The sequence below is a fragment of the Oratosquilla oratoria genome, chromosome 7 (genome assembly GCF_046742065.1).
Source record: "Oratosquilla oratoria isolate Oo_2021 chromosome 7, ASM4674206v1, whole genome shotgun sequence".
In the NCBI taxonomy this organism is placed as follows: domain Eukaryota; kingdom Metazoa; phylum Arthropoda; class Malacostraca; order Stomatopoda; family Squillidae; genus Oratosquilla; species Oratosquilla oratoria.
Window position 1 is genome coordinate 34,391,576 of NC_134783.1, and position 124,569 is coordinate 34,516,144.

The following is a 124,569-nucleotide window of genomic DNA, read 5'->3' on the forward strand; positions in this document are numbered from 1 at the left end:
CTCTATCTCTCTTTTTCTTTCATCTCTGGACAGAAGATTTTGTATCATTTCTGTACATAAATCCTGGGTACAGTCTTAGTGGATACATCCATTTCGACGAAGTGGAAGTTGGGGGCCCCACCCTGATCTCGTTCATTCCCACGTTGCGTCACGTCACGTTACTTCGCGTCACGTCGCTCCTCCGTTAGTGACGACGGCCATCGTCGGTAGTTCAATGGCGGAACGACTTACCTGCACGTCACTCTTGTTTGCCGTATACACGTCACGGGCATGTATCACACCCTTTGTGTGCCGTGGACGCCTGAAGGCGCTGTCGCTGGTTAAATAGGAACTTCAGGATGAGTTGCTGAACTTCAGACGTCCACGTCAGTGTGTCTTTCACTTCAGGAAGATCAGTTGGGGACACTCAACAGAGTCCGTAAGTTTGGGGAATATTTCTAATAGTTTCGTTCATTTAATTATAAGATCCTTCAGTCTATACATCAACAAGAAAATAAACTTGCTTAGATCAGTATCGAGTGCAGGTTTTTGTCAGCATACAGCATACAGGCAGATCATAAGAACCACACACAAGTATGCCTCTACAAGCATGGTTCCCTACAGTCAAGAACACGAAGATTTTCCTCAAACTACAGTAAACAAAAAATTAAGAATAATTGCTGAATGCACTAAAGCCAGATAAGTGGAACAAGATACACTCGGAGATCAGTTCTTCCCATAGAGTAACACATGGAGATGATAGCCACCCATTTCTATGCAAGTGCACTCGTTAAGAAAATAATAAAAATTATAATAGTAATAATAAAAGTAATAATAAAACGAGATAAAGATAAATAAAATAAGATTAAAAGAAAATAAATAATACTGCTAATAATAATAAATTAATAATAATGATTGAATGAGAGAGGGAGGGAGCGTACAGTAACGTACATCTCAAACATCTACATTCTACAACAAGCTACCACCCGTCCCTCGTAGCACATCAGCACAAACCCAGACATTACACACTCGGATCACAAATCAAACACTTCAAGACGGGCCTTAAACTCCATCGCCCACCTGACTCCCTCGGACATTAGCTCAGTCGAGTAATTCTAAATTTGAGAGAAACGGGTTTGCCTTTGTTGATTTTGGTTTGAAGAAGAGAAATGCCTTCAAGGGATGCACAGATTTTAGATTCTTTTACTATAGAAAAATGATTCTAGTTTCTAGATTTTTTATGAATAGATGAAACGATAACGCTCTGTGGAAGCAGTACTCTACTCGGCCTTTCTCGGTGTCGACATAATATAATACCTGCCATACCCTAACTGAACCTATGTATATACAAAAGTCTTCTTCCCACCTTATAAGGGAAGTAGATAAGGGGTGATCTACTAGAGGTGTTCAAGTGGGTCCAAGGCTTTAACAAGGGTGATGCAAACAAGTTATCGTACCAAGACAACAGGACTCGCAGTTACGAATTTAAATTGGGCAAATTTAGATTTAAGAAGGAAATAAATAAAAACTGGTTTTCCAATAGAGTGGTGAACGAAAGGAATAGATTTAGTAACCATGTAGAGTGGGCTGAAACTATCGATTGTTTTAAGAAAAAGTTAGTCAATTTTATGGAGTGGGGTGACAGGTGGTGATGGACATGGAACTGCTTAGTGTAGGCCTTATGGTCTCTTGCAGTTTCCTTCATTCTTAGGTTGTGGATGAAGGGTCATCCCTGCCTCCCGCCCACTGCCTGAGTCATAAGGAATGTAGCAAGACGTCAGAGAGGATCATCTCCGTATTCTCTGTTTTCAAAATCTGGCTAGATGTTCGCCCTCTGCAAGTGGAGGTGACCAGATGTCGGCAGACCGAACCCAGGCTCTGTATCCACTTTTTCCTCCTCGGTTTCCACTTTTTCCTCCACCGTTTCCACACAAGGAGAGCTCACAACCGGCGACGACTCCTCTAAACCAGTGGCGGGTTTCCAGTCTTTAAAACTCGAGCCAACAATCATTATTAATTCAACCAAACAATAATCATTAATTTAATCTAGCAATCATTATTATTAATTTAATCTAACCTACCTGTGAGAAGGTGCCATAAACGGAAGCGTGCTGGTCTCGCATTCGCATGGTTGTGGGTTCGAATCCCGCACCTCTCTTCCATTCCCAGCAGTGACTTACCTACACCAACAGTCCAAGCGCCTCCTAGTGTATTCCTCGTCGTCTTGATTTACTTGTTTGTTGTTACAAGTCTACCAATCTATATACCAAGGGTTCCCCCTCCTCCTTGTAAGCGAGGTAACCAAGTCACAACGGATAAAAGAAAAAAACGTAGCTAAGGAGGGTACTAATATTTTGAGAATTTTTATTTGTTCGAGTATTTTTGAGTGTTGTGTATTATGAGTCTTTTTGTATTTTGAGTATTTCGAAACCGTAGATCGATTTACTTCCTTTTATCTTCTCTTCCCTTCCCCCTCCTCTCCATCTCATCGACTCCATGCCCTCGTCTCCATGCCCACGTGGGAGAAGAACAGAGGACCTCAATGGAAATAAGCTTACATGCTTTTTTGTGTTATGTTCGGCATTTGTAATTGTTATTTCGAACTGTGTTCTTTTCATTATCTGCACTTCATGTATATTGATTCAATGCCAAGTAGAATTATTATTATTATTATTATTTTTTATTTTATTATTATTTATTATTATTGCTGCTGCGCCCTCCCCCCCCCCTGCCCACCATCATTTGGCGGGAAGACCAAAACAGATCTCCGAGCTGACGACGACCTCGAGAGTAACAAGTCTACGGGGAGCAAATTGCAACATTTCGCGGATGCATTGTGGACTTCACACTGCCGCCGCGGACACTGACGCCACGGTACAGCTGCAAACCGTTAGACATTGCCAAATGCAGCAGCAGCAGCTGCTGCTGCTCAGCTGCCACAGCACTTCCCTCCCCCCTCACACTCCCTGCCACCTTGGGGATCCCCTTTGGCAACCTCTTCGGACCTACTCGCACAAATAGGTTTCCTTTCGTGCTGGCTGCGCATGCGCCTTGTTGTGGGTTCGAATCCCGCTCTTCTACTCGATTCCCAGCAGTAACTATTAAAGGCCTACCCCGAAGGCTTCTGCCGCAGCTACTCAGCGCCTCCTGGCATAGGCTGCTCTCCACCTCTGTTTCCATTATGTAGCCGTAGTCAAGCTATCTGTTACGTCGACCCGTAGCCACAAGACATACCACACTGCCACCTCTGCCAACACCAGGAGTAGTCGTCATTGACTCTACAGCCACTTCTGCAGCCATTTTCGTCCACCTCCTTTATCGTCAACAATTGCCATAATATGTACACGTGTACGTGCGAGTATGTACACAGGTTAATGTTGAATGCAAAGTTTACTTAATGTACCTGGACGTACAGCTACACATGCACACGTGCGTTCACATACGCACGCATAAGTACGTGATAGTTAAGACTATATATTTCTCCCTCTGTGTGTGTGTATTACCTAGTTGTATTATACGGGAAGGGAGCTATGCTCGTGGTAGCCCGTCTTTGTATCTTTCAGCATCAAGTTTTTTCTTAAAATCTTGAATAGTATTTGCATACACTGTTTCTTTATCTAAGTTATTCCAGGTATCCAGTACTCTGTGTGGGAAGCTATTCTTTTTCCGATCTCTTCTAGTTATCCTTTTTGAGTTTCTTTTCATGACCTCTTGTTTTTCCATTGACCTTTTTTAGTAAATCATTCCTATCAAGGATTTCCATTCCTTTCATGATTCTAAATATAATCAGTAGATCACCTCTTTCTCTTCTCTGCTCCAGTGTTGGTAGTTCCAATTTCAATAATCTTTGTTCGTATGTTAATTTGGAAAGAGCTGGTGCCAACTTTGTCATTGCTCTCTGTATTCTTTCTAGTTTCCTTATACAGTATTCTTTTTAGTATTGGGTGACCATAGTGTCGCTGTGTATTCCAGTTTTGGTCTAATCAATTAACTAGTATTTTTAAAATAATTTCTTCATCTAAGTAATCAAATGCCACTTTCATTGACCTTAATAGGTTGAAGATTTCTCTGACTATTTTGTTTATATGTTTATCTGGTGTCATGTCTTTGCTGATTACTCCAAGGTCCCTTTCCGAGTGCACTTTCTTGATTTCTTCTTCACCAATTTTATAATCTTGGTGTGTGTGTGTGTGTGTGTGTGTGTGTGTGTGTGTGTGTGTGTGTGTGTGTGTGTGTGTGTGTGTGTGTGTGTGTGTGTTTACCTACCTAGTTGTATTTTACGGGACGAGAGCTATGCTTGTAGTGACCCGTTTTCGTATCTCTCCGCATCCAGTTTATTCTCAAAATCGTGTATAGTTTTGGCAGTCACTGTTTCTCCATTCAGTTTGTTCCAGACATCAATCACTATATGTAGAAAGCTATTCTTTTTCAGGTCTCTTCTATAAGTGTCCTTTAGTTTCTTTTTTGTGTCCTCTTGTTTCTCTTCTGTCCCACTTTAATAAGTCATCTCTATCGAGAATTTCCATCCCTTTCATAATTCTGTAAATGGTCAATAAATCACCTCTTTCTCTTCTGTTCCAGTGTTGAAAGATGTAATTTTCTCCAATCTTTGCTCATATGTCAGATTTGACAGTGTAGGTGCCATTTTTGTTGCTGCTCTTTGGATTCCTTCTAATTTTCTTATGTTCTTTGTGCTCAGTGCCCACAATGTTGTGGCATATTCTAGTTTAGGTCTTATCAGTGTAACCACTGTAGGATAGACCAGAGAATGGTGAAGGGGTTTGGGCATATGGGAAGACTGAATGAGCATCACCAAAGAAAGTGTGGAAAATGGAAATTGAGTTAGTGCAAGAAGAGGTAATGAGAGGGGTCTTTTGGTGTGGGTGTGTGCTTTAATTAGTAAAGGAGATTTAATTTTGCTGTACATAGTATTATATATATATATATATATATATTTATATATATATATATATACATATATGTATATATATATGTATATATATATATATGTATATATATATATATATATATATATATTCGTAAATAGCTGGAGTCCAGGAACCATTATTATGGGAGAAAGCATACGCTGGACTCGACGTTCGTCAATTTATATATAATTATATTTATATATACATATTTTTCTATGGTGAACTCGGTGAAAGTTTTCAAGGAAGTATTGCACCTGTTATTTTATAGTTTTATTTATATTTGTTTCTCATTTGTGTTTTTGATTTGGTTTAACTGCGTCGGATTGTAACGGTTACTGTGGAGACCTGTCCCAGTGTACCAAATTCCCCTTATTTATGTACATTTCCATTGCTACCACTGTATTACCCTGAAGACGAACCCCGGACAGGGTTCGAAACGTCGGAATAAATTGACGAACGTCGAGTCCAGCGTATGCTTTCTCCCATAATATATATATATATATATATATATCACACAAGAAACCCAGTCAGAGAAAATAAACTTATAATGAAAGAAGATTCTATATTTTGGCTATCAACTGTAGCCCTCCAGTTGATAGCAGAAATATAGAATCTTCTTTCATTCGAAGTTTATTTTTTCCGACTGTGGGTTTCTTGTGTGTTATTTACAAATGTGCTACTACATTTCTGTTTATATATATATATATATATATATATATATATATATATATATATATATATATATGTATATATATATATATGTATGTATGTATGGATTAATCAAAGTACACAAAGAAAACAACCCTGTTAGACCAATTATAAGTTCAATAGGATCAGCAGCATACAAACTGTCCAAATGGCTGGTGACTCTATTGAACCCAATCGTAGGAAAAATATCAAAAGCAAATGTCAAAAACAATATTGATCTTATTGATAAATTGAATAGACTTGAGATAGATTATGATTTTAAAATGATCAGCTATGATGTTACCTCGTTATTCACTCGAGTTCCAATTGATGACCTGCTTGAATTTCTAACGGAAGAATTACCACACCACAATCTTCCTTATGATACTAAAACCATTATTGACCTTATTGAGATGTGTATCAAAGACAGTAAATTTGAGTTTAATGGAAAATTTTATAAACAGAAATTTGGGATGGCGATGGGAAATCCCCTATCAGCCGTTCTGAGCAACATCTACATGGAATTTTTTGAGACCAAACTTTTAGCAAACATACTTCCCAAGAAGGTCAAATGGTTTCGGTATGTCGACGACATTCTCTGTATTTGGCCTAACAATGAAAATGTTGATACCTTTGTTACTAAATTAAATCAATTGGTCCCTTCTATAAAATTCACTATAGAAATTGAAAAAGACTCATGCATTTCTTTCTTAGATTGTAACATTCACAGATGCAATAAGAAATTTAGATATAGTATTCACCGAAAACCAACCAATGTCAACGCGTATATACATTACTATTCAGCCCACCATAATAGAATTAAACAGTCAGCTTTTTCATCCATGTTCCTTCGTGGCCTGCGCATCTGCAGCCCAGAATTTGTGGATGACGAAATGAACAAAATTTATGACATCGGAACACAGTTGAGATATCCCAAATTCTTTTTGGACAATGTTTCAAAAAAGCAAAAAGGACATTTTACAAAGGGGAACCAAAACAAAAGTTTGAGAAAAAGAATTTACTTGTACTTCCTTTTAATGAAAATCTTATAGAGATTCCTAATATTCTTAAAAATTTCAATGTAAATGTAGCCTTCAAGAACAACACAACTCTAAAAAATCTTCTCATAAAGAATTCCCCTGACAATTCTACAGGCTGTGTATATAAAATACCTTGTAGTAAATGTGACAAATATTATGTAGGTCAAACAGGAAAAGAATTAGAGGTTAGGATTAAACAGCATAAAAACAGCATAAAAAAGGGCCAAGAATCTAGTGCACTTTTTAAACATGTTTGTGAATTTGACCATCCTATTGACTGGAAAAATGCTTCAAAAATTATACAATGTAAGAATATAACAGAAAGAAATATCATAGAGTCAGGAATTATCAAATGCAATTATGACCAACTCATTAATAATAGTTTAGGATTATATAAATTAGATCCATATATTGTCAGTAATTTAAATAGTACATATTTTAAAAGTTAATGTAATAGTAATATGTTTCCACGACCTCACCGAGTGGCCCAACCTGAGCTTTCAGGCTTCGGAGAGGAGGGTAAATGTCTCTCTTGTCCTACTTATACTCTGTATCTCCATTTTTTGTTCTCATATTTCTGTACTCCTTGATAATGTGAATATATCACGAAAGCGCTCGGACTACGTGTGTTTTTCCTTTTCCTAGTGGACTCTGCATATTTGTGATTCGCGTGTGACTTGTGAAATTTGTGCATATATATATATATATATATATATATATATATATATATAAAATGAGTGTGTGTACAGTATATTTAAGAGTCAGTGGCTATCCATACCCATTATGGATTAATAACCCACAAGTTTTTCATGTAGGCTTGGAGATGAGTGTTGTCTCATCTTATTCTTGTCACATCCTTGAAACATTTGGTCATTGTGTTATTGCAATATTTATGAGTACTACACAAAAAATCTTCACCATATTCTATTCACTCCTCCCAATTTACACCATTACAATTAAAGCCTCCTACCAGGATTTTGTTGTTACTTTGGTCAGTTATTCTCCTTGGGAGAAAGAATGTGTCTGACAACACTTTAGCATTGTTTCAGTGCTCAGAAGGACATGTTCTATTTTTATGTCTCGTTTATATCAATTTCCGATTCCCAAAATTATGAGTTTGTGCTTGCCTTCACCCAATATTACTTTACCAATGTTTATTTCTATCATCACACCACTTCCTATTTTGTCTTTTATGATCACATGTAAAAGATCTTGGATTTTTTGAGTTGTTGAAAAATGTTTATGAACAACTTGTCTTTTTTTCTCTTTTAGGGAGAGGAGGTTGGCATTGTGGAACGTGATGTGGCAGTTTGGTGGCAGACACGTGCCTGTGAGCGTCTGAATTGGTCTCCAGATACACTTGTATGCGGGGTATCGATCCTTGATCGAGTTCTGCACTGTGTCCGAGTGCGGCCAAAATATTTGCCTCCTGTCGCTGCTGCAGCTCTTCTTTTGGCAGGCAAACTGAATGAAGAGGATGAGGTATGTTATATATATATATATATATATATATATATATATATATATATATATATATATATATATACACTCTTTAGGTTGCATATCTTGAAAAGTTTATATATTAATTGCAAATCTATTGTGTTGACATTGCTTTCCCTAACACCATAAGGAGTATGTGCTAGGATAACTCACCAACACTCAGAATGTACAAATGAATGCTCCTTCTTTTATTAATCCTCTGGAAATGCCTAAAAGCTATTATCTCTGAAACTTAGAGAGGTTTAGGAGTTATGGTCTACTATGGTGTGGAAGGAAGATTAACCCTAGAGAGAGGTTTAGGAGTTATGGTCTACTATGGTGTGGAAGGAAGATTAACCCCAGACTTTAGATGACAGGCTTGGTAGGGAATGGTGATGCTTGCAACTTAGTGATAGAGAGAGCCCATTTAAAGAATCTGATAGAAAGTAGTCTTTGATGCTTCATTTTGTATAAAAAAAAAAAGTGTGACTCTTTTGTACACCTGTGTGCTCATGCACACACTTGGTCTGCCAACTTTGAAAGCCGGAAGAGAAAGAGGTGTTATGATTACAGTATTAAGGTTACTAAAGGGGATAGATTGCATTGGCAGAAGAGATCTGATTAGAGATGGGAGCAGATTAAGAAAGACCCCAAGTCTAAGAAATATGAAGAAATACAGTTTTCAATATAGATGCTATTTCTATATACTTGGAATAGCTTAGGAAGTGATATAGCCCAAGCTCAAACAATACATGAGTTCAAATCTAAATATGATAATTGGAAATCAAGGATATAGATTAAATTGGAACTGTATATGAATTTGAGGCTAGGTATAATAAAAAATTAGAGAATGAAAGATATGCCCCACGAGCATTGCTCCTTTCCTGTATACTACAATTAGGTATATACACATACACATGCATATGCACCCACACACTCATCCACAAACACACACACATGCACACTAGATTGCTTTGATAGAAGAAATCTGATTAAAGATAGGTGGGCTTTAAGAGATTGTAGAAGTAAATTAAGAAAGAGTGAAGAAATACAGTTTTCCATATAGATATATGTGGAATGGCTTGGAATGTGATATAGCCCAAGCTCAAGAAATACATGAGTTCAAATCTAAATATGATAATCAGAAGTCAAATATATAGATTTAAGTTGAAATTGTACTTGAATTTGAGTCAATGTATGTTAGAAAATTAGAGAATAGAGGATGGGACCAACAAGTTTTGCTCCTTTTTTTTGTATTCTACAATTAAGTAAAGATACACACACTATACAAGATTTTAAGATAAAACTTGATGCGGAGAGATACAAAGACGGGTCACCACGAGCATAGCTCCCCTCCCGTATATTACAACTAGGTAAATACACACACACACATACATTAAATGAAATGCTGAAAGGGGAAATCTAGTTATTATGGGTGATTTAAACTCTAAAGAAATATGTTGGGAGGAGATGACACTGAAGGATGAAGAGGACCTTTGGGGAAACATACTATTGGACATGATCATTGAACACACAATGACTTGATGGGTAAAAGAGAATACCAGATATAGGAATAGTGAACTGTCAAGACTAGATTTAATATTTACATCAGATCCTGAAATTGTGGATAAAATGGAATGCAAGACACTAATTGGAAAGAGTGACCACATACTACTTGAGCTTGAACTAAAAGAAGAAATATATATGGGGAGAAACGAGGAACACAGAAAAGGAAGACAGATGTATAACAAAACGGATTTTGGGAATCTTAGAAAGTTCTTTCAAAAAGAGAGTTGGGAAAAATTCTTTAATGAAAAAGTACAGGTTGAAGAGAAATGGACAATTTTAAAAGAAACCTATATTGAAGGAGTGGATAAATATGTACCAAAACAAAAACAGGAAGAGGTGTACATTAAGTGCTGGTATAACAAAAAATGTAGTGAGGCAAAAGATAAGAGAGACAAAGCTTGGAAGAGATGGTTAAAGGAAAAAAACCTGGAAAGTGGCAAATATGTATCAAACTAAGAAATGAATATGTAAAAATGCACTGAAGAAAAAACTATGAAAAAGACATAATAGACAAAGGTAAAGATCAACCTAAATTATTCTATGGATATGTGAATGGTAAACTAAAAAATAAACAGGAATTAGTAAAATTATGTCAAGGGAACATAGAATACACAGAGGATATAGAAATGGGTGAAATTATGAACAAACATTTCAAATCCATATTCTCTAAAGAAAACATACACAATTGGGATGAAGGAAGGGGAGAAAGATCTGCCCCAATGAGAGAAATAATTGTGACACAGAAAGAAATAAGGGACCAAATAATGAACCTTGATGTCAGAAAATCACACACCCTGGATGGAATTGCAAACTGTATACAAAAAGTATATGTAGATGAACTAATGGACAAAATATACATGATAATAGATTGCTCATTCAAAGAAGGAAAGGTACTGGAAGACTGGAAAAATGCCAATATGTGCCTATATATAAAGGGGGGAACAAGGAAGACCCAACAAAATATAGACCAGTCTCCCTTACTAGTACAATAGCCAAAATTTGTGGGAAAGTTATCAAAGGTAGATGGACTAAACATCTGGAGGAGAACAATATACTAAATCTGAGACAATTCAGATCGAGAGAGGGTAGATCATGTGTCACAAATTTGATCTGTTTCTATTCAAAGTTAATATAATGCAAGAAAGGGATGGATGTGTATAATGCAAGAAGGGGACGGATGGGCAGACTCTGCTTTCTTGGACTTTGGAAAAGTATTTGATAAAGAACCACACAAAAAAATATTAAGAAAACTCAAAACAGCAGGAGGTATACATGGAAAACTATTGAAATGGGTGGAAGATTTCTTGCATATGAGTAAAATGAGAGTGGTGCTCAAAGATGAAAACTCTGCTTGGGAAGAAATGATATACGGAGTCCCACAGGGTTCAGTACTGGATCCGATAAGGTTAGCTATATATGTAAATGACATGGATGAAGGTGTTGAATGTTATATGAACTTATTTGCAGATAACACAAAACTACTAAAGGGAGTTCCAGACGCAGCGACTTACTTGCGCGTTACGAGTTTGTGCAAACTATACGGAACACCCCTGCGTGTCCACACGTTACAAAAAAGTATGCACAATCGTCAGTCCATTTCTAGGTCTAGGTGGTGGTAGTCATGCCTGACGAAGACCTCATTTTAGCGTTTTTATACTGTTTACTACTTCATCCACACGCACGGGAATCCGTATACAAACCGGTTTGTGCAGGCAAGCCTACGGTAAAGTATGCACGTGTGGAACCCCCTTAAAGAAAGTACAGAAAAAGATTGTGCATCACTACAGAGATCTGAACAAGGTCTGGGAATGGAGTCAGAAGCGGAAAGTGGACTTCAACATTAAGAAATGTAGTATAATGGAATTTGGAAAAAGTAAAAATATCAGGACAATATAAGATCGATGCAAAGGAAGTAAAGAAAGTAGGTTCCAAAAAGGAACTAAGAGTAATCATCACCAAAGAAGTGTCCCCAGACAAGCAGGTAAACAAAATAGTTGGAGAAACCTACAATTTGATAAGATCAATAAAAGTGGCTTTTAATTACTTGGATGAGCAAATGTTATAGAAAATATTAGTCACACTGATAAGACCAAGATTGGAGTATGCAGTGACACTGTGAACACCCAGTACAAAAAAGAATTTAAGGAAAATAGAATTCAAAGAATAACAACAAAGATGGCCTCAACATTTTCAAAACTGACATACGAGCAAAGATTCTTTAAACAGGAACTACCAACCCTGGAACAAAGAGAAAGAAGTGATCTGCTGGCCATTTACAGAAGCATGAAAGGCATGGAAGTCTTAAAGAAGACTTACTAAATTGGGATAGAAGGAAAACTAGGGGACATGAAAAGAAACTCAAAAACGACAGTTGTAGAAGAGATCTGAGAAAATAACAGCTTTCCACATGTAGTGGTGAACATCTGGAACAAATTTATGAAACAGTAGTTTGTGAAAACACCATACATGAATTTAACAAACTAGATGTTGTGAGATACAAAGATGGGTCAGCATGAACATAGCTTCCCTTCCCATATAATACAACTAGGTAAATACACATGCACACATGGATATTGAAAGAATATATAAATGAACTTGCAGATAAAATACACAAGATAATTGACTTCTCATTCAAAGAAGGAAAAGTACCACAAGATTGGAAAATTGCAAATATTGTACTAATGTACAAGGGAGGAGGTAAAGAAAATCCAACAAACTATAGACCGGTATCCCTCACAAGCACAATTACAAAAATATGCCAAAGAGTTATTAGAAATAAATGGATTAAACACTTGGAAGAGAACATACTAAACCCCAAGCAATTTGGATTTATAAGTGGAACATCATGTACTACATACATATACCAAGGCTTTTTCCCTCTTACAAGGGTGGTAGCCAAAAAGAAAAAGGCATAAAATCATTCCCACCCATTCCATCCCTAAATACACTCCACTCCCCTCCACCCTCCCTCTTATCTTAGCACCTTGTATGACGGGTCATCCCTGCACCTTGTCTACTGCCTTGGGTCAGAGGCAGTGTCGCAAGTCACAGCACATCCACAGCACATCCTTAGCAAGGCCGCTTCATTAAATCGGAGACCCCCCTCTCTGTCCCCCCATGTAGAAAAGGAGAAGGCGGGGAGAAATCCCATCAGGCTGCGTCAAATTTTGCTCATACATACTACCTCACCCCCCATCCCCCCACCCATTCCACCTCATGCATCACAACATCATCCATACACAACCATTCTCCATTCACCCGTATTCTGTCCTCTCCCGTCCTTCCTCAACAGACATTCCCCTCTTCCCCAAAGCCCCCTGCACCTCATCCATCCATCTCATCCTAGGACGTACCCTCATGTTCACTCCCTCCACATCTGCCATCCATACCTCTTTTACTAGTCTTCACTCATTCTTTCCATGTGTCCAAACCATCCTAATACTCTTTCATCAACCCTATCTCCCAACTCCCTTTCCACCCCTGTTCTCCTCCTCACTTCCTCATTTCTCACTCTATCCAGCCTAGTAACCCCTATCATACTTCTCAGACACCTGATCTCAAACACATTCAAACTCCTTCTCTGTTCCTCTCTTATGTTCCATGTTTCTGCCCCATACAGTGCTGTTGGCACAATCACTCCTTCATACAGTCTCCTCTTAGCATCCATTCCCAAACATCTATTCCTCATTACACTCTTTAATCCACCAAGATCATGTACTACAAACTTAGTATGCTTTTACTCAAGATTAATAGAAATAATACAAGAAAGAGATGGTTGGGCAGACTGTGCCTTCTTGGACTTACAAAAGGCTTTTGACAACGTACCACACAAAAAGCTACTAAGAAAAATTTAAACAATAGGTGGAATACAAGGAAGATTATTGGAATGGATGAAATATTTTTGAACGGAATAAAAATGAGGGTATTACTTAGAGAAAAGAACTCAAATTGGGTAGATATGATAAGCGGAATCCCCCAAGGCTCTGCATTGGCTCCAGTAATGTTTGCTGTTTATATAAACTACATGGATGAAGGCGTGGAATGTTATATGAACTTCTTTGCAGATGATGCGAAACTATTGAAGAGAGTAAGTACAGAAGAAGATTGCATATCTTTTCAAGAAGACCTGGACAAGTCTGGAAATGGAGTATAAAGAATGAAGTGAATTTCAACATTAAGAAATGTAGTATGATGGAATTTGGAAAAAGCAAAAATATAATCTCACGTCAATATAAAATTGGTGCAAAGGAAATTACAAAAGTAAACTTAGGGACCTAGGAGTAATTATCTCAAATGACATGACTCCAGACAAACATGTTAACAAAATAGTTGGAGAAACTTACAACTTAATAAGATCAATGACAGTAGCCTTTGACTACATGGATGAGGAAATGGTAACGAAGATACTAGTTACACTGGTAAGACCAAAATTGGAATACGCAGCATCTTTGGACACCTAGTACCAAGGAAAAAAAAAAAAGAAAAAAAAAAAAATCAGAGAGCAATGACAAAGATGACACCAACACTTTGCAAGTTGACATATGAACAAAGATTGGACAAACTAAACTTATTAACTCTGGAGCAAAGAAGAGAAAGAGGCAATTTGATAACCATCTACAGAATTGTGAAAAGGATGGAAATCCTTGATAGGGATGACCTACTAAAATGAGACAGAAGAAATACAAGAGGACACGAGAAGAAACTTAAGAAAGACTGTTACAGAAGAGATCTGAATTAAAAAAAACAGCTTTCCACACAGAGTAGTAGATACATGGAACAAATTAAAAGAGGAAACAGTGAGTGCTAAAACTATACATGATTTTAAGAAAGAACTGGATGTGGAAAGACACAACTGCGGGTCACTACGAGCATAGCTCTCCTCCTGTAAAATACAACTAGGTAAATACACGAGCACACACGTGCAGAAATAATGAAAGAAAGGGATGTATGGGCTGATTGTGTTTTCCTAGATTTACAAAAGTCATTTGTAAAAGGACCACACAAAAAGCTAACAAGAAAACTGTAGATAATAGGTGGTGTACAAGGAAAGTTATTGAAATGGATGGAAGATTTCCTGAACGGGAGAAAAATGAGGGTGGTACTTAGAGACAAAAACTCAAACTGGGAAGAAATGATAAATGGAGTCCCACAAGGTTCTGTATTATATCCAGTGATATTTGCTATATATATAAATTACATGGATAAAGGTGTAGAATGTTATATGAACTTATTTGCAAATAACACAAAACTACTAAAGAAAGTAAGTACAGAAAAATTCTATGAATCACTACAGAGAGACCTGGATAAAGTCTGGGAATGGAGCCAAAAGTGGAAAGTGAACTTCAACATCAAAAAATGTAGTATAATGGAGTTTTGAAAAAGTAAAAATAGAATATCAGGGCAATATAAATTTGGTACAAGAGAAATAAAAAAGTTAGCTCGGAAAAAGACCTAGGAGTAATTATTAACAAAGACATGTCACCAGACAAGCATATTAACAAAATAGTCAGAGAAACCTTCAATTTATTAAGATTGATGAAGGTGGCCTTTGACTTCTTGGATGAGTTTATGGTAAAGAAAATATTAGTCACACTGATAAGACCAAAATTGGAGTACACTGTGACACTATGGACACCCAGCACAAAAAATAATATAAAGAAATTAGAAAGAATCCAAAGAGTAATAACAAAGATGGCACCAGCACTTTCCAAATTGACATATGAACAAAGGTGGTCCAAACTAGAACTACCAACCTTGGAACAAAGAGAAAGAGGAGTTTTACCGACCATTTACAGAATCATGAAAGGGATGGAAGTCCTTGACAGGGAAGATTTATTAAAGTGGGATAAAAGAAAAATGAAGACATGAAAAGAAACTGAAAAAGGATAGTTATAGAAGAGATCTGAAAAAGAATAGTTTCCCACACAGTGATAGATGTTTGGAACAAATTGAATGAGGCAAAAACTATACAAGAATTTAAGAACAAACTAGATGCTGAAATATACAAAGATGGGTCACTACAAGCATAGCTCTCTTCCCGTATAATACAACTAGGTAAATACACACAAACATACACATACACTTAAATTCATAAGGATTGAGAAATGACTGTATGTAAAATGTATATTGATTGCATGAATTTATACATGTACACACTAAAGGTCCCTTTCCCCTTTTAATAGTGGTAGCTTGAATCAAAGCATATAACCATACTAATCCATAGTTTGTATTTCAGTGTGTTCCAGCCATCTGGGATGTGGTATCCATTGGTGAGATGGAGTGCACTCCTAGAGAATTGCTGCGAATGGAGCTGATTCTGCTGGATAAATTGCAGTGGAAGCTAAGCTGTGTGTCAAGTCTTCATTTTCTTCAAGTCCTCCATGCTCTTGTTGTCGTTACACAACCCAAAACTTCCATTTGTCCACCTGAAACATTTACCAGGTAAATGTGTCTTGTAGATACAAAGAAATGCAGAATATTAGCAAAAGTCTAAATAGCTGGAAAACGGTTCTTTGTTGAGGAAAAAAGCTGCATTTAGTGTTTAAAGAGGCAATCGCCATACTGTCTTTGTTTCCTTACCTTGGATACTTTTCCACCTATCTGTGATATGGACTCTTACATAAAGTGAATTTCAAGACACTTTCCTTACACCAAAACTTGACATTAAATTAATGTCCTTCTGGTCTCATTTTTTATGAAGCAAAATCACTATAGCATTGCACCACGATTCAGGAATGCTCTCTTGATAATAAGCACTGGGTGTACAACTGAGCTAACTTAATATGAACTTTTTTCCCTGCATCTTTCAAGAGATCTATCAGCCCATTCATCCCTTTCTTGTATTATATCTATTAGTCTTGAGTAGAATCAGATTTAATTTATGGTATATGATCTTCCCTGTCTGAATCCAAATTGTCTCGGGTTTATTATATTGTTTTCTTCCAGATATTTTATCCTTCTACTCTTAATTTTCTCACAAATTTTGACTACAGTCCTTGTGATGGAGACTGGTCTGTAATTTGTTGGTTCTTCTTTGTTTCATCCTTTATATATTGGTACAGTATTGACATTTTTACAGTCCTTTGGTATTTTTACTTCTTTGAGTAAGTTATTATGTGTGTATTTACGTAGTTGTATTTTGCGGGAGAAGAGCTATGCTCGTAGAGACCCGCAGTTGTATCTTTCTGCATCCAGTTCTTTCTTAAAGTCATGTTTAGTTTTAGCACTCACTGTTTTGTTTTTCAATTCATTCCATTTATCTATCACTCTGTGTAGATTTTTTTTTTTTTTTTTTTTTTTTTCCCTCTCCAGATTTCTTCTGTAACTGTCCTTAAGTTTCTTCTTGTGTCCCCTTATATTTCTTCTGTCCCATTTAAGTAGATCATCCCTATCAAGGATTTCCATCCCTTTCATAATTCTATGGTTATCAAATTGCCTCTTTCTCTTCTTTGCTCCTGAGTTAATAAGATTAGTTTGTCCAATCTTTCTATGTATGTCAACTTGCTAAGTGTTGGTGCCATCTTTGTTAATACATACATACATATACCAAGGCTTTTTCCCCCTTACAAGGGAGGTAGCTAATAAGGAAAAGGCATAAAATCATTCCCACCCATTCCATCCCTGAATACACTCCACACCCCTCCACCCTCCCTCATCTTAGCATCTCCTGGATGACGGGTCATCCCTGCACCCTGTCCACTGCCCTGGGTCAGAAGCAGTGTTGCAAGACACAGCACATCCACAGCAAGGCTGCTTCATTAAATCGGCGACCTCCCTCTATCTGTATGTATTATAAACACACACACATATATATAATAATAAGAAGAAATACACATGAAAATAAATACATAAAAGAAGAAAAATTATACATACATATACCAAGGCTTTTTCCCCCTTACAAGGGAGGTAGCCAAAAAGGAAAAGGCATGAAATTACTCCCACCCATTCCATCTCCAAATACACTCCACACCCCTCCACCCCCCCTCCCATCTTAGCACCTCTTGGATGACGGGTCATCCCTGCACCTTGTCCACTGCCCTGGGTCAGAAGCAGTGTCGCAAGACACAGCACATCCACAGCAAGGCCGCTTCATTAAATCGGCGAACCCCCCTCTCCGTCCCCCCATTGCATAAAAGGAGAAGACGAGAAATCCCTTCGGTCTGCGTCAATTTTTTTTCTCACACACACTACCTCACCCCCCATCCCCCCGCCCATTCCACCTCATGCATCACATCATCCATATACAACCATTCTCCATTCACCTCTGTCTTCTGTCCTCTCCCGTCCTTCCTCAACAGACATTCCCCTCTTCCCCAAAGCCCCCTTCACCCCATTCATCCACCTCATCCTAGGATCGTCCCCTCATGTTCACTCCCTCCACATCTGCCTTCCATACCTCTTTTACTAGTCTTTCTTCACTCATTCTTTCCATGTGTCCAAACCATCCAAATACTCTTTCATCAACCCTATCTCCCAACTCCCTGTCCACCCCTGTTCTCCTCCTCACCTCCTCATTTCTTATTCTATCTAGCCTAGTAACCCCCATCATACTTCTCAGACACTTGATCTCAAACACATTCAAACTCCTTCTCTGTTCCTCTCTTATGTTCCATGTTTCTGCCCCATACAGTGCTGTTGGCACAATCACTCCTTCATACAGTCTCCTCTTAGCATCCATTCCCAAATGTCTATTCCTCATTACACTCTTTAATCCACCAAGGCATTTACTCGCTTCTCTCAATCTACATTCTACCTCCACCTTCACTCCACCTTTTCCTGCCACATTTGCACCCAAGTATCTAAAACTATCTACTTCCTCCAGTCGCTCTCTCTTTGTTAATGCTCTTTGAATTCTTTCTAGTTTCTTTTAAGTTTTTATTGTACTGGGTGTCCATGGTGATGCTGCATAATCTAATTCTGGTCTTATCAGTGTAATTAGTATTCTCTTCACCATTTCCTTGTCCATGTAGTCAAAGGCCACTTTCATTGATCTTATTAAGTTGTAGGTTTCTCCAACTATTTTGTTTACATGTTTGTCTGATGTCATGTCATTTGAAATGATTACTCCTAGGTCTCTTTCTGAGTTTACTTTTGTAACTTCTTTTGTTCCAATTTTATATTGACCGGATATTTTATTTTTGCTTTTTCCAAATTCCATTATACTACATTTTTTAATGTTGAAATTCACTTCATTCATTTTACTCCTATTCCAGACTTTGTCCAGGTCTTCCTGAAAATATTTGCAATCTTCTTCAGTATTCACTCTTGTCAATAGTTTCGCATCATCTGCAAAGAAGTTTATATAGCATTCAATTCCTTCATCCATGTTGTTTATATAGATAGCAAACATTATCGGAGCCAACACAGAGCCTTGGGGGACTCCACTTATCATATTTACCCATTTTGTGTTTTTTTCTCTAAGTATCGCTCCCATTTTTCTTCCTTCCAAGAAGTTTTTCATCCATTCTAATAATTTTCCTTGTATTCCACCTATTGTTTAAATTTTTCTTAGTAGTTTTTTTGTGTGGTACTTTGTCAAAACCCTTTTGTAGGTCCAGGAAGACACAATATGCCCAGCCATCTTTCTTGTATTATGTCTACCAATCTTGAATAAAAGCATATTAAGTTTGTAGCACATGATCTTCCACTTCTAAATCCAAATTGGTTGGGGTCTAATATTTTGTTCTCTTCCATTTATTTTTGATAACTCTTTCACATATTTTTGCAACTGTTTGTGTATTTACCAAGTTGTATTTACCTAGTTGTATTTTACGGGACGAGAGCTATGCTCGTAGTGACCCATTTTCGTATCTCTCCACATCCAGTTTGTTCTTAAAATCATGTATAGTTCTGGCATTCACTGTTAAGTACCACTCATTTTTCTCCCAGTTAAGAAATCCTTCACCCATTCCAACAGTTTGCCTTGAATTCCTCCTATTTTTCAATTTTACTTATTGATTTTTTGTGTGGTACTTTGTCAAATGCTTTCTGCAAATCCAAGAAGGCACAATCTGCCCATCCATCCCTTTCTTGTATTATCTCATTTATTCTCGAGTAAAAGCAGATTAGGTTTGTAGTGCACGATTTTCCACTTCTAAAGCCAAATTGTTTGGGGTTTATTATTTTGTTATCTTCCAAGTGTTTGGTCCATTTGTTCCTGATGAACTTTTTGCATATTTTTGCTACTGTGCTTGTGAGCGTGGAGGGTGAGGGAGGGTGGAGTGTATTCAGGGATGGAATGGGTGGGAATGATTTTATGCCTTTTTCTTTTTGGCTATCTCCCTTGTAAGGGGGAAAAAGCCTTGGTATATGTATGTATGCTTGTGAGTGATACTGGTCTGAAGTTTGTAGGATTTTCCCTATTTCCTCCTTTATGTATTGGTACTATGTTTGCATCTTTCCAATCTTGTGGTACCTTTCCCTCTTTGAGTGAGAAGTCAATTATCTTGTTTAGTTTGTCTGTCAGTTCGTCTGTACACTCTTTCAGTATCCAATTTGCAATTCCATCTGGTCCGTGTGATTTTCTGACATCTAGGCTTTTTATTTGGTCTCCTATTTCTTTTTGTATTATCTTTATTTCTTTCATCATGTGTGATCTTTCTTATTGTCCATCTTCTCAAGATTGTGAGCTCTCAATTATAAAAACAGACCTGAAATGTCTGATCATAACTTCTGTGATCTCTGTGTCATCTATGTATTCTTTATCTCCTTCACGCAGTTTCACTATTTCTTGCTTATCCTTTAGTTTGTCATTTATATATCTTTAAAAGAGTTTAGGTTGATCCTTACATTTGTCTATGATATCCCTTTCATATTCTCTTTTTTCTTTCCTGCGTATATTCACATATTCATTCCTAAGTTTTATATGTTTGCCATTTAGATGTTTTTCTATATTTTTTCTATTTTTTCCAGGCTTTGTCTCTCCTGGCTCTAGCCTCAGTACACCTTTTGTTGAACCAACATTTTATATAAATCTCTTTTTGTTTCTTTTTTGTTACATATTAATTCCTTCTTTGTACTTTTCTTTGAATATGTTCAATTTGTCTTCCATCTTTGTTTCCTCTAGAGAATTTATCCCAATTTCTGTTTTGGAAAATTAATTAGCTTTAATGTTATATCTCTCTTTACCAAAGTCATTAATTTGCATGAGCAATAAGTATAATGTAAATAACATATCTTACTGTCATATATTTTATTTTGATTGTATTACAGAACTGTGTCCCCTTCCCGTGAACTGGAAGTGCTGACAACACAGATGACAAAATTGGTGTGTGATGGGCGCAGCTGCCAGATGCGGCCGTCGCTGTTAAGCCTGGCTCTGCTAACCCTGCAGCTGCATGCCAATCATAGTCAGGAGCCAGGTCTTGTTCTTTGGCTTCAGGCTCTCACCAAGGTGCCAATATCAATTCTTTTAGTTATACTTCATGACAGGAACAAGTGAAATTAGAAACATAGTATTGATGCTAACATTTGAGGGAAACTGTTATTGCTTATGGAATGATATAAGAATAAACACCATGTCTGTCAAAGTAAACACCATGTGAGGACAGAGCCTTTATTAGCACATTTCGTTTCTTACACCTTAATCCAGTACATTGTGGTGATACACATGACCGAGATTGAATAAGAGGAACAGGGGAAATGGGGGGAGGTCATTGGAGGTATTTTAATTGTGGAATGATGTTCAAGAAGTACTGTCTGAATGATGTATCATTTAAATCCTTTAATCTTAGTAAAAGTTTTGGAAAGCGAGTAGGGAGATAGGGTTGATGAAACTATATTGGGATGGTTTGAACACATGGAAAGAATGAGTGAAGAAAGATTAGTAAAGGAGGTATGGAAGGTAGAGGTGAAAGGAGTGAACATGAGGGGGCGACCAAGGATAAGATGGATGGATAGGGTGAAAGGGGCATTGGAAAAGAGGGGAATGTCTGTTGAGGAAGGACAGGAGAGGACAGAAGAATGGTTGAGTATGGATGATGCTGTGATACATAAGGGGAGTGGGTGGGGGATAGGGATGAGGAAGTATGTGTGAAAAATAAATTGACACAGCCCAAAGGAATTTTTCCTCGTCTTCTCCATTTCTGCACAAGGGGACAGAGAAAGGGGGCCACCAATTTAATGGAGTGGCCTTGCTGTGGATGTGCTGTGTCTTGCAACACTGCTTCTGACCCAGGGCGGTGGGCGAGATGCAGGGTTGACCCGTCATCCAGGAGGAGCCAAGATAAGAGGGAGGGAAGGGGATGGGAGTGAAATATGTGGGAATGGAATGGGTGGGAGTGGATTTTATGCTTTTTTTTTCTACCTTGTAAGGGGGAAAGAGCCTTTTGGTATATGTGTGTGTGTGTATGTGTATATATATATGTATATATACATATATATATATATATATATATATCTGAGAAGTATGGTGGGGGTTACTAGGCTAGATAGAGTGAGAAATGAGGAGGTGAGGAGGAGAACAGGGGTGAAAAAGGATTTGGGAGATAGGGTTGATGAAAGAATATTAGGATGGTTTGGACACATGGAAAGAATGAGTGAAGAAAGACTAGTAAAAGAGGTATGGAAGGCAGATGTGGAGGGAGTGAACATGAGGGGACGTCCTAGGATGAGGTGGATGGATGGGGTGAAGGGGGCTTTGGGGAAGAGGGGAATGTCTGTTGAGGAAGGAAGGGAGAGGACGGAAGACAGAGGTGAGTGGAGAATGGTTGTATATGGATGATGTTGTGACTGCATGAGGAGGAATGGGCGGGGAAGTGGGGGGTGGGGTAGTATGTGTGAGTAAATTTTGACGCAGCCCGAAGGGATTTCTCCCCGTCCTCGCCTTATATGCAAAGGGGGACGGAGAGGGGGTGTCGCCGATTAAATGAAGCGGCCTCGCTGTGGATGTACTGTGTCTTGCGACACTGCTTCTGACCCAGGGCGGTGGGCAGGGTGCAGGGATGACCCGTCATCCAGGAGGTGCTCAGATGAGAGGAAGGGTGGGAGGGGTGTGGAGTGTATTTAGGGATGAAATGGGTGGGAGTGTTTTTATGCCTTTCCCTTTTTGGCTACCTCCCTTGGAAGGGAGAAAAAGCCTTGGTATATGTATGTATGTATATATATATGAGGAGGTGAGGAAGAGTGGCAGTGGAAAATGAGATGGTAAATAAGGCTGATGAAAGATGATTGGGATGGTTTGGACACATAAAAAGAATGAGTGATTAAAGATTAGTTAAAAAGACGTGGAAGGCAGAGGTGGAGGGAAAGAACTTGAGAGCGCAACCAAGGATGAAATTGATGGATGGGGTGAAGAGGGCATTGAGCAAGAGAGGAAGGGAGGCAAGAGATAGGGATGAATAGAGAGTGACTATTTATAGATGATACTGTTATGCAAAGAAGGAAGGGGTGGGGGATGGGGGTAAGGGTTGCTTATGTGTGAATGATATTTTGATGCAGACCAAAGGGATTTCTATCAGTGTTCTCTTTTTCTGCATGAGATGACAGAGAAGATGGAGTCACTGATTAAGTGAAACGGCTTTGCTATGGATTACTGTGTCTTGCTACATTGCTTCTGATCCAGGGCAGGATGCAGGGATGACCTGTCACCCATGAGAGTTAAGATGAGAGGGAGGAAAGGGTAGTGGATAGGACTGGAATGTGTGGGAGTAGGTACATGCCTTTGACTTGGCTACCTCCCTTATAAGGGGGAAAAAGCTTTTGGTATGTATATATATATATATATATATGATGTAAGCGGAATAGGAAACCAGGAATAAACTCAAGACTAAGACTCCTGTGTTTCCTATTCCGCTTACATCAACCTGTCAGAATGTCTCAACAATAAATATATATATATATATATATATATATATATATATATATGGTTGTATATGGATGATGTTGTGATGCATGAGGTGGAATGGGCGGGGGGATGGGGGGTGAGGTAGTATGTGTGAGCAAATTTTGACGCAGCCCGAAGGGATTTCTCCCCGTCTTCTCCTTTATGCATGGGGGGACGGAGAGGGGGGGTCGCCAATTTAATGAAGCGGCCTTGCTGTGGGTGGATGTGCTGTGTCTTGCGCACTGCTTCTGACCCAGGGCAGTGGACAAGGTGCAGGGATGACCCGTCATCCAGGAGGTGCTAAGATGGGAGGGGGGGTGGAGGGGTGTGGAGTGTATTCAGGGATGGAATGGGTGGGAATGTTTTTATGCCTTTTCCGTTTTGGCTACCTCCCTTGTAAGTGGGAGAGAGCCTTGGTATATGTATGTATTTATGTATATATATGTATATATATATATATATATATATATATATATATACATATATACATATATGTATATATATATACATATATATATAAATATATATATTTATATATGTATATATAATGTATTTACCTAGTTGTATCTTTCGGGAAGGGAAGCTATACACGTGGTGTCCCATCTTTGTATCTCACCATATCTAGTTTGCTCTTAAATTCTTGTATTGTTTTTGCATGCACTGTTGTTTCATCTGATATGTTCCATACATCCACCACACTGTGGGGAAAGCTGTTCTTTTTCAGGTCTCTTCTATAACTGTCCTTTTTTAGCCTCTTTCCATGTCCTCTTGTGTTTCTCTTATCCCAATTTAGTAAGTCTTCTGTATTCAGGACTTCCATGCCTTTCATAATTCTGTAGATGGTCAACAAGTCGCCTCTTTCTCTTCTTTGTTCCAGAGTCAGCAACTCCAGTTTTAACAATCTTTCTTCATAAGAGAGTTTTAATAGTGTTTGGGCCATCCTCATAGTTGCTCTCTGGATTCTCTCAATCTTCTTTATATTTTTTGTACTGGGTGACCATAGTGTTACTGTATACTTCAATTTAGACCTTGTCAGTGTGACTAGTATTTTCTTTACCATTTCTTCATCCAAGTAAGTAAAAGCCACTTTTACTAATCTTAGCAATTTATAGGTTTCTCCTACAGTTTTGTTTATATGTTTGTCAGGGGACATATTTTTTGTGATGATCACTCCCAGGTCCTTTTGAGATCCTGCTTTCTTTACTCCTTTTTCACCAATTTTATATTGTCCTGATATAATTTTTATTACTTTTTCCAAATTCTATTATGCTACATTTCTTAATGTTGAATTCCACTTCCCACTTCTGACTCCATTCCCAAACCCTGTTCAGATCTTTCTGTAGTGAGTCACAGTCCACTTCAGTACTCACTTTCTTTAACAATTTTGCATCATCTGCAAAGAAGCTCATGTAACATTCCACACCTTCATCCATGTCATTCACATAAATGACCAACATTATTGGAGCCAACACTGATCCTTGTGGAACTCCACTAATTACCTCTTCCTGTGTAGAACTCTTATCTCTGAGCACTACTCTCATTTTTCTTCCATGCAGAAAGTCCTCCATCCATTTCAATAGTTTACCTTGTATCCCTTGTATGGTTTCCAGTTTTCTTAATAGTTTGTTGTGAGGGACTTTATCAAAAGCTTTTTGTAGATCTAGGAAAGTGCAATCAGCCCATCCATCCCTTTCTTGTATTATAGTAGTCTTGAGTAAAAACAGATCAAATTATTGGTACATGATCTTCCCTGTCTAAATCTGAATTGTCTCTGCTTCAGTATATTGTTATCATTCAGATGCTTTATCCATCTACTTTTTATAACTTTTTCATAGATTTTAGCTACTGTGCTTGTAAGGGAAATCGGTCTTAAATTTGTTGGGTCTTCCTTATTTCCTTCTTTAAAAATTGCATGTGTGTGTGTATTTACCTAGTTGTATCTCATGAGAAGGGGAGCTATGCTTGTGTTGTCTTGTCTATCTAGCCATATCTAATTTGCTCTTAAATTCTTGTATTGTTTATGCACATGCTATTGTTTCATCTAGTATGTTCCATACATCCACCACTCTGTGTGGGATTTTTTTTTTTTTTTTTTTCTCTCTATATGTCTCTCAGGTCTCGTTTATAACTGTCCTTTTGTGTTTTTCTTATCCCAATTTAGTAAGTCATCTCTATCAAGGACTTCCACACTTCTCATAATTCTATATATGGTCAACAAGTCACCTCTTTATCGTCTTTGTTCTAGAGTTGGTAGTTCAAGTTTTGACACTATTTCTTCATATGACATTTTTGATAGTGTTGGGGCCATCTTTGTAGTTACTCTGGATTCTCTAAATTTTCCTTGTATTCTTTTTAGTATTGGGTGAGCATAGTATTGCTGCATACTCCAATTTAGGCCTTATCAGTGTGACTATTATTTTCTTTACCATTTCTTCATCCAAGTAGGTAAAAGCCACTTTTATTGATCTTAGCAAGTTATAGATTTTGCCAATAATTTTGTTGATATGTTTGTTAGGGGACATATCTTGTGTGATGATCACTTCCAGGTCTTTTTCAGAGCCCACTTTTGTTGTTTCTTTTTCACCAATTTTATATTGTCCTGATATCATTTTTTTTTTTTCCAAACTCTATTATACTACATTTCTTAATGTTGAATTCCACTTCCCACTTCAGACTCCATTCCCAGGTCCCTGTTCAGATCTCTCTGTAGTGAGTCACAGTCTGCTTCAGTACTCTCTTTAACAATTTTGCATCATCAGCAAAAAAGCTCATGTAACATTCCACACCTTTGTCAATGTCATTCACATAAAAACAAACATTATTGGAGCCAATACTGATTCTTGTGGAACTCCACTAATTACCTCTTCCTGTGTAGAACTCTTATCTCTGAGCACTACTCACATTTTTCTTCCATGCAAAGTCCTCCATCCATTTCAGGAGTTTACCTTGTATCCCTTGTATGGTTTCCAGTTTTCTTAATAGTTTGTTGTGAGGGACTTTATCAAAAGCTTTTTGTTGATCTAGGAATGCACAATCAGCAAATCCATCCTTTCATGTATTATGTCTAGTAGTCTTGAGTAAAAACAGATCAAATTATTGGTACATGATCTTCCCTGTCTAAATCTGAATTGTCTCAGATTTAGGAGCTTGTTCTCCAGATGTTTTATCCATCTACTTTTTATAACTTTTTCACAAATTTTAGCTACTATGCTTGTAAGAGAAACTGATCAAAAATTTGTTGGGTCATCCTTATTTCCTCCTTTATAAATTGGTACAATATCAACATTTTTCCAGTCTGGTATTTTTCCTTTGTGATTCCCTGTGGTCATGGATCATGTGCTGGACTTATGATTGACAGCTGTTTCCCTCCCGGAAGAGAGCTCAGAGCTCATATATGACTGATCTATGGGTCATGCTGTGACCTTACATGTACACACACACACTCAACTCCCCACCCATGAGAGTTGAAGTAACAACTTGGAGCATAGTAACACTGAAATTATTTCAGCCTTGGTCAGGATTCAAACCCAAACCACCGTAGTAGCAAGCAGGAACTCTACCACTGTACTGCAAGTCATGTGTGTATATCTATTAGTTCCATGTGGATGAAGGGTCATCCTTGCCCCACAGCCACTGCCTATGACAGAAGCAATACAGCAAGACAACCCCCTGTGGTGGGGAAGAAAAAAATTCTTGATCATTCCCCTCCTTTAACCTCTTCGATACAATGATGCCTATGTAGGTGTCATGGAGCGCAATTGGGTATATGAGGATGCCAGTGTCAGCATCCTTATTATGTTTATTTTGTAGTTGTTGCTGAGTGACCCCCAAATTCTGTGAACTGGCTTGATCAGATTTTCTGTGTTTATTATTACACAACGTAAGAGAATGAGTAATACAGCAGTGACTTCATATTATATAATGTGAGTACTGTGATGCTAAACCATCGCACCTCAGGTATCCAGTGCTTTGCACTAGAATTTGACTCATATTGAAGAGGTTAAACACACATTAAACAACCTCACTAGCTAGTTCAGAGAGATATATGGGAGGACCCAAATATCATTGCCCACTGCTGTGAGGCTGTAGGTTTCCAGTCAGTGAAACTCAGGGCAACAATTATTATGTTTTTTGTTTTGATATTTTATCTAATTTGTTTTCTCACTCTTACCTTTGTATTTTCCAGATAGGAGATTCTGAGTTGCTTTGGGGCCAGGACTTGGTTTTGGAAATTCTTGGCAAAGATGCTCCAGTTCCGCTCGCTCCATCTCCTGTGTACTCGACTGCAATTAGATTCAAGTCTCAAAAGAGACCTGTGGGGCGCCCAAGCAAGCGTAAAGTTGAAGAAGGACAGCAGTATGATGATGATTTGTATTCAGACATCAAAAAACTTTATAGTACTGAAAAGGTTAATATATTTTTCTTTTGTTTTAGCAAGGAGGTAGTCAGCCAAGGCACACATGCATCCCCTCCCACCCACCACCCATTGTTTCCCACTCATCTTAGCTCCTCATGGGTGGTCATCCCTGTCTCCTGCCCACTGCCTGGGTCAGAAGCAATGCAGTAAGACACAGTGCATCCACAGCAGGGTCACTTCACTTACATGGCAACCCTTCCTCCTCAAACCCTCATGTGGAAAATTGAGAGGATTGAGGGAAATCCCATCTCTGGTAGTTTGGAATATGATGTATGGACCATTGAGGAAGTGAATATATTTGTTCCTAGCCACGCTACTCAGGTTGAAGGCAGTGTAGAAAGACATTGGGCTTTCACAGCAGGGAGTGGCAGCTGGAGCTGGTTTACTTTCTCTGATTCATTATATAGTGACCTCTGGCCCCCGCTTCTTAAGCCACTCCATATAATTTATGGAGCAGAAGAGGACATCCCTTTGGGGCACATTTTCCATATTACTCATTTATAATCTCCCCTCATTCACTCCTATCTTTTAGGTTTGCTCTACTGTGATTCACATACATTCCATATTTATCTGAGGTTAATTTGTGATGCAAATGGAAAACTAAATTATTGATAGCAATTTTTCTCCAAAGGTGCCTAGTGACATGACTCCACCAAGTAAACGCCGCCTGGAGAGCCATAGTGCAGACGAACAGGATGAATTTTACACCGACATCTTCCGCTTGTATAACACCCCAGTCCCCCAAGCTAAATCCCGTCCGAGAGCTGTTACATCCAAATTGCAAAATAAGAAGAAGAAGAGAGGCCTTCACAAAGCTACGGCACCAAAAGAACTTAACAAGCCCAAGGCTGGATTTATTGATGCCTCAAAAAAGATCCACACAAAGCTCTCAATTATTGCAAGCAAGGCCATCTTTGAGGAAAACCAGGATGAAAAAGATGCTGAAGAAGAGTACGAGGATGAGGAAGAAGAAATGGAAGATGGGAAGCCAGAATCTATTGAAGGTGTTGTGGAAGAAATGGATCAACTTCAGTCTCCAGCCTTTTTCCCCATGAGCCCAGAATTTCCTAACATATGTCATCTAACAGAAGCAGGTCAAGGTATGTTACCTCATAATTCTTTTTACATGAAAGGAGAATGACAATAGTGAGTGAGGAGAATTAAGGCTATTACAAAAGAGGAGGGACACTTAGCATTGAAAGAATGAAAGTATCGTGTAGATGTCATGTGGAATGTTTGACAAAAGGTAATGATTGCTATGTCTTCAAGTTTCATAGACTGGGCAACTGCAGCCCCAGGGGGTTGGTGGTCCTTGGCTTCTCTCCCATAAATCTGTTGGAAAAGACATTGGACTATTACCTGTGTTGTATTAGTATGCAGTCCCTTGTGGTTGAGGAAGATGGATCTTTTTGAGTTATTATCGGTGTGTGCGAAGGTGGCTAATGAGACCAATTTGTGCCTGGAAAGATCAGTCGCAGTGCAGACATACAGTTCCAGAAGGAAGTGCTGGCTGTGGCTGTTGTTGTCACTCTTTCCAAGGGATAGCCACAACGATGATGGATTAGTATACAAGTGTTTTTATAAAAGCTGGTAAGATACTTGGGTTGAAATATTGTCATGTGGAGTATCAAATGAAGAGTGAAGTAGTTATAGTGGGATGACTGGTCTGTATCTATATACCAAGGGCCTCTTTCCCCCATATAAAGGAGGTAGCCAGCCAAGGCATGCACCAACCATTTCATGTATGTCTAAGGGAAGAAAGTGGACTGGAGGGGTGCATGTATAGTTTTGCTATACGAAGGAGAAGGGGATAAATATGAATGTATTAATTTTAAAGAATCAGTCTTATGTGTAGCCAATAAGGTGTATGAAATGGTACTTATTGAGAGGATTAGGAGAGGGATGGACAGAGGGAATATTTGGGAATTAATTGTGTGGTTTAGGAGAGGAAAATGGTGTGGAAAGGTTTTTGTGATGTATATATAGATATATATATAATATATATATATATATATATATATATATATATATATATATATATATACACACACACGGAGTTAAACACGACAGTATTTTGGCACTGGTTAATCTTCTTACTGAGATTTTCAATTTTCCTCACAGTAGGTCTCATTTCAGGAGGGTGGGCAAATACAAGCCTTCCAAATTCTTCCATATTTAATCGACGTTTCGACTTCAGGGAGTCATCTTCAGAATAGTTACAAGAGAAAAGTCACAATTTTCAAAGCTACATGATTCACAATTGACAATGGTGTACAGACAACATGGGTTTAAATATGGGCCGCTTGGGAACGGTGCATGGTTCGTGACCCGCTACGTAGCCGGGCACTACGTCTTGGAGGGGAAGGGGGAGAGGGGGGGAGTCAGGTAAGGTAGGTCTTCTCGCTGGGGCACCACGCTGGTCATGTGGGGGTTGGTGAGGTGTAGGAGGGGGAGGGGGAGAGGAAGGAGGTGGGTGTTGCTGTTGTTGGGCTCCAAATCTCGTGGAAGAATTAAATAGCGGGATGGCAGAAATCATATTACATTGAATATTAATAATTGGAGCTCTCTCCCTAATGTGGATGGCTTCAATCATTTTTAGTTCCTTGATTTTGGCACAGTGTGCAACTATCCTAGTGTTATCCACGATTGTCTTCCTATCGATTAAAGCCTGGTGGTATTGGAGGTGGTGTTGTTTAATTGCTCCTTGTTGTAAATGTAGGGACAACCGTCTACTCAGTTGGCATGTCGTGAACCCAATGTATGAAGAATTATGGCTTCCCTCTGAAGATGACTCCCTGAAGTCGAAACGTCAATTAAATATGGAAGAATTTGGAAGGCTTGTATTTGCCCACCCTCCTGAAATGAGACCTACTGTGAGGAAAATTGAAAATCTCAGTAAGAAGATTAACCAGTGCCAAAATGCTGTCGTGTTTAACTCCGTGTGTATTAGTGAGAATCTGCACCCTAAATATACAATATATATATATATATATATATATATTTTTTTTTTTTTGGGAGGGGGAGTCAGTTTTAGAGAAGGAATAACACAAAGTTGACATTGTGGGGTCAGAATTTTCCAGTTTCAGAAACTATGAGAAATTATTTGTTTTTAAGCTATATTTTCTGTATTATAATATATATATATATATATGTATATATATATATATATATATATATATATATGTATATATATATATATATATATATGTATATGTATATACCAAGGGCTTTTTCCCCCATATGAAGGAGGTATCAAAATTAAAAGGCATACAATGATACCCACTCACTCTCACCCACTACCTTTTCCTCCCTCTCATCTTTGCTTGTCATGTATGATGGGTCATCCCTGTATCTCGCCCTCTGCACTGGGTCAGAAGCACTGCAGCAAGACATAGCACATCCATAGTAAAGCAGCTTCATTGAATTGGTAACCCCTCTCTCCATCGCCTCATGCATTTTCTCTCTCTCTCTCTGTCTGTCTGTCTCTCCCTCTGTCCTCTCTCTGTTTGTCTGTCTCTCCCTCTGTCCTCTGTCTGTTTGTCTGTCTCTCCCTCTGTCCTCTGTCTGTCAGTCTGTTTCTCTTTCAGTCCATCTCTCTCTCTCTCTCCCCCTACCCCCTCTCTCTCTCTCTCCCCCTACCCCCTCTCTCTCTCTCTCTCTCCCCCTACCCCCTCTCTCTCTCTCTCTCTCCCCCTCCCCCCTCTCTCTCTCTCTCTCCCCCTACCCCCTCTCTCTCTCTCTCTCTCCCCCTCCCCGCTCTCTCTCTCTCTCTCTCCCCCTACTCCCTCTCTCTCTCTCCCCCATCTCTCTCTCTCTCTCCCCCTACCCCCTCTCTCTCCCCCTACCCCCTCTCTTTCTCTCTCTCCTTGCTCTCCCTCCCTCTCCTTGCTCTCCCCCCTCTCTCTCCTTTCTCTTCCTCCCTCTCTCTCCTTTCTCTCTCTCCCTCCGTCCCTCCCTCCTTCTCTTCTCTACCTCTCTCCCTCCCTCCCTCCTTTCTCTACCTCTCTCTCTCTCTCTCCTTTCCCTACCTCCCTCTCTCTCTCTCTCTCTCCTTTCCCTACCTCCCTCTCTCTCTTCTTTCCCTACCTCCCTCTCTCTCTTCTTTCCCTACCTCCCTCTCTCTCTTCTTTCCCTACCTCTCTCTCTCTCTCTTCTTTCCCTACCTCTCTCCCTCTCTTTCCCTACCTCTCCCCCTCTCTTCTTTCCCTACCTCTCTCTCACTCTTCTTTCCCTACCTCTCTCTCACTCTTCTTTCCCTACCTCTCTCTCTCTCTCCCCCCCTTTCCCAACCTCTTTCTCTCCTCCCCTTTCCCTATCTCTCTCCCTCTCCCCCCCTCAAAAATAGATATTATAATGCAACATATAAATATTTTCCTTTCTCAGGAGGAGGTAGGATGTGCTGGCAGGACTTAGCCCTGGAATTGACAGATCAACAGTACCGTCCTATGACCTATGCCCAAGTACTTCGCCTGCATCTTACACCACTCACTACTGCTTGGGCTCTTACATCCTAAGTAGTATGATGCTTTCAAGAAAGTTTTGATGAATGATGACTACCTTTGACTTGGGACAGCTAATATTTCAACAGTTAAAGAAAAAAAAATGCACAAGCCTTGAGCCTTGGCACTTATTTTATGGCATAATTTGATATGAAAACATTATTGTTGAGTTTATTTTTTCTAAAAGATTCTTCCTTTTTCTGTAGTCAAAGAAGTTAGGCTTATGATGTATATTTCCTTACCTCACTAGTCTTCTCCTTGGTTTAGCTCCTTTATTTAATCTTTTGTTTTTGAATCATAATTTTTATATAATTTAAAAGCAAAGTGATATTGAATGATTATGGTGGTAAAGGCAGTAAATAGATTGAACAAGTTGTCACATTGCATACTAGATTTTAAAGATTGTGCACTGCCCCCTATTTTTTTTTCCATACTCTTGGAATGATATTTCCCTATGTGCCTAAAACTAAAGTGAACTTTACTTACACAGTTACATGGGCAGTGTAATTGTGAAAGGTTTTTAATACCAAGTTTCACTACCATAGTAAAAATATTTTGTTTGTAATAATATTTCCTGTTTTATTGGTTGGATTTGCTCCCATTTTTTCAGTATTCAGAACAATATTCTCCCAATGTCAGTTTTGTAGCCAGAATGTGAGTAATAGGCTTTTAGATACTAGTTCTCTATATCATTTCAGAAATTATTGCTTTGCAAATGCCTTTATTTTCTGTTTTATCAAGTATGAATATGATTTTGCATTTCTGTTCACTTTTTATTAATATGCTAGCATAAGGTAAACCATTTATTATAATTTATTGCTCAAGGACATTATCTCTTAATTATGAAATTCTAACTGCTAGTCATTGTGCATTTAAGCCACTGGAGGCAAGGGAACAAATTAAGTAGAGCTTAGACATACAAAGTGGAAATGGAATGTAAAGGAAGTTAATACATTCTACACAGGGGCCACACAAACAAGCAAATTTAACTATTTGTAGTGTCACAATGATCTTTTTTGTGATTTGCTTATTTTATTTTTGTAATCATTCTATGATAAGATTGAGATGCTGATGATAATGATGATAGGATTAGATATTTGTGATAGAAGTTCAGTAAGGTGTCATTCTTCCAAGAAAAGAAGGTACAAAAATACAGAGGAGTACATATCTTTTTACTTGATGTTCATTTCATTGCATTTGAACGTACAGCTGCAGTTACATTCTGCATTAGTTTTTATGCCAGTAATGGGTATGCCTTTTTGTACTTTGAACAAGTGCCAGGATTTATTATTACAGCTTTAATGCTTATAAGAAAAACTAAATAGCATAATCTGGATACTCCCTATTTTTCATCGGTGAGATTTAAAAGACGTTTGTGAATTAAATTGAAATGCATTCATTAAGATTGCATTATGATCCCACCTTTTTAGGATAGTTTTATCAGCATTTGTAATGAAAGTAGAAGTGCTTTTATGTCTCATGCTTCCTTGAAAGAAGATGAACAAGGAAAAGGGTGCATGACAGCCCCTAAAAAGGGTGTGAAGTATCATCTATGATAAAGAACAAGAGAGCTTTAGTGTTTGGATGTTGCATATAATGTGTCACCTCCCCATCCCAACTCCTGTGAAGGCTGTGGCCTGTCCTTGAATTTGTAAAACCTGTGCTAACTAGATATAGTGTAGATCTGTTTCCTGTTACCCTGTACATTGTATTTTATTGGGACTGATGACAGGTACCTGAACGAGGTGGTCCCATGAGAAGGACAACAGAGAGTGGTCTCCCTGCTGCTCATCTTCAGATCCTGTCAACTTCCTGCCTTCCTTTCGGAGGTGCTGGCATTCAGTCTTTAGACTGGGCCCAAGATCTCTTTATTAACTTTGTCTGTATTTCCTCCTCTTGTAAATACAAGGAGAGCTGAAAACCAGTGACTGCTCCCCCTCCTTCAGTTGTTTTAAGCTGGTGACATAAAAACAGTCCCACAATAACACAGTGCAAACATCAGTCCAAAATTTCTTTCAGGAGAGATCTATGGGTTGGCCCAGAGGCCATTGCCAGCTGCTGAGAGACCGTGGGTTTCCAGTCAGCATAACTTGAGGCAACAGTTAATTGATTGTATATTGTTTTATAATTTATTTAGTTTACGTTTTTGGAACATGATCATGCATATTATTGGAAACAGTGATGGATAGATGATAGAAGGATCTGTCATTAGTATGTGAAGCTTTAAAAACAAAGAATGCTTGGTGAGATGCACAAAGCAAAGTATTACTTAATCTGCCACATAACATTTCTTAGTGTATAAGAACCCTGTTTCTTGAAAGTGGAAGTCAAGAGTTGTTAAAGTCTGGCAATGATGAGAATGAGTTGGAATATGGTTGTGGGACTGGAAAATGTATGATTTCTTTTTTTTTTTTCCCAGTTTTTGTTTTTTTCAAGCACAGAATCATTTTAACCTTTTGTAATGGCAGCATGTAGAGATCAGGACCTGCATTTGCCATTATATAAGTTACCATGTTTATCTTAACTTGTAAGAAAGGTCATGTGTTAACCTTTCTACAGCCTATGCTTAAGTACATTTACAATGAGTGTTTGAGTTATTTGCATACGTGATCTCTCATTTGAAAAGTACAAAAAATAATCTCATGAGTTTTTAGTAAGTAAATTGTAGATTGTTGCTGTTGCAAGGCATAGAGTATAAATAATCATATAAACTCGAGGCATTACATCATGCTACGATTCCTTTAGGTGTGAGTTGAGCCAACAGAACTAGCCTTTGTATAATATCGATAAAGTCATTGTTATGGCAGAAGTTGTCATTGTTTGCAACTGCACTGCATTTTTATTATACTGCCAAGACTATTGTATGGTAAGAATTGTTAATAATGTTAATGAACGAAAAGTGTCGTGTACTTCAGAAGGAAGAATGGTGCAAGCAAATGATAGATCTCTTGATATCCTCAGTTTCGTGAACATAGTGTATTTTGATGGAAAGCATAAATTTTTAAGACTTTAAACTCTAAGAGTAAAGCTAATTACAAAATTAAAGAATAAATGTCAACGATTTTGAAAAATATATATATTTTTTTTAATCCCATTATTGCTATGTGGCCCATAGGATGGGCATTAGAGTGAAACCCCTCCTTGCTCATCTTCAGTGTCCATCAACACTGTCTTGGGATCAAGTCAAGACATCACTCAATTTCCATTTTTTCACATAAGGAGAACTAAATTCTGGCAGCTACTCCCTTCTAATGAGCTGTCTGTATACTAAGGGCTTTTTCTCCCTTATAAGGGACATAACCATACATACATATATACAATACTGAAGGCTTTTTTCCCCTTATAAGGGAGGTAGCCAAACAACAAAGGCATAAAAACCACTCCCACCCCTTCCATCCCCTACATACTCCACTCCCCACCCTCTTATCTTGGCACCTCCTGGATGACAGGTCATCCCAGCATCTTGTTCACTGCCCTGGGTCAGAAGCAGTGTCACAAGACACAGCACATCCACAGCAAGGTCACTTCATTAAATCAGCGACCTGCCCTCTCCGTCCCCTCATGCAGAAAAGGAGAAGACAGGAAGAAGTTCCTTTGGGCTGTGTCAATTTATTTTTCACACATACTCCCTCACCCCTATCCCCCACTCATTCCCCCTCATCCATCACAGCATCATCCATATACAACCATTCTCCATTCACCTCTAGCTTCTGTCCTCACCCGTCCTTCTTCAACAGACATTCCCCTCTTTCCCAAGGCCCCTTTTACCCCATTCTTCCATCTCATTGTAGGTCACCCCCTACATGTTCACTCCTTCCACCTCTGCCTTCCACTCCCATTTTACTAATCTTTCTTCACTCATTCTTTCCAAACCATCCCAATACTCTTTCATCAACCCTATCTCCCAGCTCCTTTTCCACCCCAGTTCTCCTCACCTCAATTCTCACTCTATCCAGCCTAGTAACCCCTATCATACTTCTCAGGCATTTCATCTCAAACACATTCAAACTCCTCTCTTATGTTCCATGTTTCTGCCCCATACAGTGCTGTCAGCACAATCACTCCTTCATACAATCTCCTCTTAGCATCCATTCCCAAATGTCTATTTCTCATTACACTTTTTAATCCCCCAAGGCATTTACTCACTTCTATCTACATTCTACCTTCACCCCCACCCCTCCCTTTCCTGCCACATTCACACCCAAGTATCTAAAACTATCCACTTCCTCCAGTCTCTCTCCCTTAATACTCACTTCCAATCTGCTGCCACTTTCACCCATTGTACATCTCATCACCTTACTTTTACCCACATTTATCTTGAACTTTTTTTGTACACCTTCCCAAACTCTGTCATTAACTTCCTCAATCCCTCCTCTGATCCTGCCACAAGTGCAGTGTCATCAGCAAACAACAACTGGTTTATCTCCCACTTTCCTCCATTTTCTTTAAGCATCTCCAATCCCTGACCCACTACCCTTGCATTCGCCTCTCGCACCACCCCATCCATGTATAATTTGAACAACCAGGGTGACATAACACATCCCTGACAAGTCCCACCTTTACCTCAAACCACTCACACACTCCCTTTCTAATCCTAACACAAGCTCTACTACTCTTGTAAAAACTCTTGACTGCTCTTAAAAGTTTTCCTCCTATCCCATATATCTGCAGTACCTCCCACAGTGCCTTCCTCTCTACCCTGTCATAAACCTTTTCCAAATCCATAAAGGCCCAAAATACATCCTTACCCTTTCCTATAGCTTTCTCACATGTCTTACCACAAAAATCTGATCTACACAACCCCTACCTGTCCTAAACTCACACTATTCCTCACCAATTACTCCCCCTGTTCCTCTCTTAATCTTTTCAATCAAGACCCTCCCATAAGCCTTCCCAACTACACTTAAACTAATCCCTCTGAAACTACTACACTCACACTTATCCCCTTTTCCCTTGTAAAGTGGAACTATATAGGTACTTCTCCAGCCCTCTACCCTCTCTTAAACAAACATTAAATAACCTCACCAGCCAGTCCACCATCACTGTACCTCCTTTTTTCAGACATTTGGCAACCATCCAACCCAGGTGTCTTACCTGCTCTCATCATCTTAACCCCTTGAGTACCGGATGTGTGTTTTGTGACACTTGCGTGTCACGGCTGAGTCCACCCGCCAGGAACCGGAGGTACTCCCCGTGACACGCACATGTCACAGTTATAAGCTGTGTGTATTGAGGGCTCTCAAGGCCTCGGTTTCTGGGTTATTTCTACCCATATGGTGACAAGTGTCTGTGTTTACAAACATAAGGCTCCAGCCATTCGTGGGACGGTTTGAAACTTTTGTTTACATAAGGTTGACGGGTCAGTAACGAAAGGGTTAACAGCTGTCTTCACTTCATCTCCTTATTTCTCCTCCATTTTCCTCACTCATCACGGTCTTTTTTCTTAGCGCTTCCCACTGCAACTACCTTTCCCTCCCTATCCTCCTTCACATTTAGCAACTCCCTAAAATACTGCCCACCTTCCTCTCACTGCCTTGTCTTCCATTATCATCTCTCCATCTGCACCTTTTACCTTTTCTTCTCTACTTGATTCACCTCCTCTTCCTCTCTTAATTTCTTTCCAGAGTATTTTTTATTACTTTCAAAATTGTCTGTCATACTCTTATCCCATTTCACATCTACTCTCCTCTTTGCCTCCTTTATCTTATGCTTTACTTCTCTTTACTTTGTACCTTTCATATGATTCCCTCATCCTAATTTGTAATCAATTTATGAAAGCCTGCTTCTCCTCCACACCCTTTTTTGTGTCCTCATTCCACCACTCGCTACCCCTCCTTCTATTTCCTCCTGCCCTCCTTGTTCCACACACAATCTTTGCACACCTTATTACTCCCTCTTTGAACCATCCCCATTCCTCCTCCAATCCTAGTTTTACTCTATCCTTCACTCCCTCCCACTCCTCTCTCAACTTCTTCTTATACTCCTATGCACCCACTCCCATCCACCACCCCTTCCTCTCTCTCATTTTAGCTCCTTGTGGATGAATGGTCATCCCTGTATCCAGCCCACTGCCCTGGGTCAGAAGGAATTTAGCAAGACACAGTATATCTACAGCAAGGCCACTTCACTCATTGGTGACCCCCTCGCCATCTCATGTGGAAAATAGGGAAGACTGGGAGAAATCCCTTTGGGCTGTGTCAAAATATCAATCACACAACCACTCCCTACTCTCCCACAGGGTAACATATGTTTGGAACAAGTTAGATGAGAAAGTGGTGTGTGCAAAAACAATACACGAATTTAAAAACAGTCTAGATAAAATGAGATATGAAAATGGGACACCATGAGCATAGCTCCCCTTCCTGTAAAATACAACTAGGTAATAGACACACCACAACAAAAAAGGGAACGAACATACATAAAAAGCTGGTACAACAAAAAATGTAAGGCTAAGGATAAAAGAGACAAAGCTTGGAGGAAATGGAAAAAAGACGAAAACGTGCAAATGGCAAATGTACATCAAACTAAGAAATGATTATGTAATATTTTTACATAATCATTTCTTAGTTTGATGTACATTTGCAGAGATGAAAAGAGAAACTATGAAACAAAATATTAGAAAAATGCAAGGAAGAACCCAAACTATTTTACAGGTATGTAAATGGCAAACTGAAGAATAAACAAGAAAAAGAAAAGTTGTGCCAAGGTAAATACGAATATACAGAACTGAAAATGGCTGAAATTATGAACAACCACTTCAAATCAGTATTCACAATAGAAAGCTCACCTAACTGTGAGGAAATAGAGAGATATCCCCCTCAATGAAAGAAATAATTGTAAAACAGAAGGAAATCAGTGACCAAAACAAAACCCTTGACGTCAGAAAATCGCATGGTCCAGACGGAATTGCAAATTGGATACTGAAAGGATTAACAGATAAAATATACAATATAATTAAATGCTTACTTCAAGAAGGAAAGGTGCCACAGGACTGGAAGAATGCAAACATTGTACCAATTTATAAGGGAGGAAACAAGGAAGATCCATCAAATTACAGACCGGTCTCCCTGACAAGCACAGTAGCAAAAATTTGAGAAGAGGTCATCAAAAATAGATGGGTTAAACATTTGGAGGAAAAACTATATTGAATCCAAATCAATTTAGATTCAGACAAGGAAGATCATGTCAACAAATTTGATCTGCTTTTACTTGAGATTAATAAATATAATGCAAGAGAGAGATGGTTGGGCAGACTGCCTTTCTGGACCTACAAAAGGCATTTGATAAGGTACCACACAAGAAACTAATAAGGAAAATAGAGTCAGAGGATAGCATCAGAGGAAAATTATTGGGAGGAAAATGCGAATGGTAATTAGAGATAAACTCTCAAATTGGGAAGAAATGATAAGTGGTGTCCTGCAGGGATCAGTACTGGCCCCAATCATGTTTGTCACATGCATTAATGACATGGATGAAGGAGTAGTGTTATATGAATTTCTTTGCAGACGACGCAAAAATACTAAAGAAAGTAAGAGCAGAGAAGGATTGCAACTCGTTACAACAAGACTTGGACAAGATCTGGAAATGGACTCAAAAGTGGGAAATGAAATTCAATATCAAGAAATGTAGTATAATGGAATTTGTAAAAAGTAAAAACAGAATATTGAGAGATTATAAAATGGATGAAGAAGAGGTAAAAAAAGTAAACTCAGAAAAAGACCTTGGAGTGATGATCAGCAAAGACATGACACTGGACAAACATATTAATAAAATAGTCAGAGAAACTTACAATTTATTAAGGTCAATAAAAGTGGCATTTGTCTTCTTGGACGAGGAAATGATGAAAAAAAAAAAAAAAATTACACAAATAAGACCAAAATTTGAGTACGCAGCAACACTATGGACACCCAGTACCAAAAAGAATATAATTTTTTTTTTTTTAGAAAGAATACAAAGAGCAATAACAAAACTGGCACCAGCTCTTTCCAAAATGACATAAGAACAAAGACTGTCCAAATTAGAATGACCAACTCTGGAACAAAGAAGGGAAAGAGGAGACCTACTATCTATAGAATTATGAAAGGAATGGAAATCTTAGATAAGAATGATTTATAGAAATGGGACAATGGAAAAACAAGAGGACACGAAAAGAAACTCAAAAAAGATAATTACAGAAAAGATCTGAAAAAAAAAAAAAAATAGCTTCCCACACAGTGTGATAGATACTTGGAACAAATTAGACAAAGAAACTGTGCAAACACTACTCAAGTTTTTAAGAAGAAACTTGATGCTGAAAGATACAAAGACGGGTCACCACGAGCATAGCTCCCTTCTCGTGTAATACAACTAGGTAAATACACACACACTCCAATGAGCTACTAACATGTCGTGAAAGAGCCTCACATTCGCAACAGACAACAATCCTCCCAGGGAGAACCTGAGAACTATGTTACTATTGCCAACTGGGTTTCCAGTTTATATATATATATATATATATATATATATATATATATATATATATATATATATTGTATATATATATATATACATATATATATGTGTGTGTGTGTGTGTGTGTCAAAAATGTTTACACACATTCAAACTGACACGAACGAAGCAGTGTGACCAAACTTGTAGACAATATATGGATGATTCTTGCAAGCCGAGGCTTAAAATATTATGATCAAGTCAAATAGTATTGGAATTCTTTTGCCGAGTATACCATAAACATGTAATGCAAAATGTTTACAATAATACGAACTCGACACGTTTACAAAAATGCATTTAATGTACTGACGCAACACAAACGGAGATGTAACAAGTAATCAGGGTTAAATATCGTGGATAATACCAACTTGTGTTGACTAGCGCTGGTGTATGAGAGCTGGAGTCTCTTGGGAGTTCGTTGCGTTGGTTGGCCACGCCTGCCAACCAATGATGGCTCACCATTTTCAATGACCAGAGAATCATAGGGCTTATGGCCGTTAAAATGAATAAATTGATAAACAGAATAATTAAAGAAGATAAAGAATATTAATGTTTGAAGGTATTGCAACAGACTAGAGATCTGTGACTCGGACATGTTGACAGACTCAAGCGTAGTGACAAAATCAACTAAATGTCAAGGGAGAACTTGCTATCCTTTCCCCCAGGCCTGAGGGTATCAAACTGACCTTTGTAAAGGTTAATTCCACACTAGGATTTCAGGGAGACGGAGAAGTTCATGGTACACCACTGTCGAAATTGCAGATAGTTCTCTAATGGCAATTTCCAAAACTCGAAAATTCCTTATATATCATAAAATGCTTCTGGGATCCAGAAATGTCTATATTTCGGAATTCCAGTTCTGAATATTGAAAATTTCTTAAATTTAGAGATAACAGTACACAAACCCTAAGGATTAAAATCTATTATTTCGAATTTCCCGGGGAGAAGGTGGGCTATAGAAACATTATGGGCCACAGTTTTATGTGACTTTTTCGAAAATGTGATAAAAATTTATGTTATACGATACAAAATATATCTATATTTATTCTAATGTAAATGTAAATAGCAGAGTATATTTCTAACAACGACTATGAGAAGTCCATAGAAGTAAATTATGAATCAATACCCATTGCAATTACTGTTTTCATCTGTGCGAGGGAAGGTTTAGAATATTCATTCCTACCTTAGAGGTACTGTAGATCACTACTTTCTAACTAACGTTTCCCTTAGGACCCCCACAATATAACTGGTTCCTGTCAACTTAAAGGATTACAAAGTCGGACCATGCCGGCAGGAGACGTTTTGGTCCATATCTAGGTCGGATGCGAAAAATTATAATAATGATAAATAGATAAATAAACAAATAAATTAATAAATAACTATAACAATGTAAATAATAATAGATAAAATAAATGCATAGGTATAGTTAAATAATAAACAGGTAAATAGTAAATAAATTGACATATAACTAATAATAAATGAGAATCAAGCAAATAATAAACAAACAGACAAATAATAACAAAATAAAATAGATAATATAAAATAAATGACAGTCATTACAGCATCTTACTGTGCTTATCTAAATGATTCTTAAAGCTTCGAACTCGGTGTCCCTCCTTCGTTTATTTATTCACTCATTTACCTACTTTTTATTTGTTATTGTTATTATTGTTATCTTTTTACACCTGCCTTCCAACCCTACGAATCCCTCGCAACATCACTTTCTGATTTGTAACGAGGGGACAATGACAAACTGGGGGTAGCGATCCATGTAAACAAGTCTCAATGGTCTATTGTACGACGCAGTGGACATTTTACATCCAAAGTGTGAAAACATTAGCATTGAGACAACCCACAAAAAAGAATATATTATATATATATATATATATAAATATATATATATATATATATATATATATATATATATATATATATATATATATATATATATATATATATATGGGTAAGTAATCGCGCATTCGATTTAGCGCATCGTCACGCATGCGCACACCAAATTAACCGGAATGCAGGAACTTCCGTGAAGGGGTCTTCTTTATAGGTGCTGAAACAAAATTCGTTGAATAATATAACTTTTCCACCTGCAAAAATGACTGCCTTTTCATATGTTCAGTTTATCACGGGTAGAGAATTGTGGATTTGTAAGACAGAAATACCCAACCTATTGACTCGCTTTTTGCCATAATCTATACAATGGTGCTGTGACAATTTTAGCATGTTCATGTACAGTTGAAGGGTGGAATATGATCTGAACAAAGTTTCACATATCAGGATAGGACTCGGCAGGTGAAAAAGGAATATATACGGGGTATTTGGGGTTTAACCAACGTGTTCGACAACCAAATACCCCGTTCACACGTTCACACATCACTTTATACACGTGTCTGTCGAACCGCGTTCGACGAACCGTTAGACCGTGTAAACCCCCTCATACTCGTGTGTCCCGTCATTGTATCTCGCAGTGTCTAGTTTGCTCTTTAATTCGTGTATGGTTTTTGCACACGCTATTGTTTTGTCCAGTATTTCCAGATGTCTACCATTCTGTGTGGAAAACAGTTTTTTCAGATCTCTTCTATGACTATCCTTTTTTTTTTTTTTCGTGTCCTCTTGTGTTTCTCGTCCCAATTTAGTAAGTCCTCTCTGTAAAGGACTTCTGTGCCTTTCATGATTCTGTAGATGGTCAGTAGGTCGCCTCTTTCTCTTCTTTGTGTGTGTGTGTGTGTGTGGGTATATGTACATACATAGATACATACGTACATACATACATATATACATGCATACATACATACATACGGTGGTTGCTACATGGATGTAAAATGATGTAGGCTTCTTCAATTATTGTTCTTTCCTTCTTGGGTAGTCCTCTATGAAGCACCTCTATTTTTCCCAGTCTGGTAGATGGCCAAAGTTGTCACCTTGATGGATTTGTCAAGTTAGCGAGGATAGCAAGCCACTTGGTTCTTCGCGAGACCGAGCTGAGGTGTGGGAGGAGCGACGATGATCGGGGAAGAACGGGATAGGCTGTGAGTAAATAAGCTGGCAGTTTGTTTGTGTACACTCCGAAGAAGCCCTTTTTTAACGAAACGTTACTAATAAAACTCCAACGATTTTTGGCGTTTACTTCACCACCCTTCCACTTTATATATATATATATATATATATATACATATATATATGTATAATATATATATATATATATATATATACATATATGTATAAATGTGCACAACTTTTCTTATATATTTGTATGCTCGAGTTACACGTACACGAAATTTTGCGTTCAACTCATCTCCAACATGACAGTGCAATTGGTAAGTATACAACGCGGGAAATTTTTTGTACAACACTGAATGGGTCCCTAGTGAACAGATTTACATTTATCTAGATATAGGTATATAGAGGATGACATGAAGAATCGTCACCTCAGATTTCGACAGGGTGACAATTCTTCATGCGGGCTATCCTAGGGTGACAAATCTTCATGTGGGACTTCCAGGGCTTACGATTCTTCGGTTGTATAAGTTGATGACAACGAGCATAACTCTTATTCAACCTAACCTAATCTAATCTTTATTCCACTGTTGATATTCGGCGTAGTGGGGTGACAATTCTTCAGGTGGGATCTCATGGGGTGACGGTTATATATATGTATATATATATATATACATATATATATGTATATATATATATATATATATAAATATATCATACACACACACACACACACACACATATATATATATATATATATATATATATATATATAGATATATATAATATATATATATGTATATATATATATATATCATATATGATATAATCATATATATATATATATATATATATGTGTGTGTGTGTGTGTGTGTGTGTGTGTGTGTGTGTGTGTATTCATATATATTATATATGATATACATACATATACCAAAGGCTTTTTCCCCTTTACACGGGGAGTAGCCAAAAAGGCATAGAAATCACTCCCACCCATTTCATTTCCCATATATTCCACTCCCCTCCACCTTCCTCCTATCTTGGCACCCCCTGGATGACGGGTCATCCCTGCATCCTGTCCACTGCCCTGGGTCAGAGGCAGTGTCGCAAGACACAGCACATCCACAGCAAGGCCGCTTCATAAATTCGGCGACCCCACCCTCTCCGTCCCCTCATGCAGGAAAGGAGAAGACGGGGAGAAATCCCTTCGGGCTGCGTCAAATTTTTCTCCCCCCCCCACCCCTCACGCATCACAGCCTCACCCACACACAACCCTTCTCCATTCACCCCTATCTTCTGTCCTCTCCCGTCCTTCCTCTACAGACATTCCTCTCTTTTGTAAAGCCCCTTTCACCCCATCCATCCATCTCATCCTAGGACGCCCCCTCATATTCACTCCTTCCACCTCTGCCTTCCACACTTCTTTTACTAATCTTTCTTCACTCTTTCCATGTGTCCAAACCATCCTAATACTCTTACATCAACTCTATCTCCCAGCTCCCTTTCCACCCCTGTTCTCCTCCTCACCTCCTCATTTCTCACTCTATCTAGCCTAGTAACCCCTATCATACTTCTCAGACACCTCATCTCAAACACATTCAAACTCTTTCTCTCTTCCTCTCTCATGTTCCATGTTTCTGCCCCGTACATTGCTGTTGGCACAATCACTCCTTCATACAACCTCCTCTTAGCATCCATTCCCAAATGTCTATTTCTCATTACACTTTTTAATCCACCAAGGCATTTACTCGCTTCTCTCAATCTACACTCTACCTCCACCCCCCCTCCTCCCTTTCCTGTCACATTCGCACCCAAGTATCTGAAACTATCTACTTCCTCCAGTTTCTCACCCTTAATGCTTACAGCCTACTGTCACTCTCTCCTCTTGTACATCTCATCACCTTACTTTTGCCCACATTTATCTTCAGCGTCCTTCTTTCACACACCTTCTCAAACTCTTTCACTAACTTCCTCATTCCCTCCTCTGATCCTGCTACAAGCGCAGTGTCGTCAGCAAACAACAGCTGGCTCACCCCCCACTTTTCTCCATTTTCTTTAATCATCTCCAACCCCTGCCCCACTACCCTTGCATTCACCTCTCGCACCACCCCATCCATGTAAAGATTGAACAGCCAGGGCGACATAACACCCCCCCTGACGAAGTCCCACCTTTACCTGAAACCATTTACTCTCTCCATTTCTAATCCTAACGCAAGCTCCACTACTCTCATAAAAACTCTTGACTGCTCTTAACAACTTTCCTCCTATCCCATATATCTGCAGTACCTCCCACAGTGCCTTCCTGTCTACCCTGTCATAAGCCTTTTCCAGATCCATAAAAGCCCAAAAAAAACATCCTTACCTTTTCCTATAGCTTTCTCACATATCTGTCTTACCACAAAAATCTGATCTACACAACCCCTACCTGTCCTAAAACCACACTGTTCCTCACCAATTACTCCCTCTGTTCTTCTAATCCTCTCAATCATAACCCTCCCATAAGCCTTCCCAACTACACTCAACAAACTGATCCCTCTGAAACTACTACACTCACACTTGTCCCCTTTTCCTTTGTAAAGCGGAACTATACAGACACTCCTCCAGTCCTCCGGCACTCTACCCTCTCTTAAACAAACATTGAATAACCTCACCAACCAGTCTACCATAACTGTACCTCCATTCTTCAGAGATTCTGCATGACATCCATCCAACCCAAGTGCCTTGCCTGCTCTCATCATCTTAACAGCTGCTTTCACTTCATCCTTTCCTATTTCTCCTCCATTTTCCTCACTCATCACTCTCATTTTCTTAGCGCTTCCCACTGCAACTACCTTTCGCTCCCTATCCTCCTTCACATTTAGCAACTCCCTAAAATACTCTGCCCACCTTCCTCTCACTGCCTTCTCTTCCATTATCATCCCTCCATCTGCACCTTTTACCTTTTCTTCTCTACTTGATTCGCCTCCTCTTCCTCTTTTAACTTTCTTTCAAAACATCTTTTTATTACTTTCAAAATTTTCTGCCATACTCTTACTCCATTTCACATCTGCTCTCCTCTTTGTTTCCTTTATATTATGTTTAACTTCCCTTTTCTTTACTTTGTACCTCTCATACGGTTCCCTCGTCCTAATGTGTAGCCAATCTATGAAGGCCTGCTTCTCTTCTACACCCTTCTTTGCTTCCTCATCCCACCACTCACTACCCTTCCTTCTATTTCCTCCCGCCCTCCTTGTTCCACACACCATCTTTGCACACCTTATGACTCCCTCCTTGAACCATCCCCATTCATCCTCCACTCCTAGTTCTACTCTATACTTTACTCTCTCCCACTCCTCTCTTTCTCACCTTTCTCACCCTATGCCTGGAAGGAATAATCCTGTCAGTGGCAGCTCTTCACTAGACTTCTCCATGCTTCTCTATCCTCGTAGGTCTCTTTTTCTTTCACTTCTGGTAAGTTTGTGTCTCTTTTTTCTAATGCTTCTTTAACACCTTTAATCCATCTGGTCCTGGGTCTCCCTACAGGTCTTTTACCTGTGGGTACCCATTCCAGCATTTGTCTTGGGTACCTCCAATCTTCCATTCTTATAACGTGTCCAAACCACCTCATCTTCCACTCTTCTATTAAATCCAACACTGACATCACTCCTATTTCCTGTCTTATCCGCTCATTCCTTAATCTATCGCGTCTTATCACTCCTCTTATTATCCTAAGGGCTCTCATTTCGGCTGCTTGAATGCGACATTTTAATTTGGTGTTTAGGGACCAGGCTTCACTGCCGTATGTTAACACCGGTCTTAACATTGAGACATAAATTGTCTTCTTGCATTGAAGTGGGATGCTTTTTTCTTTTAATAGTTGGTACAAAATAATTAGGGGGTTGTTATATTTTGTAATCCTGCTGTTTATTTCAGTCTCCTGCTGGTTATTATCACTGAATTCCACTCCCAAATACTTAAAATGTTCGACCTGTTTTAATTGTTGTCCATCAACTTCGATTCTTCCCTCAACTCGCCTTCTGTCGACACACATTACTTCCGTTTTTGTAACATTCATCCGCATCCTGTATTGTTTTAGCACATCATTCCATTTGTCCATTTCAGTTTGTAGATCTTCCCAACTGTTTGCAGCTATAGCTTTGTCGTCAGCATACGCAAGCACCAGTGGGTTAATATTTCTCTCTCCTTCAATATCCTTAATTATCCTATCCATGTACATTATAAACAATAATGGAGATAGCACTCCGCCTTGTCTAACTCCACACTTGACCCTAAACCACTTACCGTCTCTTTTCTCAGTCTTTACTCTACTTTCACTATTTTCATATAAACTCTTGATAGCTTTTATTAGACTCACTGGTACCTCGTATTCATCGTGTTCAATAGCTTGCCATAACTGATCTCTTGGTACTCTATCGAAAGCCTTTTGAAGGTCAATAAACCCAAGGCATTTATGTCTGTCCCACTCCCAAAATGTTTCCATTAAGATTTTTAGAGTAAAGATATTGTCGATTGTTCCTCGCCCTGGTCTAAAACCACTCTGAGATTCTTTTATTTTATGTTCAACTATATTCTTTTTTTTCAAAATTCTTTCATAGATCTTTCCTTTGTGTGATAGTAGAGATATGTCTCTATAATTTCCACAACCTGTTTTGTCACCTTTTTGTGTATTGGGCATATCACCGCTTTGGCCCAATCATCTGGGACTTGTTTATTTCTCCATGCTATATTTATCAATTCTAACATCCACTCTAGTCCGGTGTTTCCCATTTTCTTTATAATTTCTGTTGAAATTTCATCCTCTCCTAGTGCTTTCCCATTTTTCATCCTTTCCACGGCTACTCTCAATTCTGCTTTTGTTATTTTCCATTCATTTCTTCCTGTGTCTTCCACTTCGCTTTCCACTTCTCTTTCCCTCATATATTCTGGGTTGTACTCTCTTTCATCTTCATCTTGTCCTGTGAAGTTCAACAGATCCTCAAAATAATCTGTCCATCTTTGACTAATTTCTTGTGATTCTGTTAATAGATTATCATCCTTGACTCTTATAGAATGGGTTGGTACCGTATTTCCTTTCCTATACGACTTTGCAAGACTAAATATTAGTTTCCTTGTCCCATTCATATCTCTTTCAAGATCTCCAATATTTAACCAGTTGTTTTCCTTTGCTTTTCTTTTTATACTCTCTGCTTCATTTCTCCTGAAGACATATTCTTGCCTACCCTGAGGCCTTCTTGTCTTCATCCAAATTATAAAGGCTTTATTTTTTATCTTACTCTCTCCCACTCCTCTCTCAACTTCTTATACTCATTCTCCTTTTTTCCTCATTTAAGCAGTTCACTCTAAGTACCTCCCTACCTTCTGCCCTTTTCCTCTTTTTCCACCTATTCTCCACTCTCAATTTACCTTCCACCAGGAAATGATCTGGTATTCCCCTACTCTCTCCCCTTAGAACATGTACATCCTTAACTCTTCCTACCATACTCCTGGTCATCACTATATAGTCCATTAACGCTCTATCTACCACCCTTCCATCCACCACTCTCTCCCATGTGTACTTATGCTTGACTTTCTTCTTAAACACTGTATTTGCTATCATGAACTCTCTTTCAAGACACATCTCCACCATCAATTCTCCACTACGATTTTTGACTCGAACTCCATACTTCACAATCACTCCGTCAATTGGTTCATTTCCTACCCTAGCATTTAGGTCTCATTGACATTTCTCCCCAATCCCTCTATGCACCGATTTATATCTACCCAAAATGCCTCCCTTTCCTCTACGTTCTTCTCACTACCAGGGCCATACGCACTTACAAAAACCCACATCTCCCTTCCCAGCTTCACCTTCATCCACATCAACCTTGATGACACCTCCCTCCACTCCACTACCCACTTACTTATCTCTTCACTTGCTAGTATAGCCACCCCTTCTCTCCCTCGTTCCCTCTTCACTCCTGGGTACCTCCCAGCTACACTCCCAAACTCACAGTTGCCCTTTCCTTTCATTTTAGTTTCACTCAAAGCCAGTACATCCATCTTTCTTCTCACAAACATACCGCCTATCTCTTCCCTTTTACTCTCATCTGTACTACATCCACGCACATTAAAAGACCCAAACCTTAAGGTATTGGTTGGAAAACTCCCAGACCCTTTACTTTCTTTTTTAGGGATGTCCCCTTTTGGGGCTACAGGTAGTAGGACTCCTAATCCCATCCCCCGTCCCTTTGTTGTCGCCTCTTACGATCCAAGTGGAATTACTTGGTGGCAGTATTCTTTTCCCCCACCACAGGGTAGGTAGGCGAAAAAAGGAAATGGATATTCAGAGAAATGGTACAGGACAGTAACAAAGGGTTGGGGGACAGCATAACGGAGGGACAGTCGTAGTATAAAAGTGTTATCATTTCTCTATGTACAAAGTTTTCCTCTATCACAGACAAAATGATGTGTGGCTCTGGTCCGTAGGGGCGCCCCATATAGACCCTAAAGTATCAACTGCATGCTACTTTGCCACAATAACATACAGTCAATACTCCAGACGGTAACGTACAGAAATATATGATATAATCATATATATATATATATATATATATATATATATATATGTATGTATATACATATATGTATGTATATACATATATATGTATGCATACCCACGCACACACACACACACCTCGTGGCGCAGTGGTTAGAGTTCTCGTCTGCTACTTCGGCGGTCCGGGATCGAATCCAGCCCAGAGCTGAAATAATTTCAGTATCGCTACGCTGTGGGTTGTTACTCCAACTCTCTTGGCCGGGGAGTTGGGTGTGTGTGTGCGTTTAAGGTCACAGTATTACCCATAGATCGGTCATACGAGCTCTGAGCTCTCATCCATGAGGTTAATAACTGTCGATCACGAGTCCAACACGTGATCCAAGACCATGGTGAAATCATGGTGAATCACACACACACACACACACACACACACACACACACACACACACACACACACACACACACACACACACACACACACACACACACACACACACACACACACACACACACACACACACACACACAGACTCGGTGGTACAACCGACTCGGTGGTACAGTTGGTAGAGCGCTGAAATGGGAAGCAGAAGTGCTCCTAGTACCCAGTTCGAATCCTGCCCAGGGCCGAAATTATTTCTGTATCGCTGTACCTCGGGTCGTACTCTGACTCTAGTGGGCGGGGAGTTGGGTGTGTGTGTGTGTGTGTAAGGTCATAGCATTACCCATAGATCGGACCTACGAGCTCGAGCTCTCTTCCTGGAGGGAAATAGCTGTCGATCACGGGTCCAACACGTGATCCAAAGACAAAGTGAATACACACACACACACACACCACACACACACACACACACACACACATATATATATATATATATATATATATATATATATATATATATATATATATATATATGTATGTGTGTGTGTGTGTGTGTGTGATTCACCATGATTTCACCATGGTCTTGGATCACGTGTTGGAATATATATATATATATATATATATATATATATATATATATATATATATATATATATATATATATATATATATATATATATATATTATATATGATATTTACGAAGCTCAGGAAATACCATCCCCACGTCAACGACAAAGATAACAGCTTGTGTGTACGGTCACAGTAGAAGACGTACACTCAGTAGCAAACGCGGTGTTTTCGAACCTGGATCGTATGCCTTTCTCTCTCTTAACACCACATTTTTTCAGTGTCAGTTCATTGTGATGCATTAATTTGTTTTTAATTTATCAATTCAACTTTTGATGGACCGTAATACGTTTTGAGGAATATAATAGAGGGACTACAGTGTTTGTGGCGTGAAGAATTCGATATTCTCAATCAATTGCGCAGTAGTTCAATCAAGTGGTGTTATGGTTTGAAGTACTCACCAATCAGCCATACAAAAGAAAAACAGTCATAGTGTTATGCCTGTCGATGTAGAAGTGGTGCAATTAAATACAGTTAAAGCTAAATAAGTGCTTAGTGGACATATTTAGTATTGTGTGCAGTACAACTTGGTATGCAAGAGCCAAAGTGGGAAATGGGACTGTGGACGGCACTCCCATTGCTTACGTTACTGATTACAAATGATAAGAAGTTAGGACTGTGACACTGCTATCTCCGTTGCTTGGCAACTGGGAATCTTCTCTTACTAAAAAAAGAAAAAAAAAAAAAACAGGTCTGGGGTCATAATCTCAAAAGAAAAAGAAAATAATAATGTGAAAGCAGAGTAGAAAGTATAAATGATTACTTGTAGCTAAAATAAAAACAGGAAATTACTGAAAAAATAAAAATCGCGTTTCCGTAAGACGAAAAAAAAAAAAAACACCTTTCTGAGAAGATTTACAATGATGCCACTTTTACCGTGACTTCGAATAAAAACAACATATAATAATAAATCCGCATCAGGAATGATTGTTACTATAATTAAGAAGGTAATTTGTAAATGGTAAGGATTAAACATTTCCTACTGTCATCTTGCCAGTAGAACAGTAGAACACAGCAACTCATCTACACCCTCAGCACAACTGAACTTTCTAACGAAGGGAGGACAATGACTAAAACACTCGAAGAAATCATCTGATAAAATCACTTGGGGGGGAAAAAATAGAGGAACGAGTGGTAAAGGGACATTTTTTCGAAGGAAAATATTGAACAAGGAGAAGACACGTTGTGTAATAAATAAGAGGACACAGTGTTACATTCCTCGGGCGTCCAGAGGCAGGCGTTCGGGGGCGGGGGGCGTCAAGATGTTGTGGCTGCTCCCCGCCCCTCAGTTTGGAGAATTTGTATCGCAAGACAAAACGTAGCAAGGCTTGTGACGACTGCGTAACATTGGGTGACCGACTATATGAAAACACTGTAAATATGTACAATGTTCTCATAAAAACAAATTATTTTTTAAATCTAAATTTCACGTAAAAACAACAGACAAATTGTTGTAGTTTACCCTTTTGTCGTAGGTCCAATCGAAGACTAGGGTAGTCGTATCTTAGTAAAGAAAAATAATTCAACATCATGTGAGCAAACTTACACTGAGACGTGTAATAGTTATCTCGTACTGTGACATTCACATTCACCGCATGATATCATGGTTTAGAACCGAAGCAACACTTCATTTGTGTTTGTTCGAGTAAAATCTATACTCATAGAGTACTGATGATACTTTTGTACTATATCTGTCCTTCATTAATGCTGCGTTCGGTAAGCAGGTGCCCTGCTGAGCAGCCGCTGACTCTAGCCAATCGTTTTGCTCTGCTGGGGGATGAGGTGGCTGAAATTTAGGAGTGCTTGGTGGTGGGGGACTCCATGATCCGAGGCTATGACGGCATCCTGCAGCGGAAGACTAAACGACGTTGCAAGCTTGTATGTCAACCGGGCCGTGGGATCGCCGATTGTACCCAGACCATCAGGAAGCAATGGCGGACGAACACGGTTACGATTGTTCATACGGAAGTAACGATGTGGGTAGGGTGAGATCAGAGGAACTTGTTCGGAATTACAATGTCTTCTTCAGGAGAGAGAAGGAACATGGGAGCAGTCACATAATCTGTGGGATCCTTCCGAGGATCTACGCTGGTTCGTGTTGGAACAGAGCCATAGGGATCAATGAGAGGATATCACAATTGTGCACGCAACTAGGATACCACTTTCTTGATCCTTAGTATCTCTTTACCAGGCGTCATAACCTTTATGCTTCTGATGGGATCCATCTTACTCGCAGAGGCAAAGATGTTCTTACAAACCTAATTGTGGGAGTTTGTAATGAACTAGTTCCTTTTTGGGGGTAGAAAATCAAAGGGAAGGGGAAATAGAGTGTACTGGGGAAAACAGAGTATGGTATAGCAATAATGTAGAGCAGTATGTCAGTGTAGGACAAAATATAATTTTAGGATATAATGTCGGTAAAGGACGAAATATTACATTAGGATGTAATGTCAAAGGACAAACGATCAAAATGGGATGTAATAATAGTGTAGGACAAAATATCACGATGGGATATAATGATAGTGGAGGACAAAATATAACGATGGTATATAATGATAGTGGAGGACAAAATATCACGGTAGGATATGTCAGTGGAGGACAGAATATCATTTTAGGAAGGGATGCCGGACAGCATGCCAGTGAACGACGGGTGGCCGGTGTGGAACGCGGTGACGTAGGGGGGCAAAGTATACATAAGAGATCGGATGACCGTGAGGGGCCAGATGTCCGTGATGGGGCAAATGTCTATGAGGCACTGAATGTCAATTAAAGACCAAATGTCAATATAGAGCAAGGTGTCAATAAAGTACAAAATTTTAATGTAAGGCATGACGTTGAAATGCAAAACGTGTCAAAAAGAAACAATCACGAGTTTCTTAATACCATGTACTATGCTCGTAGTACTAGGAATAAATTCCAAGAAATACAGGCGTATGTCAAAAGTGAAAATTTCGATATAATAGGAATAACTAAAACATGGTTTAATGTTAAAGAGTTTGAAGCTGAATTCAATATTGCGGGATTTAAACACTTTCATCAGGATAGAAACTACAAAAAAGGTGGGGGTGTTCTGTTGTAAGTTAAAAGCAATGCCCATGTTTGTGTTTTAGAGAAAGTAAAACAGGATGAATATGATAGTTTGTGGGTAGAATTAACACAAACAAATGGGCAAAAAATAAATGTAGGTGTGATATATAGGCCAAAAACATTATCATTAGCAGACACCAAACTGCTGATTCAAGAAGTCTAGTTTCTGCAACCGGGACTCATTGAAAATAGGTGATTTCAATTTTACTGACATTGATTGTATGACCCTTGAACATGGCCATATAGGTAGTCGCTTGATAGATTTTCTCGGTGATAATTATTTAGTTCGACATGTAAAAGAGCCCACAAGACATGGAAACTTACTCGATCTATTGATCACTAGCCGTGAAAGCATGATAACCGATGTAGAAGTTGGTGAAACTATTGCAAATAGCGATCACAACTTATATTCAAACTGCTAAAATGTTTAGAATAGATACTTGTGTATCTAAAATACCCGATTTTAGTAAGGCTCAGTTCATAGGACTACGTCAGGAGCTTCAGCTTACAGATCGGTTGGTAAAATTATACGAAAGACTTGTAGATCAGATCAAGATATATAGATATTGGATCAGATGTGGGAAATATTTCAAAATACGCTTACGAAGATGATTCATACTTACATCCCGTTTAAGGACAGACGCCCCCCAAATCAGGCTCGCCCAAAATGGCTCGACAAAGAAACTGAAAAACGCATTGCTAAAAAGAGAGGCTTATAAGAAATACAAGTGCTCGGGTTCACCTAATGACTATCAAAGTTATGTATAATAAAAAAAATATTTATAAATTGCAGTAAAAACGAAAACGACAATACGAAATGAATATAGCTGATAAATTTAAAGAGAATCATATTGGCCCACTATTATCTGCTGACGGTCAACTTGAATATTCAAATGAAGGAATGTGTGATATTTTAAACAACTATTCTAGCTCAGTATTCGTAAACGAAACACCTCAAAGTGAACTTCAAACTGAAACCTGTGAAAAATCTAGGGTGAACTTATTACGGTAAATATAATAAAAGAAAAAATTAAAAAGTGTATAGAGAAACTCAAAAGTTAATAAAACACCCAGGGCTTAACGGTTGGCATCCAAGAATCTTAAAGGAAATGAAAAATGAGATTGCTGTTCCATTAGAAATTATTTTCAAGAAATCTATCGTATCCGGAGATGTCCCAAGACAATGGAAGCTAGCTAAAGTTACTCCCATATTCAAAAAAGGTGACATAAAGAAACCAAATAACTACAGGCCTATAAGCTTGACTTCAATCATAGGAAAAATTATGGAAACTATCATCAGAGATGCTATCAAACATCATTTATAAAGTAACTGTTTGATAAATGATAGCCAGCATGGATTCAGACGGAAACGTTCTTGCGTGACTAACTTACTCGAATTCTACAACACAGTCATCTCGAATTATGACAAAAGACACAATATAGATATACTATATCTAGATTTTGCAAAAGCTTTTGATACCGTCCCCTACGAAAGGCTACTTATTAAATTAGCGTCAGTGCTTCGCACGGAGTAAGTGGTAGCCTATTAAGTTGGACTAGAAATTAGTTGAATGATCGAAAACAGAGAGTTGTTTTAAATGGCAAAACTTCCAGATGGAAAAATGTTACGAGTGTAGTTCCTCAGGGTTCCATTCTTGGGCCACTTCTATTCATAGTATATATAAATGATATAGACCACGGACTAAAATCTATTGTCTCCAAATTTGCTAATGATATAAAACTGTGCGGAAGGCAAATGATCACTTAAATCAATTAGATATTCAAAAATATTTAGATAAATTACAGCAATGGTCTGAAAAGTGTCTAATAAGATTTAACACAAGTAAATGCAAGGTTATGCACATAGGTAGAAATAACAATAAGTACAATTACAAGTTATTTGGAAATTCGTTAAGAAAAGTGGATAGTGAAAAGGATCTCGGCGTAATTATCAGTAACGATCTCAAATAATCTAAGCAGTGTATTTCAGCATCTGAGAAAGCAAATAAGTTTCTAAGACTGATTGCGCGATCTTTTGACTTCAAAATTCCATCTCTCATTAACAAGCTATATAAATCGTTAGTTCGTCCACATTTGGAATATTCTGTTTCCGTATGGTCACCGAATCTCATTAAAGACACTGACAGATTGGAAAAGTACAACAGCAAGCCACAAAATTGATTTCAAATATAAAAAATAATTCATAGGAAAATCGACTAAAAATATGGTATTTTTAAGACATAAAAATTTCCATTGATAGATTTGATAATACTTTTAGAATATGAAAATAAAAAACAGACACTAGAAGTGATTCTAACTGCCGAAAGTTTTTATGGATGAATTTTCATGTCTTCCACACAATTATGTCCTGTAGAATAGAACTGAAAATATAATTATCAAATGAGGCTGTAGCTCGCACATTGCCACAACAAAGGTATTGCAAAAAATATATATTGATAAGATAAGTACTAAAATAACTGAAATATGCTTAAAATGTGAAACACCAGTGAATGAAGGATATTTTATTATCTTCTCGCTGACCGGCAGCACAGTTTATTGACTCAAACCCAGAGAGTGTGGGCGGAGACCATATTTTTCTTTTAGTTTGACACTGCTGTAAACTTCATTTGTTTAATTTTGCATTCTGTTGCAATTTATTCTGGATGTTATTCTTATTATTTAACCAACTGATCCGCTGGTGTCCTTACAGGCAGGACATTCGTGCCAGCGTCAAAGTTGATGTTTTTGTCTCCTTCGATGTGACAGGAAACCCGAACGTCCTGCTGAGGAGAAGGACCCTCTAGTAACGAGTTGGGATTACAAATTAAAGATATTACGATTACATGGAACTAAACTGTTTGATAAACCTCGAGGAATTTTCTTGAGTGAGTTAGGTCGATTTGCCACTCAGCTGGACAACGACAGACGCTGATACACACCAACATCTACCCTCCTAGACTTACGTAAGCGTCATGACCTCCTTGGTAATTCTGTATTATCAGAGTCGCTAACAAGACAAAGGGCACCGGATAAGGCTAATGGCAAGAAAGGCAGATAACTGCGCCTTGTCCGGCCTGGAAGGCGGCCGGAAACTGAACGCCCACAGGACCTCGTCGGCTTTCCCTCAAGCCACCTATTACAGCGTCGTCGCCAGATTTTCATTCTTTGTTATCCCTTTAACAATGATTTTCTTCTTTGGAGCCGCAGGTAATTTGAATTAAATATTTTCTTGTTTGCAATATGTCATCCATCATTTTAATATGAACTTAATAATTTCTTCTTTTAACATTTTAGAAGCTAAACATTTTTGTCTGTTCTAGCAGAATTTCATTATTTTGATAACAAACTAAATGCTTTTTCATTTGAATATTTTTCTTTATTATTACCAAATAAACTAGATAGGCAATGTGTAACTCTGTAAGACTTGTAAAGTTTATATGAACTGGAATAGGATACCATTTAAATTGTAGATCCTATAGAGAAAATGAAAGATGTTATTGCAGCAGTAAGGACAGTGTGGAAGGGACACATACATGTTGGAGGACTAAGAGGCAAACTACTAGAATGGATTTTTTTTTTTTTTTTTTTTTTTTAAGGAAAGATACGTGAGGACAGCAGTAAAGGACAATATGTCAAGATGGAGAGCAGTAACGAGTGGAGTTCCACAAGGTTCCGTGCTTGCACTAATAATGAATGTTTCTTGACTATGTCAATGACAAGATGGAAGGAACAACAAGCTATGCCAACATGTTTGCAGATGACACAAAAATCACGAGAAGAGCGAAAAATAAGGAGGATGTAGATTATTGCAAAATTACCAAGACACTATTTTTGCATGGAGCCAAAAATGGGAAATTAATTTCCATATAAAAATTCAAAGTACTGGAAATAGGCAATAGTGGCAAAAGGCCGTTATTTAACTATTCCTTGGGAAGTGAACGCATTACAAAAGCAAAAGGGGAGAAAGATTTGGGAGTCTTGGTAAAAGACAATCTGTTACTTGACAGACATACCAGTAGGACTGTGGGAGACATAGGGACTACTACGAAAGATCAAAGTGGTGTTGTTTCACTATATGGATGAAGGGATGATGAAAAAACTCATCGAAACCTTGATCCGTCTAAGACTAGAATATGCATTAGTAGTATGGTCCTCACAGAGTGAAGGATGTAAGCAAGAGCGAGAGAATACAGAGGGCAGCAACCAAACTGGTCCCCAGCCTGGCAGACAAACCATATGAGGAGAGACTAAAAGTACTGAGTTTACCAACTTTGAAAGACAGAAGAGAAAGAGGTGATATGATTAGCGTTCAGGTCACTAAAGGAGACAGATTGCATTGGCAGAAGATATCTCCTGATTAAAGATGGGAGGACTTCAAGAGATAATGGGAGTAAATTAAGAAAGATCACATGTCGAAAAGATATAAAGAAATACAATTTTCCATATAGATGTATAAATATGTGGAATAACTTAGAAAGTGATATAGCCCAAGCTAAAAAAAATACATGAATTAAAATCTAAATATGACAATTGGAAATGAAGGATGTAAATTAAGTTGGAACTCTACAAGAATTTGAGTCTAGGTATGATATATATATACATACATACATATATATATATATATATATGTATATATATATATATATATATATATATATGTATGTATGTATGTATGTATAATCACGAAGAACCCACAGTCGGAATAAAAGGAAACTTAGAGGAAAGTATAAATTCTATATTTCGACTAATAGCTATAGCCCTCTTCAGGAAAGTACAAGTTACATGAAATGATAGACATACATACAATTAAGATGTGAATAGAAAGGGAATTATATTTATGTCTATCATTTCATGTAACCTGTACTTTCCCTGAAGAGGGCTATAGCTATTAGCAGAAATATTGAAGTTATACTTGCTTCTAAGTTTCTTTTTATTCCGACTGTGGGTTCTTCGTGATTAATTTTGTACAAATGAATATACTCTATATATATATATATATATATATATATATATACATATATATGTATATATGTATATATATATACATATATACATACATACATACATATATATGTACATATATATACATATATATGTATATATATATATATATATATATATATATATGTGTGTGTGTGTGTGTGTGTGTGTGTGTGTGTGTGTGTGTGTGTGTGTAGCGAAAGAGAATAGGAGACGGGACCCAACGAACGTTGCTCCTTCGCTGTATTCTACAATTAGGTAAATACACGCGCACACAAGAGGTCAAAAGCAAAGGGATGTAGAAGGATGAATCACACCGAACACTTAGCGGGCTTACATATTTTATTGTGATTATTTAATTTATACATTATTATTATCATTATCATTATTATTATTATTATTATTATTATTATTATTATTATTATTATTATTATTATTATTATTATTATATTATTATTATTATCAATTATTATTATTATCATTATTATTATCATTATTATTATTATCATTATTATTATTATTATTATTATTATCATTATTATTATCATTATTATTATTATTATTATTATTATTATTATTATTATTATTATTATTATTATTATTATTATTATTATTATTATTATTATTATTATTATTATTATTAGGAAAAGGTGGAGTGAAGGTGGAGGTAGAATGTAGATTGTGAGAAGCGAGTAAAAGCCTTGGTGGATTAAAAAGTGTAATGAGGAATAGACATTTGGGAATGGATGCTAAGAGGAGACTGTATGAAGGAGTGATTGTGTCAACAGCACTGTATGGGGCAGAAACATGGAACATAAGAGAGGAAGAGAGAAGGAGTTTGAATGTGTTTGAGATGAGGTGTCTGAGAAGTATGATAGGGGTTACTAGGCTAGATAGAGTGAGAAATGAGGAGGTGAGGAGGAGAACAGGGGTGGAAAGGGGGTTGGGAGATAGGGTTGATGAAAGAGTATTAGGATGGTTTGGACACATGGAAAGAATGAGTGAAGAAAGACTAGTAAAAGAGGTATGGAAGGCAGATGTGGAGGGAGTGAACATGAGGGGACGTCCCAGGATGAGGTGGATGGATGGGGTGAAGGGGGCTTTGGGGAAGAGGGGAATGTCTGTTGAGGAAGGACGGGAGAGGACAGAAGACAGGGGTGAATGGAGAATGGTTGTATATGGATGATGTTGTGATGCATGAGGTGGAATGGGCGGGGGGATGGGAGGTGAGGTATGTGTGAGTAAATTTTGACGCAGCCCGAAGGGATTTCTCCCCGTCTTCTCCTTTTATGCATGGAGGGACGGAGAAGGGGGGTCACCGATTTAATGAAGCGGCCTTACTGTGGATGTGCTGTGTCTGGCGACACTGCTTCTAACCCAGGGCAGTGGACAAGGTGCAGGGATGACCCGTCATCCAGGAGGTGCTAAGATAAGAGGGAGGGTGGAAGGGTGTGGAGTGTATTCAGGGATGGAATGGGTGGGAATGATTTTATGCCTTTTACTTTTTTGGCTACCTCCCTTGTAAGGGAAAAAAGCCTTGGTATATGTATGTATGTATTATTATTATTATTATAATTTTTATTTTGAGAGATAAGTATATTTCCTACCAAACTCTTATTGATCGAGAGAAACGCACGCACCCACCCACACACCCACACCCACACACACACACACACACACACACACACACACACACACACACACACACACACACACACACACACACACACACACACACACACACACACACACACACACACACACACACACACACAATGCATGCACGGAAGCATATACAGAGGAACTTCTTGTCGGGGGAGATAGAGGTCCAAACCAAAAATATAATATTGTAACAATAATAATAATTCTAAGAAGATATATCTTTGTTTCAAAGAGAAGGGTGGTGAGGTAATAAAATTTGCATAGAGGGGTGGAGCTAAACCATTAAAAACACGCGTGACAAAAAATATATACCGGTAAACATATAATCGACTACACCCAGGATGGCGTTAGTGTCGTGGGTGATATTGCTGCGCTTGAGATAGTGATTGACAGGAAGAATCTCGTTTGCGATTTTTTGGTTATAATTTCTCAGGGAGTGATACTTATTTTTTCCGCTTTATTCGTTTGCGGAAATTAAGTTAATAAGATATGTGATGAATATTTGGGAGAAAAATTATGATACATAGATTAAAAAAAAAACGATATTTGGCTCCAATTAACACGTGTCGTTTTAGACTGGGATTTTGTCTGTGATGGCGTTGACCACATATTAATTTCAATTTTCACATGTAAAATGCAATTATACTTATTTGTATTAATACAACACAGATAATATGAATAAAGTACACACCAAATTAAATACATCCTGTGGATGACTCTTCTCTGAGACTTTATTCTTATCACATTAATTGTAAACAGTTGGAAACGACCACGAAAGACTAAGTGGCGCAATGGGAAATCCCGTTGGGACAGTACAGGGACGTCATGGGCTCGAACTTGACAATATGTATGACAGTAAAAGTTATATATCATGGACATTGTAGACGGATAATTGATTAAACAAATAAATGAAAATAAATAGATGAAATTTTAATACAGTAAGTCGTTCAAGGGTTTTATAGCAGTATTGTTGTATGTGGCATTTCTGTTAGTTTCCTGTGGTTAGTTGACCAAGCCTTCTCTCTGTGTCTTTCTCTTTGTCCCCACCTTCTTCCCATCTTTCTCCTTTTCCCTCACCTCTCTCATTCGCCCCTATCTCCCTCTCATTTATCTACCTCTCTCCCTTTCCCTCTCGTCCCCCTTTCTCTCGTCTCTCTCTCCCTTACCCTCTAACCCACCTTTCCCTCTCACTCTTTCACCCTCCCTCACTCTCTCATTTTCTCTCCCCCTCTCACCTTTACTTTCTCTCACCCCCTCCCTGTCTCCGTCTCTCTATACCAGCGTTTCTCAACCTTTTTACCCTTGCGTAACCTTTAAAATAAATTGCATGTCTCAGGGAACCCTTGCGCAAAAAAAAAGAAAAAAAAAAGAAAAAAAAAACATATACCATATCTTTCTTATTTTATTTTTATCGTAATAATAGGTTAGATAGAATGATGTCTATATTACATTATTACAATAACCAAGAATATGTCGTGCGTGTTTAATTAAATAAAAAATCAAAAGTGCATTAGCTTATCTCACTTGTTCTCGCGGAACCCTTAGGGACATTTTGCGGAACCTTAGGGTTCCGGGGAACTCTGCTTGAGAAACTCTGCTCTATGCTTAACCATTTGACTTAATCCAGTATAAATTCACGACAAACGTATACTCTCATTTATACAGTCCATCTTGTGCATGAATCAAACCATTGCTGCATATTCCAGTGTAGGGTGGATAAGGCATTGTGTTTTTATCATGATCTTATCCATGTACTGATAAAAATAATTTATATGTTTGTCATTAGTCTACGTTTCGACCACGTTTTTGTTGATGCGTATGAATGCGTTCTTGTGTTCGCGCGTGTGTACTGTACTGTACTGCGTGTGTGAAGGACAAGGATTATGGGCTTCCCCATTTCCGTCCAACTTGGGAGAACACCTGAGCTCGATGTAATACTTTCATCCCGCGCGCCCCTGCGAGCACCTACAACACTCCCAAAGAACATTTCTGATGACATGTCACTACCGTCCACCAAACGTCGCATTTGCTAAATGAAATACCCAAACGTTCTTGTATTGTCAGTCAACATGTCTGCTATGTTTGGTATGTATTTGTTTAAGTATATGCCAAGTGTCCCCTCCCTCCCTCCCGGTTGAATAAAATCACGTGGCGACAGGCAGAAGATATGTGAAAATCAAGAATGATAAGAAATGCTATTCGCCTTCGCTACGAGTATTGACGTATTTAGCCGGCTTTGCTTCGGTTAACATTAGATTATCTATATTCTTTAAGTATTACAACTAATTTGGTTAAACCTTTTACTTTTATTTCACCTTAGTGGCGTCTCTATGAAACAGGAAATAGGTGACCCCCTTATAGAAGATATTATCTATTAATTATCAATACCAATGCTAATACTTTCGTTATATACAACCACAACCTCCCTCTATTGCTTTCAATAACAGTAACAAGTTATCTAGATTTTTAAGTATAATTATTATAAACAAGATACTTGCAGTAGAAATAAAATTTACTTAAATTTTATCAATAAGTTTTTCTATTGCATTTGGATAAAGCCATGAAGGAGGGAAAGTATAACAAGGCAGGAGGAAAATCTGAAGTAACAATAGAAATTGCAAAGGATTACAAAGGCGGAGCATGCCGACAGGAGACCTTTGGATCCATATCTAGGTCGGATGCACAAAAAAAAAAAAAAAAAAAAAAAAAAAAAAAATTAAAAATAATAATGTAAATAACAAATAAAATACATAAATAAATGCATAGGTATAGTTAAAATAATAAACAAACAGGTAAATAGTAAATGATAATAAATTGACATATAACTAATAATAAATGAAAATCAGACAAAAACAAAAAATATAACATAAATCATAATCATTACAGCATCTTACTTAGGTATTTATCTAAATGATTCTTAAAGCTTCGAACTGAACTACATTGCACTACCTGTGCAGGAAGTTTATTCCATTCATTAACTACACGGTTGGCAAAGTTGTTTCTACCTACTTCCAAATTGAATCTATTTCCGGACAGTTTGAGACCATTGTTTCTTGTCTGATTCTCATTCAATGTGAAAATTTTGTCACTTTTGATGTTGTCAATTCCCTTTAAAATCTTAAAGACCTGTATCAAGTCACCTCTGAGTCTACGCTTTTTTAGGGAAAACAGATTCGTGTGCTTAAGTCGATTTTCGTATGATTTATTTTTTATATTTGGAATCAGTTTTGTGGCTCGCCGTTGTACTTTTTCCAGTCTGTCAATGTCTTTAATGAGATTCGGTGACCATACGGAAATTATTAAATCACTGAGAGAAAGTGGCCATGAAGTGGACGTTCTTATTGTTAGAAAATATATGGAAAACAGAGAAAATACCTGAAAATTGGAAGGAAAATAAAATGGTAAATTTGTATAAGAAGGGAGATGTATCGAGTTGTGAGAACTACAGAGGTGTTGGAGCACATCATGAAAATTCTTGAGTGATAGAAGACAGACTGAGAGAGACGGTAAGAATTCACAACCACCAATTCGGATTCATGAGGGGGTTGAGTACTGTAGATGCAGCATTTATTGCAAAGCAGACACAGGAAAAGTATCTGGAAGGAATCAAAATGATATATTGGTGTTTTATGTATTTGGAGAAGGCGTGCGATAGAGTTCCTAGAGAAGTTTTGTACTGGAGCTTAAGAAAGAGAGGAGCGCCGGAAAAGATGATAAGATTGGTGAAAATGATGTATAAAGGATAAAAAACAGCAGTGCAGACAAATTATGGGGAAACTGAATTATTCCCAGTTGAAGTAGGACTCCATCAAGGATCAGCTCTGAACCCTTTTCCCTTTCTTACAGTGTTAGACACAATAACGATGGACGTAAGAGATAATGATGACTGGTGGGAATTGCTGTTCGCTGATGACCTAGTCATTATTGCAGATACGGAGGAGGAACTACAGGAAAAATATTTTATATGGAAAGGTAACCTGGAGAGTGAGGGAATGGAAGTGAACACACAAAAGACAAAGGTAATGATAAGCAGCAGAGATGGCTATGAGGAAATCAATGTAACATCACAGGACGGCAGAAGATTGAAGCAGACAAGATAGTTTAAATGCCTGGGATGATGAAGGAGGGACAGAAAAAGCCGTTAGACAAAGAGTAAAAGATGTATGGCAAAAAATGGAGAGAAGTGAGTGGAGTGACATTAGATAAGAAAATACCATTGAAGCTGAGAATGAAAGTATACAAAAGTGTGCATGGTGCAGAAACGTGGTCTTTAAGAGAGAAGAAGGCATTTTGGAGAGAACGGAGATGAGGATGGTGAGCTGGATAGCTGGCATATCTCTGTTGGAGAGGAGACAAAGTGAAGATATAAGGAAAATGTGTGGAATATGTAATATAAAAGAGAATGCAAGAAAAGCAAGACTGAGATATTTTGGACACGTTTAAAGGAGAGAAGATGACGAACCAGTGAAGAAGGCGATGATGCCCGAAGTTAAGGGAGGAAGAAGCGTCGGTAGACAAAGAATGAGATGAAGAGACGTAACAAGTTGTGACACGAGGAAACTAGGTTTGCAAGAGGAGGATGGAATGGGTAGGAACAAACGGAGAAGGATAACTCGAGCGGCCGACCCTGCGATACAGTGGGATTAAGGTCGTATGAAGATGGCAGTAATGTGAAAAAGTGTTTCTTTTTCATTTAGTTCCTCAAGTAGAACCGTCATTTGAACTCCCCTCGAAGAACAATCTTTCTCAAGGACGCCCATTTTCCTGACAGACATATTGACCTCCATATATGGCGTATATAATTAACAATAACTGATCTGTAGATGTATCAGATTAATCATATAGGACCACCTGAAGAAGTGTCACCCCAGAACGTCCACCCGAAAAATCATCACCCTAGGATAGCCCACTGAAGAATCCACCCCATTTCGGTAAAGTTAGGTTAGATTGAGTTACGTTAGGCTACGTTAGCTTAGGTTAAGTTAGGTTAGTTTAAGAATCATCACCTAAGGATAGCCCACCGGAAGAATCCACCCCATTTCGGTAAGGTTAAATTAGATTAAGTTACGGTAGGCTACGTTAGCTTTGGTTAAGTTAGTTTAGGAATCATCACCCAAGGATAGCCCACCTAGAGAATTATCACCCCAGAATAGCCCACCTGAAGAATTATCACCCTGTCAAAGTCGGGTGAAAAATTTTCAGGTGATATCGATCGAGGTTTGTTGCAGCGTGTTTACCTGTACCCTAGACAGTCCCTTGATGTGCCTATACTTTGTGTATGGGATTCAATATTGTCTTGCATTACGTGCTGGACTTGTGATCGGCATCTATTTCACATACGAATGAGGCTCACATTTGGCCCGATCTATTGGTAACCATGTGATCTTACACAACTCGTGGCGCAGTTGGTAGAGTTCCCAGCTGCCACTACGGAGGTACGGGTTCGAATCCCGCCCAGTGCTTAAATAATTTCAGTATCGCTGCGGTTGTTATTCCAACTCTCGTGGGCGGGGAGTTGGGTGTGTGTGTGTACGTGTAGGGTCACAGCATTACCCATAGATCGGTCATATACGAGCTCTGAGCTCTCTTCCGGGAGGGAAATAGCTGTCGATTACAAGTCCAACACGTGATCACACACACCCCTATAGAGCGCTTGCACGTGACGTCATCACAACCGTAAGCCGCCATTTTCGGATGCAAAACCAGAGGCAGATACGTTTGTTGATGAAATTTTGTTAATTACTGTCGAGTGTTTTATTGCAAGAACCGATCAGATTATGAAAAACACCTAAGATATCACAGACTACCGAATATCATTGCGAATCAAGGTTATGATTGCCGAAATTTAAGGTGTCGAGGTATTGGACACTTTAATCATTAGGAACAATAATACAGCAAAATTCAAAGTTTACAGAAAACCCACAAACAAAAACGACTACATACACTACTTCAGTGCCCACAGCGATAGAACTAAAAGTGGTATACTAATAGGATTCTTCCTGAGAGCACTAAGAATATGCAGCCCAGAATTCCTTCAAGACGAAATAGACCACATCACCACTACATTCAAAACACTCCACTTCCCAACAGGAATCATCGCCCGAGCCCTACACAAAGCTAAAGAAATCAAACAAAGAAGCATCTCAGAACCACGAACTAAAAATGAAAACATCCTCCTCATAGCACCATCATCGGACCTAACTCACCTCCTAACCAAGAAATTAAAACCCATAGGCATCACAGTAATATCAGACAAAGGACGACAAATACGCGACTTCACAAATAACAGACAAAATCCCACTCAACCAGATAGTATCATATACAAAATCCCCTGCTCGGGATGCAACCTTGCCTATTATGGTGAAACATACAGGGGATTAAACAAACGCATACATGAACACAAGGCCGACATCCGTCACCACCGCACAACAAACGCGTGGGTAAACCACATAGACGATAAACAACATTTACCTCAATGGAACCAAGCAAATATTTTACATGAAAATCTAAACAAACCACAAAGAAAGACTCTAGAAGCAATATACATAAACACCAACGATTGCATCAATAACAGAACAGGAGACATCAAGATTGCAAAACATGCCGCCAAATACGCCATGATACAAATGTCCACACATAACAAACAAACAAATACATCCACCCTCCTCACACCTGACCCCACATGACCACCTAGCCTAGCAACACACGGAATCCCACCCCGCGTCCCTCATAAACCACAGCAACTGCCCTACAAATACCTATGCATTCATTCTCTGCAGGGAGCGTTACACGTAATGCAAAACATCCTAGACGGGGCACACGCGTGGGAGCAACAGTGGCGCATTAAGACCAACGCGTCGAAATGCAATGCTGTATACTTCTGCAAACGAACCAACAGAACAATCACAAACACTCCTCTTAAAATAAACAACACAAACATCCCAGCGAAGGACCATACCCGTGTGCTGGGTAGCACACTTGATAGTGGCCTTACCTGGACCTCACACTTCCGCAAGCAGGGAGCGAAGGCTAGGGCTGTGCTGGGTAAGCTCAGACGCTTCAAAACTGTAACACTGAGAACCAAACGTCGATTGTACCTAGCCCTCGTCAGACCGATTCTGTGCCAGTCCCCGGGACTAAGCCAGCTGACATGTGCCACTAATAACTACGAGCATCAGAAGGTTCAGAATGCCGCTGTCCAGTTCATCACGGGCTTGCGATGGAGCGACTTCAGAACCACTGAGTCTCTACACCAAATTTCCAACATCCGTCCACTCAACCAACACAAACACAAACTTCACTCAAGACACCTAGAAAAACTGCACGCCAAACACAAACATCTGATACAACATATTACACCTAGACCACACCGTACAGACTATCTGTCAGCTGCGCCCGTCCCACGTGCGGTGTACACGATAAGACGTGTATAACCGTACCTACAAGTAACACACCCCTTCACCAGCTTGACTGGTGATAACCGCAATAATGTAATAATAATAATAGTAATGGTAATAATGATAATAATAATAATAATAATATCGCATGTAGCCCATTAATAACTGACAGGCTACTCAAACCCAACCTGGGGTAAAACAGGAATTCTCATGCCTTACCTGGGGCTAATCAGGAACGCCCTCTACACGCGGGAAGTGAAATCTACTCACTAACCGTAAATTACACACACACACCTCTCACGAACATAGCCGCGCACAAACATATACACTTCCTTTTTCTTCGACTAAAATTCGTTTCCTTTCTCACTTTCTCTTATACTACATCTTCTCATTTCAGTTTACCTCCCACTAAAGATTTTTCCGTTTTTCCCCCTTTCTCTCCTACTACGTCTCCTACCATTTTCCAAACTTTCGTTGGTGATATAATCTGCTCTTCCTCCCGGCATTGACGCCGCCGTCCAAGTTCCTAGCCCAGTTCTCCTAAGCCACGACAACAAATAAGCCCCTAATCGCTCGCAATTCGCCCGGTGGCAATAGCCCTCTTTTATACACTACTATCTTTTCATTTTCCTACAGACATTCTTCCCCTCCCACAAAACCCGATCCCGCGCAAGCGAGGTGGTCTTTCCTTGGAATCCAGAATCCAGAATCCCGAGCCACGACCACCAACAAGCCCCTAATCGCTCGCAAATCGCCCGGTGGCAATAACCCTCTTTTATACGCTACTGTCTTTTAATTTTTTTACAGACATTCGTCCCCTCCCACAAAACCCGATCCCGCGAAAGCGAGGTGTTCTTTCCATGAGATTCAGATTCAGATTCAGATTACCTCTGAAGAAGCTTCAAAGGCGAAACCGGTCAGGAATAAAGTCTCTTGTTCTCAATCGTGTCTTTCAATTCTTACCATTCATATATATATATATATATATATATATATATATATATATATATATATATATATCTTATCACTTGGACAAAGTGTAGTAGCACATTTGTAAAATTATAATCACGAAAAACCTATTAGTCGAAATATAGTTATACCTTCTTCTAAGGTTCCTTTTATTCCAACTATGGATTCTTCATGATTTTATATATACATATATATATATATACATATATATATATACATATATATATATATATATATATATATATATATATATATATATTATGCTTTGTTCTGGTTCTCATCAAACTGACACATGTAGAATTGTAAGTTAAATATATTGGCAAACACTCGTACAATTAGCCTTTACACTACATGGACGAAATGGTGAGAAATTCACAGAATGCCTGATATGCACTGGTCATGTGGTCTCTACATAAAGTGAAGGATGTAAACAAAACAATGAAAACACAATAAGCAGTGACCAAATTGGTTCCCTGCCTTGTTCATTAGAAATCACTGAAAGAAAATAGAGAATGATATGATTTGATATTAGTGTTTATGTCATTAAAAGTAATAGATAAAACTATTTACCAAACCTTTTGGTTTAGGAAAAAAATAAGGTAATAAGAACTAACCATAAAATTACAGAATATCAAGAAACTATGTACATATGCATGAATTGGAGCAGCTTAGAAGTTGATATAGCCCAAGATCCATTAGTGGATCCAAGATTAGGTTCAATAGTAGGAGGCCTTATTGATGTTAACAGTTTACCAGCTCTTCTATTACAATTAAGTAATTGATTCCATCTATCATCCATATTTTTCTAAAGAGTCAGGCCTCTTTTTTTTCCCGAAATATGATTCCCCCTTACACCTAGCATAACATGTTGCCATCATTCCCAAACATTATGTTACCAAAGATACCCAACTAACCCGACATAAACCTGGAAAACTTCTAAGCATTGGCATAACATTTTCCATAAGGATAGAAATACTGTAGTTGTAAGTGGCAATCAAATACAATATAATCTACCGAAGGAGACCTCCCAACACTCAAGCAGAATGCAAAACAAAAAGACTAAAGCATAACCTTTTTGTCTGGATTGGTGAAACCATAGCAACATTTACCAGTAAATTTCCATAATCTCACAGGCAGGGATATCTAACATGAAACTTGCATAGTCCGATGGCGCCTAATATAACCTAATGTAAACACTCCATAGAAAAAAGAAGCAAAAAAAGAGAAGTTAAAATGTATTTGCTTGTTGCTGGAACAGAACCCTTTTACTAAACCTAAATTTGCAAAACCTAGCAAAATCTATACACATCTATGGTGTGTATACAAACTTCTATAAATTGTGAATAAAGAATACATGTACATGATTTTTTTTTTTTTTTTTTTTTTTTTTTTTTGCTAGAGGCATATGGAAGACTGATACATTCAGTAATCCCGTTTCTAATTCCATCTACCTAAATTAAAAACATTCACTTCCTCCAGATGATTTATATAAAAAGAAGTGGATCACTAATCTACGCCTGTCTTGAAAAAGTTTGTTATTCTTGTACACCATAATGGTATTCCAGACCAAGTCACAGAATTTCCTGAGGTTTAAAACGAGTACATCTAGTGTAATGTCTACTAGTTTTCATGGCTAAAATGTAAATTATGATTCCGCATTATGCAGCAAATCTTAGAAGTACTACACCATGCAATAGTCCTTAAGTTCAATTAAATAGTATCAACAGGTCTACTATACAATTTTGTACACAGGAACTCCATCTAAACATGTATTATATCAAACCATGCGGCTTCTACACGCTTCTTCAAATTTATTTATTTTATTTATCATTATTACATATATGTTTTTACTCGGGTATCATTTACTACACACACACACACACACACACACACACACACACACACACACACACACACACACACACACACACACACACACACACACACACACACACACTTGGACACTTGGAACAAACTGGATAATGAAATAGTATGCGCAAAAAACATTCATGAGTTTAAAAGCAAACTAGACACTGCGAGATACAATGGCGGGACACCACGAGCATAGCTCCCCTTCCCGCAAAATACAACTAGGTAAATCACACACACACACACACACACACACACACACACACACACACACACACACACACACACACACACACACACACACACACACACACACACACACACACACACGTGCGTCGGATACACGGCGAAGATTGGAATTCCGGAAAAAAAGTGCAACTTTCGTGGATCTCAGCGACGAGGGAGTACCTTGTTGTATTAGTAGGGAAGGAGGAAAGCTCGTGGTGTAGTGGGAAGGTAAAGAAATAGGAGAAAGAGAAGGATTACTGAGGAAAATGTTAGGAAATGAGGAAGGGGACGAACGGGCCCCGGATCTTAGGAGAGGCGTAAACAAACGGGGGCCAGAAAACACAGACGAGGAACAAGGAAGCAGAGGTGTCAAGAGCAGAAATATAGATAATAACAGCTCAATGGAAAGATAAGATAACTGCTTTTATAGATTTAATGAGGGAGGAGGTGACAACCTCCCCCTACTAGTAAATCTAGAGAATAAACTAAAAAAAAAAAAAAAATGAACGAAGAATGGGAGGTTAGGTTTAGCCAAGTAACCCTAGTTACCGAAAGAGTTAACAAACTGGAAGAACTAAAGAAAGAGAATCAAAGTATAACTAAATAAATAGAAGACTTAAAAAGACAGTTAAGAGAAGTAAAGGAAGAGAATGAAGAATTAAAGAGGAATAATAAAGAAAATAAAGAGTCCATAGCAAAAGAGCTAAGTGGTTGGAAAAAGTACAAGAGAACAATAAACTTGAATTTAGAGGTATAATAGAATAGCAGATGAAAGAACAAACTAAAGACACAGTTATTAAAGTGATGAGGGAGAAGGAGAATATAGTAAGAGACTTAGCGGATAAAAAGAAACGTATAATTATATTAGGGATGGAAGAGAAGTATAATCTAAATAGGACTACAAGAATAAAGGAGGAAAAGGAAAAAGTAAATAAGATATTAGAAGTAGTTCAAGAAGATGAACCAGAAATAGGGAAACAAATAGAAGAAATGTATAGGCTCGGGAAATATAATACAGATAAATAGATTCAATTTAGAAGTAGGTAGAAACAACTTTGCCAACCGTGTAGTTAATGAATGGAATAAACTTCCTGCACAGGTAGTGCAATGTAGTTCAGTTCGAAGCTTTAAGAATCAGTTAGATAAATACCTAAGTAAGATGCTGTAATGATTATAATTTATCTTATATTATTTGTTTTTGTTTTGTTATCATTTGTCTGTCTGATTTTCATTTATTATTAGTTATATGTCAAGTTATTATTATTTACTATTTACCTGTTTGTTTATTATTTAACTATACCTATGCATTTATTTATGTATTTTATTTGTTATTTACATTATTATAGTTTTTATTTATTGTTTTATTATTAATATGATTTTTTTTTCGCATCCGACCTAGATATGGATCAAAAGGTCTCCTGTCGGCATGCTCCGCCTTTGTAATCCTTTGTAATCCTTTGATAAGGCCAGCCCAATTAAGATCAAATTCAGGTCATAAACGACAGCAGAAAATATCTTAGCAAAAACAGGTAAACTAGCTGACAGTGAACACTATAAACAAGTATGGATAAAAAGAGAAATGTATAAAGAGGAAATAGAGGATGAGAAAACAAAAAGACTAGAAGCTAAGGAAGAAACGAGAAAAGAACAGAGTCAGAAAAAGAGAAATACTATTGGAGAGTAGTGGATATAAAAGTGAGGAGATGGTTCATAGCAGAGAAAAACAGAAGGGAAACGGAAAACACAATAGAAGTAGCAGAAAATTAACTGTCTTACACATATATAGATGGCTTAATAACAGGCTTGAATGAACTGAATGATTACATGAAGGAAAAAGAACCGGACATAATGGGAATTGTAGAGACAAAATTGAAAGGTGCACTACCACCCATAATTTAAGGACATGGTGCATATAATCATTGGAATAGAAACAGAGAAGTAAAACAAGGGGTGGAGCTATGCTCCTGACTAAGAAGGATATAAATGTGAGGAATGTCACATATGGAAAGAATAGAGTAGAGATTATTATGATGGAAGAGAAGGACAGGGATGGGAAGAGCAGGAAATTTGTAGAAAATTAATTGTCTCCTAAAACGGCCTCATGGGAAGAGAGAGAACACAAAAGTATGTTAGAAGACACAAGGATAACACTAAATAAGGTGATGAAAGATGGAGGAAGAATAGTTATAATGGGTGACTTTAATTATAAAGAAATCTGCTGGGAGGAGATGACAGGGAAGGGTGGAGACGACCTATGGAGAAATGTACTACTTGATTTGATTATAGAACATACAATGACGCAATGGATACAAGAGAATACTAGGTATAGAAATGAGGAAGAACCATCGAGACTGGACCTAATAATCACATCAGAACCCGAAATAGTGGACAAGATTGAATATAAGACACCAATAAGTAAAAGTGACCACATATTGGTTGAACTGGAACTAAATGAGGAAAAATACATGGAAAAATAAAAATATAGAAAGGGAAGATTGATGTATGGAAAAACAAATTTTGATAGAATAAGAGAATTCTTTCAAAAAGCAGACTGGGAAAGGATACACAAGGAGGAAACAACAGTAGAAGAGAAATGGAATATTTTGACAAAAAATTATAAAGGAGTGGAAAAGTATGTTCCAAGACAAAAACAAGAAAAATTATATGTAAAGTGTTGGTACAACAAAAGATGTAGGGAGTTAAAAGACAAAAGGGACAAAGCTTGGATAAAATGGAAAAAAGACAAAAGACCTGAAAAATGGAAAATATATACTAGTCATAGAAATGAATATGTACAAGTGTGCAGAGAAGAAAAGAGAAAATATGAAAAAGATGTCATAGAAAAATGTAAAGATCAACCAAAAATATTTTACAGATTTGTAAACAACAAAGTGAAAAACAAACAAGAATTAGAGAAACTACGGCAAGGAGGAGTTGAATACACAGAGGCAATAGAAATAGCAGAAATTATGAACAAGCATTTTAAATCGGTGTTTACAAGGGAGAACATACAACCTAGAGATATCGAGTGGGAGGAGAAAGAAGTGACAAGCAATGAAATAATGAATCACTTGAGTAATCTCGATGTCAAAAAATCGCATGGACCAGATAAAATGGCAAACTGGATTTTGAAAGAATGCAGGAATGAATTAACAGACAAAATACATAGTCTAATAAGCAGTTCATTGAAAGAAGGAAAATTTCCAAAAGATTGGAAAAGAGCAAATATAGTACCAATATATAAAGAGGGAAACAAGGAAGACCCCACTAACTATAGATCGGTCTCTCTTACATGTACGATAGCTAAAATCTGTGAAAGAATGATCAAAACTAGATGGGTAAGGCATCTGGAAAAAACAACGTACTAAATCCAAGGCAATTTGGATTAAGACAAGAACGATCATGCGTCACAAATTTAATGTGTTTCTATTCAAGGCTAATAAATATAATACAAGAAAGAGATGGATGGGCTGATTGTGCATTTCTAGACCTGAAAAAAGCTTTTAATAAGGTGCCACATAAGAAATTGCTAAAGAAATTAGAAACTGCAGCGGGAATATAGGACAAACTGCTGAAGTGGATGGAAGACTTCTTGCATGAAAGAAAAATGAGTGATGATAAGAGACAAACACTCTAATTGAGATGAAGTGATTAATGGAGTTCCACAAGGAACAGTTCTGGCCCCAATAATGTTTGCTATATATATTAATGAATTGAAATTTATATGAGCTTCTTTGCAGACGATGCAAAATTGTTGAAAAAAGTGAACACTATAGAAGATAGTGAGTCGCTATAGTGTGATCTCAATAAAGTATGGGAATGGAGTAGGAAGTGGGAGATGGAATTCAATATTAAGAAGTGTAGTATAATGGAATTTGGAAAAAAAAAGAATTGTGGGATCATATGAATTGGGAGAGGAAGAAATTAAAAAAAAGTGGAAAATGAGAAGGACCTGGGAGTTATTATCATGAATAATATGTCCCCTGAGAAACATACAAATATTTTTTTTGGAGAAACATAATTTAATAAGAACAATCAAAGTGGCATTTACATACCTGGACGAAAAAATGGCGAAGAAAATACTGGTCACTTTGTTAAGACCAAGATAGGAGTATGCAGCGACGACGTGGTCACCAAGTACAAAAAAAAAAATGTATAACAAAACTTGAAAGAATACAAAGAGCAATTACGAAATTGGCACCAACACTCTCAGAACTATCATATGAATAGAGACTAGCAAAACTTGAGCTACAGACATTAGTGCAAAGAAGAGAGAGAAGACATGATAACTATTTATAGAATCATGAAAGGCATAGAAACTATTGATAGAGAGGATCTAATAAAACGGGATAGTAGAGATACAAGAGGACATAGAAAGAAAGTCAAGAAAGACAGTTATAGAAGAGACCTAAAAAAGAACAGCTTTGCCCACAGGGTAATAGACGTTTGGAACAAGTTAGATGAGAATGTGGTGTGTGCAAAAACAATACACGAATTTAAAAATAGTCTAGATAAAACGGGATATGAAGACGGGACATCATGAGTATAGCTCACCTTCCCGTAAAATACAACTAGGTAAATACACACGAGCGTAGCTCCCTTCTCGTGTAATACAACTAGGTAAATACACACACGTACGCACGCACGAACACACAATTTGTGAGAAAGTTATCAAAAGTAGATTAACTAAACATCTGGACCTCAAGAATATACTAAATCCGAGACAATTCGGATTTAGACAGGGAAGGTCATGTGCCACAAATTTGATCTGTTTCTATTCAAGGTTAATAATGCAAGAAGGGGACGGATGGGCAGACTGTGCTTTGCTGGACTTACAAAAGGCGTTTGATAAATTACCACACAAAAAATTATTAAGAACACTCGAAACAACAGGAGGTATACAAGGAAAACCATTAAAATGGATGAAAATTTCTTGCATGGAAGAAAAATGAGTGGTGCTCAGAGATAAAAAATTTACTTGAGAAGAAATGATGAGTGGAGGCCCACAGGGTTCAGTACTAGCTCCGATAATGTTTGCTATATATGTAAATGACATGGATGAAAGTGTAGAATGTTAAATGAACTTCTTTGCAGATGACCCAAAAATTCTAAAGAAAGTAAGTACAGAAAAATATAATGAATCGCTAAAGAGAGATCTGAACAAGGCCTGGGAATAAAGTCAGAAGTGGACTTCAACATCAAGAAATGTAGTATAATAGAATTTGGAAAAAATAAAAAAAGAATATAGGACAATATAAAATCGGTGCAAAGGAAGTAAAGAAAGTTGGTTCCGAAAAGGACCTAAGAGTAATCATCACCAAAAGCATGTCTCCAGACAAGCAGATAAACAAAATAGTCGGTGAAACCTACAATTTGTTAAGATCAATAAAAGTGGTTTTTAATTATTTGGATGAGGAAATGGTACAGAAAATATTACTCCACCTGATAAGACCAAGATTGGAGTACGCAGCGACAATATGGACACTCAGTACATAAAAGAATATAAGGAAAATAGAAAGAATCCAAAGAGCAACGACAAAGATGGCCCCAACACTTTCAAAATAGACATATGAGCAAAGATCGTCTAAACTGGAACTACCAACCCTGGAACAAAGAATAGAAAGCGGTGATCTGTTGGCCATTTACAGAATTATGAAAGGCATGGAAGTCCTTGATAGAGAAGACTTATTTAATTGGGATAGGAAAAAAACAAAGGGACATGAAAAGAAACTCAAAAAAGAGAGTTATAGAAGGGACCTGAAAAAAGAAAAACAGTTTTCCACACAAAGTGGTGGATGTCTGGAACAAATTGGACGAAACAATAGTATATGCAAACGCCATACATGAATTTAAGAACTAGATGTTGCAAGATACAAAGACGGGTCAGCACGAGCATAACTCCCCTTCCCGTTTAATACAACTAGGTAAATACAATCGGGTAAATGTACGACTCGACAGCGCAGTGGTAGCGTTCACGGCCGCCACTACGGGGGTTCGAGTTCGAATCCCACTCAGGGCTGAAATAATTTCAGTATCGCTGCACTGCGTGTTGTTACTCCAACTCTTGTGGGTGGAGAGGTGTGTGTGTGTGTGTGTGTGCATTACCCATAGATCGGTCATATATGAGCTCTGAGCTCTCTTTCGGGAGGGTAGTAGCTACAAGACCAACACGTGATCCAAGACCATGGTGAATTACAAAAGGGGGTGTGAGACATGAAAGACCCACAACACAATTAACAATATTGTTTACGATCGTCTGTCAATTCTGAGTTTCGCCAATATAGCGGTGCATCCGGGACTACCGGGTTTCTGTGACGTCAATGCAAGCAATATTCCTTACCTACCAGGTTTACGGTGGTGGCTTGTAGTGTTGTGATGTTTTTCAGCCCTGGGTAAGGACTCGAACTCAGATCGCTGAATTAGGAGTCGATCATGGTTGTGTGTGTGGATAATGCCTGACAGGTTGCAGTCATACGTAGGAAGCCTTACTTCCTGCATGGATAGAGGCAGCGGTAAATAGTCAGTAACTTACTGCGCCCATCTGTTTGACAATACTGATAAGTTTTATTCCTACCAATTGCCTAAATTTTGGATCTTTCTTGCTTAGTTATAATCATAATTATTTTTTAAGAAACTGAGCGATATATATATATATATATATATATATATATATATATATATATATATATATATATATATATATATATATATGTATATATATATATATATTGAAAGTAAGTTTTGCTCACATCAAAATATTAATAAATCAAGTCTGATAACAAACTAATGATAATTTAATTCAAAATCATGGATTGTGCAAATTAGATAATTTTGTTAGTAGAATAATTGTTGCCTAAACATCCGTGACCATGGAAGAGATATTGTAGTAAGTCACGTTGACCTAAGAGAGATCTTGTTATCTGTATTATGTCCTCTTGTTTATCCTACCATTGTACTCTGGAGATGTCCTGGTAAGACAAAAATGCTCGTTAGCAGTCAAAATATACAGACAATTCGTCTCCAGCCATGTCTTTTGATCCAACTGTGGTATTAGTTCTGATTTATAAATTTTCATCAGATATATATATTTATATATATGTGTGTGTGTGTGTGTGTGATGGAGAACATAAACACAAGGGAAGGCACGGAACCCTAAACACTAAATGTTTCGTTCGCATAGAACTTCTTCAGAGAAGTTCTACGCGAACGAAACGTTAGTGTTTAGGGTTCCGTGCCTTCCCCTGTGTTTATGTTCTCCATCATCCTAATCATTTGTCTGAAGTAATTATCAATATATATATATATATATATATATATATATACATATATATATATACTGTATATATATATATATACATGTGTGTGTGTATCTGAGCATCTTACTTTCGAGGGCTCACCTGTCGTCGTTTCTGTTTCTTCAGGAGGCACGGAGATGGTGAAGGCGCCCCTCATCGAGCCGGCTCAGGAGTCTATCGTTGTAGAGCGCGGGCATAACCTCACTCTCACCTGCAGAGGGAAGCACCGTGTCCGATGGTTGATCGACAACGAAAGCTCATCGGTAAGTGCCTAGAAAAATAGGTAAATGAATAAACATAAAAATGAAAAATCCTTAACTGTGGAGATTATTTTTCCCACTGTATACATCTACAAACCCGCTAGTCCTGGTGTCACAGCGTCTTCGTCGTGGGTCTACCCCCAACCTCAAGAGTTGGGGGCCAGACAGCCACAAGAATCTCGTGCCACCTGCCCTTACGCATGTGTGACCAATACCTGAGAGCAGCTTCGGTTACCAGGACAAGTACCACAACCCTTTTTCCAGAAATGCACCTTCACATTTTTTTCCTCCACTTAGAGTTGCTTCTCCGGCGATGACCACTCTTCTCCTACTATTAGCCAGAGATACAGAGAGCATCTATGGTTCCATCACAAACTACACATGTCCAGCATGCTCCAAACCCATCTCCTCGAGCCGACAGACAAAGGACTCGGTTCAGTGAAATTCATGCAAAAATTGAGGCCACCTCAGTTGCACAGCACTTGCTGACACGTAAAACAATACATAAACACTTGGTGTATTCAACATGCTCACCCATAACCTTGCTTCTATCATCCCATCCCTAGCTTACATCCTTAACCCCACCCGCACCCTTGTCATCCCCTCTCCCCCCGCCCTTCTCCCCAACCACTTCTTTACCTCTCTCTAACCCTGATCTAATCCTCCCCTGCCTTTACCCAACCCCGAACAGCAACCTACAACACGTACAGAACACACAACATCAACATCTCACAATATAACATTGATGGAATCAACGCATAAAAACACGAACTCGAACACTTTCTCAAACAACACAACATACATGTTGCCATTATACAAGAAACAAAAATATGACACTAAAAAGAACAACAACTTCATTTCATAATTTCACCACCACCAGACACGACCGGACTGACAGTAATGGCCGTGGACTTATCACCCTGAGCCACCAAACCATCTGTTTCGTGGACACAAGTGCCACCACCAAAACCCTCCTCCCTCCCACAGACAACACCATTGAAATCTAATCAATACAAATCCGAACAGGTAACAAATCCACAATTACAATAATCAACATCTACATCCCTCCAATCAACCCCCCATAATTCAAGACAATTTTAGGCCTAACCTCAACCAACTTGCCACCATCCCCATTCTTATCCTGGATGGTGATTTCAACGCCAAATCGTCAGCCTTGTATGTCAACAACACCGACATGGACAGAAGGTTTGATCTGCAGACACAACTTGACTCACTATCATGAACAACACCCATAATCACACACATATCTTCCATCAAGCCCTCTACACCCCACATTTCCTGACATCACCTTTTGCTCCCCCCTGTTTAACCCCAAACAACCTTTTGGAAAGTGGTCGGATCCGAGGAGTCCGATCACTTTCTAGTCATCATCACCACCAAAACACGATATACCCCAGTTAGTCACTGGCACACATACACTAAATACAAAAGAACAAACTAGGAAGCTTTCACTAAAGAGACAGAAAATGTTTTGAGACACTGAACAATACACCAATTACAGACGTAGACACCGCTATGTACACCTTCAATACAGCCATACAAAACGCAGACAAGAAATACAACCCCAGAGGTAACAGAAAATCACACAACCCAAACTTGACACCAGAAATCCAAAGCTTCATCAGAAAACGCGAAACATTTAAACACAATACCCCCACGCCTATCCCTCAGAACATAACAGACCAAATACAAATATTAAACACTGAGACCAACAGTAAAATATATGAAAAAAAAACACAAAATTGGTAAACCTTTGTCAACACAATCACGAAACAAATATTAAATAACTGTACAAGACACTCGACAACAGCATAACACTATCCAAAAATAACACAACACGCTCCCACACAACAATAACCACAATAACAGTCAACCTACTCTCAAACGAACAACAAACAAACACACTCATAAATCATTTACCACAGACAAGCTATCTCACCCCTTATCTTGACGACGGACACATCATTCGACGTAAGAATGACTTCCCCTCAGACTCAGACTACACACCGTTCATAGATAGCCAGACGAAGCATATTATTCATAACCTCAAACACCCCTCCGCCTGTGGCCCTGACAACATTAGGAACATCCACTTAAAACACCTTGAACCGCATGGCATAAATGCACTCACCAACATTGCAAACTACAGCTATTCACACAACACTATACCCGACATTTGGAAGCATAGGAAATCATCACAGTCCCCAAACCCAACAAAAATCCAACAATTCCAACATCACACCACCCAGTGTAACCGGTGAATGGCTACACCTGTGGTAGGGAATGTAAATCCTCTTCGGGCTTTCTTGATTTATTGTAGTGAAGAGATATTTACAGCATGGGGATGTAATACTCTTCGGGGAGAGTCCTTAGGTACTACCTCTAAGGGTTCTCCCCTGATTTTTTTTCTAAGGCTATCGACCCATAAGGTGGTCATTAAGCCTGGTGTGAACCTGCGATCCGGTTTAAATTACCATTACAATTTCCACAACAGTCCTTTTGTGCGCAAATAAAACACTACTTGGTCAATAAAGAAGCAGTCATTGGCCACGTTTAACTGAGTCTGCAATGATGTACGAGTATAAACGCCTGGCGCTGTGTGTTGTATTGCGTGCAGTGTATGAGTATGTGTCTTATAGATAGTGTAGTGTTGCAGGTGTTCCACTGGGGAGGAAATACGTCAGTGATGTAAGGATCTAGGTAGGTGATGTAGATGGAATTCATCCTCAGCCTTGCTATGGTGGTTTTCTCCTGTATATTGCTTCTATATGATGCTGACCAGTCTGTTATGTGCTCCTTTTGTTTATGTGTGATGTGGAGATTGTCCCACTAGTGTTGCTAGTGGGCGTACAATTGTCTATGGATATATCTATAATAGAGTAATTTTCTAACGCAGGTTTTGCCAACGTGTTCGCTTTCTCCGTTCCCGGAGATCCAAATGTAGCTGGGAACCCAAGAGAGAGTAGTGGACTTGTTGGTCGTCGAAAGTGCGCTAATGATTTTGCCCAGGAGAGCATTCTCCATTTGGTTACCTGACTGAATTGACTGTAATGCACTCAAAGAATCTGAGAAAATGACAAAGTTACTATGTGTGTCAGATTGAGCCATTTCTATCGCTTTAGATATTCCGAAGAGTTCGGCAATATAAATGCTCGTATGGTCCGGCAATCTGAACATGATCCAGGTATTGGAGCTGTTCCTGTCTTAGGCCACACTTCGAACCATCCATATACAGTGCCCTGTGGCCAGTGTACCCGTTGATGACTTGTAGGATCTTCTGTCCGAGTTCTTCCATCGAGCACGATGTTTTGTGGAGGTCTTCGTTGATGTCGACGTTCAGGGTGATCTTTTCCCACGGTGGTATATGGAAGGTCTTCAATTTTCCAATAGACCACAGTGGTACAGAATACTGCTCGCACAAGGATCGGATCCTGATGGAAAAGGGGTTGGTAAAGTGCTCGTATTGGGACACCGCCAGCTTGCAGGGATGTCGTGGAATACGAAAAACTTTGGCGGTGTAGCGGAGTGTGAGAAGTTTGCGCCTGTAGTGGAAGGTGGAGGAACCTTGGTTTCAACTTCCAGCCTCTCGACTCTTGTGCAGCGTAATGCTCCAAGTGCAAGTCGCAGGCCTTTGTTTTGGATGATGTTCAGGGGTTGTAACGTGGTTGTTGTTGCCGAACCATAAATCTGACACCCATAGTCTAATTTAGATCTAATTAGGGACTCATAAATCATTAGCAAATATTTCCTATCTGCTCTCCAATTTGTGCCCATTAGTTTGCGTAGCAAATTAAGTCTCTTGTTACACGCATCAACTAGATACTTTACATGGGCCTTCCAGTTTAGCCTGGAGTCCAGTTTCAAGCCAAGGAAAAAGGTTGAATTTTGTGCTGAAGTGAGATTTCCATGTAATTGCAGATCGATTTCTGCCTGGACTCTGCGTGAAAATGCAACCACTGTTTACTTTACTTTCGAAAACTTAAATCCCCATTCGTCAGGCCGTTCCTGGAGCGAGTCCAGGGCAAATTGTACGCGAGAGCTGGAAAAACTAGCGTTCGATGAGGAATGCCAGATTCCGACGTCGTCAGCGTATTGTGAGTATTTAAGTTTCCGAGGTGGAACAGGTAGAATATCGTTAATAAGTAACATAGATAATGTGGGGCTCAACACACTTCCCTGTGGCACGCCATTTTCTTGTATGCATACTGATGAAAAGCAGTCTTGAATTTTGACAGAGAGTGTTCGCTCTAGTAAAAAGTTTTGAAGAAAAATAGGGAGATTCCCTCTAAGGCCAAGTGCATAGAGTTTTTCGAGGATACCACGTCGCCATGCCATGTCGTAGGCTCTTTCTAAATCTAAGAAACAAGCTACAAGAAAATCTTTTTTCTCGAAACTTGAAAGGATATCATGCTCTAAGTTGACCAAATGGTCGAGACTATTTCGATTTTTCCTGAAACCACATTGGGCAGGAACTATTAAATCTTGAGATTCGAAAATGAATTTTAATCTGTTATTGACCATACGTTCTAATACTTTGCTTAAGCAGTTGGTAAGCGCTATAGGGCGATAAGAGGAAGGACTCTTTGGGTCCTTTCCTTTTTTGAAATTAGATATGACGTGGGCATGTCTCCATACTTCTGGGAAGTCATGATTAATCCAAATTTCGTTGTACAGTTCCAGTAATTATTTGAGCGAGATTGAATTTAGATGTTGCAGCATCTCATACCTAGTCTCATCCGGGCCGGCAAAGGTCCCTCTACACGAGCTTAAAGCCTGTTTAAGCTCGTGTAGTTGAAAAGGAGTATTGTATTCGTGGTATGTGTACGGAAGACCAGTGGCTTTGCTTCCAGTCTTTGTTTATGCTGTAGGTATGTTGGCGAATAGTTATATGTATTGCTTGTTAGTGTAAATGTATGTGCTATTATGTTTGTGATGTCGATGAGCGTATCCATAAATGTGGTTCCTATCGTCAAAGTCTTTATGGTAGGTGCATGTCTGCCGTCAATTCTTTCGGACGGCTGACCAAATCCGCGTTAGAGGGGTGTGCATGTTAATTGTCGAAATAAAATCACGGCAAGACTTTCACTTGGACTGTTTAATGATTTTACAGGCCTCTGCTTGCGCCATTTTAAAAGTAATCGAGTTGGGTAAAATTTAGTTGTTTTTAAAAGTTCGATAAGCTCTATTCCGTTTGGAAAGTGCATTTCTGCAGTCTGATGTCCACCAAGGACCTCTATGCTTGTGAAATGCCGAGGTCTTTGGTATGTGCTTATGCGCTGAATTCAAAATGGATAATGTTAATTGAATACTTTGTCATCCATATCCTGTGCTGTTGGCGCTGGTAGTACGCTGATACATTTCCCAGTTGGCTTTCCTCATGATGAATTTGGGACAGGGGGTGGGTAGGTTGATGTCGTTCCCTAGACTGTCTGTCCGAGCAGTCCCGTCTCCCCAAGGAATGCTCCATCGGCTGGAGCAGCCGTAACGTGGTCACCCCCTATTTTTAGGATGACTGGGAAATGATCGCTGAGCATGGTGTCGTCATGCGTAGTCCATTCTATGTCGTCAGACAGCGCAGGAGATGATATGGATAAATCGATGCATGAAAAAGTGCCCCTAGCATTGTCTACACGAGTGGGATCGCCAGTGTTTAGGAGGACCAGGTTGTTGATATTCAGAACTGCCTCCATCTGCTCCCCTCGAGCACATGTTCTATCACTCCCCCACATGTGATGGTGGGAGTTAAAGTCTCCGACTATAAGTTTATGGTGGGGCAGCTGTCTTATAAGTTTATTTACCTCCTGTAGCGGAAATGGTTGGTCTGGAGGTAAATATATGGAGCAGATGGACGCAAGTTTGTTCTGTACTTTCGTTTTGACAGCAACTGCCTCCAAGGTTGTGGATAGTGGCAGCTCCGCTTGGGGAAGGCAGTCGCTGACAGCAACTGCGACCACCCCTCCAGGCGCGAACCTGTCCTTCCTATAGATGGTAAAGTTTTTCAGGTGTAATTGAACACTGGGATTTAGGAATGTTTCCTGTAGACATATAACTGAGGGGTTGATTATAGAGTTGAAAATAGATAGGTCATTTACTTTATTTCTAATACCTCGGCAATTCCACTGGATGATTTTAATTTTATTTATTTATTTGTTTATTTATTTTTTACTTTGATTTATTTTCTATTTTGATCGATTTCTTCCTTTCTTGGCCTTAGTGGGAGAGGTGTGTTTTGCCCCCGATGCTCGGTCTGGGCTGGATATCGGACTTAATAGTCGTTTGCAGGAGCCGGCGATCTCCATCGGAACATCCTCTTCCACATGTGTAGGCACACGTAGTGGAAGCTCTGGGATAGTCGGGGAAGGAAGGTGCGAGTGCGTGGTTTGTCTGGTAGGTGGGTAGAGAACTTTGTCCTTATCGGAGTGCTTGCTTACAGTCTGTGGCTCAATGGTTCTGAACGTTTTCTTAACTGCAGAAACATAGGAAGTTGCTCCCGAGGGACTAGTTGGGGTAACTTGTCTTTCCATCATACGCTTCCGTGCTTCGTATAAAGAGATGCCACAAGTTGTTTTCTCGGTACAATTTTCTTTTTCTATTTCGAAGGTGGGACAATCTCGGGAGGTGGATGCTTGCTTGGTGTTAGAGGGGCAGTTGACACACTGGAACACATTTGCAGAGCAGGCATCTGTAGGATGTTCGCCTGCACACTTACCGCACACGATCGTTTGGCTATGACAAAACTTAGCAGGGTGACCATATTTAAAACACTTATTACAGCGCAAAGGGTTGGGGACATATGGTCGTACTGAGACGTGGATGTATCCAACTTTGACATGGTGAGGGAGGGTTGTGGAGTTGAAAGTGAAGATAATAAGGGGCGTGTTCACTCGCATGTTCATTTCCCGGTCCAGTCACGTGATGAATTTGATATCTAGAATACCTTCGTTTTTCATTTCTTCGAGGATGTCGGACTCGTCCATGGTCATCAAATCTCCAAGGTGGATTACTCCTCTGCAGGAGTTGAGTGACCTAGGGAGGGAGGGAACCACATTGAAGGTATGAAACTTCTTGGCCTTAACTAAGTCGCGTGTAGCTTTCCCAGAGTTGGTGGTAACTTGGAGATCTCCGCTTCTAAGTTTCCTTACCTGGTTGGTATCCTCTGTATAAAAAGACAGACATTTCTTCAGAATAAAGGGATTGAGTTCAGCTAATCGGGTTTGGTCAGAGTGGAGAAAAACATGCCTAGCCTTCTCCGGGTCGATATTAGGGTCGTCAGGGGAAGTGTTTCTCGTTTGCAGAGATGGAGTTGAAAACTCCATCTCTGCACGTTGGGGTTGGGGGGCAAGCCCTCCTGATACACAAGAAATGTGCTCAGAAGAGCCAAAGGTGATAATACTATAGGGGTTACACAGTTCCTTGGCAATTGGCGACAGCCGCGTGGAATGACACGCTGTGTGCCCAGTTGGGACAGGGTCTACACTACTCAAAACTACGATAGATTTATACTAGATTTCACTGGGCCGGACGACCGAGGAGTCTCACGAGCCAACAAGGACTCGTGCGGATCCCGGAGAGCTACGAAAAGACGTAAAGGTCAAGGAGAGAAAGAGCTGGGAAATACCCAGAAATGGGTGGCAGTGTTAACTGCCAAGATGAAAGCCATTCAACTTTACGTTGGATTATAAAAACCAGTCAACTCTAAAGAGTAGCCCTAGCAAGTACGACTGTCCTTATGCAAATACTTACTGTCTGCTGCCAATTGCTACTGACGTCTGTGATGTCCCCTGACGACGCAGCCGCTGCATATATATGTGAATATGCCTATCTGGTGTACGAATAGGGTTAGCAGTTAGATCATAAGTTTGGGATTTATACAATACTATTTGTGTGTTAGTTGGATTGCTATAGATATATTTAGTATTAGTGAAATTGTCATGACATGGTGTAGTTTGGTAGGTATAAAGAAATGGTTTATGATCTTTCTGGCGACACTATGTACTTGTTTCGGTAACTTTCCGTTGGGCGGTGGCGTGATGTGTGTTGTATGTCTGAGTCAGATATTTTGATTTGGAAATGTGGAGGTCAGCATGATTGGAGGTATTGGCAGAGGCTAGTGCCTGTCGGCACCTTGCATGCATGTGGTTCACGTGTCAGGCATGTGGTATATCATAATGGTTAGTAATGGTATATGGACACACCCAATTACACTTCTCTGCACCTCCTCCAAAGTCATAGACCGCCTCGTACACTCATCACACCACATACCCCTTGTTGAATCACAATAAGATTTTAGACCACTACACTCCATAAACGCTCTTCTGATAAACCTCGAGCAAAGATTTTTGATGACATCAGTTCAGATGATCCTCCACACAGAATACTTCTCGTAACATTAGACGTTAGTAAAGCTTTTGATGCCATCCCCCGTCACAATCTCACAAACAAATTATACAACACAGGCATGCATAATAATAATAATAATAATAATAATAATAATAATAATAATAATAATAATAATGATAATGATAATGATAATGATAATGATAATAATAATAATAATGATAATAATAATATTAATAATAATAATAATAATAATAAAAGTAATAATAATAAAATTGATAATTTGGTAATATTGATAATATTAATAATATTTATTAGTAATATCATTAATAATAATAATAATAATAACAATAATAATAATGATAATAATAATGATAATGATAATAATGATAATAATGATAATAATAATGATAATAATGATAATAATAATAATAATAATAATAATAATAATAATAATAATAATAATAATAATAATAATAATAATAATAATAATAATAATGATAATTAGAGATGTCTGTGTCATAAATAATAATAATAATGATAATAATGATAATAATGATAATAATAATAATAATGATAATAATAATAATAATAATGATAATAATGATAATAATAATAATAATAATAACTAGAGATGTCTATGTGTCATAGAATGACCAATCACCCCATACCAGCAACTGTAAGAACGAAGTACCACTCTTTAATCTATACATGCACGATATACCCACAGCCGACACCTCAGAAACACAAATCTCTTCTTACGCAGACAATATAACAATTACTGTTACATGCATACACCGTAATCCAGGCAAAGCTGCAGAAATACTACAACCACACCTCGACACACTCAACATCTGGTTCACTACAAAGACTCAAAATGGCCCCAACAAAATCTGCAGCCACATTTCCCCCAATTGCACAGCGGAACACAAATACATACCGTGCCTCTTTATCAACAACATTCTCATACCATACACACATACCTGTACACCCAAAATTCTTGGCGTAACATACGATACATCCATGTTATTGAAACAATACATCGCAAACATAAAGGCAAAACCTAGACTTAACGTGCTTAAATCAATTACAGGAACAGCATTTGGAAAAAAGAAACTATTTCTACAATAAACAAAGAATGCATACACTCAGCGATGAATTATGCGAGCCCTGTACGGGCCACTAATCTCACTAAGACATAACAACCTACTACTGACCATACAAAACAAAGCCCTAAAGACAATTACAGGTTGTACAAACACAACACCTACAGACCACATGCACCAAGAAACGAGTCCTCAAAGTCAAGGATCCCCTTGACAGCACACCCACTACACTACTTAGCAGAACATCCACACACGCCAAGAAACATAAAAGCAACACCCAAATACCTATATAACAGATAAATACTTTCTTCTCTTCCTCGACAACCACCAGACACCAGCCTCCAGAACAATATCCATAAACATATAAGCATATCCATAATCATATCGCTCAGTGCCCCATCAACAAACTGAAAGACAATACATTGCTGCATGCCAGACACCCTGATATCCATCTCACCGAATCCTCTCACCCCCGAAAGGACAGAGTTCAATTGGCTAGACTACGGTACAACCATATCCAGACCTTTTAAACTACCAGAAGAGGTTGGATGACCACATCATAGACAACTGCCCATAATGCAACGCTTCACCCCATACTATACAACATATTATGGAAAACTGCAGTGTACTTATTCACACACGACAACAACATAATATACACTCTGTAAAAGATTTGTGGGAAAATCCCGTTCCAACCGTGGCGTTCCTCAGAGAAACGAGACTGCTCGGCCAGACAATTTAGGGAACGACAACAATTAACACGCTAATACTCTTCTAAGTACAGAAGACAGAACATACAATTTCAATATTAATTTCTTAAAAAATCCAAGTCGTTGGCGAGCAGGTCATAGTGACGTGTTGGCTTGTGCGTACCCATGAAGGAGACCAAGATGGATTGATAAAGACGGGACTCATTTCTCATGGTGGGAAATATAGATAACGTCTGTTTTTCAGTGGGGGTAAAGGAAGGTAAACAATGCAGTATCATAGGAGTTGCGGATGCAATCCTAATAAATGGGAGATCAGTATGTAACAGCGTAACTAATAAGTATTACCTCGATTGTATCAGAAAAAATGGTCTTGCAAATTAACCACACAAAAACAAACCTAATGTGTATTAGGAGACGAAACAACAACAACCATCGGAATTTAGAAAGAATGACAAGATTCATGAACTGGTACTGAGGAAGAACAATAACAATTAAAAACAAGATGTATGAAAAAAATTAAGGCAAGAATATCGACAGCTGATAGGAGTTTCTTTAGCTTACAAGATGTCACGAATATATATATATATATATATATATATATATATATATATATATACATACATACATATATCTTTATATATATCTATATAAATAAATATATATATATATATACATAGATATATACATATATATATATATGGCGAGCAACCAAGCTATGAACTTATAGTTTAATAATACGATAATACTCTTCTAAGTATATGTCTTAAACTTCAGTATTAACAAAACAGTTGGAACAAAAGTTGGGGTATTCGAAAACACAACACTGTAAACTATTACAGGAGAGATTTTTGATAGAGAAGTCCTATGGAGAAAAAGGCACATCTAGTAACTTAGACAGGAGACTGAGAATCATAGATGCTGTCAAGAGAAATAAGCTTAAATGGACAGGTCATGTTGCACACATGGCTATCAGGATGCCTAGGTGATGAACGCACGTGTGGAAGGGAGAAGACCGAGAGGAAGCCCTCGGAAGAGGTGTACTGATGGTGTGAAGGAGGTGGGGAAGAAAAGTCGTGCCGAGTCATGACCCAGAAAACTGGATGGAACTGTATGTGACAGTAGCAACCAGAGCTGGGCGCGTTCCTTGGTGCGTTCCGCTTTAGTTTGGCCGCGGTTAGCGCTCCCAAACTATTAAAGCTTAAGAGACAAGTTCATACCGAAATAAAAGTCCGGTAGGCCACATACTATACCAAAGAAAAAATTCGTAGGCCACATACTATACCGGCACCTATATTGCTTTAATAGTTTGGGAGCGCTAACCGCGGCCAAACTAAAGCGGAACGCACCTAGCAATGCACCGAGGAATGAGTCCAACTCACTAGCAACGATATATGTAAAAGCTAAACCCCGACATTCCACATGTTTATGTAATACATCACAAATCAGCTTAGTCCTGCACAGAAGGATGATTGAAAACTCACGACATTGGATCAAGAAATCCATGTTGGAAACGATTGAGCAACTTGATCCAAGAATTTATAAGCGACGCTCACGCACCGGCTGCCCGTGAAATGCAATCTTTCATTGGTGGAGCCACACACTAAGGCTGGGAGCACACAAGCGATATCGGTGGTCGCGGGTTTTAGTAGTTAGGAAGTGAAACACAGGTGTTCCCATAACGATACGGGCCAGTGTTTTCCCGCCACTAAAAACAATCCGTGTCTAAGAGAGGAAGGGCGCTTCCCTCTGCAGCGTAAGAAGAAAGCTAAATATAATAATAGTGAAGCAAGGAATAGACTAATTAACTAGCTGATTAATAAGAAATAATTGATTAATCAATTAATGTACTAATTAGTTGAAAAAAGGACGGAGCAGAAGAAGACAGGATATACAGTAACTATTAAATGACGTCCCACAATCTGAGATTGATAAGAGGGAATTTGAGGAAAAAAAGAAATTGAGTAGTTTGCAAATTGCATGTACTAGTGTAAATGAAACGACATTGGACAAGTTAGAGACCAGTGATTAACAAAGAAAGAACCAGATATAATTTTGTTAAGGCAAAGTTAAATGGAAAAATTGATGCTAAAGTGGAAGAAAGAAACTACAATTTATGGCGATGGAAGGAGTAAAACAGGAGTGATAAGTGATTAAAAAAAAAAAAAAAACATATTTATAATGGTACTGGGAGGGTGTAAAATTGAAGTACGGTTAATGAACATGGAAATAACAATAGAGTGAAACAATAAAAATAATAATGAAATGCAGTGGTTTATGTCCCACCTACAATAACAGTGTGGAGCAAGGCCGAATACAAATATTTGTTTTTGTACTCAGCTAATTGCAGAAATTATTGAAAAATAACTGAAAATTGTGGTTACACCAAGAGGAATGGGAAACAAATGGAAGTGAAGAGTTATGGTGTAATACACATCTGAATTCAGCAAAGAACAATACAATGACGCTTTAGGTCAAAGCAACAAATGTGGGGATGAAGATACACCAGCAAGATTGAATTTACTGTTAACACGAGTAGACAAGGAAGATTCTATTTTACCAGGGGAATCATTACAGGACTTTATATACTGTATATATATATATATATATATATATATATATATATATATATATATATATATATATATATATATATATATAAACCAATCATTCAAATCAACCATACTAAGTCCACTGCTGAACAAAGGCCTCCTTCATAGCATTCCACTACTCACACGACCACGCCAACCTCTGCCACGTCACTCCTGCAAACTTCTCAATCTCGTCTTTCACTTTCTGTCTGGTCTCCCTCTTCCACGCTTCCCATCTCGCGGCGTTCACTCAGCAACACACTTGCTCCATCGCTTGTCAGTCGTTCGCACTATATTACCTGCCCAATTTCCCGTCCTCTGTTTTACTGCCTCCACAATATATTTCACTCTAGTCTGCTTTCTCACCCAACTTGCTCTCTTTCGGTCTCTCAGCGTTATTTCCATCACTGATCTCTCCATTCTCCTCTGTGCAGTCCTTAGCTTTGTTTCCATCGCCTTCATCAGTTTCCAAGTCTCACACCCGTAGATTATTGCTGGCAGAATGCATTAATTGTAAACTTTACATTTCAAACATAAAGGTAGAGAGCCTCTCAGGATTCTATTATACTTACCAAACACTTTTCAACCAATTGTAATACGTCTTTTTATTTCATTATGATGATCTTTTGTCATTTTCACCATCTGGCTTAAATAGTTATACTCTTCAATTTCTTCAAGACTCTCACCATTGATTATAATCTCTTTACTTTGAATTTTCGTGTTGAACATTACTTTGGTTTTACTCTCATTTGTTTTTAAACATACTCTGAGACTTTCCTTGTTCAGATCACTCAGGATATCTTTCAAGTCTTCTGCTCTTTCTGAAAAAAGAATAATGTCATCCGCAAATCTTAGGTGGTTCAAATATTCGCCATTAATATATATATATATATATATATATATATATATGCATATATATATATATTATATATATGCATATATATATATTTATATATATATATACATGTATATATATATATGTATACATATATATATATATATATTTATATATATATATATATATGTATACATATTGCTCGAAACCACGAGGAAATCAAAGATCGGAATACTGAACGTTTTCGTCTATTAAAAAAAAATTTTCAAAGTACATAGTATCACAACAAAGTACAGCTTAAATACAATAGTGTAGAGAACAGGAGAGGTCACTCAACATAAATACATAAGGATTGTCTTACAAAGAAACAAAAAATAGAAATAATGAAAATAATAACAAGAATAAATAAATAAAATGGGTGACAATTGACACAGGTGATAAAAGGTCACACAAGATGGCTAAGGCGGAGCTATGGGACATTGTCCTAAAATTTGGTTGATGACAAAATTATCTAATTTGAAAAGACCAGTGCTTAAATTGAGATTCTCATTAAATGTTTATTTAATAAGACACGATTCAATTATATTCCTTACCAAATAAGAATTACATGAAACAATGTCATTCTTATTTGGTAAGGAATATAATTGAATCGTGTCTTATGGGCACTTATGTTAGCCAGTAATTTAAACACTTCTTGAGTGGTCTTATGTAGTTGGAAACACTTTGTGGACTTATCTTTATAGTACTCCTGAACGTACCCCAGCCCAAACTTCCCAGAACCCGTTGGGAGGGATTTTACTAGTTTAGTGGCTATGGTTGTGAAAAAGGAGTTGAAGTGGTTAGCTATGGTGTTCTTATCAGAGTTAAGCTCGCCGTTTATCATGAGTCCTATCCTGTCTGCTTTGTTACTAGGCTTAGTGTGAACTTCTAGGGTCTTCAGAGTTTGCCAAAGCTTCTTTGGATCGTGTTTGTTCTGGTTCACCATGTTAGTACAATAATCAGCTTTGGCTTTTTCCTTCCAATATTTCACCTGATTCCTATAGTATAGATAGCCATTATAGTCCTCCTGTTTTCTACTTTTCCTAAATCTTGCAATAAATCTGTCTCTATATATAATATAGATAGCCATTATAGTCCTCCTGTTTTCTACTTTTCCTAAATCTTGCAATAAATCTGTCTCTATCTCTAATCAAACCCAGTACTTCGTTTGTCATCCATGGTTCCGTCCTCTGTTTTATTCGTATCTCTTTGAGAGGCGCTACTCTGTCAATAATAGTAAGAAATGTGTACTTAAAATTAGACTAGGCTTCATAAACATCAGTACAATTTAGTACTGGCGACCAGTCTGTCCTACCCAGTTCATCTACAAAATGTTCCCGTGAGTAATGCTTCATGGAACGAAGCTTCATTGTGTTGTGCTTATTGTAAATCGTCTTCCTAGCTTTCCTAGTACAATATATGAGCTTGTGGTCACTAAGACCATAATCACAAGCACCGGCCTGTGTTATCTTATTACAATCGGAAACCAGGATAAAATCTATGATGGACCTGGATGTGCCTGTTATTCTAGTAGGCGCGTCAATCAGTTGTGTCAGGCCATAAGATTTTAGCAAGTCCCTCATTGCCTTAACAAGGTTATTGTTTGTACTTGCCAGATTGATATTGAAATCACCTAGGATAATAATTTCTTGGTCATGCATATTGACCCGATTGAAACCAGTAGATTATAATACGGAATAAAAAGACATCTGTACCCCACATAAGATGGGATGCGATTTAGGTAACAGTATTTCTATCCACACAGCTTCGAGGCCCTCGTTACTCATAAGGTCTGTACAGGGGTTGAATGCTAAGTCATTGCAAATGAAAGTACATACACCTCCTCCGGTCCTCTATCTGTCATTACGCACCACACTATAACCCGGAATCGCAATTTCTGAGTCGTCGGAGATGGTACTGTCCAAGACCTATATATACCAGGTCTAACCACTTCCGACCGAATTTCGAGGGTGTTGGCGCAGCGGGCCCGAGAACGTCACCTGGCTGTTCAAAGTGGGGTTTGCGCGTCCTATCGCTGTCGGTTGTAGCTGGTGCGTCGCTCGGGTATGTTGCTGCCTCCGCTCGCACCGCTCCACGCAATTAGTTATATTCTGACAATGAAGATCTGTATATACCGGTATATATAGATCTTGACAATATGGCTTATTGTGACATTAAGGGTTGTGGCTCAAACCAAAGAGGAAGTAAGCCAAATGTTAATTTTCATCGTTTCCCTGCAAACACACACACACACGCACACACACAAATGTGAACGTGTACACATATAAGCACACACGACGATATCTCCCCTTCCCGTAAAATACAAGTATATAAACGCACACACACACACACACACACACACACACACACACACACACACACACACACACACACACACACACACACACACACACACACACACACACGTGAACGTGTACACATACTGTATAAGCACACACGACAATATCTCCCCTTCCCGTAAAATACAAGTATATAAATACACACACACGCACATATATATAAGTGACTCGGTGGTGCGGTTGGTAGGGACTCAGATTTCTGGGACAACAATAACAGCATTACCTAGTTCGTATCCCGCCCAAATATAAAAATTTTCATCGTTTCCCTGCAAATAAACACACGCACACACAAGTGTACACATACTGTATAAGCACACACATACACGTGTACACATACTGTATAAGCACACACGACGATATCTCCCCTTCCCGTAAAATACAAGTATATAAATATACACACACGTTCAAGTGAGTAAGAGAATCGTAGGAGTGGTTGGTAGAGACTCAGACGTCACAGCCGCAATTATCGGTGATACCTGCTTCGAATCCTGCCTAAGCTTGAATTTTTTTTCAGTATTGCTGCGCTTCGAATCGTTACTTCAACTCTCGTGGGCGGGGAGTTTGGGATGTGTGTGCGTGTAAGTTTATAGATCGGACATACGAGCTCTGAGCTCTCTTCCGAGAGGGAAATAGCTGTCGATCACGAGTCCAACACGTGATCCAAAGGACCAAGGTGAATCACACACACACACACATACACACACACATGTGAACGTGTACACATATAAGTACACACGACGATATCTCCCTTTCCCGTAAAATACAAGTATATAAACACACACACACACACACACACACACACACACACACACACACACACACACACACACACACACACATATGTGAACGTGTACACATATAAGCACAACGCGACGATATCTCCCCTTCCCGTAAAATACAAGTATATAAATACACACACGCACACACATACACACACACACATGTGAACGTGTACACATATAAGTACACACGACGATATCTCCCCTTCCCGTAAAATACAAGTATATAAATACATACACACACATACATACGCACACACACACACACACACACTTCAACGAACGGACGGCTTAGAAGACGTTCTGAAGAAAATTGAAGTTTCGTGGATCCCAACGCAAAGAGAAGTGCCTATTGTATTTACAGGGTGGGGGGGGGGGAAATTGCTCGTGGGGTAGTGGGAAAGTAGGGAAAGAGGAGAAGAGGAGGGATTGCTGAGGGAAATGGAAGGAAATGAGGAAGGAGAGGACTTGGCCCAGGCAGACAGGCGAAAGGTAAACAAACGGCCCCCCGACCAGCTGAGCGATACAGTAGAAAGTGATGAGAATATTTTCCAGGGATTTAAAGAGGGTGGGGGGGGGGACAAGACTAGAAGAGAAGGTCGATAAGATGATCGAGGACTTGGAGCGTAGGTTCGGTCATGTTAACAACATTGTACGGAGGGTTGAAAAATTGGAAGAACTAGAGAAGGCGAACAAAAACTTAACTAAGGAAATTGAAGAATTAAAAAAACAGTTAAAAGAAGTAAAAGAAGAGAATAAAGTCTTAAAGGAGAATAATAAGGAGAACAAGGAGGGTTGGAAAAAAATTCAAGAAAATAGCAAAGTTGCATTCACTGACATAATCAGACAGCAAATGAATGAACAAACTGAAAACTCAGTTATTAAAGTGATGAGACAGAAGGAGAATATAGTAAGAGACTTAGCAGACAGAAAGAAATGTATAATTATATTAGGAATGGAAGAGAAACATAACCCAGATAGAACCACAAGAATCAAAGAGGAAAATGAAAAAGTAAGAAATTTACTAGAATTAGTTCAGGAAGATGAACCAGAAATAATGAAACAAACCGAAGAGAAATTCAGGCTTGGGAAATATAGTACAGACAAGACCAGACCAATTAAGATTAAATTCAGGTCACAAACTACGGCTGAGAATATCTTATCCAAAACAGGGAAACTAGCAACAAGTGAACAATATAAAAAGGTATGGATAAAAAGGGAAATGAATAAAGAGGAAAGAGAGGAAGAAAAACAGAAAAGACTTGAAGCTAAGGAAAAAAACGAGAAAAGAACGGAGTCAGAAAAAGAGAGATTCTATTGGAGAGTAGTGAATATGAAACTAAAGAAAGTCGACATACAAGAGAAAAACAAAAGGGAAACAGAGAACACAATGGAAATGGCAGAAAACTAAGAGTGTCTTACACAAATATAGATGGATTAATAACAGGACTGAATGAGCTGAATGATTATTTGAAAGAAAAAGAACCAGACATAATGGGAATTGTAGAAACAAAATTAAAAGGTCCACTACCACCCAACAGTGTAGGACATGATGCATATAATTATTGGATTAGAAACAGAGTGAAAAAGGAAGGGGGCGGAGTTATGTTCCTGACTAAGAAGGATATAAACGTGAAGTGTGTCACATATGGAAAGAATACAGTAGAGATGATAATGATGGAAGTAGAAGACAGAGATAAGAAGAGCAGAAAGTTTGTGATAAATTATGTGCCCCCGAAAACAGCCTCATGGGAAGAGAGTGAACATAAAAGTATGTTAGATGACACAAAGATAACATCAAACAAGATAATGGAAGAGGGAGGAAAAATAGTTATGATGGGCGACTTTAATTGCAAAGAAATCTGCTGGGAAGAAATTACAGTAAAGGGTGGAGACGGCTCATGGGGAAACGCTCTACTTGAGATGGTTACTGACCATACAATGACACAATGGATACAGGAGAACACTAGGTATAGAAATGAAGAAGAGCCATCGAGACTAGACCTAATAATTACATCCGAACCTAGAATAGTGGATAAAATTGAATATAAAACACCAATAAGTAAAAGTGACCACATATTGATTGAACTGGAACTTAATGAAGAAAAATATATGAAAAGAAATGAACAATATAGAAAAGGAAGAATGATGTATGAAAAAACAAACTTTGATAAAATAAGAGAATTCTTTCAAAAGGAAAACTGGGAAGAAATATACAAAGAAGAAACAACAGTAGAAGAGAGATGGAATATTTTGACAAAAATTTACAAAAAAGGTTTGGAAAAGTATGTCCCAAGACAAAAACAAGAAAAAGAATATGTAAAATGCTGGTACAACAAAAGTTGTAGGGAGTTAAAAGACAAAAGAGACAAAGCCTGGACCAGATGGAAAAAAGACAGAAGACCTGAAAAATTGAAAATATATACCTGTTATAGAAATGAATATGTACAAACGTGCAGAGAGGAAAAGAGAAAATATGAAAAAGATATCATAGAAAAGTGTAAAGATCAACCAAAACTATTCTACAGATTTGTAAACAATAAACTGAAAAACAAACAAGACTTGGAGAAATTAAGACAAGAGGGAGTTGAATACACTGAGGAAATGGAAATGGCGGAAATTATGAACAAACATTTTAAATCAGTGTTTACAAGGGAGAACATACAACCTGAAGAGAACGAATGGAAAGAGAAAGTCCCCCCTATGGAAGAAATAGAAGTAACAAAGAATGAAATATTAACACATTTGAGTAATCTCGATGTCAGAAAATCGCATGGACCAGATGAAATAGCAAACTGGATACTGAAAGAATGCAGGAATGAACTGGCAGACAAAATACATAGCATACTAAATAGTTCCTTGAAAGAAGGAAAAGTTCCAGAAGATTGGAAAAAAGCAAACATAGTACCTATATATAAAGGAGGAAATAAAGAACCTACCAACTATAGACCAGTCTCTCTAACAAGTGCAATAGCAAAAATTTGTGAAAGAATTATCAAAAGTTGATGGGTAAAATATTTAGAAAAAAACAAAGTGTTAAATCCAAGGCAATTTGGATTCAGACAAGGACGATCATGCGTCACCAATTTGATATGTTTCTATTCAAGGCTAATAGATATAATACAAGAAAGAGATGGATGGGCGGACTGTGCATTTCTAGACCTAAAAAAAGCTTTTGACAAAGTACCACATAAGAAGTTGCTTAAGAAATTAGAAACTGAAGGAGGAATACAGGGCAAACTACTAAATTGGATGGAAGACTTTTTGCAAGAAAGAAAAATGAGAGTAGTGATAAGAAACCAGCACTCAAAATGGGATGAAGTAATAAGCGGTGTTCCGCAGGGAACAGTTCTGGCCCCAATAATGTTTGCTATATATATTAATGATATGGATGAAGGAATTGAAAGCTATATGAGCTTCTTTGCAGATGATGCAAAACTACTGAAAAGAGTGAAAACTGAAGAAGATTGTGAATCACTACAGAGAGATCTAAATAAAGTACAGGAATGGAGTAGGAAGTGGGAGATGGAGTTCAATACAAAAAAGTGTAGTATAATGGAATTTGGAAAAAAGCAAAAACAGAATAACAGGAGCATATAAATTGGGAGAAGAAGGAATAAAAAAAGTAGAAAACGAGAAGGACCTGGGAGTCATTGTTATGAATAATATGTCACCTGAGAAACATATAAATAAGATTTTTGGAGAAACTTATAATTTAATAAGAACAATCAAAGTGGCATTTACATACCTGGATGAAGAAATGGTGAAGAAAATCCTAATCACCCTGATAAGACCAAGATTGGAATATGCAGCAACGATATGGTCACCAAGTACAAAAAAATGTATAAAAAAAAAACTTGAAAGAATACAAAGAGCAATTACAAAATTGGCACCAACACTCTCAAAACTATCATATGAAGAGAGACTAGAAAAACTTGAACTACAGACACTAGAGCAAAGAAGAGAGAGAGGAGATTTGATAGCTATTTACAGAATCATGAAAGGCATAGAAATTACTGATAGAGAGAATCTGATAAAATGGGATGACAGAAATACAAGAGGACACAGAAAGAAAATAAAAAAAAGACAGCTATAGAAGAGATTTGAAAAAGAACAGCTTTCCTCACAGAGTAATAGACAGTTGGAACAAGTTAGATGAGAAAGTAGTGTGTGCAAAAACAATACATGAATTTAAAAATAGTTTAGATAAAATGAGATATGAAGACGGGACCCCACGAGCATAGCTCCCCTTCCCGTAAAATACAACTAGGTAAATACATGTGAACGTGTACACATATAAGCGCACACGACGATATTTCCCCTTCCTGTAAAATACAAGTATATAAATGCACACACACACACACACACACACACACACACACTGATAATAGCAATGAGCTAGAGAGAGAGATAACGGGGGGGGGGGTATAATAGTTCCAGTCTTCCTTGGCGTTTCACAGTTTTCTTCATTGTTTCACAAAGAGAAAACGGAACCAACCAGATGACGTCAGAAGCTGCGTAGAACGGCTCAAACGGTTAGACCTGGTGTATATAGATCTTGGTACTGTCTAGCCAGGTTTCGCTGACACCGATGCCTGCTGCCCTGGTGCGCCGCGCTAATAGATGGAACTCGTCCATCTTAGGTAGATGGCTCCTGGCATTCTAGTGCACGAAGTGGAGGCCCCGCTTGTTGAAGCAGTTGAAATCGTCCCCAGGTGTTGACTGGGGCGAGGCACAGCGATCGGGGTTAACATGTATAGGGTCATCCTCACCATCGGACATGGGGGTGCTTGCTGCTCCTCATCATTGGTATATTTGAAGTTGATAAAGATCTTGCTCCCAGTCAGGAGACTAAGAGTGTCAGCCCTTAATGGCAGAGTTGGGCGCGTTGCCGACGGACAGGTAGTGCATTACCGTTAATGCGTTACCGAAAAATCTGGGGTTGCAGTTCCGTGAATGCGTTACCGATTTTAATTTCCCTAGGGCGGTCCGCGTTACTACATTTATATATATATATATATATATATATATATATATATATATATATATATATATATATATATATATATATATATATGTGCGCCCATAGGCATTAACGCGGACCGCTCTAAGGAAATTAAAATCGGTAACGCATTCATGGAAATGCCTCCCAGATTTTTAGATAGATGTGAGGATAGTGACTATTTATATTAAGAGAGGCAGCAGGGAGATAATTTACTTAATATTCATTTCATAAAACTACCACCCACTGCCTGTCATTAGTCCCCTTGCTATGTATATAATTATCATGTCACCCCTTTCGGTAGTAGACACCTATTTCCAGTATATGTTGTAAAATCCTTATCTAGCATCTATCGAGTGACAAGGAATAATTTCCTTTTTGTTTTACTCAGAATCAGAGGGAGGAGGAAAACCGTGAACTATCATCAGAGAATTTTTTATTACTACTTCTAATTTAACTATATACAAAATTCACAATTATAACCATATAACGTTATTACATATTCCAAGTTATAAAAAAGAAATAAATTTACCTAGGAGACATGTGAGAGATAAGGAACCTGCACTGGCTTCTTGTGTTCTTGAATTAGAGTCGGACGACTATTGTCAGCTGGGGCTGGAGAAAGGAGCCACACGTTGTCGTGAAGTCTTGAAGAGGAGATACTTAGGAAAAAGGGGTACCGTTCAGATCAACACCATGATGTTGTGTACAAAGGAGAGTTACGTCTGTCTCTTCTCGTGGTAAGATATCTTCTCCCTAAGCGCGTCCTTTACATCATCTTTCATAATCTTTGCTGATGACGTCATTACTACGCTGTTATGCAGAGCGACGAACACTGCTTGCATAAATGTGTATGTAAAGGGCCCCATACACACTCAGGTGGTCTCTGAGCAAACTAGGACTGTTCAGGCAAAACCGAGTGTGTATGGGAGGTTGAGGTGGGCTGTGCAGGCCGCCGGAGAGGCTGCTTCACGAACCTGTAGCTGATAGACTGGCTCCGTCCGACCAGGTTCCGGTTCAGGCCTGTTTGAGCATGTATGGGTACATGAGGCGGCCTTGAGGCCACAGTTCTCAGTACAGCACTCGGCAGCTTACCGTGAACATATCTACCGCGCTGAGCACAAGCTGCACCACTGAAGAAGAACGACGATTTTGGAGCTTTTGGAAAATCAAATCTAAAGAGTACTCAGAAAAAAATGAAAAGATAATGCAGCGTACGACTTGCTTGTTGAAAAATGAAAAGAAAAGGACGGTGCAGCTACCCGAGATTTAGTGAAAAAAAAAATCAACAGCATAAGGAGCTGCTAAAAAAAAGAGGAAGAGACTAGTCTCCCACCCTGACTGGTCCAATGCGGTACAAAACAATCACCTCATAATTATGGTCCTGATATAAACACGAATTTAAACTGAGTAATGCAATATCGGGTGTATAGTAGATATATATATATATATATATATATATATATATATATATATATATATATATATATATATATAGCATTAGAATGAAAGAATACAGACACACCTAATAAAATGATAACCTGTTGATAGCCAAAATAAAAAGATATGTACTATGGTATAGAAGAGGTTCGTTGAGAAGATTATTTGAAGATTGGCAACAAACACATCACACACAAACATGCATAGTCGCACACAATAAGATACAAGTACAAGGGTGAATCTCATCCAGAGCATTCCGAGTTCAACATGAGAAAATATAATGTTTCTTGTGAAAAAAATTGAGACAGTGTAGGTCTGACTCGGTCCTCTACAGGTACAATAAGCAAGCTTTTGTGATTTGTTGGTCATTGTAACAGCTACGGCAACTAGACTTCCATATCCACGAGAGAGGCCTGTCCAAGGTCTAAATATACAGGTCAGACCGTTTACATTCTTCTGCGCAGCTTCTGACGTCATTTGGCTGAGTCCATTTTCTCTTTGTGATACACTGAAGAAAACTGTGAAACGCCAAGGAAGACAGGAACTATAATATTTTATATATTATATATATATATATTATATATCATATATATTATATATTCATATATATAGACAGGAACTATAATATTTTATATATATTTATATTTTATATAATATTTGTCAGAATATAACTAATTGCGTGGAGCTGTGCGAGCGAAGGCGACGTCATTTTCGAACGACGGACTAGCTTCAACTGACAGCTATAGGACCCGCTAACCCCACTTTGAACAGCCAGGTGACGTTCACGGGCCCGCTGCGCCAACTCCCTCGAAATTCGGTCGGAAGTGGTTAGACCTTATATTCTTATATCTTGGGCCTGTCTTCCCTTCGCGGTGTCTCGCTAGAACTGAGTTGTTGCCTTAAACTAAAAGGTCAGATATCAAGACTTCCGTAACTTTTTGTATTTACAGTTTAATGTACATAAAAAAGCATACTGACAGTATTCTATATAATTCCACCGTCTACATCTTATCAAATTTGGCAAAAACAGTTGTTTGTCTTCATCTCATTGCGTCGTCTGCTATTCGAAACAACCCGCCCGTGCGCTTCGGGAACGTTCGGGGAATTCCGCGTTCATGACGTCACAGTTGCCAAACAATATTGTTATTCTGAGAGTGCATCGTATCGCTTTTGCATTGTCAGTCGTGTGTCGTCTCTTGAGTGTCTCATTTTTTTTTCTTTTTTATTGTCACAAAATTGTGATAATAATGGTGTACTGCGTTGACGCAGGCTGCAACAATGGTAGTGGAAGTGGGAGGAGTTTCTTTCAATTTCCTACGGAGCCAGCCCGACGATCGGAATGGATAGAAAGGTGAACAGAGCAGGCAAAGGACCGGGCAAACTGTGGGAGCCTTCGAAGTTTTCAGAACTTTGCTCTGACCACTTCGAAGAGGAATGCTTCGAAATGAATCTAGCGTTATCGATTGGATTTATGGAGACCAGGAGACATCTAAAACCTGATGCCGTGCCCTCAATTTTTGCAGCTACTACAAAGCATTCCACGCCGAAACCAAAAAAGAAAAGTAGGAGGTCAGCGTTTGATAAACGCCGGAGGCTTGAGGTACCGTAGGCAGTTTACTTTTTCTGACTCCATGCATCATGTGCACGCGTTAGGCTTAGGCCTATGCCTATGTCAGAGAGGGCTTGTTATAAATTCCATGGACATGCAGGATGGCCTATATAGGCCTAGTGAATTAAACTGGCCCTGAAGCCATGGACCGGAGCAGTGGCGGCGCCAGGGGGGGGGGCGGCTTTAGCCCCCCCAACTGAAATGAGCAAATTTAAAATTTAAAACACTCATTGAAATAATTTTATTAAGTGGAATTTTTAATTGCCAGGGCTAAAGATTTGTCAGCCATCAGTGCTAGCCCTACCATTAACCCCCTCCCCTTCTGAAATGAGGATAATATATGAGTATTATCATATTACTATTAGCCCCCCAAAAATTTGCTCAGTCCCCCCTTAGCCTCCCCAACTAAAAATTCCTGGCGCCGCCGCTGGACCGGAGGTATAAAATATTGCAGATACCTACAAAAGACACACTAAATCAGATGTAGTGTCTAAAAGACAATCGCGAACACGGTTTAATCATTGAAGCACTGACTAGGTTGTGTACAGCAGCAGTATTGCCATCACATAAACATGATAAAGAGTCAACAGACTAGTACATGGTACATGACTTTGTAATCAAACTAACAGTGATTTCATAAGTCCACATTGCTTCCTGATATTTATATCACATGTCATTGCGTTCACATCAAACTTGAGGATATTTGAAACCACAGTATGTATAGTCCTCACTTTCCCACTGTGCACGAATTCGTGAGACTGCACAAGATGGCAAAACTTTTCTGTTTTTTTTTTTACCAAGGATGTGGTAAATCCATCTGGTGAAGTGCCGGTAAGCAATATATCTGTATAGCCTGAAAGAAACAACTGCATAAATATTGATAGTCATTTCATGATGTTTTTCCTTGTACATATTTTTATTTTTATGCACTTTACTGTGTTTAGTAAAATAGAAAATACACAGTTGACAGTACTTATTAAAATATTATTTTGCTTCATTTTATTTACATGTATTCATTCATTCATTCCAGTATTTTAAATGAATAATCTCGATCTTGCAGGAAGAAATGGCCACAAGGCAATTCATATCATTTAATTTTCCCCCCCATGCTTGGAATTTTAGAGAGAGACTGACAAATGATCGTCGACATAAAAACAAAGGACCCCATCCCATGCTTGCAATGATAGCCTAAATAAGGTAGGAATAATGCACTGAATTTCATACCAGTTGTTATTCCCAATCCTATGAGAGTGGTCAGATCTTTTGCGTTTGCGTCTAGGAGGGGTGGTAGGCCCATCTTGATTCTCGGCACCGTCTAAATCAACGTCGCCGTCGAATTCCGTCTACTCCCCCGTGGTCTCGGGTTCTGAATCTGACAAATCGCTTTCCCCTTCTTCTTCGCTATTTCGTTCACCACTTTCTTCATCTTCACTTGTACTGTATTCCGACGAAGAAACGGGCTGTCCTATTATCAGTTCGAACTGGTAAGGCTTTACAATGCGATGTTCGGCGATATCAAACTCCTCTTCCTCTTCTTCTTCCACCATACATACTATCCTTCCGAATTGGAATGCACAATGGGCCATTTTTGCGAACAAATTTGGATTAAAAACGAACATGAAGATGAATAACTCGATTGGAATGACTGAGCTGAACTACATCGTGTGTTTCTTTGTCCGATTGTTTGGCAACTGTGACGTCACCACCGGTTCACCTAGCGGCGATTACTGGTACTAATTACTAATCGACTAGAACATCCACACTTCGGAATAGTGGTATGTGAGGCGCAATTAAAAGTGAATTTTCTGAATAAATTCTTCTGTAACAGGTAAAAACTTTATTTGTATGCTTTTAAAAAGTACTTTTTCGAGCAATACGATGATTTTTAGCGGATGGTATATCTATTGATATCTGACCTTTAAGACACCAGCCGGCCTCTTCGGCCGCCTGTGCGTGCATGGGGTTGTCTCTCGAACGCCAGAGACGTTCTCCCATATGTTTCACTTCCATCCGCATCATTTATGCGTATACATCACTATCATTACACATGTTTTACAAAGGAAAATTAATACCCTTATAGATAGACACATAATACATATAAAATGTGACATCATTATTATATTACAATATCAGTACAAAAAAAAAAAAAAAAAAAATACATGTTATAATTGTTACCCCATGGCTAACAATAATAAGATGAGTAGGCTATGTGATAGATAAAGTATGGAGACAGATCTAATTTATGCAAAATACTAAACTTATGATTCAGGAGTTTTATGATTTTCAGCAGCTGTATTAATTCCCTACCATTTTCAGCCAATTGGTAGAATTGTTACGGACAAGACTAAAGATCTGCCCTACACTGCTACTCTCCATGTAAGTCTCAATGGCATTCATTGTGATTATGTCAGATTGTGGTGAAAATATAATTCATTCTTGGGATACTAGTTAGAGAATGTTGTTGTGAAATATGAAAAATTATCCCGTTCTTGCATTGTAGCTGGTGCACCTCAACTACACCGATGTCAGCTTTTTTGGTTGTACCTACTTTCTTGGCCATAGGGACGAGGTATTGGACATAAGGGACCCTCTTGTCGCCAGAATTTATGTCTTCGTCAAAGGTATGGATGCTGCTCCATATTTTACCTAAATTTTTATTGGCAGATGAATTTCATAGCTTTTGATTGGTAAATGTTGGCATTGTATGTATGTGTAGTATTTACCTAATTGTGATGTATAGGAAAATATTTGTCATTCTATGCTCATAAGGTTCCATCTCTTTGTATGTTTTTAACTGCATTATTTCCACTTTTATACTGTTCCACAAAATGATCAGGAATTTCCCTTCATCCATGAGGTGCTAAGATGGAAGGGGTGATAAATGAGTATTGAATAGATATAGGATGGGTGTATCATTGTATGCTTTGACTTGGCCACCTATCCTTTAGGGGGAAAAGGCCTTTTGGTATAAATGTACAGTAAAACCTCCATAAATCAGCATAGAGGCTGAGGGCTTCTCATTAGCTGGGAACTTCTGACTTCTATGTAGTCATGTGTCTGCTCCTACCCTCCAAAATAAAACAAAAAGTGTCTAAGATAATTTATGATACAATAGTATGAATATAGTATATGAGTATACTCCCAAGATTATAGGAGGTCTTTTTGTAGGATACAGAGGTGTTTAGGGGGCTCAAGGTCACTTTCATGTACATGGTATATATTATTCTCTAACCGTTATGTAACCACACAATATATGGTACTGTAAACTTAATGAAACTTGGCATATTTTACACTATACAGGCCTTTATCACTATATGGAGCTTTGCCAGCTTATGTAGAATTCCAACTTTGGAATGTCAACTTATGGGAATTGACTCTATAGTATATATATCACAGGTCCCTTCTTCTTTTTTTTTTTATAAAGGATACAGCTCAGTCAAAGCACGCACTCACATTTAAAACAAATAAAACCCATTCAACCAACCCTCCTGTCTCCTCATCATGGGATGAAGGGTTATACCCTGTTCCACACCACACTTACACTAGCTGGTCTTTGGGCCACTTGATGATCCATAACTATTTTTGAAATGTCTCCCCACTGCATTACTTGAGTCAAAAGTAGTACAGTGAGACACAGTTCTTCCACAGCAGGCCTAACAACCAAAGCTGATATCTAACTATTTATCAAGAGTTTTTTTTGCCCTTATAAGGGAGGTACCCAAGTCAAAGGCACATACCCACTCCCACACATTCCATTCCCCTTCACCACCCCCTCCTCCCTCTCATCTTAGTTCCTCACGGATGGCGGGTGAAAGTATATCAGCTTTGGCTTTGATTCCTACAAGAAGTCAAAGCTGATATACATACATATTCCAAGGGCTTTTTCCCCCTTATAAGGGAGGTAGCCAAAGTCAAAAGGCATAATTCCACTCCCACCCATTTCATCCCCACCCACTCCACTCCCATTCCCTCCCTCTTTTCTTGGCTCCTCCTGGATGATAGGTCATCTCTGTAAGCAGATATACAGTACTCTCACTAATGCACTGTGTGGTGACCCTCATCCTCAGTTGGAGCAGATGAGAGGAACATCCCTTTGGGCCATGTCACCCCTCCTTCACATATTGATAATCTTCCTTTCTGTGGTGATGTATGAGGCAGAGACTGGGAATGTAAGGAAGCTGAGAAATCATAAACTGATTTTTTTTTTAGATTATTGCTATTATTGTTATTATTATTATTATTATCATTATTATTATCATTATTATTATTATTATTATTATTATTATTATTATTATTATTATTATATACAATATTTACTTAGTTGTATTATACAGGAAGAGAGCTATGCTCGTAGTGACCCGTCTTTGTATCTTTGAGCATCTAGTTTGTTCTTAAATTCTTGTATAGTTTTTGCACACTGTTGCCTCATCCAGTTTGTTCCAGATATCTAACACTCTGTGTGGGAAACTATTCTTTTTCAGATCTTTTCTATAACTATCCTTTTTGAGTTTCTTTTCATGTCCTCTTGTCTTTCTCTTATCCCACTTTAATAAATCATCTCTATGGAGGACTTCCATCCCTTTCATAATTCTGTAAATGGCCAGCAGATCTCCTTTTTCTCTTCTTTGTTCCAGGGTTGGTAGTTCCAGTTTGGCCAATCTTTGTTCATATGTCAATTTAGAGAGTGTTGGTGCCATCTTTGTTGTTGCAAAGGATTGCAAAGGAGTAGCATGCCAACAGGAGACCTTTTGGTCCATAACTAGGTCAGATGCAAAAAAATTATAATAATGATAAGTAAATAAATAAACAAATAAAAAATTATGTAAATAAATAATAATTATTTGAATAAAGGCTTCATCCTCACATGGTGTCTATTTAAATATACTTCATAATTCTAGTTTTAATTTTCTATTTTCTGGTTGTAACAGAATTCAGTATTCATGAAGATCTGGAATATGGTACCTAATTAGGCCACCCTGGTTCTGATATATATGTTTGAATGTCTATGACCCAATAGCTGACAGTCCTTGTATAAAGTATTAACTGAAAGGGACCTGGGAGTAATCATCTCGAGCGACTTGACATCTGACAAACACGTCAACAAATTATTTGGAGAGACTTTTAACTTACTAATATCAATGAAAGTGGCCTTTGACTACATAGAAGAGGAGATGCTTAAAAAAATAGTGGTTACACTGATAAGACCTAAACTAGAATATGCCGCAACATTGGGGGCACCCAGCGCAAAGAAGAACATAAGAAAATTAGAAAGAATCCAAAGAGCAGCGACAAAAATGGCACCTACACTGGCAAATCTGACATACGAACAAAGATTGGAGAAATTACACCTGTCAACACTGGAACAGAGAAGAGAAAGAGGTGATTTATTAACCATTTAGAGAATTATGAAATGGATGGAAATTCTCGATAGAGATGACTTATTAAAGTGGGACAGAAGAGAAACAAGAGGACACGAAAAGAAACTAAAGAAGGACACTTATAGAAGAGACCTGAAAAAGAATAGCTTCCCACATAGAGTGATTGATGTCTGGAACAAACTAAATGGAGAAACAGCGAATGCCAAAACTATACACGATTTTAAGAATAAACTGGATGCGGAGAGATACGAAAACGGGTTACTACAAGCATAGCTCTCGTCCTGTAAAATACAACTAGTTACAACTAGGTAAATACACACACACACACACACGCCAAAACCATACATGAGTTTAAAAGCAAACTAAACACGGTGAGATACAAAGGCGGGACACCACGAGTGTAGCTCCCCTTCCTGCAAAATATAACTAGGTAAATACACACACACACACACACACACAATATAGTTATGATGGGCGACTTTAATTACAAAGAAGTCTGCTGGGAAGAGATGACAGTAAAGGGTGGAGATGGCTCATGGGGAAATGTTCTACTCGATATAATTATTGACCATACAGTGACACAGTGGATACAGGAGAACACTAGGTATAGAAATGAAGAAGAACCATTGAGACTAGACCTAATAATCACATCTGAACCTAGAATAGTGGAGAAGATTGAATATAAAACACCAATAAGTAAAAGTGACCACATATTGATTGAACTGGAACTAAATGAGGAAAAATACATGTAAAGAAATGAACAATATAGAAAAGGAAGAATGATGTATGAAAAGACAAACTTTGATAAAATAAGATAATTCTTTCAAAAAGAAAACTGGGAAGGAATATACAAAGAAGAAACAACAGTGGAAGACATACATACATATACCAAGGCTTTTTCCCCCTTACAAGGGGGGTAGCCAAAAAGAAAAAGGCACAAAATCACTCCCACCCTCTCCATCCCTGAATACACTCCACACCCCTCCACCCTCCCTCTTATCTTAGCACCTCCTGAATGACGGGTCATCCCTGCACCTTGTCCACTGCCCTGGGTCAGAAGCAGTGTTGCAAGACACAGCACATCCACAGCAAGGCCGCTTCATTAAATCGGCGACCCCCCCTCTCCCTCCCCCCATTGCAAAAAATGAGAGGACGGGGAGAAATCCCTTCGGACTGCGTCAAATTTTGCTCACACATACTACCTCACCCCCATCCATCCGCCCATTCCACCTCATGCAATCACAACATCATCCATATACAACCATTCTCCATTCACCCCTGTCTTCTGTCCTCTCCCGTCCTTCCTCAACAGACATTCCCCTCTTCCCCAAAGCCCCCTTCACCCCATCCATCCACCTCATCCTAGGACATCCCCTCATGTTCACTCCCTCCACATCTGCCTTCCACACCTCTTTTACTAGTCTTTCTTCACTCATTCTTTCCATGTGTCCAAACCATCCTAATATTCTTTCATCAACCCCATCACCCAGCTCCTTTTCCACCCCTGTTCTCCTCCTCACCTCCTCATTTCTCACTCTATCTAGCCTAGTAACCCCCATCATACTTCTCAGACACCTCATCTCAAACACATTCAAACTCCTTCTCTCTTCTTCTCTTATGTTCCATGTTTCTGCCCCATACAGTGCTGTTGGCACAATCACTCCATACAGTCTCCTCTTAGCATCCATTCCCAAATGTCTATTCCTCATTACACTCTTTTTACGCTCATTTACACACTTAAAAAAAAAAAACAGTGGAAGAGAAATGGAATATTTTGACAAAATTTTATAAAAAAAGGAGTGGAAAAGTATGTCCCAAGACAAAAACAAGAAAAAGAATACGTAAAGTGCTGGTACAACAAAAGTTGTAGGGAGTTAAAATTTAAGAAAGACAAAAGACCTGAAAAATGGAAAATATATACTTGTTATAGAAATGAATATGTACAAGCGTGCAGAGAGGAAAAGAGAAAATGTCATAGAAAAATGTAAAGATCAACCAAAATTATTTTACAGATTTGTAAACAACAAACTGAAAAAACAAATAAGATTTGGAGAAATTAAGACAAGGAGGAGTTGAATACACAGAGGAAATAGAAATGGCAGAAATTATGAACAAGCATTTTAAATCAGTGTTTACAAGGGAGAATATACAACCTGAAGAGATCAAATGGAAAGAGAAAGTCCCCCCATGAAAGAAATAGAAGTAACAAAGAATGAAATAATGAAACACTTGAGTAATCTTGATGTCAGAAAATCACATGGACCAGATGAAATAGCAAACTGGATTTTGAAAGAATGCAGGAATGAACTGGCAGACAAGAAGGAAAAGTTCCAGAAGATTGGAAAAAAGCAAATATAGTACCTATATATAAAGGGGGAAATAAAGAAGACCCTACCAACTATAGACCAGTCTCTCTAACAAGTACAATAGCAAAAATTTGTGAAAGAATTGTCAAAAATAGATGGGTAAAATATTTAGAAAAAAACAACGTGCTAAATCAAAGGCAATTTGGATTCAGACAAGGACGATCATGCATCACCAATTTAATATGTTTCTATTCAAGGCTAGTAGATATAATACAAGAAAGAGATGGATGGGCTGATTGTGCATTTCTAGACCTAAAAAAAGCTTTTGACAAAGTACCACATAAGAAGTTGCTTAAGAAATTAGAAACTGAAGGAGGAATACAGGGCAAACTGCTTAAATGGATGGAAGACTTTTTGCAAGAAAGAAAAATGAGAGTAGTGATAAGAGATCAACACTCAAAATGGGATGAAGTAATAAGCGGTGTTCCACAAGGAACAGTTCTGGCCCCAATAATGTTTGCTATATATATTAATGATATGGATGAAGAAATTGAAAGTTATATGAGCTTCTTTGCAGATGATGCAAAACTATTAAAAAAAAGTGAACACGGAAGAAGATTGTGAATCACTACAGAGTGATCTAAATAAAGTCTGGGAATGGAGTAGGAAGTGGGAGATGGAGTTCAATACTAAAAAGTGTAGTATAATGGAACTTGGAAAAAGCAAAAACAGAATAACAGGATCATATAAATTGGGAGAAGAAAGTATAAAAAAAGTAGAAAATGAGAAGGACCTGGGAGTCATTGTTATGAATAATATGTTACCTGAGAAACATATAAATATGATTTTTGGTGAAACTTATAATTCAATAAGAACAATCAAAGTGGCATTTACATACCTGGATGAAGAAATGGTGAAGAAAATACTAATCACTCTGATAAGACCAAGATTGGAATATGCAGGAACAATGTGGTCACCAAGTACAAAAAAATGTATAAAAAAACTTGAAAGAATACAAAGAGCAATTACAAAATTGGAACCAACACTCTCAAAACTATCATATGAAGAGAGACTAGCAAAACTTGAACTACAGACACTAGAGCAAAGAAGAGAGAGAGAGATTTGATAGCTATTTACAGAATCATGAAAGGCATAGAAATTATTGATAGAGAGGATCTAATAAAATGGGATGATAGAAATACAAGAGGACACGGAAAGAAAATCAAGAAAGACAGCTATAGAAGAGATCTGAAAAAAGAACAGCTTTCCTCTCAGAGTAATAGACAGTTGGAACAAGTTAGAAGAGCAAGTAGTGTGTGCAAAAACAATACATGAATTCAAAAATAGTTTAGATAAAATGAGATATGAAGACGGGACCCCACGAGCATAGCTCCCCTTCCCGTAAAATACAACTAGGTAAATACAACTAGGTAAATACACTTCAATGAACGGACAGCTTAGAGGACGTTCTGAAGAAAAAGTTAAATTTCGTGGATCCCGAAGCAAAGGAAGTACCTATTGTATTTACAGGGTGGGGGGAAATTGCTTGTGGTGTAGGGGAAAGTGAGGAAAAAGGAGAAGGGGAGGGATTACTGAGGGAAATGGAAGGAAATGAGGAAGGTGAGGACTTGGCCCAGGCAGGCAGACGCCATCTAAACAAAAGAGGTCCGGACCAATTTAGCGACGACGAAATGTCTAACAAAAATGTAAAGATCAGAAGTATAGATAAGAGCAATACAGTAGAAGGTGATGAGAATATTTTCCAGGGTTTTAAAGAGGGTGGGGGGGACACAAACACCCCCCCCCCCCGATTAACAAGACTAGAAGAGAAGCTCGATAAGATGATCGAGCACTGGGAGCTTAGGTTCGGTCACGTTAACAACATTGTGCAGAGGGTTGAAAAATTGGAAGAACTAGAGAAGGCGAACAAAAACAACTAAGGAAATTGAAGAATTAAAAAAACAGTTAAAAGAAGTAAAAGAGGAGAATAAAGTCTTAAAGGAGAATTATAAGGACAACAAGGAGAGTTGGAAAAAAATTCAAGAAAACAGTAAAGTTGCATTTACTGATATAATCAAACAGCAAATGAAAGAACAAACTGAAGACTCAGTTATTAAAGTGATGAGACAGAAGGAGAATATAGTAAGAGACTTAGCAGATAGAAAGAAATGTATAATTATATTAGGAATGGAAGAGAAACATAACCCAGATAGAACCACAAGAATCAAAGAAGAAAATTAAAAAGTAAGAAATTTACTAGAATTAGTTCAGGAAGATGAGCCAGAAATAATGAAACAAATCGAAGAGAAATTCAGGCTTGGGAAATATAGTACAGACAAGACCAGACCAATTAAGATTAAATTCAGGTCACAAACGATGGCAGAGAATATCTTATCCAAAACAGGGAAACTAGCAACAAGTGAACAATATAAAAAGGTATGGATAAAAAGGGAAATGAATAAAGAGGAAAGAGAGGAGGAAATAAGGAATAGACATGAAGCTAAGAAATAAAACGAGACCAGAACAGAGACAGAAAAACAAGAATTCTACTGGAGAGTAGTGAATATGAAATTGAAGAAATGGAACATAAAAGAGAGAAACACAAAAGAAACAGAGAATACAATGGAAATAACAGAAAGTTAAGAGTATCCTACACAAATATAGATGGATTAATAACAGGACTGAATGAACTGAACAAATATCTGAAAGAAAAAGATCCGGACATAATGGGAAATGTTGAGACAAAATTAAAAGGCCCACTACCACCCAACAGCATAGGACACAATGCATATAATTATTGGATTAGAAACAGAAAGATAAAACAAGGGGGTGGAGTTATGTTCCTGACTAAGAAGGATATAAACGTGAAGAGAGTCACATATGGGAACAATAGAGTAGAGATGATTATGATAGAAGTAGAAGATGGAGATAAGAAGAGCAGAAAGTTTGTAATAAACTACGTGCCCCCAAAAACAGCCTCATGGGAAGAGAATGAACATAAAAGCATGTTAGAAGACACAAGAGTAACACTAAACGAGATAATGGAAGATGGAGGAAGAATAGTTATGATGGGCGACTATAATTGCAAAGAAATATGCTGGGAAGAGATGACCGTAAAGGGTGGAGAAGACTCATGGGGAAGTGTTCTACTTGAGATGATTATTGACCACACAATGACACAATGGATCCAAGAGGACACTAGGTATAGAAATGAAGAAGAACCATCGAGACTAGACCTAATAATCACATCAGAACCTAAAATAGTGGAAAAGATAGAATACCAGGCACCAATAAGCAAAAGTGACCACATATTGATAGAACTAGAACTAAATGAGAAAAAATACATGAAAAGAAATGAACAATATAGAAAAGGAAGATTGATGTATGAAAAAAACAAATTTTGATAAAATAAGAGAATTCTTCCAAAATGAAAACTGGGAAAGAATACACAAAGAAGATACAACAGTAGAAGAGAAATGGAATATTTTGACAAAAATCTATAAAAAAGGAGTAGAAAAGTATGTCCCAAGACAAAAACAAGAAAAAGAATATGTAAAATGCTGGTACAACAAAAGTTGTAGGGAGATAAAAGACAAAAGAGATAAAGTTTGGACCAAATGAAGAAAAACAAAAGACCAGAAAAATGGAAAATATATACTTGTTATAGAAATGAATATGTACAAGCGTGCAGAGAGGAAAAGAGAAAATATGAAAAAGATGTCATAGAAAAATGTAAAGATCAACCAAAACTATTCTACAGATTTGTAAACAAACTGAAAAACAAACAAGATTTGGAGAAATTAAAACAAGGAGTTGAATACACAGAGGAAATTGAAATGGCGGAAATTATGAACAAACATTTTAAATCAGTGTTTACAAGGGAGAACATACAACCTGAAGAGATCGAATGGAAAGAGAAAGTCCCCCCTATGAAAGAAATAGAAGTAACAAAGAATGAAATATTGAAACACTTGAGTAATCTTGATGTCAGAAAATCGCATGGACCAGATGAAATAGCAAACTGGATTTTGAAAGAATGCAGGAATGAACTGGCAGACATAATACATAGCATAATAAACAGTTCCTTGAAAGAAGGTAAAGTTCCAGAAGATTGGAAAAAAGCAAATATAGTACCTATATATATAAAGGAGGAAATAAAGAAGGCGCTAACAACTAAAGGCCAGTCTCTCTAACAAGTACAATAGCAAAAATTTGTGAAAGAATTGTCAAAAATAGATGGGTAAAATATTTAGAAAAAAACAACGTGCTCAATCCAAGGCAATTTGGATTCAGACAAGGACAATCATGCATCACCAATTTAATATGTTTCTATTCAAGACTAATAGATATAATACAAGGAAGAGATGGATGGGCTGATTGTGCATTTCTAGACCTAAAAAAAGCTTTTGACAAAGTACCACATAAGAAGTTGCTTAAGAAATTAGAAACTGAAGGAGGAATACAGGGCAAACTGCTAAATTGGATGGAAGACTTTTTGCAAGAAAGAAAAATGAGAGTAGTGATAAGAGATCAACACTCAAAATGGGATGAAGTAATAAGCGGTGTTCCACAAGGAACAGTTCTGGCCCCAATAATGTTTGCTATATATATTAATGATATGGATGAAGGAATTGAAAGCTATATGAGCTTTTTTGCAGATGATGCAAAACTATTGAAAAAAGTGAACACGGAAGAAGATTGTGAATCACTACAAAGAGATCTAAATAAAGTCTGGGAATGGAGTAGGAAGTGGGAGATGGAGTTCAATACTAAAAAGTGTAGTATAATGTAATTTGGAAAAAGTAAAAACAGAATAACAGGATCATATAAATTGGGAGAAGAAGGAATAAAAAAAGTAGAAAATGAAAAGGACCTGGGAGTCATTGTTATGAATAATATGTCACCTGAGAAACATATAAATAAGATTTTTTGAGAAACTTATAATTTAATAAGAACAATCAAAGTTGCATTTACATACCTGGATGAAGAAATGGTGAAGAAAATTCTAATCACCCTGATAAGACCAAGATTGGAATATGCAGCAACGATATGGTCACCAAGTGCAAAAAAATACATAAAAAAAACTTGAAAGAATACAAAGAGCAATTACAAAATTGACACCAACACTCTCAAAACTATCATATGAAGAGAGACTAGCAAAACTTGAACTACAGACACTAGAGCAAATGTGCCGTTACGAGCAGTAACGGGGCTTTTTTATAATTCCGTGTATCTCCATGTTTACATATTTTTTGTCGTAAGGCTCGTTTCCCCTCGGAAGGGGTTTCCATTTTTGTTTTTTGTAATGCTTTAATTTTAAGTGTATTTCGAACAGAGACCTCCTCTGTTTGAAATCCCACCTTTGTAAGTTGTCTGCAAGCTGTGTCGCAAGATAACATCGCATTATTTGTACAATGTTCACTTTAAGAATTAGAATTAAGAAGGTGTGTAAGACCGGTTGCCGTTTGTGATGTCACATCACGCATCTAGGCGCCAGTCTGGTTCGAAACTCGAAAGGTGTACACACCCCTCTTGTAGCCAACTCAGTAAGTTGTAAAACCCTTTATATTTTAGGTTTAGAGTGTACTAGTGGATCCTTTGCCATATCTTATATCATGTATAGCTTTTAGCCTTTAGTAACTACAGTCCCATTTCCAGTTTTCATCATTTCACCGTAACTATCGAAATTCCTTTGGGTCCATCCTGCGTGATGGATCGGATCTGCAATAAAGTGGCATCGAACATTCCCGTGAATAAATAACCTTCCGTCCCAAGTCTGTCTACGTCACGGATGCTAAGATGCTGATTGTCTATTTGATCTGCGCAGTCCCCAGTTCGCTGCGCCACAATGAAAATGAGGACGATAGAAAAAAAATAGAGATGAAAGGAGCATAAAAAGAAGTGGATTTAACCAGACCACGCCCTGCACGTCGTTGCCAAGTCTAGATTTGCCTCGTCGTCACCACAACATAGCTTGATGTGTCCCACGAATCAACAAGTGTCGCTAGTGTTTCACGAGTGATAAGATAGTGGAAGTGTATGTGTAGTGTTGTGAAGTTGCCGATACGGAAAATTAATTAGTGATCTTATGTCGTCTTAGTAATCGTATCGGCCCGCAGGTGTCGATGTGGCAGCAATGTATGGGCGCCGAGTTCACCAGTGTTGTTTACGTAACACCATTTTTCCATCGTATTTATGTAAGCATGTTTTTCCTTTTGAAGGCAAGGCTACCTTGCCTAAAAACCTGTTCTGTATGTTTAATATAAGCATTCATGTAATTTACCTTTTGTAGATTGAATCAATGTAAGGTTTAATCTGTTATGTCTACCTCAACCATCGTTTAGTAGGAGTGTCTGTGTAAGCATACTCCGCGGTTCTCGATTAAGTTTGAGTTTTTTCCTTGCCTTCTTTTTCATATTACTGTCTTGTCTCTCACTGTTTCTCTCGCTTGGCAATATGTCCTCCACCCACAGTATGGATGAGGGACCCGTCTCTAACAGAGTAAGGACTCTCACGGCTGGAGGACAAGAAGGTTATCATAGAGTAACTGACCAATATGAAGAAAGGGTAAAGGTGAGTAGAGATGGAGTACAGGCCTTAGTTGTACCAGTAGTCCTTGGTTGTACCAGGCCCACGCTGTGTACCAGGATACTGTAAAAAAGTATCTGGAATATTTAACGCGTGAACGTACTTCAGAAAGTCTGGCTCGTGCTGAATTAGTGAAGAATGAAGACAGGGATTTTCAGGCATCTTTTCGTCAGGCAATCAGTAATTATTCATCCTCTTCCTCAGTTGAAGTCACGGAAGAGGAACACCACACTGAACCGTTTTTACAAGATGACCCGAAGTCCAGTCAAGTTCCTTCATCCCTCGCCAACCACTCTGAGTTTTGTGTACCCCCCTCCATGAAGGGCAGTTCAAGAAAGTCGGTTAGGTCAGGTCGTTCCAGTAGCACCAGTGTTAGTGTTGCAAGGAGGCAACGAGCCAAGGTGGAGACCGCTCGTATTAGAGTCAAGTTTGCCGAGCAAGAAGGTCAGCTTATGAAGGAAAGGGCTGAAAAGGAAGCTCAAAGGGCAAAAGAAAGGGCTGAAAAGGAAGCTCAAAGGGCAAAAGAAAAGGCTGACAAGGAAGCTCAAAGGTCAAGAGAAGAGGCTGAAATGCTGGCCAAGTTCAAAGTTATGGCACAGCAAAAGGAGTTGGAAGTAGCTGAAGCCGAACTTAGGCACTTAGGAGCCGACAATGATTGGGAAACATGCAGTGAATGGGACCAACTAAAAGAAACAGTTGCTACCCGCACCCAGCTATATGTGGAACAGCAGGGTGGTATAGTTGATGTTTCCGCTAGTCAGAAAGATCCAGTAGGCTTGAACCCTGAAAGTCCTGTTTTCAAGCCCTGTTCTGATCTCAGAGTTAACTCACAGCCTGTGAACAATTTTACATCCAGTTTTGAACCTCGCAGCGAGGAAGCAAACGTGAAGCCTGTGCAACTTGCACAGCAACCCATTGCTAATCATAGCATTTCTGTGTCCCATCCTGTAGTAAAACCTCCTTGTAGTACGTGTCATGGGTCGGGAACACCCTCTAATTGTGTTGATGTAACTAAGTTCCTCATGTGGAAGGAATTACTTCTTGGCAGACTGTCTAATTTGATGACACTCCTGAAAATTATGCTGTCTGGAGAGAGAGTTTCGGCGAAGTCATGTGAGAGTTGGATATCTCACGCAAGGAGGAAATGGATCTGTTAGTTTAAGCACCTAGGGCCTGAATCGAAAAGATGGGCCCGTGCGACCAGAGCCTCCAATGCAAATGATCCAAACATGGCGTGCAATAGAATCTGGGAACGCTTAAATGATAGGTTTGCTGCCCCTGGGATCGTTGAGACTTTGATTAAAAGGAAGTTAGCCGTCTTCCCACGGCTAGCACCTAAAGATACCGCCAAGTTATTTGACCTGTGCGATATCCTGCTCCATATAGAAGCTTTGAAGGCAAACCCGGTCTACAGTACTCTCTTTGCCTATTATGACACCTATTCAGGCATCAATCCTATTGTCGTTAAACTCCCATCATGTTTACAGGAGAAGTGGATTGGCAAAGCCACAAACTACATGAACACCTATGGTGTACTGTACCCACCCTTTTCATTCTTCGTAGGGTTTGTGAAGGAGATGGCAAAGGTCAAGAATAATCCATGTTTCGCCTTTCATGACCTTGGTGCTGACAGGTTTATAAAACCAGAGAAGCCACCTTCCTCTAAGTTTCCCCAAGTACATGTGAAGAAGACCGACACCACACTACCCGGTGGTAGTAAGACGACCACGGTTACTGACAGGTCAGTTAACACTGCTAGTTCCACCGATAAAGGAAAGGCAGAAAAAGAGAGGTTTTGTGTTTTTCACAACGCCAACGTGCATGATTTGAATTTCTGCAGGGCCTTCCGTACCATGTCTGTCAGCGAAAGGAAGGATTTCTTAAGTGATAAAGGTATAGGTCATAAATGTTGCAAAGATGACCATCCTCCCTCCAGCTGCAGAAAAAGATTGTTTTGTAAGCTCTGTAGGGCCTCCAGTCACGTGGCTGCCTTACACTACGATGGACCCAGACAAAAGGGAAATTCTATCCAAGCTGTAACACAGCAAGGAAGGGAGGCTGCTCAAGATAGGACACCTCGCTCCCCTGTAGTCAACCAAGTGTCGCTTCCCAATGTTCTTACTCCTGTAGTAAAGACTCATGGAGGGGAGGACGCTGCTGTCAATTCAAAGTGTACCTTGATATGCAGTAACCCCACCTCCATGAGTAAGTCCTGTGTCAAGACCTTCTTGGTGAAAGTTTATCCTGAAAGTAAGCCAGAGCTCGGGGTGTGGTGTTATGCCATCCTAGACGATCAGTGCAATTGCTCTTTAGCAAGGTCTGAGTTTTTCGATTTGTTTGACAAGCAGAGCAAACGGGTTTCATATCGTCTAGCTACCTGTGCAGGTTTAACGGGCGCTTCTGGGCGCACCACCAAAAATTACACCATCGTGTCGTGGCATAACTCACATGAGGTACATGTCCCTCTGCTAGTGGAATGTGACAGCATTCCGAACGTGAGAGAAGAGATACCCACTCCTGCCATAGCTCACGGCTATCCCCATCTGTCCGACCTGGCTGAATGTATTCCGCCTCTAGTCCCCGAGGCTGAGATTCTACTCATCATTGGTCGAGATGTACCTTCAGCCCATTACATTTTTGACCAGAGAATCGGACCTGTCAATGCCCCTCTAGCTCAACAGACCAGCCTGGGATGGGCAATCATTGGGGAAGTGTGTCTCCACGGCACTTGTATGCCTTCTGTCATTAGCAGTTTCAAAACGTCCTTTGTACATGATAGGCGTCCCTCCATAGTCGCTCCATGTGGTAACCAGATTCACGTCTCTGAAATAAAGGATGATTTGTTCAAAGTAACCAAAGATGATGACAAGACTGCCCTGTCGATTGAAGACAGGAAGTTCCTAGATGTCATGAACACAGAGTTCCGGAAGGATCAAAGTGGCCATTGGGTCACGCCACTGCCTTTCCGTCCTAATGTTGTAGCCACCAGTAATAATAGAGACTTTGTGTGGCACCGCACACTGTCTCTCCATCGTAGCCTCAGCACAAAGCCTGACAAACGTCAGCATATGATGGCCTTCATGCAAAAGATGTTAGATCGTGGGCATGCTGAGGTTGCACCACCATTGAAGTCCGATCAGAAGTGCTGGTATCTTCCCTTGTTTGGGGTGTACCACCCTAAGAAACCTGACAAGATCAGAGTTGTGTTCGACTCTTCTGCCAAATCCAGAGAGTTCTCCCTAAATGACATGCTGATGTCAGGTCCTGATATGACAAACAGCATTCTCGGGATTCTTCTACGTTTCCGTCAGGAAGCTGTAGCAGTGGCAGCTGATGTAGAACAGATGTTCTACAACTTCAAAGTGAAGACTGAGCAAAGAGATTACCTCAGATTCTTCTGGTACAAGGATAACGACCCTGATCAAAAGTTGATTGAGTATAGGATGACTGTTCATGTCTTTGGAAATACTCCATCTCCCGCCATTGCCACCTATGGCCTGCGTAAGTCTGTAGAAAATGCCTCTCCTGAAGTTCGTTATTTCATAGAGAACAATTTCTACGTGGATGATGGGTTAGCATCTCTGCCAGATGCAGAGACTGCTTACAAGTTAATCCAAGACTCTAAGTCAGCACTCCAAGAAGGAGGACGCTTGTGCTTGCACAAGATCACTTCCAACAGTAAAGAAGTGCTGGAAAGGTTTGCCACCAGTGAGCTGGCTGATAACCTTCAGGAGCTGAACCTAACTTCTGACTCCATGCCTATGCAATCTAGCCTAGGTCTCTTATGGGATATCCAGAAAGATGTTTTTGTGTATAGATTCATGGATTCAGACAAGCCTTCGACGAAAAGAGGTATACTGTCTGTTGTAAACAGTCTGTTTGACCCCATGGGTTTCTTAGCTCCAGTAATAATAGTGGGGAAACTACTCCTGAGAGAGATAACCAACCTAAAGTGTGGTTGGGACGAACCCATACCAGCTAAGATCCACACCAAATGGTCCAGATGGCTAACGTCCTTAAGGAACCTCAAGGACATAAGCGTCAATCATCAGTTCGCTAGTATTTCCTTGTCTCAAGCTCACAGGATAGAGCTTCATACCTTTTCAGATGCCTCCAGAGTAGCAGTAGGAGCTCTATCATATCTTAAAGTTTTTAGTGATACCGAAAGCTACCAAGTGTGTTTTGTGAGGGGACAGGCTAAAGTAGCTCCCAACCATGGTCATACTATTCCCAGGTTAGAGTTGTGTGCTGCAGTGATGGCAGTCAATCTCAGTAATTCCATCACAGATTGCTTAGACAAAACCTTAGGACGCAAGGCATTTCTATTCTGACAGCATGATTGTCGTAGGCTATATTCATAATGAAAGGCGTAGATTTCATGTCTACGTGAGTAACAGAGTAGACCACATTAGGTCGTCTACCGAACCATACCCAATGGCATTATGTACCTACGGATTGTAACCCAGCAGACCTGGGCTAACCCGTGGTCTCGAAATAACCGACCTAAATCAGAGTGATTGGTTGTCAAGGTCCTCATGCTTATTTGAGGACGTTATACCCATCCGTGGAAGTTTTCCTCTTGTAAGCCCTGAGACAGATAAAGAAGTGAAAGTATCAGACTACACAATTGAGTCTGAACCCCTTGTTAGTGTAAACAAGAGCAATGTAGAACCTGCAGTTGTGTCATTAGCTCAGAGGTTCTCTAATTTCTCCTGTTGGAGGAGACTTGTAAGAGCGGTAGCTTTCCTTAAGCATATAGCCGTTCTTTCAAACAAGGTAACAAGTGTTGTTCAGGTTGGCATGTGTGCAACAAACATAAGTCACCCAATCAGCTAGAAGATGCAGCTGATCTCATTGTTCAGATATACCAAAAGAATTTTTTTCGTCTGCCATGACTAATTGCAAAGTGAAGTTTGTTTATCTCCTTCCAGTCCCATTGCACCTCTGTCTCCTTATTTAGACCAGAAGGGCCTACTTCGTGTAGGAGGCAGGTTGAGTCAAGGCAGCGATGTACTTGGTATGCTTGCAAAGCCTATTATTATTCCAAAGGAATCCCACTTAGGCTTATTGTTGATCCGTCACTACCATGAGACAGTGCACCACCAAGGTAGAGTGATTACAGAAGGAGCCATCTGAACAGGTGGTTTCTGGATTTTGGGAGGGAAACGTACCATCCCTAAGGTCATTTCTAAATGCGTCACCTGTAAAAGGGTAAGAGGTAGGGTATGTGTTCAGAAGATGGGAGACTTGCCCATTGACAGACTTACTCCCAATCCGCCATTTTCTTATGTAGGAGTTGACCTCTTTGGCCCTTGGCATATAAAAACACGGCGCACTAGAAGTTCCTTCCTCGAAAGCAAAAGATGGGGCGTTCTGTTCACCTGTCTTGTTTCCAGAGCTATCCATATAGAGACTGTAGAAGAATTGAGTACTTCTTCCTTCATTAATGCCTTTAAGAGATTTCATCTGTTATTCGCTGGCCTCAGTTAAACTGATGCATTCTGACAGAGGCACGAACTGTTGTAGGGTTGCACGTCTAAAGCACTGCTGAACTTGCTTGCCATTTACGATGAACGGTGTGTGATGTCAATAGTTTCGTCTGTCAAGTCAAGTTTGCACTTGGTTGTTTAAATCCCACACTCATGCTTCTCACATGGGTGGAGCATTGGGGAGCATATGGTTGGATGATTAGTACGCATACATCATTGAATGGTACATACTGGACGAACCATCAACCCAAGGCATTGACACATGAGGTGCTTAGTAACCATCCTTTGTGGAGGTTATGTAAAATCGTGGAATTCCAGACTTTTAGATCCTGTTTCATCGGACCCTAGTAGTCCTGTCGTTTTTGTCTCCTTCTATCCTTCTCACTCAGAAAACTGATATTCCTGTTACTCTTCCTGAAGAGATAGATATTAGGGAAATCTACAGGGCACAATGGAAGCATGTACATCACCTTGCTGAGGAATTCTGGCAGAGATGGAAGAATGAGTATCTTTTCTCCCTGCAACCCAGCAATAAGAGGGTTAATTCCTCTCCAAAATGTAAAGGTGGATGATGTAGTACTGCTCAAAAATCAATGAAGAGAACACCCAAGGTCTTGGCCGGTTGCGGTATTGTAAGTAAGGTTTTTCCTAGCAAAGATGATTTAGTCAGGATAGTCCAAGTAGAGCAGATTTTTGGTAAAACAACAAGGCTCCATGAATATGTAAGGCCTATTTCGGAGATTGTGCTGTTGTTGTCAATAGATTTTGTAATTTCCCCTA

The 124,569-nt window shown here is 38.7% G+C and overlaps 2 protein-coding genes across 2 annotated transcripts in view; both read left to right on the top strand.

Moving 5' to 3' along the window:
- LOC143027048 (uncharacterized) overlaps nucleotides 1-40,318 on the top strand; it is a 109,865-nt gene extending 69,547 nt beyond the window's left edge. The window contains exons 3-8 of the mRNA XM_076187932.1: nucleotides 7,907-8,116; nucleotides 15,918-16,123; nucleotides 20,894-21,074; nucleotides 27,691-27,912; nucleotides 28,553-29,021; nucleotides 32,305-40,318. Of these exons, the coding sequence (XP_076044047.1) occupies nucleotides 7,907-8,116; nucleotides 15,918-16,123; nucleotides 20,894-21,074; nucleotides 27,691-27,912; nucleotides 28,553-29,021; nucleotides 32,305-32,435 (1,419 nt within the window). The 3' untranslated portion in view covers nucleotides 32,436-40,318. The remainder of the gene's footprint in view (nucleotides 1-7,906; nucleotides 8,117-15,917; nucleotides 16,124-20,893; nucleotides 21,075-27,690; nucleotides 27,913-28,552; nucleotides 29,022-32,304) is intronic.
- An 11,266-nt stretch (nucleotides 40,319-51,584) lies between these two features.
- LOC143026784 (vascular endothelial growth factor receptor 3-like) lies at nucleotides 51,585-118,009 on the top strand. The gene is made up of 6 exons (XM_076187557.1): nucleotides 51,585-51,639; nucleotides 57,253-57,749; nucleotides 79,069-79,205; nucleotides 106,345-106,404; nucleotides 106,529-106,649; nucleotides 118,005-118,009. The coding sequence occupies exons 2-6, from the start codon at nucleotides 57,581-57,583 to the stop codon at nucleotides 118,007-118,009; spliced, it is 492 nt and encodes a 163-aa protein (XP_076043672.1). The 5' UTR covers nucleotides 51,585-51,639; nucleotides 57,253-57,580.
- The last annotated feature ends 6,560 nt before the right edge of the window (nucleotides 118,010-124,569 follow it).

Excerpts from the sequence above, each read along its gene's own strand:
- LOC143026784 (XM_076187557.1), top strand. The coding sequence starts at position 57,581 with ATGGCAAGAAAGGCAGATAACTGCGCCTTGTCCGGCCTGGAAGGCGGC. Across the intron at positions 57,750-79,068 it reads TTTCTTCTTTGGAGCCGCAG|GAGGCACGGAGATGGTGAAG; the intron begins GTAATTTGAATT and ends CTGTTTCTTCAG. Across the intron at positions 79,206-106,344 it reads TCGACAACGAAAGCTCATCG|CCAATTGGTAGAATTGTTAC; the intron begins GTAAGTGCCTAG and ends TACCATTTTCAG.